The 126,947-nt window shown below is 45.8% G+C and overlaps 1 protein-coding gene and 1 pseudogene across 1 annotated transcript; one reads left to right on the top strand and one right to left on the bottom strand.

Annotated features, from left to right (window-relative positions):
- The first annotated feature begins 36,643 nt into the window (after window positions 1–36,643).
- On the top strand, window positions 36,644–37,994 carry LOC105715318 (Golgi-associated plant pathogenesis-related protein 1-like). The gene is made up of 2 exons (XM_064366269.1): window positions 36,644–36,668; window positions 37,455–37,994. Exons 1-2 carry the CDS (start codon window positions 36,644–36,646, stop codon window positions 37,931–37,933), a joined length of 504 nt encoding a protein of 167 aa, XP_064222339.1. The 3' UTR covers window positions 37,934–37,994.
- A 1,508-nt stretch (window positions 37,995–39,502) lies between these two features.
- On the bottom strand, window positions 39,503–121,107 carry LOC110567052 (PEST proteolytic signal-containing nuclear protein-like; annotated as a pseudogene).
- Window positions 121,108–126,947: the final 5,840 nt, after the last annotated feature.

The following is a 126,947-nucleotide window of genomic DNA, read 5'->3' as shown; positions in this document are numbered from 1 at the left end:
ACTCCTAATCTCAGGTTGTCTGCCCACCTCTGCCTCCCAAAGTGCTAGGATTACAGGCTTCAGTCACCATGCCTGGCCTCAAATGTGACTTTTATCATATAAATTCTGATCAAGCCGGGCGCAGTGGCTGAGGCATGGGAATTGCTTGAACCTGGGAGATGGAGTTTGCAGTGCACATATGTACACATACATATGTATGTGATATACATATATATATGTGTATATGATTCCTGGCATAATTGTTGATTTACAAGACCAAGTTATGGAATAACATATAAACATAACTATATATATATTTAATATAAACATAACTGTATATATATAAAGTGATTCTCCTGTCTCAGTCTCCCAAGTAGCTGAGACTACAGGCACGTGCCACCATGCCCAGCTAATTTTTGTATTTTTAGTAGAGACGAGGTTTCACCATGTTAGCCAGGATATTCTCCATCTCTTGACCTCATGATCCTCTCACCTTGGCCTCCTAAAGTGCTGGGATTACAGGCGTGAGCCACTGCACCCAGCCCTATATATATATTTTGAAACAGAGTCTTGCTCTGTTGCTCAGGTTGGAATGTAGTGGCATTATCTCAGCTCACTGGAACCTCGGCCTCCTGAGTTCAAACAATTCTCGTGCCTCAGCCTCCCAAGTAGTTGGGACTAGTGGCATCTGCCACCACACCCGGATAATTTTGTATTTTTTGTAGAGATAGGGTTTTGCCATGTTGGCCGAGCTGGTCTCAAACTTCAGGCAGGTGGCCTCAAGTGATCCACCTGTCTTGGCCTCCCAAAGTGCTGAGATTACAGGTGTGAGCCACCATACTTAGCCTATTTTATTTTATTAAAAAATTTTGTGGGGGAAGGCCAAGGCAGGCAAATCGCTTGAGCTCGGAGTTCAAGAGTAGCTTGGGCAAAACCCCATTTCTACAAAAAATACAAAAGTTAGCTGGGCGTGCTGACTCACATTTGTGGTCCCAGCTACTCAGGAGGCTGAGGTGGGAGGATCCCTTGAGCCTGGGAGGTAGAGGCTATGGTCAGCCCTGTTCACAACACCATACTCTAACCAAGGGAGTGGAGAGAGATTCAGTCTTTTTTTTTTTTTTTTTGAGATGGAGTCTTACTCTGCTGCCAGGCTGGAGTGCAGTAGTGCAATCACGGCTCACTGCAACCTCCACCTCCCGGTTCAAGAGATTCCCTTGCCTCAGCTTCCTGAGTAGCTGGGACTACAGGCATGTGCCAGCACACCCAGCTAATTTTTTTGTATTTTAGTAGAGACGTAGTTTCACCATGTTGGCCAGGATGGTCTCAATCTCCTGACCTCGTGATCCACCCACCTCAGCCTCCCAAGGTGCTGGGATTACAGGCATGAGCCACCATGCCCAGCTGAGACCCTGTCTTTAGAAAAGAGTTTTTGTTTTTAACTTTTTTTTTGAAAATTTTTTTTTAACTTCTTGCTATCACCAGCTTTGAATATCTTTTAGTTTTGATAACTGTCTCACACTCCATCTCCTTATTGTTGGTCATCTAATGGTAAAAAAGAAAAGAAAGGAGAGAGAGAGAAAGGAAGGAAGGAGGGAGGGAAGGAAGCAAGGAGGGAGGAAGGGAAGGAGGGAGGGAAAAGGGAAAGAAGGAGGGAGGAGGGAAGGAAGAAGGAGGGAGGGAAGAAGGAAGGAAGGACAAGTAATAAAGCAATGGTGAGGAAGAAAGGGAGGGAGGGAGGGAAAAGGAAAATAAAGGAATCTTAACTTCCTCCTTTAAAAGGTTTTAAAGCTCCCCCAATGTCCACTAGGAGGAGACAAAGAAACGCAGACCAGAAAAGTCAAAATGCGCTTTATTCTTTATTGGCGGGTGGCTCATCAATGATGATGTGGACTTTTCCAACATCCTATCACCTTCTGCTCTCCTCCTCCTGCCAAGCCAGCTTTTGTTTTGTTTTGTTGTTGAGATGGAGTCTCTGTCGCCCAGGCTGGATGGAGTGCAGTGGTGCGATCTTGGCTCACTACAACCTCCACCTCCTCGGTTCAAATGATTCTTGTGCCTCAGCCTCCTGAGTAGCTGAAACTACAGGTATGCACCGCCACACGTGGCTATTTTTGCATTTTTTTTTTAGTAGAGACGGGGTTTCACCATGTTGGCCAGGCTGGTCTCGAACTCCCAACCTCAGGTGATCTGCCTGCCTAGCCTCCCAAAGTTCTGGGATTACAGGCATAAGCCGCCACGTTCAGCCCACTGGTGGTCTTGAGGTCCCAAACACACCAGCTGGGAGAAATCCCCCCACTCTCTCAGGTTCCCCAAAGTGGATCTGCCGTGACAGGGGAGATACTGACCTCCACCCACCAAGCCAAGATGACCACTCCATGAGTGAAGTCTGTGAAGTCTGGCCAAGACAGGTTTGTCAGTCAGCACGCACTTCACTTCCACATGTCTCACCCGTCCAGCCCCGAGTGGGTTCTGTGCAGGCCTATTGGGCAGAGGGGAATACAAAGCAAGCTCAGACTCCACCTTGGTCTCTAGTGGGTTTGTTTGTTTGTTTTGAGACAGGGTCCTGGTCTGTCGCTGGATTGGAAATGCAGTGGCATGATCACAGGTCACTGCAGCTAATTAAAAAAAATTTTTTTTTTTGGTAGAGATGGAGTCTCTCTATGTTCACCAGGCTGGTCTTGAACTCCTGGGCTCCTTTGATACTCCCACCTCAGCCTCCCAAACTACTGGGATGATGGGCGTGAGCCACTGTGCCCGGCCCCTCAACAGCTTTCTGCGTTATGACCATTCATCCCCACCCTCCATGCTAGAACATCTGCTCTTCTGAGAAGCGGAGCCCATCTCTGTGTTTCACTGCCCTCTGATCCCAGGCCTGGCAGGCCCTAATCCCAGCGTTCTTCCGGGTGTAAACAGAGCAGCAGCAAGCCAAGGACAGACACATAGTGAGGCTGCCTGGGAGAGTGGAAAGAGCATTAGGCAGGGAGCCTGCAGGCAGTGCTCTGACTCCAGCTCGGCTGTTATTTGCTGTGTAACCTTGCTTTGGTCCTGACCCTCTCTGGACTTCTTCTGTCTCCTCTTCCCTCAAGCTCTTGCACTCCCAAGTCACCTTTCACCCGGAAGATCACTTCTGGAAGCACCTTCAGTTCCTCCTTGGATTCAGTGTTCCTCCTGTGAGTGGGCCAAGCCCGGCCAGGACGGGCTCCCTGTCCCAGTGGACATTAGTCCAGAAAGAAGTAGTACCTAGGATCCTGGGCCAGGCCACTCCTCTGGGGAGGGTACCTCATAGGCCGATAGGCGTTGCCACCCTCAGGGCCTGCATAATTCTCACTCTTCAGTTCTCAGCTTAAACTAAATTTTAAAATTAGAGGCCAACATCTTTTTTTTTGGAAAGTCTTGCTCTATCGGCCAGGCTGGAGTGCAGTGACACAATCTCAGTTCACTGCAACCTCCACAGTTCAAGTGATTCTCCTGCCTCAGCCTCCTGAGTAGCTGGATTACAGATGCCCACCACCACGCCCAGCTAAATTTTGTATTTTAGGAAAGATGGGGTTTCACATGTTCGAGAACAGGCTGGTCTCGAACTCCTGACTTCAAGTGAGCCGCCCTCCTCGGCCTCCCAAAGTGCTGGGATTATAGGCACGAGCCACTGCGCCTGGCCTTAGGGGCTAATATTTAAAAAATCAGAACAGCCATATACAAATTCTGAGCTGCTTTTGTAAAATCAGAAGCTCCAACTCGCTTGGCCTGACTTCTTTGGCAGGGGGCTGAGGGGCAATTGCCCTCTGCAGATGGAATCCCAGTGCTGGTTCACTGCAGGCCCCACTTAGATGCTCACCCACCTGAGCCGCCGGCCCTGTGATCACTGTGACCCCTGGCCGGGGGAGGCTTCTCAGCCCAGGTACGGGGTCTCTATCTCCAGGGCCTGAACCTGGGCCTGGAACATGGTAGTAACTCAGTAAACAACGGTTGAATCAATGAATGAATAATGACATGTATGTTTTAAATCTAAATGTACATCCTTCATCCTGGCATTCAAAGCCTTCCTTGATTCTGTCCAAAACTGCCAATCACTATGATAGTGACAATAATGGTGAATGCAGTAATAGTAAACCATGTAAGACTCTATAGCCCTGCATAAAATTCCAGTTATTCCTGCTACAACCCTTTGGATTATGTGTTATACCCCCCATTTTATGAATGAAAGGGGAAGCAATTTGCCAAGGGTCGTATCACTCCTTAGGGGACAGAGCTGAAGCTGGATGTCAAACCCTAGTGACTTCCAGTCACATCCTTTCCACTCATCTCTCCTCCTGTGGTCAATCCAGAAGCCCCAACTCAGTTCCAGTCCATTTTACATGCATCTGCCGGGGAGCCTCTGCCAGGCAGGTACTATGGCAGAGGTGGGAGGACCCAGAGAAGGTTCCAGGCCCCCCCCTCCAGGAGCCACTGCTTTTCTTCTGCATGGGAATCTTGCAAGGTGCTTGCCAAAATGCATCTTCCCAGCCTTACCCCAGCCATCGGGATCTCTGGCTGTGGAGCCAGGAACCTGGCAGGGATCCTCTGGCTTTTGAGAAGGGCTGCCCTAAAGGGATCACACAGGGACTCCAGAAAACCTCCATCCCGCGGGGCATCTGGGAGCCTTCAGGCAGAAGTGGGCATTGTCCCCTTGTTTATTCACTCACTCTCAAGGCACTATGCTGGGCTCTCAACAGTGCGCACACCAGACCCTGCCCCTGCCCCTGCCTTGGACGTACAGTCTACCGGGGCAGACAGAAAGTAACCAATGTGCAATCTAAGATGTGCTATGAAAGATAAATAAGGAGAGGAATGAGAGAGAATCAGAGGGGTCCAGGCCCTGCTTGGGGCATCAGGGAACCTGGGCTTGGAGGGAGGAGAAAGTAGGCACTGGGGAGTCAAGCTAAGGTATGTGGATTGGGCATTCAGAGTAAAAGGAAGAAGTCATAGGTACAGATACAGAAAATGGACATATAAAGAGATTTGCTATAAGGAATTGGCTCATGTGTTTATGGAGGCCGACCAGTCCTCAGATCTGCTGCAAGCTGGAGACCCAGCGGAGCCCAGCCCGAGTCTGAAGCCCTGAGACCCAGGAGAGCCAATGAATGGCATAAGTTCCAGTCCCAGCCTGAGTCTGAAGGTCCCAATGGAAAGAGAGGCAGGAGGAAAGAAAGAATTCTTTCTTCATCAGCCTTTTGTTTTATTCAGGACTTCAGTGGATCGGATGAGGTCCTCCCACATCAGGGATGCTAGTCTGCCTTACTCAATCCACTGATTCAAATGCTAATCTTATTCAGAAACACCCACACAGACACACCCAGAAATCATGGTGAGTCAAATATCTGGGCACCCAGTGGCCTAGTTGAGCGGACACATAAATTCACCACCACAGTGCAGTTGGGCAAAGAGAGGAGATTGGTTAAGGCTTTATTATCTCTTGTTGGAGCGGGGAGGGGCTGACCATGCCTTACCCCTGCTTCCTGGTGCAGAAAGGCCCCCCACACCCAGGCGGGGATCAGGAAAGTTCTTGGGCCTCTGGTTAGCACCGTCAATCTGTCCCCTCACCCACGTGACACTGACTAAGGCTCCAAGTTAGGGTGTTCGCTCTGGCTTCCTTCCAGCCCCTGGACGGCTGTGCATACCCCTGTTTTCCTGGAGAAGCCACTTGGACAACCCCAGCTCTGGGAGCTGGCTCCATCCAGGCCACAGAGAAACCCCAGTTGCCTTCGAGTCCCTCCTGACATTTATGAGGTGGTGCTGAATGAGGGCTGCCCCAAACCCCGAAGGAATGTTAATTGGCTAAAGCTGTTGCCCATGCTCTTTTATTGTTATTCGTTTTCCCCCTAGAGGTGCCTGGGTGGGGCTGAGTGGGCCGGAGCTGCCTTTGGACTGGAGCCAGAGATGGGAAGAGGCTGGGGACAGGGGCAGGGTTTGTGTTGTGGGCTTGGATGACCCTCGACTTGTCCGCAACTCCCACACAGCCTCTTCCTCTTGTCAGGGTCTCAACTCAGGGAGGGGATGAAGAAAAAAGTACAGAAAGGGAGTAAAATGCAGAGCTAAAAACATGGCCTTGGTGTCGCAGAAACTGGCTCTGCCTTCCTCAGCTTTGTGAGCCCGGGAGATTTAGTCCCCATGTCTGTTGTAATGACATCAGCCTTTCTGGGCTGTCCTGATGGAAAATGTGCCTACTCAGCACATGGGGGTTACATTTATCATAGGAGACTCATCTCTGGGGCAAGTTTGAAAACATGTTACCATGTGATTCACAGTTGGAAAGACCCTTCCAGAGGGTCTGCATTACATCAAGATGAAGAAACTAGTCGGGCAGGGGGGTTGTTGAGAACATGGTAGAGACGGCTTCTTCCAGGAAGGTAACCTAAGGGTGAGGCATGGAGTGGGTCGGGGCTTAAATTTGCCAAAAGATCCCTCATTTCAAACCCTCAACCCACTTCCAGACCAGAGAAATGTTCTTGAGCTATCATACGCTGCCTTCTTCTTTTCCCCCACTTTCTACTTTTTTTTTTTGAGACAGGTCTTGCTCTATTGTCCAGGCTGGAACGAAGTGGCATGATCTCTGCTCACTGCAACCTCCACCTCCCAGGTTCCAGCGAGTCTCGTGCCTCAGCCTCCCAAGTAGCTGGGATCACAGGCATTCACAACCCCGCGTGGCTAATTTTTATATTTTTAGTATATTTGCTATATTGGCCAGACTGGTCTTGAACTCCTGGCCTCAAGTGATCCACTGCCTTGGCCTCCCAAAGTGCTGAGATTACAGATGTGAGCCACTGCGCCCAGCCTCTCTTCCCTCTTCTTTCCCTTCCTTCTTTCTCCCTCCCTTCTACCCTTCCTTCCTGAGCTTACTCAATAGTTAATTATTTCTTTTCTTCTCTTTTTTTTTTTTTTTTGAGACAGAGTCTTGCTCTGTCACCCCGGCTGGAGTGAATAAGCATGATCTTGGTTCACTGCAACCTCCACTTCCTGGGTTCAAGTGATTCTCCTGCCTCAGCCTCCCGAGTAGCTGGAACTACAGGCAGGCACCACCATGCCTGGCTGATTTTTGTATTTTTCATAGAGATGGGGTTTCACCATGTTGGCCAGGCTGGTCTCGAACTCCTGATCTCAAGTGATCTGCCCACCTCAGCTTTCCAAAGTGCTGGGATTACAGGCATGAGCCACCTCACCCAGCCAATAGTTAATTATTTCATCCATGTATTTACTCACTATGTGTTATATACTATGCCAGACCTTTTCTTCCAACAGTCCTGTGCCTGTAACAAATTTTGTTGAGCTTCCAATCACACAAATCTGATTAATGCTGTTCAAACAAATTAGAGTTTCAAATCTCCTATACTAAGAACCAAGAGCTAGACGATCTATACGGGGATGGCTGCTCCATGATATCATCCAGAGCCTAGGCTCCTTCTGTTCTGCCATCTTTAGTACATGGCTTCTATTCTTGAGGTCACCTCATGGTCCAAGATAGCTGTTGGAGCTCCAGCCATTGCATCTGAGCTCCAGTATTTTGTACAAGAAGGAGGGAAAAAGCAAAAAAGCACCATCAATCTGTCCTTTGCCTTTCTAGTCAGTTGTCTTTCAAGTACTTTCCTGAAAGTCCTAACCAATGACTTTTGCTTCTATCTTATTGGTCTCCTCTATGCACAAAAGAGACTGGGAAATTCAGTTTTTCAACTGGGCACATTGACAATTCTGTTCTGTTGCTAAGGTAGAAGGAGAGAATGGATCTTGGATGATGGAGGTAGACACTAGCATTTTGTTCCACCATGCCCAGTGATTTTTGCCTCCCACAGCCTTGGGAATGCCTTGTCTTCTGTGGTCTACCCAGGAGTGGGTAGGTGTCCCCATAATCAGAGCTGAAGACTCCGGTTCACTTCAGTGCCCTTTCCCGAATGTCTTCATGTAGCATTCCAGAGGGGGAAACCACGACTGTTGGACCCGGGCTAGAATGGTTAAAAGATGCTTGAACATTGTGAAAACAAATCCCTTTCATTTGCTGTGCAGCAGTGTAAAAGTCATAACCCTTGCATGAAGAATGAAAAGTAATGCAAAGACCGTGTCCACCATCTCACAGAGATGCTCCCCTGCTGTGCCTAGGTTGTGGCCCTGCTCCCAGTTTAACCTTGTTCCCCTACATCTCACTGGCATTGGCTTGGCATTCCAGGCAAAGAGTGCCAGCAATTCTTTGCATTACATCTTGGCTCTCCAAGGCTATTCCAAACATGAATCCCATCAGTTCTCAGCACACATCTGGGGGAATAAGTAAGAACATCCTCATATTTCAAAGAAGAAACTGAAACCCAGAAATGATAGTAATAATGATCATATTCATAACTGTAATTTATTGAGCACTTACTATGTGTCAATACAGGGCCAAGCCCTGTTCATGGTTCCATCCAGTGAATATTTATTGAAAGCCTACTTTATTAGGCACAGGGCTGGATGCCAGGAACAGAATGGGGATAAAATAGAGCCTAACTACTGGAGCTGAGAGTTGGGGTGGGGACGGCTGGAGAGGGACACCAGGAATAAGCAAGTAAACAAATAAATGTGTGATTGCAAACTGGGCAAAGTGTGGGGGCAGTGAGTGAATGAGCGAGACCCCATTAGGGAGGTCAGGGAGGTGGCATGCCGCTGGACCTCAGAAAGTTCCACCTCCCGTTCGTTAGAAGAGGAAACCAAGGCTTTGACGGGCAAAGCAGGTGAGTGAAAGAGCTTGGATGTCATTTTGGTTCTCCCATAATTGGCACCAGCTCTGTGCTGGTCTGTGCAACTCCAGAGGTCCCACTCTAACCCTGCCTGTGTGCCTTGTCCATGGTCATTGCCAAAGAGGCTGTAGAGTCAGGACTGGAGCTCGGGGCCCCTGACTTGCCGCCCAGTGCATCTTCCCACTCTGCTGTGTTCCTTACTCCTGATCCAGCCAGGAGATCTCCAGGGGCAGCCCAGGGATCCCAGTGGCTGCAAGGAGCCTCCCAATGTCCATGACAGGCTTCTCAAATGGTGGATATTTCTGAAGTGACCACAAATTCTAGATGTTGTCGTAAACAGCCACATCACGATGGACCTATCTAGCCTGAATTAATAATGTACTTAAGAAGTTTAATCCCAACCAGGCCTCCTCTAATTAAGGGTTGTGTCAGAAGTGGCCCTGGTTTTCTACTAGTCCTGGGACCAGTTGTATGTGTGTTAAAGTGGGTGTAGTGGGGTGGGGGGTCTGTGGGGTCTTCTATTAGTCTGTGTGGCTCCAGATGGGAAACTGTCCTTCCTAGGAGACCTGTGTTCCCAGGAGGCATTGTGGTTGAGACCCCCAATTTAGCTGCATCATCGGCCATTTAACTCATCATCAAGCCTGGGCCTTACTTAGTCAGGAGCCCCAGTGAGTGAGAACCAAGTTCCTGGACAAGAAGAAGAGACGTGTGTGTGTGTGTGTGTGTGTGTGTGTGTGTGTGTGTGTGTTTTAAGACAGGGTCTCACTCTGTCACCCAGGCTGCAATGCAGTGGCACGATCACGGCTCACTACAGCCTCAACTTCCTGGGCTCAAACAATCCTCCTGCCTCAGCCGCCTGAGACTACAGGTGAGTACCACCATGTCTAGCTAATTTTTAAAGTTTTTTGAAGAAATGGAGGACTCTCTATGTTGCCTAGGCTGGTTTTGAACTCCTGGGCTCAATGTGATCTTCCCCTCTTGGCCTCCCAAAGTGCTGGTATTACAGGCTTGAGCCACTGCGCCCAGCCTCATTTTTTTTTTTATTTTTAAGGTTTTTTTTTCAATTGTGAAAATTTCCAAATGTACATAAAAGTACAGAGTGCAACTGACATCCAGGTATACATTACTCAGCTTCAATAAGCATCGATGTTTTGCCACACTTACTTCATCTAACCTTACCCATCTTTAATATTTTTTTTAGGGCAAATCTCAGACAAGGTGTCTGTCACCTCCAGAGTCATCAGTATACATTTCAAAAAACAGATAAGCAAGTTCTTGCATAATCTAGTCACAAAGTGATTAGTACACTTACCAAAATTAAAAGTTCCTTAATGTCACCTAATACTCAAGTCAAATTAAAATTTTCCCAATGCCAAAAAAAAAAAAATAATCTGTCTTTACAGTTGGCTTATAGCAACGAAGGTCCAAACCAAGTCTGCTCTTTGCATTGATTTGTTATTTGTTTTAAGTATTTTAAAAAGTGTTTAAAAATATACCACAGTTTCCCCTCACCTCATTTTCATGACATCGACTTGAACTTACAAAATTTAACAAATATTTATTTAGTGCTTGCTTGCTCTATGCAAGGCATTGTGCTAATTTTTGAGACAGAGTTTCTCTCCTGTTGCCCAGGTTGGAGTGCAATGGTGCGATCTCAGCTCACTGCAAACTCCACCTCCTGGATTCAAGTGATTCTCTGGCCTCAGCCTCCTGAGTTGCTGGGATTACAGGTGCCCACCACCAGGGTTGGCTAATTTTTGTATTGTTAGTAGAGATGGGGTTTCACCATGTTGGCCAGGCTGGTCTCCCGACCTCAGGTGATCTGCCCACCTCCGACTCCCAAATTGCTAGGATTACCGGCATGAGTCACTGTGCCGGGCTGAGCCACTGCACCTGGTAACCAAAGAGCATTTAGAAAATCAACTCTTGGCCAGGTGGAGTGGCCTACACTTGTAATCTCAGCACTTTGGGAGGCTGAGGCTGGAGGATTGCTTGAGCCCAGGAGTTTGAGACCAGTCTGCGAAACATAGGGAGACTTTGTCTCAATTCAAAAAGTAAATAAGTAAGAAAAAAGCAAATTAACTCCCAGCCCTGGTTACTGTCATTTATGTCAGAGTCTCCTGGGACAGATGATATTCTCTCTCTTTTTTTTAATTTTCTTTTTTAAGAGATGGGGTCTTGCTTCATTGCCCAGGTGGAGTGCAGTGGCTATTCACAGGCGTGACCCCACTACTGATCAGCACGAGAGTTTTGACCTGCTCTGTTTCTGACCTGGGCCAGTTCACCCCTCCTTAGGCAACCTGGTGGTCCCCTACTCCCGGGAGGTCACCATATTGATGCTGAACTTAGTACAGACACCCGATCCGCACAGCACACTACAGCCCAGAACTCCTGGGCTCAAGCGATCCTCCCACCTCAGCGTCCCGAGTATCTGGGACTACAGGCATGTGCCACCTCGCCCAGCTATTCTCTCCTTTTTTATTTTAGTAGTGGAAGTGATGAAAACCAGAGAGACAAGTAACTCACCCAAGGTCACACAGCAAGTGAGTAGCAGAATTGAGTTTTAAATGAAGCACTATTGGTTCCGAAGTGATTCCTTTCCTTGCTTCCTGTGATACCCCTCTAGAAGCAGAGAGAGAGAGAGACAGCTTCCTTTCTCAGGAGTAGTTGGGGAGGGCACTTTGTGGAGAAAGACTCAGGAAAGGTCTCCTCTAGGGTCAAGATGCCTCAGTTGCTGAAAGAACATGTGAAAGCTTGTGCCTTCATGGTGATTCACTGAAATAAATTCTGCTTCCCAAGACCACGTGAAATGGGGCTTCAACAAGTAAGAAAAAGATGGAAAATGTGAAACACTGAACTTATTTTATTCTAAAGTAACCAGCTGATCTGGTTTGGCTGTGTCCCCACCCAAATCTCATCTTGAAATGTAGCTCCCACAATTCCCACATGTCGTGGGAGGGACCCAGTGGGGGGTAATTGAATCACAGGAGCGGAGTCTTTCCTGTGCTGTTCCCGTAATAGTGATTAAATCTCATGAGATCTGATGGTTTTATAAAGGGGAGTTTCCCTGAACAAGTTCTGTTATTCTCTCTTGTCTGCTGCCATATAAGATGTGCCTTTTGCCTTCCCGCATGATTATGAGGTCTCCCCAGCCACATGGAACTGTGAGCCCATTACATCTCTTTCTCTTTATAAATTATACAGTCTCGGTATGTCTTTATATGCAGCATGAAGATGGACTAATACACCAGCTATCTGTCTATATCTATTTGCTTTACCTAGGGTTGCATGTAAACTGGGAGTTGCACAGTGGGTCAGAACATGAAACTTTTTTTTCTTTTAGAGACGGGGTCTCGCTATGTTGCCCAGGCTGGAATGCAGTGGCTATTCACAGGCACGATCCCATTACTGATCAGCATGGTAGTTTTGACCTTCTCATTTCCAACCTGGGCCCGTTCACCCCTCCTTAGATAACCTGGTGGTCCCCTGTTCCCGGGAGGTCACCATACTGATGCCGAACCTAGTGCAGACACCCAAGTGGCATAGGGCACTACAGCCCAGAGCTCCTGGACTCAAGCGACCCTCCAGCCTCAGCCTCCCGAGTAGCTGGGACTACAGGCAAGCGTCAGTGCACCCGGCAGAGCATGGAACTTTATAACAAAATTTACTCTGTGGATTAGCCAAAATCTTTGAGTTGTGAGGAACATAAACCCAGCTCTAATGGGCTTAAGCAAAAATTATGTATTGGATCAGTTAACTGACAGGTCGAGGGGGATCTAACTTCAGGCCCAGGTGACTCCACAGGCCTGGTGATGTCATTCACTGGGACTCCTTTTCATCTACACTCTGCTTTCCTCTGTGTTGGCTTCATTCTCTGACGTACACTCTCCAGCAGGGTCATGGTGGTCACCAGGAGTTCTAGATGTAAATTCACACTTTGCAAACTCAGTTGAAAAAGAGAGCATTTTTTTCTCCATCTGTAGGAAAAATCCTGGACTCTATTTTCACTGTCCAGGCCTGCGTCACATGCCCTGCCTTGGAACCTCATTCGGCCAGATGAATTGTGGTGGAGGAGGGCTGGTTCACAGAAGGATATGAGGAAGTTGTTATGGAGGAGAGGGAAACAGGTGCCCATCAGGCGAAACTGCACGTTTCTGTGTTATTTCAGGATTGTGTTTTGCTGCATTCAACAGAAAACCCAAAACAATGCTTTTAAAAAGAGGTTTTTCAGACCGGGCATGGTGGCTTAAGCCTGTAATCCCAACACTTTGGGAGGCTGAGGCGGGCAGATCACGAGGTCTGAAGTTCAAGACCAGACTGGCCAACATGGTGAAACTCCATCTCTACTAAAAAATGCAAAAATTAGCTGGGTGTGGTGGCTTGTGCCTGTAATCCCAGCTACTTGAGAGGCTGAGGTAGGAGAATTGCTTGAACCAGGCCCGGGCGGTGGAGGTTGCACTGAGCTGAGATGGTGCCACTGCACTCCAGCCTTGGCTAAAGAGCGAGACTCCATCTTAAAAAAATAAATAAATAAACAAATAAATAAATAAATAAATAAAATAAAATAAAAAGAGGTTTTCCTTTTCTTTTTTTTTTTTTTTGAGGTGGAGTTTTGCTCTTGTTGCCCAGGCTTGGCTCACCGCAACCTCTGCCTCCTGGGTTCAAGCAATTCTCCTGTCTCAGCCTCCCAAGTAGCTAGGATTACAGGCATGCACCACCACTCCCGCCTAATTTTGTATTTCTAGTAGAGATAGGGTTTCTCCATGTTGGTCAGTCTGGTCTTGAACTCCCGACCTCAGATGATCTGCCTGCCTCAGCCTCCCAAAGTGCTAGGATTACAGACGTGAGCCACCGTGCCCAGTCTTTTGGTTTTGCACAAAACAAAAAACTGAAGGTAGGTGGTTGTGGTGGTGGATTAGCAGGTAAAGGATGGCAAGATTGGGGTCACTGTCACGCTCTTAGCCTTTTTGATGTGATCTCAAGATGCTATCACATCCTTACTCCAAGCAAGAGTCAAAAAAAGACAGAAGGAGGAAGGGAAAACACATTTTTCATAAAAACTCGAGATTTCCACTCATGTTTCATTGGTCATTTCTACCTGTAAGTTATGCGATAAAGGAAAGTAATATTTTAGCTGTGGACTTTGCTGTTCCTGCTGGAACTGGTGTTCTGTAAGTAAAGAGGAAAGAAAGAATAAATATTTGGTCAGTAACTAGCAGTCCACTCTACTGCTTCTGGCACTGCCCACTGTACAGTGTCATTTTGGAACAGATATTTGGACTCATAGTGCTGGGTTCCAAGAGGGACCATCCCAAGAGGTCTAGGCAGAAGCTATATGACTTTTTTTAAAAATTTTATTTTAAAGAGATAGGATCTTGTTCTATTGTCCAAGCTGGAGTGCAGTGGCATGATCATAGCTCACTGCAGCCTCCAACTACCGGGCATAGGCAATCCTCCTGCTTCAGGCTCTTGAGTAGCTAGAACCACAGGCATGTGCCACCACACCCAGCTAATTTTTAAATTTTTGTAGAGACAGGGTCTTGCTATGTTGTCCAGGCTGGTCTTGAACTTCTGGCCTCAATTGATACCCCCACCTTGGCCTCTCAAAGTTCTGGGTTTATAGGTGTGAGCCACTATGCCCAGCCTTACAAGGCTTCTTATAATCCATCTTGGAATTCCTAGAATGTCACTGTGCCACATTCTACGGATTAAAGAAGTCATTAAGGCCAGGACAGATTCTAGGGAAGAAGGGGAGTTAGACACCCCCATCGACGATGGATGTAACTAAGACTTGGCTGCCATCTTTAATCCACCACACACTCCCCGACCCTCCTCCTTCATTGCTTCATCATCACCATCACCACTCCAGCTAGTATTAATTGAGCAACATCTATACCCCAGACACCAAGGCAAGCTGTTTACACATTACCCTCATAACGTCCTTCCAAACATACATTAGCACTTCCCCATTTTACACAGGAGGAAGCCAAGGCTCAGGGAAGTTAAGGGGGTTTCCCAAGGTCAATGCACCTAGCAAACAGCAGAACCAGGACTTGAACCCAGTTCTGTCTGGAATTTGTCAGATTCCAAAGCTGGACTTTTTACCATTAGGCAAATCCTGGCCCCCTGACTTAACTCCCTGTGACTACGCTGGAGGCTCTATAAAAGCCAGTGGCAAACCTGCCGTACAGATCTCCCTGTTGACCCCAAGGAACTCCCTGCTAATCCAGCTCCCGGTGCTTCTTAGCTGGTGGAGAATGTAGGCATTCTAAAGACAGTCATCACCTACCTGCTGCTACCTATGGCACTTTACCCGAGTCTTTTTTTTTTTTTTTTGAGATGGAGTCTCACTCTGTTGCCAGGCTGGAGTGCAGTGGTGCAATCTCTGCTCCCTGCAACTTCCGCCTCTTGGGTTCAAATGATTGTCATGCCTCAGCCTCCCGAGTAGCTGGGATTACAGGCGCATGCTACCATGCCCAGCTAATTTTTATATTTTTAGTAGAAATGGGGTTTCACCATGTTGGCCAGGATGGTCTCGATCTCCTGACCTTGTGATCCACCCGCTTCGGCCTCTCAAAGTGCTGGGATTACAGGCATGAGCCACAGCACCTGGTTACATTATTCTTTAGGGGCATAATGCTCTGAGGGATGAAATGGGACTTGCTTTCTGCCCACCTCCCTCTGCTGATTCATCTAACAAACATTTACTGAGCACCGACTATGTATCAGGCATCTGTGCTAAGTGCTTGTTTGTCATAACTCAGAGCAGACCTGTGAGGTCTCAATTATTGTTGCCCTCATTTCACAGATGAGACAGAGACAGAGGGAACTTGCCCATGGCAGAGTTGTAATTTGAACTCAGGCAGTGACTCTGGAGCCTGTTATTCTGATCAAAGAGTTGATAGTCGAGGGAGAAAGGTGGAGATATAAAACACAATTGGGTCGCCAAGCACGGTGGCTCATGCCTGTAATCCCAGCACTTTGGGAGGCCGAGGCGGGTGATCACCTGAGGTTGGGCGTTCGAGACCAGCCTGACCAATATGGAGAAACTCCGTCTCTACTAAAAAATACAAAATTAGCCGGGTGTGGTGGTGCATGCCTGTAATCCCAACTACTTGGGAGGCTGAGGCAGGAGAATCACTTGAACCCAGGAGGTGGAGGTTGTGGTGAGCTGAGATTGCATCATTGCACTTCAGCCTGGGCATCAAGAGCGAAACTCTGTCTCAAATAAATAAATAAATAAATAAATAAATAAATAAATAAAATAAAGCACAATTGTGAAGGAAAGATGTTCATCAAGAGAGGGGTGGTTAAGTCTTTGGGGGTATGGCCCCACTGTGGTATGCTGTGCAGTACTTAAACAGAACATGGTGGGTGTTGATAAAGATAGGTCTCGTATGCATGCTATGAGGGAAAAAGCAAGGATGATACCAGCTATGCAGAATAAAATTCCACAAACAGTATCCCAGCTTTTTCATATACTAGGTATATATTTGTAAATGCACTGAAATGTGTCTGGAAGAAAGCACATTAAACAGTGGGGCAGGTTGTCAAGGGGTCCTGGTGTTCAATTGCAATGTTTTCAGTTTTTACAATGAAAATGTGTGCATAATTTTAAAAGAACCATCACCATGACATGGTCTATATGCTAAGAAAGAAAGGGAAGCCTAGAGTGCTGTGGGTGCCCAATCCAGTTGGAGGAAGTAGAAATTAGGGAAGGCTTCCTGGAGGAAGGGACTCTGAGCTGGATTTTGAAGTATGAGTAGGTGGTAACCAGATAGAGATCAGGATAAAAATGTTCTAAGCAGTGGGAACAGTGTGTGCAAAGGCCCAGAAGGGTGATTGCACATGGTGTCAGAGAGCACAAACCTCGCTCTTTCTAAAGTGTACCCCTGGGGGTATGTGAGTTTAAACTGCAGATTTCTGCACCTTGCTCCAGAATCCATGGTGGGCCTGGGGATTAGCATTTTGACAGATTCCTTAGGCACACTGACTTTTGAGATCCCTGCCACGAGCTGAAAGGGCACCTGGAGATCATTTAGTTGAATTCTACCAGTAGGAGGAGACTGGGACCCAGAGAGAAGCAGGGACTTGCCAAAGCCTACAAGGCAGTCAGTGGTTGAAATGGGGCGGTCAGTGGTTGAAATGGGGCACCCTGAACCACCCTACCCTATCCTTCTTTTCCTAAACACACTCCCTGTATCAAAGTTCCTACTGTGGCACACTCACAGTTCCATTGACATCACAGGGTCGGGGAGTCGTTTTCACGGTTTTGAGTCACTGTTGTCACCTTGCATAGCGGTTCAGTCTGAGTTCCTGAGTAGTTAATAGAAATAATAAAAATAGCTGTCATTTATTTATTGAGGACATTTGATGAGCCTGGCACTTAGTTGCTGTCCATGGTTTATCTTATTTGGCATTCCTGAAAATCATATAAAGTAGGTATTGGTATTTCCGTCTCTCACAACTGGAGGAGTTGAAGCTCAGGGCGGTCATGGCACTTGTCTGAGGTCATAGGGCTACAAGAGGCAGAGCTGTGATTTCCACACAGGCTTTGCTCCTCTGCACTGGGCTGTTTCCCGAATGTTGGCCAGGGGAGGAAGCATCACTATGCTGCATCACATTTTTACCACCTAAATGTCATGAATAAACCAAAAATTCTTTCCAAGGAAACATAAAGGTGAATGATAAAATGTGATGACATGCAAAAAACTCAGGATGTGGATCAGAAGATTGAAGAGCTCACCCTAGCTTTCTCATTAACTGGCTGTGTGACCTTAGGTGAGTTCTTCTCCTTCTCTGAGCCTCAGCTTTCTTGGAAAGGATTTCTAAACCTGGATAAGTTTAAGAATCACTGGCAGAGCTGGTTAAAAAACATTCCATGCAGTGACAAAGATAAATCTCTAAAACAGGCTGCTGAAGCAGGGCACGGTGGTTGACACCTGTAATCCCAACACTTTGGGAGGCTGAGGCAGGCAGATCACCTGAGGTCAGGAGTTCAAGACCAGCCTGGCCAACATGGTGAAACTCTACTAAAGATACGAAAGTAAGCTGGGCATGGCAGTGCACAAGTAGTCTCGACTACTTGCTGGGTGGCTTAGGCAGGAGAATAGCTTGAACCCGGGAGGTGGAGGTTGCAGTGAGCCAAGATGGTGCCACTGCACTCCAGCCTGGGTGTCAGAGCGAGACTCCATCTCAACAACAACAACAACAACAGCAAACATGATGCTGAATGAGAGTGGTAGACACAAATAAGCACATGCATAATTATTCCATTCACATAAAGTCCCTAAACAGTTTGGCAAAACCAAAATAGTGTTATAATTCAGAATAGTGGTGACTTTTTGGGAAGGAAGGAGAGTGATGTGATTGGGAAGGGGGTAAAGGTTTTGAGATGTGAACAGTGTCCTGCTTCTTGACCCAGGTGCTGGATACATGAATATGTTCACTTTATGGAAACTACTTGAGTTGTATACTGATTTTTTGGTATGTGTATTACACTTCACAATAAAAAAAGCCTTTAAAATCTCAACAGATTCCTGAATTTCACACCAGAAGTCGCCCACACATGTGCGTTTTTAGCCAATTCTCCACATGATTCTCGTAGAACCACTTAGGGTCGTTTTGGGGATAAAACGTGTACTATTATAACCTCTGCTATGACTGTTTTAAAAAATGTTTTCCAAGTTCTGCACACTTTTTCCACTAGGGGGCACTGGCCCAATTAGGAACTAAGTGGTTTTAGCAGGTACGTTTGTATTGGGTAAATAGGGCAAGCACCATTAGAAGAGAAATGAAAAAACTGACTGCTAGAGTGCTCTAGCTAGATGGCCATTTGGAGTTCCATAAAGCTCTTTGGTGTATACGTGGGGAAATTGAGGCCTGGAGGAAAGGGAGATTTACCGATGGTCACACAGGGCTGAGCCACACTTGAACCAGGTCTCAAGCTTAAACTTGGAATCTAGTGCTCCTCATTCCTTTCATGAACTGGATGGTTGCTTCTCTTTCTCATTGGAGAGACTGGAGCCGTGTGGTCTAGACCAGAGCTTCACCTCCTTTTTATGCACAGGCTTCAGCTGTCCATCTTGTTACAGTTCAGATTCTGATTCAGAAAGTCTGAGGCAAGGCCTAAGACTCTGCCTTTCCAGTAAGTTCCTGGAGTGTTGGCAATGCTTTGGCTGACAGACTACACAGTGCCTGGAGAGGGTATGGTGACAATCGTGCTGGACTGGGAGCCCGGATATCTGAATTCTTCTTTTAAAATCAGTCATCATTGACTTACGCAAAATTGACCTTTTTTATGGTTCCATAAGTGTGACTCTGCAAATGTTGATGAATGCAGAAGTCCAGTAACCAACATCACAATCAGACATTGAATAATTTAATTACCCGCCAATTCCTGTGTCAACCCTTCTGGCTACTCTCTTGGGTCCCCAAAGTTTTGCCTTTTGCAGATGTTCTATACATGGAATCATCGAGTACGTAGTCTTTTGAGTCTTCTTTTACTTAGCATAATACATACAGTAGCCATTTTTGTTGCTGAGTAGTGTTCCATTGTATGGATGTACCATGGTTTGTTCATCCATTCACTAGTTGAAGGACATTTGGGTTGTTTTAGGTTCTTGGTGATTACTAATACTCCAACTCATAGCTTCTATCTATGGTCCTACCATGTTGGTCACCCAAAGTTTTGAGATTACAGATGTGAGCACTGCACCCAGCCTTGCAGGGTTTTATTGTAAGCATGTGCTTAACTTTATGAGAAATTGTGGGCCAGGGTGTGGTGGCTCACACCTGGAATCCCAGCACTTTGGGAGGCTGAGGCAGGTGGATCACAAGGTCAGAAGATCGAGGCCATCCTGGCCAACATGGTGAAACCCCGTCTTTACCTAAAATACAAAAAATTAGCTGGGTGTGGTGGTATGCACCTGTAATCCCAGCTACTTGGGAGGCTGAGGCAGGAGAACCGCTTGAACCCAGGAAGTGGAGATTGCAGTGAGCCGAGATTGCACCACTGCACTCCAGTCTGGCGACAGAGCAAGAATCTGTCTAAAAAAAAAAAGAAAAAAGGAAATTGTGAGACTGTAATCCAAAGTGGCTGCACCATTTCGCATTCCCACCAGCACTTGCATCAGAGTTGTAGCTGCTTTGTATCTCCATCAGCACTTGGTATTGCTGGCTTTCTTTTCCCATTTTAGTCATTCTAATAAATGTGCAGTGATATCTCATTATTATCTTAATTTGCATTTCCCTAATGACTAATGACAAGCCTCTTTGCAAGTGCTTTTTTGCCGTTCATACATTTTCTTTGGTGAAGTGTCTGTTCAAGTCTTTTGGCCCTTTAAAAATTGGATTGTTTGTTTTTGTATTACTGATTTTTGCAAGTTCTTTATATATGTTAGATACAACTTATATATCAGATATATGACTTGTAAATATTTCCCAATATGTGTTTTTCTTTTTATTTTCTTAACAAAGTCTTTCGAAGGACAGAAGTTCTTAATTTGATATCTATAAAGTCCATCAATTTCATTTTCTTTTTGGAGACAAAGTCTCATTCTATTGTCCAGGCTGTAGTGCAATGGCATGAATCTTGGCTTACTGCAACCGCCACTTCCTGGGTTCAAGTGATTCTCGTGCCTCAGCCTCCCGAGTAGCTGGGACTATAGGTGTATGCCAGCATGCTTGGCTACATTTTAGGATTTTTAGTAGAGATGGGATTTTGCCATGTTGTCCAGGCTGGTCTCGAACTATTAACTTCAAATGGTCTGCCTGCCTTGGCCTCCCAAAGTGCTGGGATTACAGGTGTGAGCCACCGTGACTGGCCCAATTTACCAATTTCAGAAAACGGATTGTGCTCTTGGTGTTATGTCTAACAACTCCTCACCTAGAAGATCTGAACTTTTGACATGGTTCTACCACCGACTGGCAGTGTGATTTTGAGCAAGCGACTCCCTGGACTTCTTTATCTCCAACTTGCAAAGACAGAGGTGGAATAGGGACCTCTAAGAACCTGTCCAACTCTGCTTTTTAAAATTTAAATAGCACCCTAAGAATAATTATTTTAAAGACACTGTAGTAAGAATAACTATACCTCCCATTTTCTGAGTATTTCTCAATGACCAGGCATATTGGTGCCAGGCTTTAGTGCATTATCTCTTCATTCTCACATCTTCCCCCAGGAGGTGAGTACTATTATTATTCACATTTCACAGTGGAAGACACAGAGAGGTCACTTGTCCAAGGGCACCTACTGTTCAGAGCAGAGCTAGGGTTCAAACACTGGCAATCTAAATGGCGGTGGGGGTGATGACAGTGGTGTGATCATAGGTGAAGGGTAACATTTGAACTGACTGATTAGTTTGAGAAGGGTGAGGATGAGCAGAGAGTGGGAAGATATGACCCTCTCCTAGTAAGAAGGCAGGCAGGCAGATGGAAGGGGGTGGGGATTTGCTGGTGGAAATTTACAGCCAGTAAGTTTATACAATTATTGCACCCTCCTGTTTGTCACTAGGGCCCTTCCCAATTCCCTCCCCTGATGGCTTCAAAAGGACCCAGCTGAGCCGTTAGTACCCAAGTGGTGGGGAAGTTGTGGGAGCTGGGATGGAAACCGGGCGGGCTTGCTGTGTGCGAAGGCCAGGCCGTGCGCATGAATGTGTTCACGTGTTCTCAGACTGTGTGTACACGCGGGTGTGCGGCCCGTCCGCAGCTCGGCAGAAGTCTCCTTCTGTGCGGATGCTGCTCTTCAGCGTGGGGAGGCGGGGAGGGCAAATCATGGTGATAGTGTCTGTGCCAGTGGCGAGTGTGACAGATTGGCATGCCTGTGTGTGTCGTCAGTATTGTTCTGTTTTATTAATTCAACACATTTCATTTTCATTTGTAAACAATATTTATTTATTTATTTAACACCTAGTGGTGTGCCAGGTGCTTGGAATCCAGGGGGTGGGGCATGCAGTCCAGGCTCTGTCCCCTCTCCGGGAGCTCACGCTGCGGGGATGAGGAGGGTTGAGGGGAGAAACATTAAACAAATCAAGCCACAAAACAAAACAAAAAAACCCAGGAGCCCGCTGGGCGAGTGGGTGGGGGTGGGGCCCGGGAGTGTGTGCGCGTGGCAGGTGAAACGGGGGTCGGAGCACCTGCTCTGCCCTGCTCCGTGGGCGACCGGTGGCGGGGCAGGGCAGCTGTGGGTTTTGCCTCGGGGAGGGAGAGGCCGAGCCTGCAACTCGTCTTGAACCCCGAAGGACTGGGCCCCAGGCCCAGAGGCCGCTCGCCCTGGGACAACTCCTCCATGAGGGCCGGGGGACGCAGCGTGGCCAGCTGCCGTGGGGACCCGCCTTCTGAGCCCAGGCCGAGCAGGTCCCGTCACTCACAGAGGGCATTTATCTCCTGGCCACCTGGCTCTCGGGACGCCCCCAGACCACGCTAACGCGGGGCAGAGGGAGACCGCCGTGTCCAAGTAACAGATGCGAAGGTCCGGCCCGCGGCGGCGGGGTTGGGTTTGGGGCTCGTCTCGCGTGCTGCAGGGAGGGAGTCGGGGCAGGGCCGAGGCTGGCACTCCGGGCTCCAGAGTCCTTCACTCTGGGACGGCAAGGTGCGTCCTTCTCCCACTGGACCAGCAGGTGACGCTGGAGGCCAGGGCTATGCAGGCCCGGGCACTTTGGGTTCTGGGGAAAGAGGACAAACATTGCAGTTGTGGTTAGGAGCTCTTGCCGTGCGTGGGACCACGTGCTCGGGCCCTCCGCGATGAACTTGTTTAACCATCCCATGGTCTTGTTTGTTATCCCATAACTTAGGCTTAGAGATAATTTTTAGGTAGTTTTTTTTTTGAGACGGAGTTTCACTCTTGTTGCCGGGTTCAAGCAATTCTCCTGCCTCAGCCTCCCAAGTAGTTGGGATTACAGGTACCCGCCACCACACCCAGCTAACTTTTGTATTTTTAGTACAGACAGGGTTTCACCTTGTTGGTCAGGCTGGTCTCGAACTCCCAACCTCAGGTAATCTGCCCACCTCGGCTTCCCAAAGTGCTAGGATTACAGGCGTGAGCCACCATGCCTGGCAATTTTTAAGTAGCTTTCTCATGGTCACCCAGTTTGTGTGTGGCAGATACGGCCCAAGCCCAGTTCAGAGGGAGCCAAACAGAGCTCCCGCTGTAGAGAAGGGGAAGAAGGGCTGAGGGGTGGCTGGGTCTCCCTGGGAGTGTTTTGAAGGCACGCTAGAAGCTGGTTTCTGACTGTGCTTGGTGGGGTTGCTGAGGGCAGACCTGCACCTGCTGCAGGAGGTGGCTGACATGACCAGCAGGGGTCTGAAGTCAGCCCCAGGCTCCTCCCTTTCCATAACCCACCTGGGAGTCCTGGGCCTGGGGAAGAGGGGAGGTTCCCTGCTGCTCCCAGCCCTCCCTGACAGGCCGACTGTCTTCTGATCTCCTAGTTCCTTGCCCCAGCAGGCAGGCGCACCTGATTACCAGTGCCCCAGCGCAGCTCCTCTGGGAAGCCTTCCCTTCCACTGGAGGGGCAGGACAAGCAGCCATCTCTGTAACAGGCTCCCCGAGGGTTCTAAACACAGGCAGGCAGGGAACCACCTTGTCCAAGCCAGCTCTGGGCTTGCAGCTGAAACCAGCAGTGGTGCTTGTCTTTCCAAACCCACCCATGCGGTCTGCTCTCTCACCATAGGAGGAATGTGGCTCCTTGGGCAGGGGACCTGGCTTAGCCACCTCTATCCTCCCACCCCAAGCCTGGATGAGAGCCCAGGAGGGTGGTTTGACAGATCTGCCTCCCTTATCCTTTCCTTCCACAAATTACTACTGGGCCCCTTCTATGTGCCAGGCTCTGTCTGAAGTGCTGGGGAGAGAATCGCAGCTCACTTCTTCGGCAGAGGCAGATGAATAGCAGAAAATAGACATGAATGTCAGCCCCTGATTATACAATTAAACAGGGAAAAATGAGAGTGGTACTGTGGGGTGGGGAGGGGATTACCTTAGAAATGTGGCCAGGGAAGCCCTCTCTGGGATGTGGCCTTTGAGAAGAGACCTGGAGGAGGCGCCTTTTGAAGATCTGGGAAGGGGGTTCCAGGCACAGGAAGAGTCAGTGCTAAAGTCTCAGGGCAAGAGCAAATGAGGAGGGAAGGGGTTTGGAAGGGAAGGAAGGCGGGCAGGCCAAGCTGGAGTATCCCAGAGCCAGGGCTGAGATCAGAGAGGAGGGCAGGGCCTGATGGGTGGGGCAAGGTCTGGGTTTCATTTTAGAAGTGGAGGCAGCTCCCTGGAGGGTTGTAAGGAGAGTGAGGTGTTCCCATTTAGTTTTAACTTCTCTGGCTGCTAGTGGGTCCCTTCCTAAGTTTCCCCTCCCTCCCTTCCCAGCAATCTAACCCACAGCTGAGAACCCGGGGGCATAACTGGTAGCCAGGGCTGCTGACCCTGGCCTGGGGTCTGCAGGGTTAATCCTGGGGGCCTGGAGAAGCCTCTGATTAGCAGGCCCTGCCATTCCCCGATGATAAACTTCCAGGCAGGAAGAGGCAGGACTCACCCGGGAGGAAAATGGAGAAACCGAAGCTGGCAAGGAGGGGGGCTCTTCTAGTGAAAGCCCTCTGGTTTTATCCCTCATTCAGCATTTTCATAGCCACTCTTACAGTCAGGGTCTGGTGTGGATTTTATGGGCCCCTGTTTAAGGAAGAGAAAACAAAATTAGGTGCAGGGCTTTAGAAGGATCATGTGCACATGAGACCCCCTGAGACCTAAGCTTCACTAGCTCCATGGTAAGTGTTGATCTCGATTTTCCATCGGGGGAATAAGCCCCATATACAGATGAGGAAGTTGAGGCTCTGAGAGCCTGAAAGGGATATAGAAAGCAGAAGGGTTTCTGCTGCAATTTCTTATCTCCCAGCCCAGAGCTCTTTCCATCACCCAACCCATCTAAAAATCCAATTGCTCCTTCTTGCAGACCTGCTCCCACCCCCAGGCTCAGGCCACAAAGGAAGGGTAGCATGCACGTTGTGGAACTGGGTAGGCAGGTGGTGACCTCAAGAGGGAAAGGGCTCAGCATGAAGCAGCATCCCTGCTGGGGACAGGATCCTGGGTGGCCAGGACTCCATCTGCCTCCCAGACATTCCAAACCACACGTTCTTTTTTTGAAATGGAGTTTTGCTTTTGTTGCCTAGGCTGGAGTGCAATGGTGCAGTTTCAGCTGACTGCAACCTCTGCCTCCTGGATTAAAGCAATCTTCCTGGGATTATAGGCGCCGCCTGGGATTATAGGCGTAGCTGGGATTATAGGTGCCTGCCACCACACCCGGCTAATTTTTGTATTTTTAGTAGAGATGGGGTTTCACCATGTTGGCCAGGCTGGTCTTGAATTCCTGACCTTAGGTGATCTGCCTGCCTTGGCCTCCCAAAGTGCTGAGGTTACAGGCATGAGCCACCGTGCCTGGTCCTTCTCCATTCTGAACCACCTGGAGGTCAGAGCAGCAGCTCCAGGATCTGGCCGAAGATCCGAATCCCTGGGAATTTGTTAAAATGCGATCCCTGGGCTGTAATCCAGACCTGCAGAATGAGAATCGCCAGGGGTGGGACCAGAAATCTGGGTGTTGAACACACTTTCCAGGTTCTTCTTCAGCATAGCTGGACTGGAATTCCTGATTTAACCATCAGCCCTGTGTCCTGGGGGTCTGCCTACCTGTGCCAGGGTGGGTTCCCAGGAGTTATCAAGGACAAAGGAATCCCCTTTTCCTGGCAGGGGTGAATGTGAGTGTCTAAGGCTGACTGCTCTCATGATAGCCTGGCAGTCTCAGCTCTGGCCAGCATGACTCTGGGAAGACGAGGACAAGACCCAGGGCTTGGTGGGGATGGACTTTGCCAGGGCATGAATCCTGCCCCCAGTGCTTCTAGGGGAGCCGTCTCCAGGTCTCCCTCCCCTCACCTCTAGAATGGAGTTGAGGAGGTCTGACACGAGAATTATTAAAGCACTTAGGATCCTTCTGGCGACCTTTAGAGAAGCTGTGCTGTGTGCCAGCACAAGCCTAGAGGGAGGAAAGACTGACATTCCTGATGACAAATGAGGGGTCCTGAGAGGTTGGGTAACTTGTCTGAGATTACCCAGCTAGGAACTGGCAAGACCGGAATTTGAACCCAGGACTGTCTGATTTCAGAGCATATCACTTTTAGGCCATTCTGTCTTGTTTGGCTCCCTTTGCATTTCCTGTCATCATTTCACTTGGTGGTATTCCTTGAGCACCTCCTTTGTGCCAGCTGAGAGCTGGCACCTCCACCCGACCCTTCTGCAGTGAGGTTGGATAAGGCATGAGGTGGTGGTCCTCTGGAAACTGTAAAGTGCTCTCTGGCCATGGAGGATTCTTCTCAACCATCCAGCTCTCTCTGTGCTTTCTTCACAGCCTGACTGGGTTGGGAGAGTGCTATCTCTGGCTGAGAGAACCTCAAACTTCAGGATGTATGAGGGCAACCAGGGGAGCTTGTTAAAATGCAGATTGGAACCACCCCTAGAGATTTCAATTCAGTTGACCAGGGCTGGGGCTGCGGCTATGCATTTTTGACAACCCCCTAGACTGTCTGCTGCAGGTGGTCTGAGCATTGCACTTGAAGGTATGGCACACTTCATACAAAGACTAAAGTCAGAAGAAAGATATAGTGACCATCTGGCAGTCCAAGTCTTAGATGATGAAAGTTAAGGACTTTCTTCTCAGGAAAATGCATAAACTCACCTACATCCAAGATTTTGTTTTATTAATTTTATTACTAGGTTGGGGTGCAGTAGTGCGATCTCAGCTCACTGCAATCTCTGCCTCTCGGGTTCAAGCAGTTCTCCTGCCTCAGCCTCCCAAGTAGCTGGAAGTATAGTCACACGCCACCACACCAGGCTAATTTTTTATTTTTAGTAGAGACAAGGTTTCACCATGTTGCCCAGGCTGGTCTCGAACTCCTGACCTCAAGTGATCCGCCTGCCTCAGCCTCCCAAAGTGCTGGGATTACAGGCGTGAGGCCACTGCGCCCAGCCAATATCCAAGATTTTGAAGTTTCAGTAAGTTTTGGGTCTCTGAAGGCCAGCTATGCAATTATGGATCCTCGGACCCCACCTTAATAACCCCTGATCTCCACGCTAGGCCTCGGCTCACAGGTCACCTGGGCAATGAAGGCCCCCCAGGCCTCCCGACAAAGTCGCTTCTCCTCTGTGTTCCTGCAACACAGTAAGGACTGAACTCCATCAGAGTTCTGCTGTAGCCTATTTATGCCTCTCCCGCTGGACTGTGGGGTATGTGGCAGTCATTTTCCTCCTTCTTCCCGGCACAAGGTAGGATTATACTGCCCTGTCCCCTTTGAGGTTAGACATATCCATGTGATTACTTTAACCATGAAATGCTAGCAGTAGAAACTGTGAGCCAGTGTGTGGGAACCCAAGTTTGCTTCACCTGCCACAGTGATCTTGAAAATGTGCCAAGGTGGAGCATCCACCAGCCACTGTCCCTGAGTCACTGAGTGAACACAAACTGCTGCTGACCGGTGTTGGACACACAGTGTGAGTAAGAAATAAACCTGGGGTATTTTTATTTTTATTTTTTTTTGAGACAGAGTCTCACTCTGTCACCTAGGCTGGAGTGCAGTGGCATGATCTTGGCTCACTGCAACCTCTACCTCCCAGGTTCAAGTGATTCTCCTGCCTCAGCCTCCCAAGTAGCTGGGATTACAGGCACCTGCCACCATGCCTGGCTAATTATTATATTTTTAGTAGAGATAGGGTTTCACCGTGTTGGCCAGGCTGGTCTCAGACTGCTGACCTCAAGTGATCTGCCTGCCTTGGCCTTCCAAAGTGCTGGGATTACAGATATGAGTCACCACACCAGGCCAAGCCTGGGTTTTTTGTTACTGTAGCATAACTTGGCTTGTCCTGACTGATACAGGTTCTTTGAAGGCTGAGCCCCTCTCTGATTGTGCTTCGGGTCTCCAGTTCCTGGCAGAGGCTGGCACAGAATAGTGCTCAAGAATCACACCAGTTCCCATTTATTGAGACCTTGCTAAGTGTCAGGCACGGTTCCCTGTAAGCTCATTTCAAACTGCCAACCACCTGTGTAAGTCATGTATCATTATTCCCATTTTGCAGCTGAGGAACATTTCTGGTTAGCAAGTGGCCTAGAAAGCCAGTTTCTAACCTCTAATGCCTTACCTGAAGCATCACATATCACATATCACAGGTGAGGGGTCTTTCTTGCCACTCACTAGGCCAATCACTTCTGTCTGAGCCTCAGTTTCCACAGTGTAAAATGGCTTACTAATGCTGCTTCTCAAGTTAGGTGTGGCATGTAGAGTGCTCTAAACAGTGCCTGGCTATTGTTTCTCATTATGATGCTACCTGGCCTCTGACGCAAGTTGTTTGAGAGAACAAATGAATGGAGAAAGGTAGAGTGAAATGGAAGCTGGCATTTGGTGTCTGGGGACCCACTGGAAGCCGGGAAGCAAACCTGGCTCTCTGTCCCTGTGTCCTCAACTGATCTGGAAGGTCAGTTTCCACCTACTGAGTCCCTACTGTGCACCAAGTTCCGTGCAAGATTCTTTCCATGCATCAATTTATTTAATTTGCCTTTGACCTTGTGAGGGAGGTGCTGTTATTCACTCCCAAATTTTGTTTTGTTTTGTTTTGAGACAGAGTCTCACTTCTTGCTCTCTCTCTTAGGCTGGAGTGCAGTAGCTCGAACTTGGCTCACTGCAACCTCTGCCTCCCAGGCTCAAGTGATTCTCTTGCCTCAGCCTCCTGAGTAGCTAGGACTACAGGCCCTTCCCACCATGCCCAGCTAATTTTTTGTATTTTTAGTAGAGACAGGGTTTCACTGTGTTAGCCAGGATGGTCTCGATCTCTTGACCTCGTGATCCGCCCGCCTCAGCCTCCCAAAGTACTGGGATTATAGGCGTGAGCCACTACGCTTGGCCTATTCACTCCCATTTTAAAGATAAAGAAAGTGAGGCTTGGAGAAGTCAGGGATCTTTCCCCATGACTCACTGCACCAAGAGCAGAGTTGGGCAGGCGGGAGGAGGACCTGGCTGACTCTGCAGCCTGGAATTTGAAACTCTTTATGACATGTGTCCCCCTTACTTAGAGGAAAAGGAACAGAGGTAGGAGAGTGGCAATGCCTGGGTCTTCAGACCGCCAGTCTGTGCTCTTTCTCCTTTATAACCTTTTCTCTGCTTGCCTGAAGGTGTGAAAAGCACACGCACACACACACACTTCAGAAAAAGCAAGCAAGCGAGGAACTCTCCCGGCGGCCCCTCCCCGCCCAGCACCCAGCAGCCCTCTCCGTGCCAGCGCAGACTCCCTGTCACCACCATGATTGGTAGACTAAACAGCTGGAGCGGAGCCGGCCTCCTCGCTCCCTCTCGCCAGGGCCGCCGGCTGGGGCTTTCAAAGACCGGCCTCTCTGCTATCTCCCCCATCAGCCCCAGCAGCATTTAGCCACTTTCTTCAAACACCCAGCCAGGGCATGATGGTTAACGTCAAATCTGGCAGCAAGTCATAACCTATAGGGCTGGGACATTTATCATGGCCTGGGGCCCCTGGGGACTTCAAAGGGGCCTGAGGGGTGGGGGTTGGGGAGATCTGAGTGGGGCTTTTCCTCTACCCAGAGCCTCAGATGTCTCATCAGAGCTGGAGGGATCAAGGGGCTACCTCAGCTGTCCAGCCCAAATAATAATAAGGATAATAATAAGTGTTGATGACTAATAATAGGTGTGTATTGAGAGATTACTTACCTCCACAGCGCTTTGTGTGTTTCATCTCAGTTAATGCCCATGACCACCCTGTGGAGCATTTATTGTTATTTTTATCCTCATTTCAGATATCAGGAAGGGGGACGCAGAGTGGTTAAGCCATTTGCCCAAAGTCACACAGCTAATAATACAGATAGCATCATCAACAATATTTGTCAGTATAGAGTGATTGCCATGTGCCAAGCACTTTGTGATATCATTTACTTTTCCAGGTACGCCATGAGATAGAGTCAGCCTCCCAAAGTGCTGGCATTACAGGCGTGAGCCACCACGCTTGGCCCCAGTGTTTGTTCTTAAGTCTTTCAAATGAGTGGATGAAGCCCAAACACCTTATGGAGGCTGATCTGTTTTACTCAAAGTCTGTTGGTTTAGAATGTGAATCAGATCTAAAAATACTTTCACAGCAACATCTACGCTATTGTTTTCGTCTCCTTAGAAATAGAGTCTCACCCTGTTGCCTAAACTAGGGTACAGTGGCACAATCATAGCTCACTGCAGCCTTGAACTCCGGGCCTTCAAGCAATCCTCCCTCTTCAGCGTCTGGAGTAGCTAGGACTACGGGCATGTGCCACCACTGGTGTTTGACCGAACAGTTGGGTCACAGTTGGGTCATGGACTAGGTACCTTGACATAAAATTAACCATCACAAAGGAAATATTGTATGATTCCACTTCTGTGTGATACCTAGAATAGTCAAATTCACAAACACAAAAAGTAGAACAGTGGTTACCAGGGGCTGTGAGAAGGAGGACGGGAGTTCTTGTTCACGGGTATAGAGCGTGAATTCAGAACAATGAAAGGCGGATGGCGGTGATGGCGGCATAACGTCGTGAATGTACTTAATGCCACTGAATTGTACACTTGAATATGGGGCTGGGCGCAGTGGCTCACTCCTGTAATCCTAGAACTTTGGGAGACCGAGGTGGGTGGATCACGAGGTTGGGAGTTCGAAACCAGCCTGGCCAATATGGTGAAACCCTGTCTCTACTAAAAAATACAAAAATTAGCTGGGCGTGGTGGTGCACACCTGTAGTCCCAACTCTTTGGGGAGGCTGAGGCAAGAGAATCACTTGAACCTGGGAGGTGGAGGTTGCAGTGAGCTGAGATTGTGCCACTGCACTCCAGCCTGGGTGACAGAGTGAGCCTCTGTCTCAAAAAAAAAAAAAAGAAAAGGAAATGGTTAAAATGGTGAATTTTATGTTACATATATTTTATCACAATAAAAGAAAAATTAACTGTCACAATCAAGGAGGGCCTGGCTGGGCACAGTGGCTCACTCCTGTAATCCTAGCACAGGGAGGCTGAGGCAGGCAGATCGCTCAAGGTCAGGAGTTTGAGACTAGCTTGGCCAACATGGTGAAACCCCATCTCTACTAAAAATACAAAAATTAGCCGGGCGTGGTGGTGGGTGTCTGTAATCCCAGCTACTTGGGAGGCTGAGGCAGGAGAATCGCTTGAATCAGGGAGGTGGAGGTTGCAGTGAGCTGAGATCACCCCACTGCACTCCACCCTGGGTGACAGAGAGAGACTCCATCTAAAAAAAAAAAAATAAGTAAAAATAGAAATAATGAAGGAGGGCCTAACCAGGAAAGGTGATGGGGAGGCAAGGCCCCTGAGAAGTTCACTCGTGCAGTTTCTCATGCAGCAAATGTTACATGTTAAGCCTACCCATGCTGGGACTACACCAGGGCTGGTGGGACAGCAGTGAGTGACAAAGTAACATCCCCTGCCATGTGCCGCATAGGGCACTACATTCCTGACACACTTTATCTCATCTTGTGATCACAATGAGGCCATGGGGCGCATATCAATATCTCCATTTTACAAATGAGAAAGCTGAGGCCCAGAGGGATGCTGTGACTTGCTCAAGGTCCCCCCACAACCCAGAGGCAGAGTAAGGACTGAAATACGGATCTCTCCAACAGCCAGGTCATTCTTGGGGAGCACTGTGTGAAAAGGACACGGAGAATGTTTGTCGTTGGTGTCCCAGGAAGTTTGCTGGTAAAATAAAGCAGAAGTAGGAAGTGGTAGTTTGAATAAGAAAAAGAACTGGGGAGGGCTTTCTTTTAAAAATGGGGAAGATGGTTTATATTTCATGGGGGAGAAACTGGCAGAGGGAGGGGGGCAGGAGCAGGGTGGGATGGCCAAGGTGGGGGGCGTGACGGGAAGGAAGATGGCATTCAGGAGAGGAAGCAGAGAAATTCCGAAGAGAGGCCGGGGCAGCCAAGGCCGTGCAAGGCCAAGGCGTCTCTTTGGTCAGGTAGAAGCCCAGGGTCCTGGCACAGAGTGTGGGGGCAAAACGGGTGAGGCTGAGGAGCAGGGGACCCAGGAATGGGGTGCAGGAGGAGGCAGCAAGGAGCACTGGCTCTAGAGTCCGAGGGCTGTGGGCTCTGAGCTCCAGCCCTGGCTCTCCCTGGGTAGCCGTGCAGCTTTGGGCTGGCCACAGGAGCCCTCTGGACCTCAGTTCAAGGGGAGATAAAAATAGGTCATGGGAGGCTTGGTGCGGTGGCTCACACCTTAATCCCAGCACTTTGGGAGGCCAAGGCAGACAGATCACCTGAGGTCAGGAATTCGAGAGCAGCCTGGACAACATGGCAAAACCCCATCTCTACAAAAAATACAAAAATTAGCTAGGCGTGGTGGCAGGGGCCTGTAGTCCCAGCTACTTGGGAGGCTGAAGCAGGGAGAATTGCTTGAATCAGGGAAGGGGAGGTTGCAGTGAACCAAGATCATGCCACTGCACTCCATCCTGGGTGACAGAGCAAGACTCCATCTCAAAAAAAAAAAAAAAAAAGGCATGGAGTTATTGCAAGGGTTAGGGAGGATACTGCGTGGCAAGTGCCTGCCACACAGTGAGTGACTGATCAACACGAGAGGAGAGGAAGGATGTCTAGTAGCTGAGAGCGCTGGCAGAGGTGCTCAGAACATTCCCAGTCAGCCCAGATCAGCATCCTCCCATCTTGGCTGCCCAGGAACCACGTGGGGCTGAGTGGGCTCATCCAAGACTGGGATTGGCAAGAAAGCGTCTCTGCTGGTTGTGCTGGGAGTCAACTGAGTCCCCTCTAAACCCACCCTATTTAGTTCTGCCTGGCATGGCCCTGGGCTAAGGGGAACTGGGGCTCCAAGAAATAATATCTCATGGGCTGTGTAACTGGTGCTTAATAGATAACTGAGGTGGGCCAGGTATGGTGGCTCATACCTGCAATCCCAGCAATTTGGGAGGCCAAGGCAGGAGGATTGCTTGAGCTCAGGAGTTCTATACTAGCCGAGGCAACACAGTGAGACTGTCTCTTTTTCTTTTCTTTTCTTTTTTTTTTTTTTAACATGAATAATGGAAGCACTGTGGTTTGTAGAGACTGTCTCTACCAAAAAAAAAAAAAAAAAAAAATACCCAACGTGGGATAAACAAATATTTCTGGCTCTGCTGTTGAGTGACTGTGTGACTCTGGGCAAGTCTCTTAGCTTATCTGAGCCTCAATTTCCCCACCCATTAAAGTGGGGATTGTAACTATAGCCCCCAACTCTCCACAGTGAATATCTCAAGGCAGAAAGAAGGGTGGGAGGCTCAGGGGAAGAATTTCACTATATTTTTTACCCTTCAGTATCAAGTGGAAATTTTGCAACACTGTATGATCAGTATGAACAATAAAATATTGCTATTGTGAAAAATTTTTAAATGACTCAACTGTCTTTCCTGCCTCCTTCAAATGTGTGCAAATGGGATAATGAATAAGAAAGTCCTTTGTGATGTGTAACTGTGGAGCAAATGAGAGAAAACATTAGCATTATCATTAATAGAGCACTTCTTCAATTTTTGCTGAGATTTCAGAGATTTCCAAGATCAGGCTGCACCCTTCCTTCCTAGCTGCTTATTATATCCTTCAGCTCATCTGACAAAAATGTTCCTTTAAGACCTTCTCTGTGCCAAGCTCTGTATTAGGTGTTGGTGACAGAGAAGTGAGCAAAACAGAGAAAGCATCTGCCATCATGGAGCTTACATTTGATGGAAGAGAACAAATAAGCAAATGTCTACTGTGCTAGGGAGGAATAAACACTGCTAGAAACACAGGAGGGTACAAAGTCAAAGGGGTTCTGTTTTAGACTGAGTAATCAGGGAAGACTTCCTCAAGGAAGTGACATTTAACCACATCCTTACATGAAAAAAGGGAGTTAAGCCAAGGGAATATTTTGGAGAATAATCCAGGCAGAGAGAACCCTAAAGACAATGGCCCTGAGGTGGGAACTCAGTAGACAGCCACCATGCCTGCACCTGACCTTCAGTCACATTCTCATCACTTACCCCACCCATACATATGTCCATCCACTTGCTCATCTACCCACTCATTCATCCATCCACCCAAACATCCCTCGATTCAACCATCCATCCATCCATCTGTCCTTCCATCTAACAAACATCCACCTATTTTCTTGTTCATCTACTTGTCCATTTATCATTTATTCATCCATATACTCACCTAACTGTCCATCCATCTACACATCTATCCAGCCACCATCCATCCATTCATTCATCCACTCACTTCTTCATCCATCCATCCATCCATCCAACATGTCCTGGGAATCTGCTATGATTTAGTCATAGGAAGGCATGGAAAAATGTGAAAAATTAGATACCATCTCCACTGATAGGAACATCACAGCCAAAGGAGAGATGTCAACAGGTGCAAACAGTGTATGGTGACAGTTGATAGTGAGTACTCGATCACTTGCCATGTATTTTTGATAAGAAAGTGCTCTCAGTGTTTCCCCATTTTCATGGTTTTAGGAAATCTCGCTTGGATTTCATAGCTCAGGTCCCAGGCACTGCTCCATGGCACTTTTATGGTCTTTCCTCTTACAGTTCATGACCTCGTTCTAGCTTGGAGCTCCATACTGCACTGTTGTACTCCATCTTGTTTGGAGTTCGTTGTGATTTGAGTCTCCACCACTGGCTCAGGAGTTTCTTTCTTTCTTTATTTCCCTCCCTCCTCCCTCCCTTCCTCCCTCCCTCCCTCGCTCTCTCTCTCCTTCCTTCCTTCCTTCCTTCCTTCCTTCCTTCCTTCCTTCCTTCCTTCCTTCCCTCCTTTTGACAGAGTCTCACTCTGTCACCAGCCTGGAGTGCAGTGGCACAATCTTGGCTCACTGCAACCTTTCCCTCCCGGGTTCAAGCAATTCTCCTGCCTCAGCCTCCTGAATAGCTGGTACTACAGGTGTGTGCCACCATGCCCAGCTAATTTTTGTATTTTTTGTTTTTTTAGTAGAGATGGGGTTTCACCATGTTTGCCAGGATGGTTTCGATCTCTTGACCTGGTGATCCGTCCACCTTGGCCTCCCAAAGTGCTGGATTACTGGCATGAGTCACCACGTCTGGCCACTCAGGAGTTTCTTAAGATCAGAGTGAAAATAAATAATAGGCTACCACATACTGGGTGTTTAACTACATGCTTGGTATTGTGCTGAGCACATTTTAAATACATTGTCTTATTTATTACTCAAAATATACAGAAGGGGACTAGCTTTCCTACTAGGGAGGTGCTATTATTAATTATCCCCATTCTACAGATGAGGAAACTGAGGCACAGAGAATTAAGTGATTTGCCCATGTCACAAGCTAGTAAATGGCAGAGCTGGGACCTACATCCTAGCCCTTCCAACTGCAAATGCCATCTCTTAAACACTGTGCCACTTACTGCCTCTGTCATCTCCTACCCTCATAATCCTGCATCAGCAAGTGAGTGAAAAGCAGGAAGAATGCTGCATACTGGAGTGGTTAAGTTCATGGTTCTGGCGGGCAGACTCTCTGCTTTGAATCTCACCTTCACTACTGGGACTCAAGTTTGATGACCTTGTCCCTGGTCAAGTCAATCTCTCTATGTTTTTGTGGCTTCATGTATAAAATGGGGGTAATCATAGTATCTATCTGATAGATTTATTGTGAAGTTAAACAATGATTCATGTCAAAAAAGGTAGGTTGATGGATGGCACATGGTAAGCAACCCATAAAAGTGGGTTATTCATTGTATTGCATGAAGATTGCAACCTTGGTCAGACATGGTGGCTCATGCCTGTAATCCCAGGACTTTGGGAGGCCGAGGCAGATGGATCATGAGGTCAGGAGTTCAAGACTAGCCTGGCCAACATGGTGAAACCCCATCTCTACTGAAAATACAAAAAAATTAGCTGGAATTGCTCCACTGTATTCTAGCCTGCAGCCTGGGTGACAGAGTGAGACTCTGTCTCAAAAAAAAAAAAAAAAAAAATCTTATCTGTCTCACAATTTGCCTTCTTTGTTTTTTCACAATTTGTCTATCCTATTTTATCATTCTTTCCCTTTTCTTTTCTTATTTTTTATAGTGGTAGGGTCTTCCTATATTGTCCAGGCTGGTTTCAAACTCCTGACCTTATGATTTTTCTGCCTTGGCCTCCCAAAGTGCTGGGATTATAGGTGTGAGCCACAGAGGCTGGCCTATCATTCTTGCTGTACATTATTTGATACTGGCTGTTTCTAAAAGTGCTAGAACTTTTTTTGTTTTTCTTTTTGTTTTTTGGAGACAGAGTCTTGCTCTGCTGCCCAGTCTGGAGTGCGGTAGCATGATCTCACTGCAACCTCTGCCTCTTGGGTTCAAGTGATTCTTGTGCCTCAGCCTCCCAAATAGCTGGGAGTACAGGCATGCACCACCACGTCTGGTTAATTTTTGTATTTTTAGTAGAGATGGGGTTTTGCCATTTTGTCCAGGCTGGTCTCAAACTCCCGGCCTCAAGTGATCTGCCTGCCCTCAGCCTCCCAAAGTGCTGGGATTAGAGACGTGAGCCACTGCATCAGGCCTGCCTTGGGAACTTTTAAACTATGCCAGAAACCCTCAAGAAGAGGATCAAGTTTAAACAGGGATGTAGAGGGACTCACCGGGTGGGGGCAGGTAGAGCAGGAGGGTCCCCACCATCAGCCTTCACTGGGACGGGAGATGCTGAGTGGGCTTAGGCAGCACTTAATCTGCCCCTCCCTGGGGGCCTGAGTCAGTCTGGACTTCGAACCTTCCAGGGCCTCCCTGTAAATCACCCTGGGTGATTTATACGGAGACACCCAGTCCACTAATCTGGTAAACAGAATCAGCAGGGCCCAGCCAGATTTATGGGCTGCCAACAGCGTGCCTTTCAGCACAGATGTGGATGGAATGACCCTGCTCCTCCTGGCCGCTGGTGGGAGCATCCTTACTGGCAGGGGTCATGCCACCTGGGTGCCAGGTCCCACTCTGCTCCCTCAGCTGTGCTGGTGTTGCTGGGTGGCTCCCTTTCCCTCTTTGGGCTCCAGACCCCCCAGGGTCAGGTGTTCATTGATCAGCTGACATACTGTGAGCATGTGGGGAAGCCAAAGGGACTGTAAGCTGGCCTTGGTGTGGGGACAGGCCCCGGAGTGCTGCCCTTGTTTTGAATTCTGGCTCAGATATTTCCTGTGATTCTCTGAGCCTTAGTTCCCCTATGTCTAAAATGTCAATAATAGTCCAGTTTTCACAGAGTTGTTACTGTAATAATGGAATGAGAGAATGCATATAGAATGCTTACACAGCACCCAGCACCTAGGAAAGAGTCCAGAAGTATTAGCTATTTACAGTTATTGCATGAGTAGAATAGTGCAGTAATAACTGCATTATTATCAGACCACGCTGGGGTATGCCACAGATTCTCACATGAAGGGGCCTACCCTAGGGTGTGTGTTGCAGCTATATGGTGGTCATAAGGAATGAGAAGTAACCTTGGTGCCTCTCGCTGAGACAGGGGATGGGTAACCATGGAGGGTTCTACAGAAGTTAAGTATGACAGACTAACTTCATACAGTACCATAAATGTATCTTTTTTTTTTTTGAGTTTGACAAATTTATTGGTATTTTAGTAAAGACATTCATCTCAGTCGTTTCTCTCTCCCAGCTTGACCTTAGGTTAATATTTCATTTGGGTCGGCAGTGCAGCGCAGCCGCTGGGAGTGAGGAGCGCGCGGAGCCGGCCATGGGCAAGTCAGCTTCCAGTTTCATAATGAGGTCCTGAAGGCCCACAATGAGTACCGGCAGAAGCACGGCATTCCCCCACTGAAGCTCTGCAAGAAGTTCAACTGGGAGGCTCAACAGTATTCCGAGGCCCTGGCCAGTACGAGGATCCTCAAGCACAGCCCAGAGTCCAGCCGCGGCCAGTGTGGGGAGAACCTTGCATGGGCATCCTACGATCAGGCAGGAAAGGAGGTGGCTGATAGATGGTACAGTGAAATCAAGAACTATAACTTCCAGCAGCCTGGCTTCACCTCGGGGACTGGACACTTCACGGCCATGGTATGGAAGAACACAAAGAAGATGGGAGTGGGGAAGGCATCCTCAAGTGACGGGTCCTCCTTTGTGGTGGCCAGATATGTCCCAGCAGGGAACGTTGTCAACCAGGGCTTCTTTGAAGAAAACGTCCTGCCACCAAAGAAGTAACTTGTCAAATGTAATGGGAAGGTGGCAGACTTAAGAATGTGGATATGAAGTGCCTAGAACCACCAAAACCTGGCTTTGCATCTGCCCCTGTGGGTGTATGTGCTTGTGTGTATGATGCATGTGAGCGTCTCTGGTATATACACTTGGACATACAGTTCTATGTGAGCTCATTCTTATTACAAGAGTGAGCAAATGAAGCATTTACCCTGATGGTTACCTAGACCACGATTATTTGGATTTGGGGGAGGGGGGAATCACTTTTTTAAATTTTTTGTTATTTTTAAGCAAACTTCTTTTGTATCTTTCTTCTAATATCCATCCCTGGACTTTTTGTATTTCAAATGTTTGTGATGCTGAGAAATGAAGTTCATTTTATGAGATCTTCAAAAATATATATATATATTTCATTTGGGTCAAGAAAAGAATATGTAGGAGAGGTATGTTATTTTAACAAACAGGAAAATGGACAAAAACGAATAGTTTACCTACGTTAAAGTGAGTTAAATTCATGTATCTTGATATAATTAAATCATGTCAGAACTAAGAGTTCTATATACATTTCCATTGTTTTACTTGGGGCTTATTCTAAACTTAAATGCTAGTGAACAAAGCGTTAGGAATATACACAGGCTTCTTTTCTGAAGTTATTACCAAGTAAAAGAGCTCAGCGAGCAGTTACCACCAATGAAACAGTCTGAAGCTGCCTCCAAATACAATATTGTAGGAGTTTTCAAAAACATTTTTATACTGTATGTTTCTTTTGTCTGTGACTATGCTTTTAAAGATGTGTTTGTCACATTAAAAAAAAGTTAATATACAATACAAAAATACAAAAACAAACACCCTACAATACACAAATCTAACAAAGTATATGTGGTGAGATTCCAAAAACTGTTTGAAGATGCATTTTCTTTCCTTCTATTTCAGTATCTAAGATGTGCTTTTTGAGAGGCCATTGGTCAATATGTATACATTTAAAATAAATCATATAATTTTACTAGTAAGAAAGCCGGTAGTTAAGTTCATTTCAAATTGGATTTCACAAGACAGTAATTTAAATCCTTAGACAAAGTAACAGAAAGTGCATCTTCTTGTTTTCCATCTTCATACAATGTTAATTTTTTTTTTTTTTTTTGGTGTTGACACCCTTTAAAAAGTAAAAACAGCCAAATACTTAAGCAGTATGTACATTTAAGTTTTTGGTGGTGGTTTGTATTTTAAAAGAAACAGCTTCCTTATGATTTGCCTCAAGTTCTGGTGGAAATGCTTACAGGAACTAGCTGATAAACAAAAAACAAGAGAAGCACATTGAAAATACTGATTTACTTTGGTAGCAAATGGTTTTTCTTTGAAGACTATGAAGATAGACAAGACCCATTAAGGTGAAGTGGGCTAGTTCAAATATTCAACAGTTTACATTTAAAAAAAACTCTTTTAAGAGCTAAGCGTCTGTATCCTATAAATGCAATACCTAGTTTATGATGACTTGAAACAAAACAAATGCCCAAAAGGAAAAAAGCTGTATTTTAATTTGATCTAAATTTACTTTCAGTCAATAGTTCATTAACATTTTCCTCCCAATACAATACTCCCTCTCTCTATAAGGCTGTTCCTGGGAGCCAGACAAGTTTTGGTAATAAGGGAGTTAAGAGAGTAACTGCTTGCAGTTTTAAATAGACAATAACTTTTTGCTTCCCTCTTAATGTGCTAATCGTTGTGTCTAAAAAAATATGCAATTCTTAAAAAGGTGCCATTTCTGATTTCTTTACTATCTGTAGCCTTTGGAAACTAATCACATGAAACTACAAAATTAGCAAATGTCTTGAAATCTGTATATAAAACATAAATTACCTCTAATTTCAAACTCTCATTTATTAGTGTACCACTCAATCTTTTAAAAAAATGAAAAAGAAGAAAAAAAGCGGCTTCAAATATAGTCTTATACCGTTCTTTAAAAAAGGAAACTGTTCCTTTTAACTTTACACCTACCCCACGCCCCAATTTCAAAACATCATTTAATTGTCTTGGTCATGGACATTTCCAAGATGAGATTTTATATTTCGCTGCCATAGCTTCTGGTTATCAGAAAACCCATGCTTTCCTTTATTGAAAGAGTTTGGTCCAGCTGATGTTGGTGTATCCCTTCCAATATTCTTCATCCTCATCTTTGCTTCTGGAGGCATTTCTTCTGGTTCACTATCTTCATCTTCATTAAAAGCTGCTGCTACTGAAAGTGTTTTAGGAGCAAGAGCTGGAACAGTTTCCTTAGGCTTACTTGATCCAAGTTTGATGGATATGGCTGATGCTTTCTTTGTCGTCTGACTACCTATGGCAAATCCAAACTTGGAGATCTTTGTAGGCTTTGTTGGGAGGTCTGCAGCTTCTTCTTCAGCTGATCGCTTCTCAGCGCTGTGACTGGAACTTTCCCCTCAATTACTGGAAGAAACAGTCTTAGTTTTCACAGGTTTTTCTGCTTCTTCTTCAGGTCCTCCGGCGGCTCCAGCTCGCTGCGACTTTTCGGGCTTCTCCTCTCCCCGCCTTCCCGTCCGCCGTTTTCCCCGCCGCAGCCTCCCCTGCAGCCACGCCAAGGACGTCACGACACCCCATAAATATATCTTAAAAGTAGAGTGGGCTGGGCATGGTGGCTCACGCCTGTAATCCCAGGACTTTGGGAGGCCAAAATGGGCAGATCACGAGGTCAGGAGTTCAAGACCAGCCTGACCAACATGGTGAAACCCTGTCTGTACTAAAAATGCAAAAATTAGCCAGGCGTGATGGGGTGCACCTGTAGTCCCAACTACTTGGGAGGCTGAGGCAGAAGAATCGCTAGAACCTGGGAGGCGGAGGTTGCAGTGAGCTGAGATTGCACCACTGCACTCCAGCCTGGGTGACAGAGCGAGACTCCATCTCAAAAAAAAAAAAAAAAAAAAAAGTGGAATGAAAAGAGATACAGCAATTACACAGTAGCAATCACATGACTTAAAAATACATGACCATACATAGATTCAAAGCAATCCCTATCAAAATCTCAAAAACATTTTTTGCAGAAATAAAAAAACCCATCCTAAAATTCATATAGTTTTTTTTTTTTTTTTTGTCAGGGTATTGTTCTGTTGCCCAAGCTGGAGTGCAGTGGTATGAACATGGCTCATTGCAGCCTCAAACTTCCAGATTCAAGCCATCCTTCCACCTCAGCCTCCCAAGTAGCTGGAACCACAGGTGCATGCCACCACACACATCCTGCCCCAAAAAATTAAAAAACAGAAAAACTAGCCAGGCATGAGCCTTTGTAGAGACCAGTTCTCACTATGTTGCCCAGGCTAGTTTGAAACTCCTGAGTTCAACCTGCCTTGGCCTCCCAAAGTGCTGGGATTGCAGGTGTAAGCCATTGTGCCTGGCTGATACTTCCTGATTTCAAAACATACTACAGAGCCATAGTAATCAAAACAGTATGATATTGGCTGGGCATGGTGGCTTACACCTATAATCCCAGCACTTTGATAGGCTGAAGCGAGTTCAGTCCAGGAGTTTGAGATGAGTTTGGGCAGCATATCGAAACCTTGTCTCTACTAACAAAAACAAGCAAACAAACAAAACCCAATATGGCATAAACATAGATATATGGACCAATGGAAAAGAATACAGGGTTTAGAAATAAACCCTCACATTATATGGCCAACTGATTTTCGACAAAGGTCCCAAGACCATTCAATGGGAAAAGAACAATCTTTTCAACAAATGGTACTGGGAAAACAGGATATCCACATGCAAAATAATGAAGTTGGAGCCTTACCTTACATTATACATAAAAATTAACTCAAAATGGATCAAAGACCTAAACTTAATAGCTAAAACTATAAAACTCTTTGAAGAAAATATAGGGGAAAAGCTTCATGAGCTTGTATTTGGTGTTGATTTCTTAAATAGGACACCAAAAGCACAGGACACACATGTCACAAACAAACCAGACTTTACCACAAAATTAAAAACTTTTGTGCATTGAAGGTTTTCTCTCACTATCAAGGGAGCAAAACTCACAGAATAGAAGAAAATATTTGCAAATCACATATCTGATAAGGGAGTAACATCCAGAATATACAAAGAACATCTGCAATTTAACAACAAACAACCAAACAACCCAATTAAAAATGGTGGCTCACGCCTGGAATCCTAGCATTATGGAAGACTGAGGTAGGAGGATCACTTGAGGCCAGGAGTTTGAGACCAGCCTGGGCAACATAGTGAGATTCCATCTCTCTCTTTTTTTTCCTTTTTGAGACAGGATCTCCCTCTGTTGCCTAGGCTGGAATTCAGTGGCACAATCTCAGCTCACTGCAACCTCCACCTCCCAAGTTCAAGCAATTCTCCTGCCTCAGCCTCCTGAGTAGCTGGGATTACAGGTGCACACCACCACAGACTGACTAATTTTTGTTTTCTTAGTAGAGAATGGGTTTCACTATATTGATCAGGCTGGTCTCAAACCCCCAACTTCAGATGATCTGCCTGCCTTGGCCTCCCAAAGTGCTGAGATTACAGGCATGAGCCACCATGCCCAGCCAAGACTCTATCTCTTAAAAAAAAATTGAAAAAAAAAAAATCAGCGATTTATAGTGACAAATGCCAATAGTCCTAGCAACTGAGAAGGCTGAGGCAGGAGAACTGCTTGAGCCCAGGAGTTTGGGGTTACAATAAACTATGATCTAGCCACTGCACTCCAGCCTGGGCAACAGATCAAGATCCTGTCTCAAAAAAAAAAAAAAAAAAATAGGAGCAAAGGACTTGAATAGACATAACTCTGAAGATGATATATAAATGGCCACTAAGCACATGAAAAGATACGCAACATCGAGAGAGATCCAAGATGGCTGATCACTAGCCGCTCGGGCTGGTAATTCCCAGTGAAAGCGCGGAGAACGAGAGGACGCCACACTTTCAGACGAATATTTGTTGCTCACGGACTAGGAGATTCCCAGCAGAGGAGCCCCACGGGTTGCCAGGGCGACTCTTGTGGCCGGCGTGGCGGTTTTGCTGGCGCCTTAGCACGCCAGTTCTTGGTGCAGAGTCCGGAGATTCCCGGGCAGATAAGCACCATCAATCTTAACACCGCTGTTTTGGCCGGCACAGTGGATTGCTCAGATTTCGGCACTGGGAATCAACAAGTTGGACGTCAGCTCAGAGACTTAGTTAGAAAGTCGGTAACTACAAAGATGACAGACGGATAAATATATAATGAAGGGAAGAAACCAGCGTAAAAAGGCAGAGAATACTCAAAACCAGAATGCCTCTCCCTCTACAGGGCATCGCAATTCCTCATCAGTAACGGAACAAGGCTTAATAGATTACGAGTGTGTTCCAATAACAGAAGCAGGTTTCAAAACGTGGGTGATAAGAAACTTCTGTGAATTAAAAGAACTTGTTCTAACCCAATGCAAAGAAACTAAGAACCTTGAAAAAAGGTTTGATGAAATGTTAACGAGAATGGACAATTTAGAGAAGAATATAAGTGAATTGATGGAGCTGAGAAACACAACACGAGAACTTCACGAAGCATGCACAAGTTTAAACAGTCGAATTGATCAAGCAGAAGAAAGGATATCAGAAGTCGAGGACCAGCTCAGTGAAATGAAACGAGAAGACAAGAATGCAGAAAAAAGGATGAAAAGGAATGAGCAAAGTCTCCAGGAAATATGGGACTATGTGAAAAGACCTAATTTACATTTGATAGGTGTACCTGAATGTGACGAAGAGAATGAATCCAAGTTGGAAAATGCTCTTCAGGATATCATTCAGGAAAACTTTCCCAACCTGGCAAGGCAGGGTAATATTCAACTCCAGGTAATACAGAGAACACCACAAAGATATTCTTCAAGAAGACCAACCCCAAGGCACATAATTGCCAGATTTATTAGGGTTGAAATGAAGGAGAAAATACTAAGGGCAGCCAGAGAGAAAGGTCAGGTTACCCATAAAGGGAAACCTATCAGACTTACAGCAGATCTCTCAGCAGAAACCCTACAAGCCAGAAAAGAGTGGGGACCAATATTTAACATCCTTAAAGAAAAGAACTTTCAACCCAGAATTTCCTATCCAGCCAAACTAAGCTTTATAATCGAAGGAAAAATTAAATCTTTTGCAAACAAACAAGTACTTAGAGACTTCACCACCACCAGGCCTGCTTTACAAGAGCTTCTGAAAGAAGCACTATACATATAAAGGAACAACCAATATCAGCCTTTCCAAAAATATATCAATAAGCAAAGAGCATTAACACAATGAAAAATTTACACTAACTAATGGGCAAAACAGCCAGCTAGCATCAAATGCCAGTATTAAACCTATATATATATTCTAATTGGATAAAAAGCCAAAACCCATTGGTATGCTGCATCCAGACCCATCTCACATGCAACGACACACAAAGACTCAAAACAAAGAGAAGGAGGAAGATTTATCAACCAATCAGAGAGTAAAAATAAACAAATAAATAAAAAGCAGGAGATGCAATTCTGGCCTCTGATAAAGTAGACTTTAAAGCAACAAAGAGCAAAAGAGGCAAAGAAGGACATTATATAATGGCAAAAGGATCAATGTAACAAGAAGAGCTAACGATTTTATAGATCAATGAGACAGAAAATTAACAAGGACATCCAGGACTTGAACTCAGACCCGGAACAAGTAAACTTAATAAACATTTACAGAACTCTCCACTTCAAATACACAAAACATACATTACCACCTCACACCTATTCCAAAAGTGACTACATAATTGGAAGTAAATCACTCCTCAGTAATCGCATAGTATTTCATAGGTTTAAATGAAATATTGGTTGGCTGCTTGCTTGTTATTTTCTTCCCTTATTCCTTCCTGTTTACATCAAGTATAATTATTGGTATAAAAGAGGTTTTCAATACCCATTACTAAACTGCATTCTAGCCTGGGCAAGAAAGCAATACTCCCATTCTCTCTCTCTCTTTCTCTTCCTTTTTCTTCCTCTTCTTCATTTTTTTTCTTTCTTTCTTTCAAAAAAAAAGATGCAATTGTACCTTATTCTGAAATGATGCCTCCATAAAAAAAAAAAAAAAAGATACGCAACATCATTCGTCACTAGGGAAATGCCAATCAAAAGTACAATGAGATACCGCTTCATATCCACTTGGATGTCTATTATTAAAAAAACAAAAACCAGAAAATGGAAAATAACAAGTGTTGGCAGGGATGTGGAAAAATTGGAACTTGGGCATTGCTAGTGGGAATGGAAGAGGGTTCAGCTGTTGTGAAAAACCCTTTGGCAGTTCCTCAGAAAGTTAAAACAGAGTTACAATATGATGCAACAATCCCACTCCTAGGTATACACCCAAAATAATTGAAAACAGAGACTCAAACAGATACTTGTACAACACTGTTGATAGCAATAGTGTTCATTTTCACCATAGCCAAAATACAGAAGCCAGCCAAGTGTCTGTCAACATTTTAATAGAAACACAAAATCTGGCATGTACATACCCCCTAATCCTCAAAGATACATTTCAAGATCCCCCAGTGGATGCCTGAAACTAGGATAGTACCAAACCTTATATACGCTGGGTTTTTTCCTTATGTATACATACTGTATAGTACGGATATGCTGTACTAAGAGATGACTCATTGTCCTGGCTGGGATGAAGTGGCACATCATGAGATTTTATCATGCTACTCAGAATGGCATGCAACTTGAAACTTATAAAGTTTTTTTTTTTGAGACAAAGTCTCACTTTTGTCTCCCAGGCTGGAGTGCAATGGTGTGATCACTACAACCTCACTACAACCTCTGCCTCCTGAGTTCAAGTGATTCTCCTGCCTCAGCCTCCCAAGTAGCTGGGATTACAGGCGCCCACCACCATGCCTGGCTAATTTTTTTTATTTTTAGTAGAGACAGGGTTTCACCATTTTGGCCAGGCTGGTCTCGAACTTGTGACTTCAGGTGATCTGCTCACCTTGGCCTCCCCAAGCGCTGGGATCACAGGTGTGAGCCAACATGTCTGGCCAGAACTTATAAATTTTTTATTTCTGGAATTTTCCACATATTTTTGAACTGTGGTTGACTGTGGGTAACCTAAGCCACAGAAAGTAAAATGCAGATAAGGGGCACTGCTGTACATACAATGAAATATCATACAGCCTTAAAGAGGAATGGCCTAATATGTGCTACAATATTGATTAACCTCGAAAATATTATGCTAAATGAAATAAACCAGACACAAAAGGACATATATTATATGATTCCACTTATAAGTGGTATCTAGAAATTCATAGAGAAATTTCATTCATAGGGAAAGTAGGATGGTGGTTACTGGGGGTCAAGGGTGGGGGAAATGGGGAGCTATTGCTTCATGGTATGGAGTTTCTGTTTGGGGTGATGGAAAAGTTTTGGAGATGGATAGTGGTGATAGTTACATAACATCATGAATGTACTTAATGTCACTGAATAACATCCTTAAAAATGGTTAAAATGAGGCCAGGTGTGGTGGCTCATGTCTGTAATCCCAGCACTTTGGGAGGCCAAGGTGGGTGGATTACCTCAGGTCGGGAGTTCGAGACCAGCCTGGCCAACATGGACAAACTCCATCTCTAGTAAAAAATACAAAATTAGCTGGGCATGTTGGCAGATGCCTGTAATCCCAGCTGCTCAGGAGGCTGAGACAGGAGAATCGCTTGAACCCAGGAGGTGGAGGTTGCTGTGAGCCGAGATTACGCCATTGCACTCCAGCCTGGGCAACAAGAGTGAAACTCCATTTCAAAAAAAAAAAAATGGTTAAAATGATAAACTTTATGTTGTGTATATTTTACCACAAAAAAACACACACAAAAGACTTGGAACCAACCCATCAATGATAGACTGGATAACGAAAATGTGGCACATATATGCCATGGAATACTACGCAGCCATAAAAAAGAATGAGTTCGTGTCCTTTGCAGGGACATGGATGAAGCTGGAAACCATCATTCTCAGCAAACCTACACAGGAACAGAAAGCCAAACACTGCATGTTTTCACTCATGTGGGAGTTGAACAATGAGAACACATGGACATAGGGAGGGGAACATCACACACTGGACCTGTCGGGGAATGGGAGTCAAGGGGAAGGAGAGCATTAGGACAAATATCTAATGCATGTGGGGCTTAAAATCTAGATGATGGGTTGATGGGTGCAGCAAACCACCATGGCACATGTATACCTATGTGACATACCTGCACATTCTGCACATGTATCACAGAACTTAAATACACACACACACACACACACACACACACACACAATGATGACGCATATTTCCTTTTTAAAAGGTGTACATTAAGCCAATATAACACTTGCCTTTGTATATGTGTGTTGTGTGTGTGTGTTGTGTTGTGTGTGTGTGTGTCGCATGTGAGAATGGGAATGAGTGATAAGGATAAATGGGAAGAGAGAAAATAAATCTGTAAAATTCAGGCAGCATGGACTGACTGGTAATATGCCATGAACAGAGGAGGTGGTTAGCTTGACCCTACAAATCTGAGGTCTAAGAAACAGACATACAGACTCATCCTGGAGATTAGAACGATAGCCAATGAAGGTCTAAGACATTACCCTTGGCTGTGAAATGGGTATGTAGGTGTCCATCGTACTATTCTTTTTGGTTTACATTTGAATAGATAGGTTTCATAAGAAAAGCTAAAAACAGCAAATCAGAGTTCATGGAGTACAGGGAAGCCTAGTGACCTGGGGTCGGGGACTGGCATGCAGCTCCCCATTCACTGGTTTAGTGTATTTAGACTACACTAACTTAGCCTTGAAGACTTCGATCTACAGCTACCTCTCAGTAACTTGGGCCTAGCACCACTGTACGCCGGAAGTGGCGCATTTTATGTATGCCTGCTCTGCCCCTTCCAGAGACTGTGGCTAGGAACCTATCCAGAAAAGTCTGCAGTGAATGGCAGGGCACCAGGTGAATGAGGGGCTTAGGTGCTTGAAGGGGCAGAGGGCCCTTGATCTGAACCTATCCTTCCAGGCTTCAGGGAGGTGCTGGTAACAGGGCACACACTGACCTTGAAGGGAGCATGCGAAGGGAACAGGTAGAGAGGAGGAGAGAGAAGAACAGGAGTAAAACAGCTGGAATACAAATGACAGCTATGGACAAAGGAGGAGGAGGAGAGAAGGGAGGCAGAGAAGCAGAAAAGAGAATGAAGTGACTGGTAGGAGGGACATGGCCCACAGGAAACCACCAGTCAGGTCCATTGACTCATGAATTAATTAATTTGTTCATTCATTCAACTTGCACTGAATGCCTTCTAGATGCCAGATCCCGTACTGGGGGCAAGGGATGTAGCAGTAAATAAGGCAGACAGGGCTCCTGTCCTCATGGAGTGCCTACTAGTGGGAACAGATGTTAACAAACACATCAAATGAAATAAAATAGTCTCTGAAGGCCACTGGCCTTGGAGGAAAGCCGTAGGGTGCAGGAGAGACCAGCTTGTTTGGAGGTGGCCACCAAAACCTTCAGGACTAGAGGAGGGGAGGAGTCAGAGGGGAGAGGAGTCTTATGAAAAGCAAGAAAGGGCCATCCAGGCAGGAGGAGCAGCAGCAACTCCCCTCGGATGTAGGAGAACGTCAGAGATGGAGAACACGGTTGCCATGGAAGCCCAGCATCAGGCACCTCTGCCCAGAGACATCACACTCCTTTTCTTTGTCCTAACTTTATGTCCAGAAAGGCTCTCAGGAATCACTCCATCCTTTAAAGAAATGGGGAAACTGAGTCACAGGGAGGCGCTTTCCTAAGGTCACAGCTTGTTCACGGGGAACCCAGTCCTCCTGACCCCATTTGGATCCTTTCCTAGTCCCTTCTTTGAGATGGGGATTTCTCTCATCTGGACATGCCTTGGGAGAACTGGCCAAAAGCAAGAGGAGACATGGGTGTCTCCATCTTTCCACACGCATGGAGAGATGTGACGCTTGAGCCCACAGACTCAGGACTGGGCAGCAACTCAGCCTATTTTTGCCAAATAAAAACATCAGATGCACACATCTCCTGGGAATTCGTCTGAACCACAATGATAAGGGAGAGTTTTCTTTCCTTTTCTAACATTTTTCACTTTGGACTTGAAAGGACTTGGGGTTTGGGAGGTGGGGGCAGGAGAGCTGTTTCCACAAAACTCAATGCTCCCCACAGATGAGGAGCAGCAGACTTAAGGAGTCCTGAGGGGCAGAAGTGGGTCACCAGTGGGTGGGTGTTGCAGGAAGACAGATTTCAGCTCATCACCAGAACGTACCTTCTCACTCCTCCCTGAGTCGATGGTGGAAGGGTTTAGAAAGCTGAATGGCCGTCCATTAGGGAGATGCCGGGGAAGGTCAGAACTGAGCTTCTGAGATATTTTTCAGCATGGAGTCAACAACTCCACAGGTTAATGACTTAGGATCCAGCCATAAAATTAATAACATAACAACAATTATCAAGTATTACTTGAATTCTGAATAATCCCTTCAATTTCCGTGTTCTATGTATGGTCTTCGGCTGCTTGGTTGGTCCCCAAAGGTGTGTCACTGGGAACACAGACCCAAGGGCTCCCAATATGGTACTGTCTTAATTTTGTTACAGGAAAGGAAGGAGCTTGGCTGAAAAGTGACAGCCTTAAGCATTTTCTTTCCTGCCATAATGCATTGCAGCAAATACTTGTAATATTTGCAATGAGGGGTCACTATATCATGGGCCAAGCTACAGGCATTGAATTCTCACAATAGCCCTGTGAAGAGGTTCTGTTGGTGCCTTTGACTCTAAGACTTTTTTTTTTTGAGGCAGAGTCTTGCTCTGTCACCCAGGCTGGAGTGCAGTGGCACAATCTCAGCTCACTGCAACCTCTGCCTCCTGGGTTCAAGCGATTCTCCTGCCTCAGCCTCCTGAGTAGCTGGGACTACAGGCTCATGCCACCATGCCCAGCTTTGTATTTTAATAGAGACAGGGTTTCACCATGTTGGCCAGGATGGTCTCAATCTCCCGACCTCGTGATCCATTTGCCTTGGCTTCCCAAAATGCTGGTATTACAGGTATCAGCCACCGCGCTCACCCGACTCTAAGACATTTTAATACTTTTGTTCTTTGTTGTCCATGTGAAGGGGCCTTTGAATTTTCTCCTGACGATTGGAGGGGATTTTCATTTGCACAAGTGGTTCCGATGTGAGGCCGAGCATAATTAGCTCCAGGAAAGAGGACCTGCCAAGTTCCCTGCAAGTCCCGAGGAAGAGAAGTGGAGTTTGCGTGGAGGGCTGAGGAGAGGGCCGTGTGAGGAAGGTGGCATTTGTGCAGCGCCGAGTGTGTGTGTGTGCACGTGCACACATGCCCATGCATGCTGGCTGTGCAAGAGTATTGTGTCATTCGGTGACACAGTCTCTAATTCCAAAAGTGAATTCCAGGCCACTTCAAACATACCCAGAAATCATCCTGGTATTTCTAGATTATGGGCAAATAGCAAGAAGAATAAAGATAGGAGGTGGGATTCATTTTTTTCTTCTCTTTCCAAACATTGGTAACAGCTAGCAACACTGTGTTTTGAGTGCAGGGTGGGCAGCCGGGTCTACTAACCCTCTAAGCCACTCGGTGTCTGCCTCCCTTTCACTTACTCGGAGCTGAGGGTGCGCAGGGAGGACGTGCAAACCCACAACCCCGGAGTGGCCGGGAGGACCATCTGTCTCGTTTTCTGTTTGGATGGAAGTTTAGCGCATTTCTGCTTGATTCTTTTGACCAAATTTTTGAAGAAAGGGTTTTTTTTTCCTTTTAAACCTAAAAACAAATTGTAGCTGAGGGAGAAAAAAAAAGGTGTTGTTTCATTTCAAGCTCAGTGCTATTTTTCTAAGATCTGGTTTTCTAAAAAGTAGGATAAAACAAATATCTCTTTACCACAACTGGGCTTTCTAATGAGCTCCCCTGTGTCCTCCCCCTAAATTCAAACCACTTGTCTCCACATAAAATCTCCCGACCCCTTTTAACACCCTTCTGAAGGAAGGGCGAACCCCAGCTGGCAAGCCCTGGCTGCGAGCCACAGAAGGTGTGTGGCTCGGGAAAAGGCGTGTGCTGAGAGAGAGTGGGGTCGCAGCCGTCTGAGAAGGCTTCTTTGTTAGGGCTGGAGATGTCATCCACAGCGAGAAAACATCAGGGCACACACAGATGGGGACCCCAAGGACCTCAGGCCACTGCAACTTTGACACAGTCCAGCAGAAGATGTGCAGCCCTCAGAGGGAAAAAAAATCAATTTCCACATTCTTCTGCCCTGGACGGCCACTGGATGTTTACACATCGCTGGGAGAGGTTATCTCCACTTGACTTGAACCAACACCAGGCCTCCAATGGGGGAAACTGGGGGATGTTGAGGAGGGCGTGTGTGTGTGTGTGTGTGTGTGTGTGTGTGTGTGTGTGTGTGTGTGTGTGTGTGGGTGGGTGGGTGTGGTGGGGGCTTAGGGGTTCAGAGGAGAGGCTCCTTGGAATCCAGAGACCCATAGAATCACCTTGGTTTCTGGCCTCTCTCCAGCCGCCCCCTGCCAATGAGTGGAGGAGTCTTTCCTTTTCTTTTTTTTGAGACGAAGTCTTGCTCTTTTGCCAGGCTGGAGTAGGGTGGCACGATCTCGGCTCACCACAACCTCCACCTCCCTGGTTCAAGTGATTCTCCTGCCTCACCCTCCCAAGTAGCTGGGATTACAGGCATGCACCACTACACCCAGCGAATTTTGTATTTTTAGTAGAGATGAGGTTTCTCCATGTTGGTCAGGCTGATCTTGAACTCCCTGCCTCAAGTGATCTGCCTGTCTCAGCCTCCCAAAGTGCTGGGATTACAGGCGTGAGCCACCGCAACCGGCCTGAAAGTATTTTAAAATATTTACCATTGTTTTGTGAATCTAAGTTGGATTCATTGTTACATATTAATTATTATTATATTCCTTTTTCTCTTCCGATTTAAAAAGATATGAATAGTAAACCATTTTCATGGACCACTAAACTTACTGTGGACCTTGATACTGTGCTTAATGGGTAAACTGGCCCAGTCTGTAGTTCAACTTTACCCACCAGATAATACAAAATATAAGGTGGCCGCTACCAAGCACGTGCTTCAGAAAGACAGGCTGTAGGACTCCAGAGGTGGAAGAGGTCAGGGAGGGGGCTCTAGGGGAGATGGCACAAGCAGAGCCCTAAGGGGCTGAGCAGGACTGAATCGATGGAGCAGAAAAGGCATCTGGACTAGGGAGAGATCCTGAGCGGGGACAGACAGGGAGGGAGGAGCATGCAGGAAGTGCACAGAGAGCAGAGGCAGCCGGAGTTCCAGTGACCCTCAAAGCTGGCCCTGGGGATCATTCGGGGTCTTTCCAGCAGCCCCACCCCACTTATGTACCTAATCTCTCCCACTGCCACTCATAGGGATGTTGAGGCGGGTGAACCCTTAGATAGCCATGAGACCAACCACTGTTTATTGAGCACTGACTAGACCCAGGCACATGAAGCACTTTCTCATTATCTCATTTTACGGATGAGCAAACCAGGGTTCCGGGAGTTAAGTAACTTGTGCACAAAGAGCTAGGAAGAGGCAGAGCTGCATTCTTACACAGGGCTGTCTGACCAGAGCTCCGAGCTCCTGCCACTCTGCCACACCATCCCTCTGAGGGGCTGAAGGAGCCCCACCCAGTCACCTGGCAGATGGGAAGACTGAGGCCCAGAGAGGAGACAGGATTGGTTCAGTATCACAGGAGTTTTTCAACAGAATTGGGACTAGAACCCAGGTATCCTAGCTCCAGCCCAATGCCTCAGCCAAGCAGCTGGGAAGATCCAGTGCCTTCTGAATGATCACATTGGTGTCATCAGACCTTCCCAGCCTCTCAGCCTCAGAAAACACAGAGCACATTTCCACAATGACCTTGTCCCCTTCCTGGCCACTCCCTCCAATCCCACTTCTCCAGGCAGTTTTCTAAAGACCTGGTTTCTTTGAGTCAGATGGAGAGACTCCTTTGGGAGGTTCTCAGAGAGCTGGGGGGCCTTTCTTCCTGTTGTTCTCCCAGCCCCCATTCCTTGCCTGAGGGGCAGGCTCATCAGGGACAGAATAGGCTCCTCTGTGTCCCAAACCCATCCCTCTAATTCAAGAACTGCCTGCCTCCCAGGCGGGCTGTGCAGATGTTATCATGGGCATGAGCTGACTCACCCTTGCAACATCTAAGCCCGCTGGGCAGGAACGCAGCTTTGGGCGCCACAGTCTTCCAGGACTATAGACACATGAGACAGTTCCAGGGCAGAGCAGCAGGAAGGCAGGGGGCCTCCATGCTGTGTCCCCTGGGTGGAAGTGCAATGAAGATGATAAAAGGTTGGGGGGTGGTCCTCAAACAGCATTTGATTCATGGGTGGAAGTGACAGGGTGGAGATCTATTCAATCCAAGATCTAATCGTAGTCAGTGCTGCCCATCTCTCGAGAGTGTGGAAGTAGAAGCTGGGCAGGGATGTTGGGAGGAGACTCATGTACCAGGTAGATATGCAGGAATTTATGGTTGTATGGACTGGAGTACTTCAGGAAGCCCTACACCTTTTACTCTTCTCATTTTCTAAGGAGGCAACGTGCCTGAGTGGAAGGAAAGACCATAAGCTTTGAAGCCAAAAAGTCCCTGTTTAAATATCTGGTTTTCATCTCTTACTAGTTAAATGACCCTTCACCTCTCTGTGACTTAGTTTCTTCTCCTGTAAATGAGGATAGAAACAACTACGAGATTCTGTTGTGAGAGTTAAGTAATGTGATGCATGTAAATGTCCTAGCAACAGATGAGTTTCTCTTCCCATTTTACAGGGCGAGAAGACAAGAGTTTTGGAGCTGTTATGCATCCTACTCGCCCAAGGTTAAATGGCTGGCAGCCATAATTGATTTAGAATCAGAACACAATTGGGCACAGTGGCTCACACTTGTAATCGTAGTACTTTGGGAGGCCGAAGTGGGCAGATCACTTGAGTCCAGGAGTTCAAGACCCGCCTGGCCAACATGGGAAAACCCTGTTTGTATAAAAAAATTTAAAACTTAGCTGGGTGTGATGCCACATACCTGTGGTCCCAGCTGCTCTGGAGGCTGATCGCTTGAGCCTGGATGGCAGAGGCTGCAGTGAGCCGAGATTGCACCACTGCACTCTAGCCTGGGTGACAGAGGGAGACCATGTCTCAAAAAAACAAACAAGAGTCAGAACCCAGTCTCCTTAATCCAAGGAGAATGTAGTTTATCGGTCTAATCCCACTTACTGAGCACCTACAGCATGCCTGAGCTGAGTGGTGTCTCACTGAGTAGCTGCTCTATGACCAGGTACAATTATCTGCATCCTACAGATGAGTCTCTACTGATTATATCAGTTGCTCAGGGGCTCACAAGTAAAGAATTGGAATTCCAATTCGGGTCTGCGTCCCAGACCCATACTCTTAACCAGGACTTGGCAAATTATTGCCTGTGTGCCAAATCCTGCCCACAGCTTATTTTTGTGAATAAAGTTTTATTGAAAACAGCCATGCTCATTTGTTTATGTACTGTCGCTGACTGCTTCCGAACTAGAATAGTAGAGCTGAATCACTGCAAACAGAAGCTGCGACTCACAAAGTTGGAAATATTTGCTCTCTGGTTATTTACCGAAAACGTTTGCCCACTCCTACCTTTTTTTTTTTTTTTTTTTTTTTTTGAGATGGAATCTCGCTCTGTCTCCCAGGCTGGAGTACAGTGGTGCAATCTCGGCTCACTGCAACCTCTGTCTCCCAGGCTCAAGCAATTCTCCTGCCTCAGCCTCCCGAGTAGCTGGGACTACAGGTATGTGCCACCACGCCTGGCTAATTTTTTTGTGTTTTTAATAGATACAAGGTTTCACCATGTTGGTCAGACTGGTCTCGAACTCCTGACCTCAAATGATCTGCCCACCTCAGCCTCCCAAAGTTCTGGGATTGCAGGCTGAGCCAATGCGCCCAGCCTGCATATGCCTGCTTTTAATCACCATTTTATAGTCTTTTCTTAAGAATTTTAAAATAGTATCTGCTTAATACCAAGGCACATTTTCAGTCAGGAGGCAGGTAAGTACTCAGAGTGATTCCTGGGATAGACAGAGGTTCCACTCCTGCCTGCCTGGTGCATTTTCCACCCTTCCTTCATCTCCCTCTAAGCAGATCTTGGTCAAGGGGATGCTCCAGGTAAAATAAAGACAAAGGCAGTGTGTCAAGCAAGTTAACAGCCCCCTGTATTTTGCATTTGTACTCTACGATACAATCAAGGGAATTGTAATGTTTTTTATTTAACAGTTTTTAATTTATTTTTATTTCTTTTGAGGTGGAGTCTCGCTCTGTTGCCCAGGCTGGAGTACAGTGGCTTGATCTTGGCTCACTGCAACCTCGGCCACCCAGGTTCAAGCAACTCTCCTACCTCAGCCTCCTGAGTGGCTGGGATTACAGGTGTGCCACCACCACACCCGGCTAATTTATTTGGATTTTTAGTAGAGATGGGATTTCGCCATGTTGGCCAGGCTGGTCTCGAACTCCTGACCTCGTGATCCACCTGCCTCAGCCTCCCAAAGTGCTGGGATTACAGGCGTGAGCCACTGCGCCCGGCCTACAATTTTTTATTTTAAATGATTTTTAATTTTATTATTTTTTGATTGATATTTACTTTTTTTTTTGTTTTGAGACAGAGTCTTGCTCTGTTGCCCAGGCTTCTGTGCAGTGGCTCAACTACAGCCCGCTGTAAGCTCAAACTCCTGGACTCAAAATCCTCCTGTCTCAGGCTCCCTAGTAGCTGGGACTGTAAGCATGGGCCACAGTGCCAGGATTTTGTTTTCGTTTATTTTTCTTTTGTAGAGTCAGTTTTGCTGTATTGCCCAGGCTGATATCAAACTCCTGGCCTCAAGTGATCCTCTTGTCTTGGCCTCTCAGATACTCACTAATTTTAAATTAATGCTATTTATGCTGGATGTGGTGGCTCATGCCTATTATCCAGCACTTTGGAAGTTGAGGCAGGAGGATTGTTCGAGCCCAGGAGTTTGAGATCAGTCTGGGAAAAATAGGGAGACCTCATCTCTACTACAAATTAAACAAACAAAAAGAAGTGTGGTGGCATTCACCTGTCATCCCAGCTACTTGGGAGGCTGAGGCAGGAGGACAGGAGGATTGAGAACCTGGCAGGTTGAGGCTGCAGTAAGCTATGATTGAGCCCCTGAACTGCAGCCTGGGCAACAAAGCAAGATCCTGTTTGAAAAAAAAAATGCTATTTGTTATTACTGTATCAGGACTATATCTTTTCTCCTTTTAAATATATGATCTACACTATGAATGTATAAAACCTCAGGAACCCTTCCTTCCCTAAGTGAGCAAGCAAGATTTTTAGCTATAATCAGGGAGACGGATTTTGATATACAGAAATTAAAGGAATAGATTCAGTGAACAAAAAAATATGTAGCCTCAATGAGTCTGAGCAGAAAGAGCACTAGACTGGGAGTCAAGAGACCTTGCTTCTAGATACAGAAGGTTCCTATTCTTGTTTCCCCTTATGTAAAATAAACCTATTGGGCCAGATGACTGCTAATGGCTTTTTCTAGTGTACTATTGTATTTGCATAAAAACCTACCAAAATAAAGCCTTATGGGGATAGTTTTACCTAGACTGAGGGACTTAACAGAGATGACCTCTGACCCCACTACTGGATTCTCTGTTCTGAATCTAGCAGTTCCTTTGGGGATAGTCTTCATGCACCAGGCACCTTACCAATCATTTCTGGTTGTGTCACAGGATACAGGACTCTTTTATCAGAGGAAGGGGGATTTAGTTCTGATGAGGGTAGAGTGTTTCTGGCGGGGGCAGTGGGCCAGAGGACGCCACAGTTGGTCTCCATGATGGGAAGGAGGTGGAAGCCAAGGGAAGGGAGACTGACCTGTCTCCTTGACCTCGAGATGGCTCTATCAGAGTGCCGGGGGGCAGCACAGGAAGGACATGTCATCACTGTGAGGGGCACAGGGTCCCCACCTTCCAGCTAATCTCCATCACCAGTACCCAAAGTGAAAACACGGTGGCCTTTATTTAATATCATTTCTTACAATTTGATAGGCAAAAGAGAATTGTATTGTTCTCTTAATTTGCTTCTATTTGATCCTTCTAAGATTTAACTATTTTTTTTTTGTTTCACTATTTGTATTTTTACTTCTGTAAATGGATTATTTGTTGCCTTTGGTGTGATTTTTTTTTTCTAGAGCAGTATTTGTCTTATTATTTTTGTTACTTTTTTTTGTTATTTTGAGGTTACATACTTAATATGTAAATATGTCTTTTGTTTTGTCAAGCTTTTACCAAAGCAAACAAAAGCAAGTGTAACAAGAAAATGTTAGAAACTAGCCTTCTCTTCCTTCTCTGCAGTTGGTAACTGCCATCACTTTTCTATACTTATACAAACACTCAAACATAATTATATATACACATTATATATAATTGTATGTGTGTGTATATATATATACACGCGCGCACACACACACACACACACACACACAGATACATATCTTTTTCCTTTTTATAAAAGTGGAAACATATCTTATCTTTTAACCTGAATTTTGTTTTGGGTTTTTTTTGAAACAGAGTCTTGCTCTTTCGCCCAGGCTGGAGTGCAGTGGGATGATCGTGACTCACTGCAGCCCTGCCTTTCGGGCTCAAGCTAGCCTTCCACTCTAGTTAGCCTCCAGAGTGGCTGGGACTACAGGCACATGCTACCACACCTGCCTAATTTTTGTTTTGTAGAGACAGGGTTTCACCATATTGCCCAGGCTGGTCTCAAACTGGGCTCAAACAATCCACCCACCTTAGCCTCCCAAAGTGCTGAGATTACAAGTGTGAGCCACCGTGCCCAGCCTAAAATTTATTTTTTCAAAATTCTAATTTTTTTTTGTTTATTTGAGATAGGGTCTCACTCTGTTGCCCAGGCTGGAGTGCAATGGTGCGATCTTAGCTCACTGCAGCCTCCGCATCCCGGTTCAAGCGATTCTTGTGTCTTAACCTCCCGAGTAGCTGGGACTACAGATGCATGCCACCACACTGGCTCATTTTTTATTTTTTTGTAGAGATGGGGTTTTGCTATGTTGGCTAGGCTGATCTCAAACCCATGACTTCAGGTGATCCACCTGCCTTGGCCTCCCAAAGTGCTGGGATTACAGGCGTGAGCCACTGTGCTTGGCAAAATTCTGTATTTTAAACTGAACTAGCCCTCTCTTACATTCTTACCCCTGTTCTCCATTTTACAAACTCTTTCTTGTTGTCCTCACTTCAAGAGTTAGGCAAGCATCACTAGGTCAATTTTACAGGTTAGAGAAATGGAAGCTCAGGGAGGAAAAGTAACGCTTTGGCACTGGGATTAAGACCCTGGACACCTGATGCTGTAGGAGCATCCTTCTCTATGTGACTGAATGAGACTTCTGCCCCTAAAATCACCCCTCCTGAGGTACATAGGCTGGAGTTTTGGGATGCAGTAGGGTAGTGGGAGAGAGAAAGTGTCAGCACTAAGAGGGTGAATGAAGGAAGAGAAATTCAGACTATCCCCAAAATTCCATTCATTCAGTCCCTAATGTGCTAGGTGATCTTGGGGCAAGTTGTTTGCCCTGACTGGGCTCCCTGTGCTTGCCGGTGAAATGAAGACTTTGGCCTAACCAGATGATTTCAAACAATGCCCTTTAGAGCTCTAGGGGAGCCCCCACATGCTACAGCTCCTCAAAAATGAACATAGAGAGGCATATTCAGGGATGCTTGTGTTTGTGTTGGTGAAAAGTTATTATTGTTATTATTTTTTGAGATGGAGTCTTGCTCTGTCGTCCAGGCAGGAGTACAGTGGCATGATCTCAGCTTACTGCAACTCCTGCCTCCTGGGTTCAAGTGATTCTCCTGTTTCAGCCTCTCGAGTAGCTGGGATTATAGGCATATGCCACCACACCTGGCTAATTTTTGAATTTTTTGTAGAGATAGGGTTTCGCCATGTTGGCCAGGCTGATCTTGAACTCCTAATCTCTTATCTGCCCGCCTTGGCCTCCCAAAGTGCTGAGATTACAGGCATGAGCCACCATGTCTGGCCCAAAAAGTTATTAATAGAAGCAGTTGGCATATCCACCAGGGGCTGGGCAAGGTGGCTCACGCCTGTAAGTAATCCCAGCACTTTGGGAGGTTGAAGCGGGCAGATTACCTAAGGTCGGGAGTTCAAGACCAGCCTGATCAACATGGAGAGACCTCGTCTCTACTAAAAATACAAAATTAGCTGGGTGTGGTGGCACATGCCTGTAATCTCAGTTACTCGGGAGGCTGAGGCAGGAGAATCACTTGAACCTGGGAGACAGAGGTTGCGGTGAGCCAAGATCGTGCCACTGTACTCCAGCCTGGGAAACAAGAGCAAAACTCCATCTCAAAAGAACAAACAAACAAAAAAACAAAAAAGACATATCCACCAGGAGTGGGTGGGTTAAATGCATTGAATCATTCATTTATTCATCTCTTCATTCCTTCATTCAGTAGTTATTGAGTAACTACTGCCAAGTTCTGTTTCAGACATTGGGAATCAGTGGTGAACAAAATAGACCAACTTTCCATTTTCTCAGAGCTTACCTGGAAGGCAGGTCTGCCCAGTCTTGAGCTGTATTCTGAGGAGGTGAAAGGAGATAGATACTGGTGTTCCAGCATGGGTGAGTCTCCAGGCCCCAGGGTTGAGTGGTGGAAGGAAGGTGCCACACCCAGGGTGAGATGACTCCTTTAAAAACATCCCATTTCCTACAGGACAAGTCTGTGTGTGTGGATCTGTGGGTAGACAGGCATATAAAGAGGTGTTGTGGAAGTGTTGGGGATACATCCCTAAATGATGGTGTGGCCTCTGGAAAGAAAGGGGAATATAGTTCAGGATAAGACTTGTCTGGGGCATTTTAACTTCATCAGCATTTTTTTTTTTTTTTGTAGAGACAAAGTCTCCTGTCGTCCCGCCCAGGCTGGAGTGCAGTGTCGCATTTTTTTTTTTTTTAAACAAGGAAGACACATTCAAGTATTGTTTGCTGTTAAAACAATTTTTTTAAATTTAAAATAAACTTAGGTCCAGAGAGAAGGGAAGGACAAAGATAAATTAATAGGTTTTAATTTCTTGAAGTCCTTCAAAACCTAACATGGTCAGCTTCTACCCAAAGCTAGGAAGCAGTTTGGGGATCAGAGATTTTAAATTAAACAAACCCATGTTTATTATTATTGCCTGGGTCCAAGAGCAAGCCTGGCCTCACCATCTAGACAGCAGCTACTGCATTCAGCCAAATAGCTGGTTCCCTCCTTAGCTACTTAGAATCCTGTCTCAGCAGAGCTGGAAGGGAACACCTCCCCCAACGCTTATTTTGCAAATGGGGAAACTGAGGCCCAGACTTGTGACTTTTTAATTTGCCAAGGGCTCAATTAATGGCAGGGCCTGAATTACAAACTGGGAAGGAAGCCTGCCCTGCTTCCAGATTCTGGAGGGGAGGAAGAAAGGAGGAGAGGGGAGCGAGGATGCCATCTGCCCCTCTCCCACTGGAAGCTCCAGTGATGGGTCCTGGTGTCCAGCACATGCTGAAAGGAAGCCTTGTCAACATGGAAGAAGATCAAGGCGGGCAGGGGGTGCTGAAACCTCCTGTTGGGTCCAGCATCTCTGAAGAGATAGGGACGCCTCCGCTGCTGCCTCTACCCCCCTCCTTGAGCTCTCTCCACTCGAATTCCGAGGGGCTTTGGAATCACTAGACTGTCTCCCGCTCCCAGGAAACCCCAGGCTTCAGTGGAGCCAGGAGGCTGGCTATCCATCATCCTTATCTCCTGGCTGTGGCGGCCCCAGGTCCCTGGCCTGGATGGGCCCAGGGGGCCAGGAGGGGCTGGGGGGCACGGATAACAGGAAAAGCAGCTGTCCCCTGGGGGAACTTCAAAGTGCCTGGAGCTGAAATTTATGTGTAGAGGAGCTTACATTAGGGGCTAGGGGGCCATTCTTTTCACAAATATTGATTGAGTGCCTACTGTGTGCCAGGCACTGGGTTAGGGAACTCTTACGGAACCAGAGATTTTGTTGTTTGTTGGGTTGCTATGTCTACCTCACTAGATTAGGTTTGATGCATGAATCAATTCAATGATTCATTAAGTATTTATTAAACATCCACTGTATGCTGGGGGTTTCTGGGGACCCAAGGCTGCTGGAATGGTTAAATGAATTTGTGGGTGGGGTTTGATATCTGCTAACAGAGTGGTTAAGAGCTTTGGAGTCAGGCAGACTGGGTCTCAGCTTTCTCAGCTGTAAAACGGGGATAAGAATAGCACCTATCCGGTAAGGGCTTGTGAGAGGAGGAAATGAAACGAGATACTCTAGGTGAGAAGCCTAGCCCATGCCTGGCAGATGGTCCTCTCACAGCAACAGCAGAGATTTTTATGACTGCAGTGGATTGATACAAGCATTTGTTTATTTAATATTTATTGAGTACCTGCTATATGCTGTGCCTCTAGGAGAGGGACCAGGCAGCTTGACTTGGGAGGGTTTGCAAGAGTCCCTTCCTTTCCCCTTGGGTCTCTCCTCAGCTGGGGCTTTGAGTTTCGAGGTGAAAAGGATTTGAGAAGTTGCCAAGTTCAGTGCCTCCCCTAAGCCCTGTGCAAAAACTCCTCTTCCACTCTTGCCATCTCGTCATCCTACCTCTGCTTTCACCCTAGAGTGGGCAGCCTCTGCTTTCACCCTCCCCAGGGCAGCCAGGGAGGGAGGAAGACCTTTCTTCCTTGGAGCTGAGGTCTGCCTTCTGCACTTTCCCTCATTAGCCTCCTCGCTCTGTCCTCTGGGCCTCACCCAAACTCTTCGAGCATCAGTTTATTCATCTATAAAATGGGAATATTAGTAGTTCCTATCCTGTAAGGTTATTGTGAGGATAAAATGAGATAAAGATTGTAAAGCATTTGGCACAATGTCTTTAATAAGTAGTAGCCAATAACAACAAATAATGATAGCTTTGGGAATCAATAAAACAAAAACAAGGAAGAGAAGAAGGAAGAAAGAAAAAGGAGAAAGGGCTGGGTGCAGTGGTTCATGCCTGTAATTCCAGCACTTTGGGAGGCTGAGGTGGGTGGATCACGAGGTCGGGAGTTCGAGACCAGCCTGACCAACATGGTGAAACCCTGTCTCTACCAAAAATACAAAATAAATTAGCCGGGTGTGGTGGCACATGCCTGTAATCATAGCTACTCAGGAGGCTGAGGCAGGAAAACTGCTTGAACCCAGGAGGCAGAGGTTGCAGTGAGCCGAGATCGTGTCATTGCACTCCAGCCTGAGCAACAGAGCAAAACTCTGTCTTAAAAAAAAAAAAAAAGAAAAAGGAGAAGAAAGAGAGAGGAGGAGGAGATGAAGGAGAAAAAAGGCTATCAGAGCTGGCCCTTCCAAGGTGGAAAGCAGTTCTCACTTTTGGGGGAACCTATATGTGGCAAGGGAGAGCACACCGGAGTTCCAAGGATGCTGTCCAGCTCTGAAATCGTGTAAAGGTAAAAGGGACGGGAACATGGAGTTATTGCACCTCTTCTCTACCCAGTGTTGGTGGCATTACCATGTCCATTTCACAGATGAGCAGGCCAAGGCCCTTGAAAGTGAAATGGTTTGTTCAAGGCTTAGAGCTAGGGAGAGGTGGACATTGCCAACGACTATTCTCTCTCCTCCCCTCCCCAAATCAGCAGTGGGGAGCTCCCCCAAAATACAAATTTTTGTATTTTTAGTAGAGATGGGGTTTTGCCACGCTGTGAGATGTTGAATTGTGTCCCCCTACCCCAACACCAAATTAATATACTGAAGCCCTGCCTTAGTCTGTTGAGGCTGCTATAGAGTGGGTGGCCGAAACAGCACACTTTTGTTTCTCCAAGTTCTGGAAGCTGAGAGGTCCACGATAAGGCACTAGCAGGTTTAGGGTCTGGTGAGGCCCACTCCTGGTTCATGAATGACTGTCTTCCTGCTGCATCCTCACACGGTGGAAGGGCTGGGGGAGCTCCCTGGGGTCTCTTATGTGGGGGCACTAATCCCATCGAGGAGGGCTCTACCCTCTTAACCTAATCACCTTCCAAAGGCCCCATTTCCTCATCCCATTACAAGGAGGGGAATGTAAGTTCAACATCCGAATTTGGAGGGGACACGCTATTCAGTCCAGTGCCTCAGAACGTTAACTTCATTTATTTATTTATTTGAGATGCAGTCTTGCTCTGTCACCCAGGCTGGAGTGTAGTGGCACGATCTCAGTTCACTGCTACTTCCGCCTCCTGGGTTCAGGCGATTCTCCTGTCTCAGCCTCCTGTAGCTGGGATTACAGGTGCCTGCCACTATACCCAACTAATTTTTGTATTTTTAGTAGAGACAGGGTTTCACTATCTCGGCCAGGCTGGTCTTGAATCCCTGACCTTGTGATCCACCTGCCTCGGCCTCCCAAAGTACTGGGATTACAGGCATGAGCCACCGCGCCAAGCCAGAATGTGACTTTATTTGGAGTAAGGGTCTTCATAGAGCTAATCAAGTTAAGATGAGATCATTAGGGTGGGCCCCAATCCAGTATGACTGGAGTCCTTATAAGATGGGGAAGTTTGGACACAGAGATATGCAGAGAGGGAAGATGATGTCGAGATGCAGAAAGATGAGAAAAAATCAGGAATCACAGAAAGAAGCAGCCAACGTGCCGATGAGAGAGGCCTCAACAGATCCTTTTCTCACAGCCCTCAGAAGGAACCAGCCTTGCCAGCACACTGGCCTCAGATTTTTATCTTCCAAACGGTGACAACTGTGGTTTAAGCCTCCTGTTCTGGGGTACTTTGTCACAGCAGTCATAGGAACCAGTACAGACACTGTGTGGAGACCCCAGACAGCCTGTGCAGCGAGCACTGAGGGGGTCCCTGAGGCCTGCCAGCCCTGCCTCCCCTGAGAGAGAGGCAGGTGTGTGGTGTGAAGACACTTGGCTCCTTTCCAGAACCCCTGGATGCTAGGCCAAAGCCTGGGGACAGACAGGCAAGCCCTTGCCCTGATCTTTTGCCTCATGGTGGCTGTCTGAGAAGGGAAAACACATTTTCCTGGTGCCTCCTTATGGAAGTCCTGATGGATCAACCTCACATGCTGCTGGGGAGGCTGCCATCCTTCAAGGAGATCTGCCAGACTCAACCTCCCTGAGGCTAGGGATTTGTCAGAGATTCTGAAAATTATCAAGCTAGCTATGTCCATTTACTCCTCTGTGATCACTCCCTCCCTCCCTCCCTCCCTCCCTTTCTCCTTTCCTCCTTCTCTCCTTCCTTCCCTCACTCTGTCACCCAGGCTGGATTGCAGTGGTGCGATCTCGGCTCATTGCAATCTCTGGTCCCAGGTTCAAGTGATTCTCCTACCTCAGCCTCTTGAGTAGCTGAGGTTACAGGCACATGCCATCATGCCCAGCTAATTTTTGTATTTTCAGTAGAGATGAGGTTTCGCTATGCTGGTCAGGCTGGTCTCAAACTCCTGACCTCAGATGATCCGCCCACCTCAGCCTCCCAAAGTGCTGAGATTGTGGGCCACCATGCCTGACCATTTCTTCCTCCTTTACATTTTTCTTCTTTTCTCCTGGCTGTGCTCTGCAAATCTGCACTCCCCTCCACATCTCACTCTAAGACTGCTTTCTCTTAGCTCCCCATTCTCCTAGGACACCCTCACCTGGTGGCTCTGCAGCAGAGCCCAAGGCTGCCTTGAAGATGGAGGCAGGAAAAGTCTAAACTCACTACCTTGGAGCTGAGAAGAAATTATCCAGAGCTGGTTTCTCCTCCCACCTTCTAAAGAGTCCTGCTCTTGTCTCTGGCCTGGATACATGATTATATTTTGCTTTAATTGTATTAAAGCAAATGACGATGTCCCTCTGTGGTTTCGATCAGGTCAGCGATTTTATAATCGATCCTGGCACAGTCTAGACGGGAGTCACTTTGAAGCTGCTTTTAGCAGGATGAGAACAAGCAATGTTTCCAAAGCGGCCACATTAGGCAAACATGCCGGTGGGTCATCTTTTGGGGAGAGAGCATGCCCTGGCTCCAGGCAGCCTGCTGACTGGACCCCTAGGCCCCTGGAGAGGGGCGTGGACTACTCTCCCTGGAGAGTAAGAAACTTTAAGTAGAGATACTGCACGCTTAGGCCTCCCATGATGTGAAACCTGGTCCAGGTGCCTTTTCCAGAAAGCCAGTCTTAACTGATACCGCCTGGCTCAGGGCCTAAAGGTAGCATAGTTTAGTGTGAGATGTTCTGTCCTGGAGATGGAAAAAAGGTCATATTCATAAAGGGTGATGCAAAAGGTAGACTCATATCCTGCAAAATTATTCTCTCTTAATATTCCTTCAATCCTTTAGATTTCATCAAAAGGGAAGCCTCAGTGTGGTGATAGTCTGTCTGATTTATCTATTTATTTATTTATTTAGAGACAGGGTCTGGCTCTGTTGCCCAGGCGGGAGTGCAGTAGCACAATCACAGTTCACTGCAGCCTAGAACTCCTGGGCTCAAGCGATCCTTCTGCCTCAAACTCCTGATTAGCTAGGACCACAGGTGCACATCACCATGCCCAGCCACTTTTTATTTTTAAGTGATGGAGTCTGGCTATGCTGCCCAGGCTGGTCTCAAACTCTTGGCCTTAAGTGATCCTCCTGCTTCAGCCTTCCAAAGTGCTGGGATTATGGTGCCAGGCCTAGTCTGTCTTTGTTTTTTGTTTTTTGATATGGAGTCTTGCTCTGTCACCCAGGCTAGAGTGCAATGGTGTGATTTGGGCTCACTGCAACATCTGCCTCCCGGGTTCAAGTAATTCTCCTGCCTCAGTAGCTAAGATTACTGGCACCTGCCATGGCACCCAGCTTATTTTTGTATTTTTAGTAGAGACGGGGTTTCAGTATCTTGGCCAGGCTGGTCTCGAACTCCTGACCTTGTGATCCACCCACCTCAGCCTTCCAAAGTCTGGGAATTACAGGCATGAGCACCACACCTGGCCTAGTCTGTCTTTCATATCTCTCCAATGTTTGCTAATCTCCCCTTCTAACAAAGAGGGCAGGCCTAGGAATCTGTGGGTGAAGATTTAGCCAGATTTTAATAAGACTGTTTTCAACGAATGTATTTTCTACAGTGAAACTACATCTATCACATGATACTAGTTTTCCCTTTATGGAAGTGAACTGTTGTTCAAGTACAATTAAGGCAAATATTCTGAAGTATGGATGTTTAGGAGACGGTGACGTGGGGTCTCACAGATCTGATGCTAGCTCTCCGCTTACCCACCGTGTGGCTTCTGGGAGACTGCCTTGCTCTCTGAGCCTCAGCTTCTCTGCGTAAAATGAAGTCAATGATTCTGCTGTGTAGGGTTATGGTAAGGACTTTCTGAGAGCATGTCGGCATGCAAGCCATCTGGATGGTGCTTAGCATAGAGTCTGCACTCTTCCTGGTGGCCCTGTTGTCCTTACAGGGGCTGCTGCTTTTCTCAGCCATTCGCAGAGCCTCTGCTGCTCCCACAGTTGAAACTGACTAAGCTCTAGGCTTCTGTGGAAACAAAAGGAACCTGGAGTCCCCAGCCGTGCTCTGGCTTGAGCTCCCTGGCCTGGGGCCTGTCCCTTCCCCTCATGGGGTTCACTTTCCTCATCTCTCAGCAGAGACTCTGACCGAATGCTTTCTAAGATCCCTTGAAGCTCTAACTTAAGCAATAAGCAATTTGAGCAATGAGAAGGGCATGGCAATTCTATGATAGAAGAGTCTCAACTTTACCAAATGTATTGTGTACTACTCTCGACTTGCAAGCTGGTACATGGACCAGCAGCACTGGCCTCGTGTAGAGTGTTAGAAATGCATGCTCAGGCCGCACTCAGCTTTCCTGAATCAGAATCAGCATTTTAACAAGATGCCCAGGTGGTTTGTATGCCAATTACACACCCAGTCTGAAATGAGAATTTAAGACACTTTTAGATCTTCATAGATATTGATATATTTTCAAGGGATTTTTTAAAAGCCTTGGCACCATGGTGAGACCTCATCTCTACAAAATTATATAGCCAGGTGTGGTGGTGTGTGCCTGTGGTCCCAGCTAGTCTGGAGGCTGAGGTGGGAGGATCGCTTGAACCCAGCAAGTTGAGGCAGTGGTGAGTTGTGTTCACACCACTGCATTCTAGCCTGACCGACAGTGATTCTGTCTCAAAAAACAAACAAACAAAGAAACCCCAAAACAGTGAGCACGTACATAATTTCCTCCCCTGCACCAAAACAATAAAGCTGTCACAAAACTACTGAACTGACTTAACCTGGTCAAGAGAAAAAATGATGTTTGTAAATCTGGTGAACAGCTTTTTTTACCAGGGAATTTTCTTTCCATTAAATTAGGCTCCCCCGCTTTCCATGGATTATTTTGGCCTCTTCCCAGTGAGTGTCTCCATCATACCTGACTCCTGGAGGGTGAAGCAGGTGTGTGTGTGTGTGTGTGTGTGTGTGTGTGTGTGTGTGTCGGCTGAGTGTCTGTGTATTGCTTAGCTAAAGCAGGGTCTTTAGCTAAGTCAGCAAAATGTCCTGGAAATAAACTAGATTCCTAAGGGCTTCAGGGTGAGATCAGGGGGAGCAGGGGGAACCCCATCTCTGATCAACCGAAGCAGCATGTTGTGTTGTGTGGGCGAGCCAGGCATCCTGGCCTTCCAATTGGGCCCTTCTCCTGGATGGCTTCCTGCTTCTTCCTTCACATCCAGCCTCTAACCGGGCTCTGTTTCTCCCTGTCTCCAAATTGAAAGCCCCAGACACTGGGCCATCCACTTTGAAGAATTTATCCCAAATAAGTAATCATGATGTCACCAAATATCTTCTTACAAGATTGTTTATCACGTGCTGTTGGTAAAAGTGAAGATACCAGAAAAAAAAAATTCAAATGTCTAAGAATAGGGGTCTGAGGTTACTTAGAAATGTTATTTTAGTGCTACAGACAATGCCTGGTAGCACTTATGCCCAGGAGTCCACAGATCTGGACTCCAGTGACTTTTTTTTTTTTTTTTGAGACAGAGTTTTGCTCTTGTTACCTAGGCTGGAGTGCAATGGCGCGATCTCGGCTCACCGCAACCTCCGCCTCTTGGGTTCAGGCAATTCTCCTGCCTCAGCCTCCCAAGTAGCTGGGATTACAGGCACGCGCCACCATGCCCAGCTAATTTTTTGTATTAGTAGAGACGGGGTTTCACCATGTTGACCAGGATGGTCTTGATCTCTTGACCTCGTGATCCACCTGCTTCGGCCTCCCAAAGTGCTCAGATTACAGGCTTGAGCCACCGCGCCCGGCCTCCAGTGACATTTTAAGTCTATTTAGTTTCTCTAAGCCTCAGTTTCTCAGCTATAAAATGGTAAATGATGATGATAAAACCAAATTCATTTTCTTGTGTTGAGCATCAAACAAGGACGCATATGGGAAATGGTTAACACTGTGCCTGGCACATGGTAAGCAGGTGGTAAATGTCAGCTTGCTCTGCTGCTATTCAGACATAAAAACGTAGTCTGGGAGCGTTGGCTCACGCCTGTAATCCCAGCACTTTGGGAGGCCGAGGCAGGTGGATCACCTGAGGTCAGGAGTTTGAGACCAACCTGGCCAACGTGGTGAAACCCCATCTCTACTAAAAATACAAAAATTAGCTGGATGTGGTGGCATGCACCTGTAATCCCAGCTACTTGGGAGGCTGAGGCAGAAGAATCACTTGAACCCAGGAGGCGGAGGTTGCAGTGAGCTGAGGTGGTGCCACTGCACTCCAGTCTGGGTGACAGAGTGAGACTCTGTCTCAAAAAAAAAAAAGTTGTAGATAAATATTAAGATATGAAAAGATATTTGTGACATAGCAAAAGTGAAAAAAGCATTATAACTCAGCATGATCCATTTTGTAAGTGTATGTGTATCTATTTGCATTTAAAATGGCATGGAACAGTGGATATGAAGTAGAGATATGTTGCTAAAGGAACGAGAAACTGCTGGCCGCTGCGTAGACCTTCCTCAGGCTCACTCCTAGCTCTCCGGAGAGTGCCGGGGAAAATCAGACTCGGACCGATCTTTGATAATGACACTAAAAAATAAAACAAAAATGATATCTGTGGCGTGCTTAGAGTCAGACACATTCTAGGTGCCCTAGCTGGTTTATTCTTCACAGCTACCTATGAAGTGGATACTATTAGTATTCCCATTTTATGGATGAGGCAACCGAGGTAGAGAGAAGCTGATTGGCAATTTGCTTAAGGTCTCATGGCCAAAAAGAGGTTAGAGATGGATTCAAACCAGGTTCTTTTTTTTTTTTTTTTCGAGACAGGGTCTCACTCTGTCGTCCAGGCTGGAGTGCAGTGGTGAAATCTCAGCTCGCTGCCGCGTCCACCTCCTGGGTTCAAGTGATTCTCCTGCTTCAGCCTCCTGAGTAACTGGGATTACGGGTGTGTGCCATCATACCGAGTATTTTTTTGTATTTTTAGTAGAGACAGATTTCACCATATTGGCCAGGCTGGTCTTGAACTCCTGACGTCAAGTGATCCCCTGACCTCAGCCTCCCAAAGTGCTGTGATTACAGGTGTGAGACCAGCCTAAACCCAGGCTCCTTATCACTATGATATAGCGCCTCTCAGGTCCTCATTTTACAAATGAGAAAACTGAGGCCCAGAGATGCAGAGTGTGTGGCTTAAGGCCACACAGTGAAGCGGTGACAAAGCCGGCACTGGACTGGGGCATCCAGATGCCAGGCTTTGAGGCTCCTCAGTGTCCCGATCGGGCAGGCCTTTGGGGCTGTGTGAAGGGCACTTGGGCAGCTTGAGTCGCCACTCCTCTGCAGCCTGATGGCAGGGAAGTCAGGAAGGCAAGCAAAGAAGGTAGTTCATGAAACGCCTGCTCCCTCAGCCCCAGGGCACTGCGCCCTGCTCTAAATCCTGTGTAATTTAAGGCAAATGTAATCCATATGGCTCTGATTCATTTACACTTAAATCTTCAAAATATTGTGTTTTAAGAGCTGTGACTTACAAAGCCTTCAGAACCTGTTAAATAAGATTCGGCTCCCCCGTCCCTTCTCCCCTCCCACCCCCAGTCCAGCCTCACTCCCCTTCCCCCATCTCAACTGGGGCACACAGCGGCATCTGGCAGGCTATAAAGAAACTGAAAAGTTGAAACTTGGAAACTTGCACGTGAACACGAGGAGACAGTCATCAGGATGTTTAAAGTGGCACTATTTGTAAACCTAAAAAATTGGAAACAATTTAAATGTCCATCAAATTCATGCAATGTATACCACACAGTAGTGAAAACAAATAAACAAGATCTTCACATATCAAAATGGATGGATCTCACAGACATATTGTTAAGGAAAAAACAAGCTGCAGGTTAATTCAAAATGTGATATTAATTATACAAAATTTTGTTTGTTTTGTTTTTATTTATTTATTTATTTTTTGAGACAGAGTCTCGCTCTGTTGCCCAGACTGGAGTGCAGTGGTGCCATCTCCGCTCACTGCAACCTCCGCCTCCCGGGTTCAAGCGATTCTCCTGCTGCAGGCTTCAGAGTAGCTGGGATTTCAGGTGCCTTCCACTATGCATGGCTAATTTTTGTAGTTTTAGTGGAGACAGAGTTTCCCAAGTGTTGGGATTACAGGCATGAGCCACCGTGCCTGGCCTATTTTTTTTTTCTTTATTGTGATAGGGTCTCACTCTGTCACCCAGGCTGGAGTGCAGTGGTGCAATCACAGCTCATTGCAGCCTCTAACTCCTGGGCTCAAGGGATCCTCCTACCTTTCAGCCTCCTGAGTAGCTGCAGCTACAGGACCACCTGTACTGGGTTTTCTTCATTGCCTCTCTCTCTTTTTAATGTGTATTTAGAGATACATGTAGATAATGTGAGTACATGAGTGTTTATTATCTGTCCTTTTTTATAATTTTGAAAAAATACGTAATAAAAATTTCAAAAGACCTGAGACTCGGTGTCACCAAACCAAGTTACCTTTTGTATTAATTTCAATTCTCTCATTTCACAGAAGGGGAGAAGGGTGTAATTTAATATTTATTAACTACATAACACTTACCAAATACTTACCAGCCAGGCACACCCTTGTTTCATTAAGCCCCACACCAGGTAACGTAGCATGTGCTAAACAATGTTGATATGGTTTGGATGTTCGTCCTGTCCAAATCTCACGTTGAAATGTGACCTCCAATGTTGGAGGTGGGGCCTCACGAGAGGTGGTTGGATCATGGCGGCAGGTTCGTCGTGAATGGTTTAGCACCATCCCATGGGTGACGGGTGAGTTCTTGCTCAGTTAGTTCACACGAGATCTGGTTGTTTAAGAGTATCGCACCCCGCCTCGCCCCACTTGCTCCTGCTCTTGCCACGTGACCACCTGTTCTCCCTTCGCCTTCTGCCATGATTGGAAGCTTCCTGAGGTTCTCAACAGAAGCAGATGCTGAAGCCATGCTTATTCAGCCTGCAGCACCGTGAGCCAATTAAACCACCTTTCTTTATAAATCACCCAGTCTCAGGTACTTCTTTATAGCAATACAAGAATAGCCTAATACTGTTGTTTTCATTTTACAGACGGGGAAACAGGACCAGACTCATCCTCAAGGTCATGCAGCTTGTAAACCAAGCTGATTTGTAAGAATACAAATCACGGCATTCTCTTTCCCAGCCTCACACATGGGATCTCATTCTGTTGATCTGGGTATTGTTATTTGATCTTTTCCTACAAGTCTTTGAATTAGGTTTCATTATTACCGATTTTACCGATGAAGAAAGAGGCTCAGAGCAGTCAAGTGCCCTGCTTAGGGTTATCCTGGAGTTAATTTGTTGTTCAAGGAGCCTCCTGACTCCTTGCACAGTGCTTTTTCCTTATCAGGCTTTGTCTGGAAAAAGATGGCCATATTTCCCATTACATTGTACTCTTTTGAAGTTCTGTGCAATTTGGTTACTTCCAATGGGAACAAAGCCCCACAGGTTGCCTTGGCCGGGCACAGGGCTGTAGGGAAGGAAAGAACCTGGTAAACCTTGGGTCTTGTGGCCAAGGGAGCCATCCTCAACTCCACTTTCATTCACGCCCCATATCCACTCTCTATCAGCCACAGTCCCTGCAGGAAAAAGGTGGCACCCTCAAACGGGGTGATTTGAGGAAAGTTAATAATCAGATTATCCACAAATTTATGGACAGAGTTGAGGAAAAGCAACAGGTTATACTGCAGTTCTCTGGGACTGGCACGAGCTGGGAGGTGTTAGTACCTAGGTCTGGCGGGCCAAGGTCAGAGGCCATTATCCAACCCAGAGGAGCAGCTTTTCTGGAGTGGCTGCCTGATTCGAGGGGCTCAGCCAAACCAGCAAGGAGGGAGTCAAGGAAATACAGCCCACCGCACACTCCTCCTGCCTTCAGATCCCTTGCCAATACTCCTTTTGGCCTAACCCAGTGGGAAACAGAGGGCAAAAGAGATTATTGATGCAGTTCACACAGGTCACCTCCCAGGACACAGAGCAGGGTGGGAGGAGCTGGATGATGAGTCCAGAGGGACAATCAGAAGAATCTGCACATCCTGCAGGGAACACTGGCTTTCCTTCAGACCTCTATGCACTGTGACCATTTCTTACCACCTCCTCAGCTGGCTCTTGATCTGAGCCACAATCCTTCTCTTTGGATCACTGCAATAGACTCCCAGCAGTTCTCTCAGCTTCTCCAATCTGTTTTTGACTTAGTGGTCAGAGACATTCTTGTGAATTGTAAAGTCAGACCATGTCACTCCTCTGCTCAGTGCCCTCAAAGTAAGAGAAAAAGTCAAAGTCCTTACAATATTCCATAAGGCCCTGCACAATCTGTCATTTCCCCATCACTGCCTGACCTCATGTCCCCATTTTCCCCCATCCCTCACTCTGCTGCAGTGCTGCAGCCACACTATTCTTTGTTTTTTTTATTTTATTTTTCAGACGGAGTCGTCTCCCTCTGTCACCCAGGCTGGAGTGCAGTGGTGCGATCTCGGCTCACTGCAGCCTCCACTTCTTGGGTTTCTTTAGTGATTCTCCTGGCTCAGTCTCTGGAGTAGCTGGGACTATAGGCACGTGCCACTGTGCCTGGCTAATCTTTTTCTATATTTTTAGTAGAGATGGGGTTTCACCATGTAGGCCAGGCTGGTCTCGAACACATGACCTCAGGTGATCCACCCGCCTCGGCCTCCCAAAGTATGGGGCCACTGCGCCTAGCCTTCTTTGCTCTTCTTTGAATATGCCAAGAAAGTTCCTTCTTTAGGGCTTTGCTGATCCCTCTGCCTGGAATGTTCTCCCTCCCTCCCCGACTTCCGTTCATCAAGCCTCTACTCAAGTGTCTCCCAACCAGTGAGACCTACTCTGACACCCCTTTGTAACATTGCAAACTGGCTCCACCCCACATTCCTGATCCCAATAACCCTGCTCTAATTTTCTTTTCCCCGTATCACTTGTCATCTTTTAACACACCATGCAATTTTAACATGCCATACTATTTATTTATTTGTTCCCCTCCTTTTTATTTTGAGACGGAGTCTCACTCTGTCACCAGGCTGGAGTGCAGTGGTGCAATCTCGGCTCACTGCAACCTTCGCTTCTGGGTTCAAGCGATTCTCGTGCCTCAGCCTCCTGAGTAGCTGGCATTACAGGCATGTGCCACCACACCCAGCTAATTTTTTAAATTACAGACAGGGTTTCACCATGTTGGCCCAGATGGTCTTGATCTCCTGACCTTGTGATCCACCCGCCTTGGCCTCCCAAAGTGCTGGGATTACAAGCGTGAGCCACTGTGCCCGGCCTATTTCTTACATTAATTGTCTGTCTCTCCCCACTAGAAAGCAAGCCTTGAGACTCTAGAGCTCTGTTTTGTTCATTAATATGTGTCTCCAGAACATGGGAAATAATAAATAGGTGTTCAGTAAATAATTATTGAGTGTTGTTGAATAAAAATGGGGTTGAAAAAAGATTACTTTGGAGATTTTCCACTTAGAAAAGGGGAGAGAATGGGTAGAGCCAGTGAGATCAGAGGATCCTATAACAAATAAGCAGAAGGAAAAAAAAACAGTTAACATGGATTTATTGATCATCTACTATGTATCTGTTAAAAGCAGTGAAAATATAATTTAAAAATAAGACTGGACATGGTGGCTTATGCCTGTAATCTCAGCATTTTGGGAGACTGAGGCAGGAGGATCACTTGAGTCCAGGAATTTGAGACCATCCTAGGCAACATAGCAAGACGCCATCTTAAAAAAAATTAGCCAGGTGTGGTGGCGTGCACCTGTAGTCCCGGCTACTTGGGAGACTGAAGTATAAGGATCACTTGACCCTGAGGGATCAAGGCTTCCATAAGCTGTGATAGCACCACTGCACTCTAGCTAGGGTGACAGAGAGAGATTCTGTCTCAAAATAATAATATACCATTTGTAAGTGGTAACAAAAACTGTAAAGTATCTAGGAAGTATTTGTGGAAACATAAGACTTGTATGGAAAAAAATTGAAACCTCAAATAAAAAACAGAGAATATGATCAAAATGAGAGAGACATACTATACTCTTGGGAGGAATAAGTCAATATCATAAACATTTAATTTTCTCCAAATTAATCTATAAACTCAATTTAATCACATTCAAAATTGAATAGTTTTTTCTAGGAAGTTGATACATTTACTGTAAAATTTATGTGGATGAATAAAGATCTACAAGAAAGAATAAAGGGAAGGGGAGGTACCTACACACCAGATGCTAAGGCATATTACAAAGCCATGGAAATAATGATATTGGCACAAGATCAGATGAATAAGTGGAACACAAGATCAATGGAACAGAATAAAGAGTTCAGAGATGGTTCCATATGGAAACTTAATATATGTAAAGATGTTACCCCAGATCTTTGGGGGAGGAAGAATGATTATCCTCCCACAGTGATCTAGGGTAAAGTCTTTATATTTAGTAGTAGAATCTATTGGAAAAACTGGCTCCTAAGTGAGGAAAATTAAACTGGATTTCTATTTGACACCTCATTCAAAAATGAACTTCAAATAGAGTGAAACCCTAAATGTAAAAGGTAATACTATAAAATTAATAGAAGAAAATGTCACATATATTTGGGATCTAGAGGACGTCCAGCTTTTGGTAAAGGAAGAGTGGCTTGTATTAGGCTGATTCTCCTATCAATGACATTATAGACACTCAACAGAATATAATTGACTATTTGAAGACACTGGAGAATGACTAAAAGCAGGCAGAAACTGCATGTATATAATTGCAGAAAGAAGAAAAAGCGTACTGGGTGCTATCTACTTTTATCTGGCTTTTACCCTGAGGTCACTCACTACTTGAATAGTCTATGGGATGGAGCTTAGAAAGAAAGCGGCAGCCTTATTGGTCTTGTAGAGTCAGAAGAGTGCAGGGTTACCAGAGTAGCTGGAAATTGAGGGGGGATATCACACAATAAGCCACAGAAGAGAGAATCACAAAAATATGTACAAAAATTTTCTTCTAATTTATAGCCAACTCCTGAACTGGTCATATGCAGGGTAAGATTCCAAAAAACTCCTGGGAAAACAGCAGCTAGAAGGCTGAAAGAGCTGAGCAAAAATTTCAGCAGCTGCTCTGCCCTGGGAATATAGAGTTTGCAGTTTAAATTCTGCCAAATTGGAGAGACTTGGCAAACGCTCCTGGCTTTTGATTGACACCTCAGAAGAGCCAGACCTTAGGAGTTGAGACCATGTCCCAGGACTAAGATTTGCACCCAAGAACTACTGGCAAACTCAAGTAGACTTTCCTTAACAAAAGCTAAAACCAAACCTCCACAGGGTCAAGGTGATCTGCAGCAATATGAAACTCTGCTAGAATGAAACTCAACACTTTTCAATCTGAAGGCCTTGGCAAACTCCATGCACAAAGGAAAAAACAACAAGATGCTCATAGTTACTCAACATTTTTCAGACAATGAGACTTAGTGAACTAAAAACATAAAGAAAAATCAACAAGTCTGGGCGTGGTGGCTCATGCCTGTAATCCCAGCACTTTGGGAGGCTGAGGCAGGTGGATGCCTTGAGCCCAGGAATTCAAGACCAGCCTGGGCAATATGCTGAAACCCCATCTCTAAAAAAAAAAAATTAACAAGATTCATCATAATTACCAAAGATAAGGAGAAAAATCTTAAAACCAGTGATGGGGGAAAAACACATTATATATAGGGGATGATAATGATAATGATAAAAATATTGGTTGAAGTTGACTTTCCATGAGGAACAATGAACAATGGAGGCCAGAATACAATGGAACAATATGCTCAATTATTGGGGGGGAAAAAAAAGTCAAGTTAGAAGTCTATGTTGACCATAAACTTTTTTTTTTTTTTTGAGACTGAGTCTTGCTCTGTTGCCCAGGCTGGAGTGCAGTGGCGTGATCTCAGCTCCAGCTCACTGCAAGCTCTGCCTCCTGGGTTCAAGTGATTCTCCTGTCTCAGCCTCCTGAGTAGCTGGGATTACAGATGCATGCTACCATACTCTGCTAATTTTTTTTTTTTTTTTTTTTTAGTAGAGGCAGGGCTTTGCCATGTTGGCCAGGCTGGTCTCAAACCCCTGACCTCAGGTGATCCACCCATCTTGGCCTCCCAAAGTGCCAGGATTACAGGCGTGAGCCACCATGCCCGGCCCGATCATAAGCACTTTTATAAAATTAAGGTGAAATATAAGCAGTTTCAAATAAGCAAATACTGTTAGAATTTGTCACCAGCAGACCAAGTTAGAATAAAAATTATCTTCTTTTCTTAAATTATTGAAAATTCATTTAACAATTTTAAAGCAAAAATATTGACAGCTTATTGTGGGATTTATAATGTATGTAGAAGGAAACTATATAACAGTAAAGAAGAGAAGAGGGAGTATGAATGTAACTAAGGTAAGATTCTTGCCTTATATGGGCGCGGTGGCTCATGCCTGTAATCCCAGCACTTTGGGCTGCTGAGGCAGGTGGATCTTCTAAGGTTGGGAGTTTGAGACTAGCCTGACCAACATAGAGAAACCCCGTCTCTACTAAGTGGAATAATATCAATTTTAAGAAAGAGTGTGGGCCGGACATGGTGGCTCACGCCTGTAATTCCAGCACTTTGGGAAGCCGAGGTGGGAGGATCACCTGAGGTCAGGAGTTCAAGACCAGCCTGGTCAAAATGGTGAAACCTCATCTCTACAAAAATACAAAAATTAGCCAAGCCTGATGGCAGGTGCCTGTAATTCCAGCTACTCGGGAGGTTGAGGCGAGAGTATCACTTGAACCCAGGAGGTGGAGGTTGCAGTGAGCAGAGATTGCACCCTTGCAGTCCAGCCTGGGTGATAGAGTGAGACTCTGTCTCAAAAAATAAAAATAAAAATAAAAATGTGATAAGTTATGGATGTAATTCCTGGAACAATCATTTAAAAATATGCAGTGGCATATAGCTAAAAAGTCATTAGAGTAAACTAAATGGGGTGTTAAAGAAGTACTTAATTAGACCAAGAAAGCAGGAAAAAGAGAAGAAAAAACAGAGGGAATAAATGGAAACTAACAACATGGTAGACTTAAGACTTAACCCCAAACTTTTTGTTTGAGAGGGATTCTCACTTTGTCATCCAGGCTGGATTACAGTGGTGCGATCTCAGCTCACTGCAACTTCCATCTCCTGAGTTCAAATGATTTTTCTGCCTCAGCCTCCCGAGTAGCTGAGATTATAGGTTTGTGCCACCACACCTGGATAATTTTTGTAGTTTTACTGAGACAAGGTTTAGCCACGTTGGCCAGGCTGGTCTTGAACTCGTGATTTCAAGTGATCCACCTACTTCAGCCTTTCAAAGTGCTGGGAACAGGCATGAGTCACTACGCCTGGACAACCCCAAACTTATTAATAGTTACACTAAATGTACAGTAAGAGGCAGAGATTTTCAAAGTAAATAAAATGAGTCAAGACTCAACTCTATGCTGTTTATAAAATAATCACTTTAAATATAAATGTAGAGACAGGTTGAACATAAAACACAATATGTCACACAAACTATGCATTAAAAAACTAGTATGGCTCTATTAATATCAGACATATTAGTTTTCAAGACAAAAGGTATTACCAAAGAGTCATTTTATAGTGATAGAAAGTTAAGATCATCATGATGATATAATAGTTCTCAATGCATACACAACTGGTAGCAAACCTTTAAAATGTGCAAAACAAAAAGGGACAGAATCAAAGTGAGAAATATGAGAAATCCACAAATACGTAGGTGATGTTAATATTCCTTTTTTGGTAATTGATAGAACAAGCAGACAAATGAATCAGTAAGAAAATAGAATATTTGAATAACATGATCGAACAAATTGATATTTATAGAATACTCTATACCCAATAACTGCTGAATATACATTTTTTTGAATGTTTACTAAGATAGACTATTTGCTGAGCCATGAAGCAAATCTCAATATATGTCAAAGGACTGACTGACTGAAACCCCACAGACTATGGCCTCTGATTACAACAGAATTAAATTTCTAAAAAGCAATTAAATATATAGAACATTTCCAAAAATCAAAAAGTAAGCAACATACTTCTAAATAACTGATGGTCAAGAAAGAAGTCATAAGGGAAATCAGAAAATGGTGTGAACTAAATGATAAGGAAAAACAACATATCGAAATTTGTGAGATGCAGTTAAAGTTCTTAGAGGGATATTTATAGCTTAATGCTTATTTCCTTCTAGCTTTAATTGCTTGCATTAGAAAAGAAGAAAGATTTAAAATCAATTATCTAAGATTACAACTGAATAAACTAGAAAAAGAAGAGCAAATTAGATGTAAAGTTTGTAGATGATAGAAAATAAAGGGCAATAATCAATGAAATAGAAAATGTACAAACATGGCTGTATCAAAATATCTCATATCCCCCATAAATAGATACACCATGTATCCACAAAAATTAAAAAAGAAAATAGGCCCGGTGCAGTGGCTCATGCCTGTAATCCCAGCACTTTGGGAGGCCGAGGCAGGTGGATCACAAGGTCAGGAGTTCAAGAGCAGCCTGGCCAACATGGTGAAACCTCGTCTCTACTAAAAATACAAAAATTAGCTGGGTATGGTGGCATGTTCCTGTAATACCAGCTACTTGGGAGGCTGAAGCAGGAGAATTGTTTTAACCAGGACCAGGGAGGCAGAGGTTGCAGTGAGCCGAAATTGCATCACTGCACTCCAGCCTGGACCACAGAGCGAGACTCCATCTCAAAAAAAAAAAAAAAAAAAAAAAAAAAAGGAAAGAAAATGCATGGACAATAGGAAAAAATCAAAAGAACCAAAGTTGTTTTTAAAGGACTAATAAAATTGAGTACCTAGCTAAACTGATAGAGAAAACAAACACACAAATTACCAACATCAGGGATGACAGAGCAGGTATCCCTAGAGATCCTACAGACATTAAAATAATTAAAAAGAGACAAACAACTTTATGCCACAAATTCAACTATTTAAATAAAATAGACAAACTCGTGTTACCAAACCAGTATAAGAAAAAATAGAAAATTTTAATAGCTCCATGTCTACTAGAGGAATTAAAATTTTAATTATAAACCTTTCCATAAGGAAAATTCTAGACAGAGATGGCATTACTGGTGAATTATGTCAAATATTTAAATAAGAAATAAGGCCAGGTGCAGTGGCTCACACCTATAATCCCAGCACTTCAGGAGGCTGAGGTGAGAGGACCACTTGAGGCCAGGAGTTCGAGACTAGGCTGGGCAACATGGTGAAACCCAGTATCTATTAAAAATACATAAAAATTAGCCAGGCATAGTGGTATGTGTCTGAAGTCCCAGCTACTTGGTGGGCTGAGGCAGGCAGGAGGATCACTTGAACCTGGGAGGTCAAGGCTGCAGAGAGCTGAGATCATGCCACTGCACTTCAGCCTAGGTGACAGAGTTGGACCCTGTCTCAAAATAAATAAGAAATAATATTATTCATATATACATTCTTTTAGAGAGTGAAGGACAGTAGAACACTTTCAAACTTGTTTTGTGATCTAGCATAATCCTGATACCATAAATGACAGGAATATAACAAGGGGATGAAAAAGACAATAGACTAAGATTTCTTGTGAGACACAAAAATCCTTCACAAAAAATTGACAAGCCAAAATCGGCATTGTGTTAAAAAGATAATATATCATATTTTTGCAATTGCAAATTGTGCTGCTGTAAACGTGTGTCCAAGTGTCTTTCTCGTACAATGACTTATTTTCCTCTGAGTAGATACCCAGGGGTGGGATTGGATTGCTGAATCAAATGGTAGATCTAATTTTTGTTCTTTAAGGAATCTCCACACTGTTTTCCATAGTGGCTGTACTAGTTTACATTCTCACCAGCAGTGTAAAAGTGTTCCTTTTGCTACATCTACACCAACATCTATTTTTTATTATTTTATTTTATTTTTTAATGTTTTTTTCTTTTTTTAAGAGACGGGGTCTCGCTATGTTGCACAGTCTGGCGTGCAGTGGCTATTCACAGGCGAGATCCCACTACCGATCAGCACAGGAGTTTTGACCTGCTCCGTTTCCGACCCGGGCCGGTTCACCCCTCCTTAGGCAACCTGGTGGTCCCCCGCTCCTGGGAGGTCACCATATTGATGCCGAACTTGGTTCGGACACCCGATCGGCATAGCGCACTACAGCCCAGAACTCCTGGGCTCAAGCGATCCTTCCACCTCAGCCTCCCGAGTAGCTGGAACTATAGGCAGGCGCCACCGCGCCCGGCTATTTTTTATTTTTAAATTATGGCCATTCTTGCGGGAGTAAGGTGGTAGCGCACCGCAGTTTTGATTTGCATTTCCCTGATAACTAGCTATGTTGAGCATTTTTTTTTTCATGTGTTTCTTGGCCATTTGTATATCTTCTTTTGAGAATTATCTATTCATATCCTTAACCCACTTTTTGATGAGATTGCTTGCTTTTTTTCTTGCTGATTTCTTTGAGCTCCTTGTGGATTCTGGTATTAGTCCTTTGTTGGGTGCATAGATGGCAAAGATTTTCTCCCACTCTATGGGTTGTCTGTTTACTCTGCTGATTATTTCTTTTGCTGTGTAGAAACTTTTTAGTTTAATTAGGCCCCATCTATTTGTCTTTGTTTTTGTTGCATTTTCTTTTGGGTTCTTGGTCATGAAGTCTTTGCCTAAGCCAATGTCTAGAAGGTTTTTCCAATGTTATCTCCTAAAATATTTATGCTTTTGGGTCTTGGATTTAAGTCTTTGACTCATCTTGAGTTGATTTTTGTATAAGCTGAGAGATGAGAATCCAGTTTCATTCGTCTGCATGTGACTTGCCAATTATCCCAGCACCATTTGTTGACAAGGGTGTCTTTTCCCCACTTTAGGTTTTTGTTGTCGCCCATTATATTAGTTTGTTTTTATGCTGCTGTTAAAGACATACCTGAGACTGGGTAATTTATAAGAAAAAAAAAAAAAAAAAAAAAAAAAAAGAAGTTTAATGGAATTACAGTTCCACGTCACTGGGGAGGCCTCCCAATCATGGCAGAAGGCGAAAGACGTGTCCTACATGGAGGCAGGTAAGAGAGAGAATGAGAGGCAAGCGAAAAGGAAAACCCTTTATAAAACCTTCAGATCGTGTGAGACTTATTTACTACCATGAGAACAGTATGGGGGAAACTGCCCTCATGATTCAATTATCTCCCACCAGGTCCCTCCCACAACAGGTGAGAATTATAAGAGCTACAATTCAAGATGACATTTGGGTGGGTACACAGCCAAACCATATTACCCATCAATCAACAAGTGGTAAAAAAATGTGGTGTATATATATACCATGGAATAATACTTAGCTATAAAAAGGAATAAAATGATGGCATTTGCAGCAACCTGGATGGAGTTGGAGACCATTATTCTAAGTGAAGTAACTCAGGAATGGAAAACCAAACATTGTTATGTTCTCACTTATAAGTGTGAGCTAAGCTGTGAGGACACAAAGGCATAAGAATGATACAATGGACTTCAGGGACTCAAGGGGAATGGTAGGAGGGGGGTGAAGGATAAAAAAACTACACATTGGGTACAGTGTACGCTGCTTGGGTGATGGGTGCACCAAAATCTCTGAAATCCATGTAACTAAACTTATCTAAAGAGCTTATCCATGTAACCAAACACCACCTGCTCCCCAAAAACCTATTGAAATAAAAAATCAAATGAAATAAAACAAAATAAAAATTCTCAGCCCCCATAACTGAATGGGATGCATCTCAGGGCTACAAGTTTAGTTCAACATTTAAAAGGCAATAAATATAATTCATCACGTTAGTAGAATAAAGAAGGAAAATCATAGGATCATTTCAGTAGATGAAGGAAATGTATTTGACAAAATTCAACATCTAATCATGATTTTTAAAAACTAGTAACAATTTTCAATGGAAGGGAACATCCTCAATCTGATACAGTCATCTATAAAAAGCCTGTAGCTAACACAATAATAAATATCAAAAGGCTGAACATTGGCCAGGCATAATGACTCATGCCTGTAATGCCAGCTCTTTGGGAGGCGAAGGCAAGAGGATCACTTGAAGCCAGGAATTCAATACCAGCCTGAGCAATGTGGCAAAACCCTGTGTCTACAAAAGAAAAATTTAAAAATCAGCTCGGTGTGGTGGTGCATGCCTGTAGTCCCAGCTACTTGGTTGGCTGAGGTGGGAGGATCACTTGAGCCCAAGAGTTTGAGGCTGCTGCAGTGAGCTCTGATTGTGCCACTACACCCCGGCCTGGATGACAGAGTGAGGCCCTGTCTCAAAGCAAAAACAGCAAAACCCTAAATGCTTTCTCCTCAAAATTAAGAACAAAGCCAAGTTGTTCCTTTCATTTCTATTCAACATAGTAGTGGTAATTCTAGCCATTGCAACAACAACAACAACAACAAAAATAAAAGGCATAAAGGGCCCAGCTCAACAGCTCACACCTATAATCTCAGCACTCTGGGAGACTGAGGTAGGAGACTTGCTTAAGCCCAGGAGTTCCAGACCAGACTGGGAAACATAATGAGACCTTGTCTCTACAAAAAATTTTAAAAATTAGCCAAGCATGGTTGTGCAAGCCTGTGGTTCCAGCTACTTGAGAGGATAAGGTGGGTGAATGGCTTGAGTCCAGGAGTTTGAAGCTGCAGTGAGCCATGTTTGTACCACTGCACTCCAGTCTGGGTGACTGAGAGAGACTCTGTCTCAAAAACAAAAACAAAAACAAAAAACAAAACAAAACATAAAGCTTACAAAAGAAATAAAATTATCTTTATTCATTAGTAATATGCTTATGTGTGGAAAAATCTTACAAAAGTCTACAAAAGAAATTGCCAAACCCTTTTGTAGACTTTTGGGTCAACATGAAAAAAAATCAATTTTATCCATACAATAGCACAAGTAAATTAAAAATTAAATATAAAATAATATTATTAACAATAGCTCTGAGATCCATAAAGTTCTTAGGAATACATTTATCAAAAGATGTGTAAGACCTCTACACCAAAACTACAAAATGTTGCTTAAAAAAATTAAAATAGATCTAAACAAATGGAGAGCTATACCATGTTCATGGATTAAAAGACATTCTATTGTTGAAATGTTAATTCTCACCAAATTTATGTAAAGATTCAACATACTCTCAATAAAATTATAGCAGATTTTTTTTTTTTTTGAGATAGAGTTTTGCTTTTGTTGCCCAGGCTGGAGTGCAATGGCATGATCTTGGCTCACTACAACCTCTGCCTCCCGAGTTCAAGCAATTCTCTTGCCTCAGCCTCCTGAGTAGCTGGGATTATAGGCATGTGCCACCACACTTGGCTATTTTTTGTTTTGTATTTTTAGTAGAGATGGGCTTTCATCATGTTGGCCAGGCTGGTCTCAAACTCCTGACCTCAGGTGATCCACCTGCCTCAGCCTCCCAAAGTGTAGGGATTACAGGTGTGAGCCACCATGCCTGGCCTACAGCAGAGTTTTTTGAAGCACAAATTGATTCTAGTTTTTTTTTTTTTTTTTTTTTTTTTTTTTGAGATGGAGTCTTGCTCTGCCACCAGGCTGGAGTGCAGTGGCGTGATATTGGCTCACTGCAACCTCCAGCTCCCTGGTTCAAATGATTCTCCTGCCTCGGCCTCCCAAGTAGCTGGGATTACAGGCATGTGCCACCACACCCAGCTAATTTTTGTTTTTTTATTTTTTAATAGAGACAGGGTTTTGGCATGTTGGCCAGGTTGCTCTTAAACTATTTTTAGTAGAGACGGGGTTTCACTATGTTGGCCAGGATGGTCTCACCTTGTGATCCACCCACCTCAGCTCCCAAAGTGCTGGGATTACAGGTGTGAGTCACCATGACTGACTCTAGAATTGATAGAGAAATGTAAACAACCTAGAACATTCAAATCAATCTTGGAAAAGGAGAACAAAATTGAAGGACTCATCCAACCTAATTTCAAGACTTACTCTAAAGTCACAATAATTTGGAGAATGTGGTAGTATCAAGAATAGTGCCCCAAAATAGGCATACACACACACACACACACACCCCACACATATGTATAGAGAGAGCGACTATATATAGGCTATATATATAATTTATATATCAATTAGTCAATTATATGTAACTGACTATATATTATATATGTAGACAATTGACTATATACATATACACATGTGTATATGTATATAGTCAATTGTCTACATGTATATATATATACATATGTGTGTGTGCATATATATATAGTCAATTGTCTACATATATAGACAGGCAGATCACTTGAGGTCAGGATGACTTGAGTTCAGGAGTTCAAGACCAGCCTGACCAACATGGTGAAACACTGTCTGTATTAAAAATACAAAAATTAGCTGGGTGTGATAGTGCACACCTGTAATTCCAGATACTTGGAAAGCTGAGGCATGAAATTGCTTGAACCCAGGAGGCGGATGTTTCAGTGAGCCAAGATTGCGCCACTATACTCCAGCCTGGGCGACAGAGTGAGACTCCGTCTAAACCCAAAACAAAACAAAACAAAACAAAACACAATGACTCGAAGATCCATAAAGTGCAGCTTTATTCACAATTGCTGAAACTTGGAAGCAGCCAAGATGTCCTTCAGTATGTAAATTGGGTAAATAAACTGTGATACATTCTCACAATGGAATATCATTCAGTGCTGAAAAGAGATGAGCTTTCAAACTCTAAAAAAGGCCTAAAGAAGCCTCAGTGCGTATTCCTATGTGAATAAGTTAACCCGAAAAAGCTACATAACTGTATGATTCCAACTATACAACATTCGGGAAAAGACAAATCTATGAAGACAGTAAAAAGATCAGTGGTTGCTAGGGGTTGGGGGGAAGGAAGGATAAACAGGCAGAGCTCAGATTATTTTTAGGGGAGTGAAACTACTCTGTATGATACTATAATGGTGAATACATGCTATTTTTCATTTGTCAAAACCCATCAAATATACAACACCAAGAGTGAGCCCTAATGTGATAATGGTGTGTCAGTGTAGGTTCCTCGATTGTCATGGAAGTTCCACTTTGGTGTAGGATGCTGGTAGTTGGGTAGGCTGTGCTTTTATGTGGGCAGGAGGTAGATGAGAACTCTCTGCACTTTCTGTTTGATTTTGCTGTGAACCTAAAATTCCTCTAAACCAAGCCTATTTTAAAAATTAATAAATTTGACTTTATCAAAAATAAAAACTTCTGCTCATCAAAAGAGATCATTTAAGGCTGGGCATGGTGGCTCACGTCTGTAATCCAGCACTTTGGGAGGCTGAGTCGGGTGGATCACTTGAGGTCAGGAGTTCGAGATTGGTCTGGCCAACGTGGTGAAACCTGGTCTCTACTAAAAATACAAAAATTAGCCGGGTATGGTGGTACATGCCTGTAATCCCAACTACTCAGGAGGCTGAGGTGGGAGAATCATTTGAACCTGGGAGGTTAAGTGCATGAGCCAAGATCGCGCCACTATACCCCAGCCTGGAGGACAGAGCGAGACCTTGTCTCAAAAAAAGAGAGGTCATTTAAAAATGAAAAGATGAGCCACAAAATAGGAGAAAGTATTTGTGTAATACACATATTTGACAAAGAACTTGCACCCAGAATATATCTAAAAATTCTTACAACTGAACAATAAAAGATAATCAAATTTAAAACAAAAAGGGTAAAAATTTGGAGATACTCTGCAAAAGAGATCTAAAAATGTCCAATAAGTGCATGAAAAGATGTTTAACATCAGTAGACACGAGGGAAAATCAAAATTAAGGCCAGTATGAGATACTCATCACATACCAGAATGGCTAAAATTTAAAATACGGAAAATATCAAGTGTTGGTGAGGAAGTGGAGCACTTGAAACTCTCTTATATTTCTGTTTTGAGTATGAAAAGGTAAAAACACTTTGACAGTTTCTTTTGAAGGTAAAATGCCTACCAGCTGGGCACGGTGGCTCATACCTATAATACCAGCACTTTGGGAGGCCAAGGTGGGAAGATCACTTGAGGCCAGGAGTTCGGGATCAGGCTAGGCAACATAGCAAGACCCTGCCCTCTACAAAACAAATAAGCAAACAAAATGAGCTGGGCATAATGCTATGTATCTGTACTCCCAGCTACTTGAGAGACTGAGGCAGGAGGATGGAGGCCAGAAGGTTGAGGCTGCATTGAGCCATGATTGTGCCATTGTACTCCAGCCTGGGCAACAGAGGGAGATCCCATTCTCAGAAACAGGGAGACCCCATTCTCAGAAACAAAACAAAACAAAAAACAAATAAAATATACCTACCTATCCTAAGATCCAGCAATTTCATCTTAGGAGTGAAAATGAACACACACACACACAGCTTGTATATGAATGTCTACAGCAGCTTTATTCATAAGGGCCAAAAGCTGGAAACAGTCCTAATGTCTATAGTTAGATAAATGGATATGCAATTTCTTATGATATACTATTCAACAATTAAAAAGAATGAATTACTGACATATGAAAAACAGATTGAGTGAAGGAAGCCAGCCACAAAAGTGTATGTAAGATTCCATTTATATGAAATTTTAGAATATGAAAAACTAACCTATGGTGATGAAAATTAGAGCAGTATTTTTCTTTTGTGGGGGATTAACTGGGAAGTGGCAAGTGGGACCTTCCTGGGGTGGTGAAAGCGTTGTATATTTTTATTGTAGTAGTGGTTACTTGAGTGTACATGCTTGTCCAAACTCATCCAACTATATACTTACAGTCTTCACATCCTTCTGTATTTAAATTATAACCCAGTAAAAACAATGTAAAGCTAAAAACATTCAATGTAAGAGAAAAGGATAGGAATATATCAAAATGGACACTTTCATCATTGAAGAATAATGTGTATATAGTAAACAGACGACAGATGGAAGGAAGATAATTTGCTTTGTTGGACACTAACAAGAATAGAAAGGAACTCTTGACAATTGACAAGAAAATGAACCTGAATAAGAAACCGGTCAACAAGATGAGTTAGCAGTTTACAGTTCTTAATCAAATGAGGTATGTGCATACATATTATCTGACCATTCATTCTTAGTCATAGATTATTATTTTGTTTGTATTTTTAATTTTAAATTTGTGTTTTTAAAAAGTAATCTCAACTTTCATTTTACATTCAGGGGGTACATGTGTAGATGTGGTACACGGGTATATTGTGTGATGCTGAGGTTTGGGTATGACTGATCTCATCACCCAGGTAGTAAGCATAGTACCCAACAGTTTTTCAATCTTGTGTTTCTCCCTCTCTTCCCACTCTGTATCTATTGCTGCCACCTTTATGTCCATGAGTACTCAAAGTTTATCTCCCACCTATAAGTGAGAACATGCAGTGTTTGGTTTTCTGTTCTTGCATTAATTTGTTTAGGATTATGGCCTCCAGCTACATCCATGTTGTTGCGAAGGATGGCTGTGCAGTATTTCATGCTGTGTATGTACTGTATCTTCTTTAGCCAATCTGCTGGTTAATTCCGTGTCTTTGCTATTGTGGATAGTGCTATGATGAACATACAAGTGGATGTGTCTTTTTGATAAAATGATTATTTTGTCCAGAATATATATCCCCCAAATCCACAAAATGGATTAAAATGATTGTCTTGGTTGGACAGAGACTGGCAAGATAAATGAGGGTATAGTAGAAGGAATCAACAAAATAAGAGCAAGGCTTTGCAGAGAGCTGTGGTGACCGTGTGTCATAAACTCAGGAGTTGGATTAACTGCACCTGAGCACATGTCCTCTCTCTCCCTTTCTCTCTCTCTGACACACACACACACACATGCACACACATGCGCATGCACACACACACAGAGTTTATTGAGGATATACTATATTCCATGTATCGTGTGTCACACAAATTAGCTCATCTAGCTTTCTAATAGAGGAACTGTTATCACACCTCCCCCCATTTTAGAGATGGGGAAACTGAGGCACAGAGAGGGCAGGTAAAGTTCTGAAGGTCACACAGCTAGTCACTTGCAGAACCAAGATTCAAACCAAACAAGTCTGAATCCTGCATTGTTCCTGCTCACTACACCTCCAGAGGACCTCGTGCAGCCCAAGGCCCAGGGCTGTGGACCAAGTCACATGAAGGCCCCCATAAAAAAAGTAACCCAGAGGCCGGGCATGGTGGCTCATGCCTGTAATCCCAGCATTTTGGGAGGCCAAGGCAGGTGGCTCACGAAGTCAGGAGTTCGAGACCAGCCTGGCCAACATGGTGAAACCTCATCTCTACTACAAATACAAAAATTAGCTGGATGTGGTGGTGTGCACCTGTAATCCCAGCTACTCAGGAGGCTGAGGCAGGAGAATCACTTGAACCTGAAGGGCAGAGGTTGCAGTGAGCCAAGGCCACCACACTCCAGCCTGGGCAACAGAGCAAGACTCCATCTCAAAAAAAAAAAGGTAACCCAGAGCAAGTAGGTCTGTGCCTTCAGTCCAAATAAACATCCCGCCAGCATTTCCTCAAATTCCGCCATTGCAGGGAGGAAACCAGGTGGGAGCCCATGTGGTTTTGATAGAATATCCATTCAAGCAGAGCTTAAATATTATAGTGGCACTGTTTGCACAGTTAAATTTAAAGATCTGTCAGTTTATGATGAATTTTTATTTTTAAGGGTTTCAAGTAAGCTGTAAACATTCACTCCAGACTGAAATTCCCCCCATTTAACACCTGGGAGGGGCAGGACAGGAGAACAGAGGAGGAAAGTGGGAATGAGGGGCGAGCATGGTGGAAGGGTGTTGAGAAGAGTCTGGGCACCAGCCTACTGAGGAGGGGTGTAAGGGACCTCTTCCAACCAATATCTCCAGGAAGGGGTGTGAAGGGCTGGTGCCCCATAATGAGGGAAGCCAACAGCTTCCCCAAAGGAAGCAGGGCCATTCTCTTTGAAACTCATATTTAGTTTCCCCTTTTCCCCTTTCCAGCAAAGTGAGACAGTAATGGGCATTTAAGAATAACAACCCCTTGAGAACTGTTGGTGAGTCTATTGCTGGAGGAAGGACGGAAGTCAGGAGACAGTATGCGTGGTATGGTTGTAATTTTTAAATGTATACATATATGTGGAAAAGGGGCTGACACTTTATAGAACTTTGCATTTTTTTGGTATTTTTATAAGATTTTTGAATAGTAAACACACATGGCTTTTGTCATCATAAACAAGTTGCTGCTAAATAAAGAATAAATTAAAATGAATAACATACTCACCAGTGATTGCTAACATATTCCCTGATCTTATCCTGTGCCAGGTCCTGGGCACCCCAGCTACAGGTGCTATCTGATTTAAACCTTCACCAAACCCCTGTCATGGTTATTATTATTTTTTCTTTCTTTCTTTTTTTTTTTTTGAGATGGAATCTTGCTCTGTTGCCCAGGCTGGAGTGCAGTGGCATGATCTCAGCTCACCGTAACCTCTGCTTCCCAGGTTCAAGCGATCCTCCTGCCTCAGCCCTCCTAGTAGCTGGGATTACAGTCGTGCGCCACCATGCCCATCTAATTTTTGTATTTTTAGTAGAGACGGGGTTTTGCCATGTTGGCCAGACTGGTCAGTGCTGGAATTACAGGTGTGAGCCACTGCACCTGGCCCATCTTGTTTTATAAATGAGGAAACTGAAGTTTAGAGAGTGAAATAACTTACCCAGAGCTACGCAGTTAGGAAGTTGTATTAGTCTGCTAGGGCTGCCTTATCAAAATATCACAGACTGGGTGGCTTAAACAACAGAAATTAATTTTCTTACAGTTCTGGATACTGGAAGTCCAAGATCAAGGTGTTGGCAATGCTGGTTTCTCCTGAAGCCTTTCTTTTTGATTGGTAAAAAGAAATAATAGGGACTACCTTCTCGCTGAGCCCTCACATAGCATTTTCTGTGTACATGCACATCCCTGGTGGCTTTGTATATTCAAATTTCCTTTTCTTGAAAGGACACCAGTCAAGATTGGATTAGGATCTACCCTAATGGCCTCATTTTAACTTAATTACCTCTTTAAAGGCTCTACCTCCAAATACAGTCACATTCTGAGATACTGGGAATTAGTGCTTCAATACATGACTTTTGGGGGGTGGGTGGGACACAATTCAGCCCATACCAGAAGTAGAGTTGCTAAACCATAGGGAAATCCTGTTGAAGACTTTTATTCCATTCAACCCATGAAGTAGCATCTCATTCTCTCACGGGGCACTTCGGGGCTCACCTCTGGAAGATGGGGAACTGAACTTGGGTCCTCTGGTCTCCTCCCCAGTGCCTAGTAGCAACAGCATGGCCACCCAGGGCACCACTCGGCCAGCGTGCCCACCTCCACTATCCACACTGGCAGAAGACTTGCTGCCTATGGTTGGAGGATGTGCATGAGGGAGCAGCTGGGAGGGTGAACAGGGAATAATGACAACAGCTATTGTTTACTGACTCCTCCCCAAGTGTGCCAGCCACTCTGCCAATGATGCTTGTAATCTTCAGAGCTGTCCTATGAGGTAGGTATTACAGTTGCACCATCTGGGATTTTCTAATTGAAAATGACATAAAAACCAACCAGGACTAATTTAAGCCAAACAAGGAATATATCAGCTATTGGTACATAATCAACCACCCCAAAATGCAATGTTTAAGACAATAAGTGTTTGTGGGAAGTAGAAAAGTTCCTTTTCTTTTGTGCTCGCTTCGGCAGCACGTATACTAAAATTGTAAAAGTTCCTTTTTAAAATTTCCTTTCTTGTTAAAGAATAAGTGTGCTAATAACTTTGTTAAGCCCTATCCTATGTAGCTGTTAAACATGCCATGCTTACAGGCACGTAGTACATTCTTTGTCCCTGTACTTTAACCAAAATATCTGTGCTGGATGTGCTCACAGGCATGTCCCAGTTCTCCACTGCTTTTACCTGTTTAGAAAAGTTTTAAGTTGTTAGCCAATTGGGTTTTATTTTAGATTGTGAGGTCTGGCTCCAGCCAATGGATATCAGACACAGCAGTAAGGACCACCCCAAATGCATAAGGAATAAATTTGTGTGTTTTCCTTTGTTCATGGTACTCTCATGTCACGATGGCTAGCGAGGGTACCCTTCCTGCAGTCCAGGAAGTAAAAATTGCATTGCTAAAAGATCCTTTGTCTCAGTGCTGATTTTTCTTTGGGACACTGAGCATCTATTTCCAACAGTATTTATTCTCTAAAAATTAGCTGGCATGATGGTAGCATGAGCCTTTAGTCCCAGCTACTTGGGAGGCTGAGGCAGGTAAATCGCTTGAACCAAGAGGCGGAGGTTGCAGTGAGCCAAGATTGTACCACGTCACTCCAGCCTGGGTGACAGAGTGAGACTCCATTTCGTATTTATTCTTGGTCATGAATCTACAACGTGCTGGGTGGTTCTTGTAGTCTCCCTGGGCTCAGCCTCTGTGGTCAGCTCTGCTGATCTTGGCTGAGCCTTTCTGTGCATTTCCAGCTAGGAGACTAGGTTGGTTCGGGATGGGCTTGGCTGGGACAACTGGGTCTCTCCACCTCTGGCAGCCTAGCTCAGGAACGTTCACAGGTCTAAGAGAGCCAATGTAAGTGTGCAAATCTCCTTGAAGTGCATGCTCAGAACCGGCCCTCTATCACTTCTGCCACCTTCCACTGGCCAAAGCAAATCACAACAGCAGCCCAAATTCAGGGAGGAGGGAAATAGATCTAACCTTTTGATAAGAATTGCTGTAAAACCATATTGCAAGAAGGTGAGAGATCAAAGGGAGGAGTGGAGAAATAGACCATTTTGTGATTCATCCTCTGCAGGGAATGTATTGGTCTCTGTATCTATCTGGAAACTCAAAAGAATCTGGCTTCAGGTACAGCTTAATGCAGACACTCAAATAATATTGCCATTTCCTGGCATGGCTCTGCTCCATGGGTTGCTCTATTCCTGAACCAATCACTGTTGGAGGGAACGGGTAGTGTAAGGGAAGTGCTCAGTACCTTAGTCCCTGAGCCAAGGATGAGCTTACCCCCAAGTCATATAGGCTGAGAGTGGGAGAGGAAGGGACCTCCACAGGAAACTGGGGATAGCAGGTGGAAGGCGGAAGGCTGCCGGGCAGCACAAAGCATGGATGTCTGCTACAATTGTTATTTCTACTTTACAGAGGAGAAAAACATGGCTAGGAGAATTAAGTGCCTTGAACGAGGTGATTCAGTGTTGAAACAGGGCGTTGATCCATGTCTGTGTCACCCTCCTTGGAGCCTGCACGCTTTCCACAAATCCTGGCTGCCTCTCGATCCAGAGAGAGAAGAACATTCCTTACCCAGGCTGCTTGCTAACTCCCCTCTCCAGCTTTGAGTCATCTCCCTGCTCTGACCTCAGAAGGCAGCAGCCAGGGTGAGGAAGGGACTAGAAGCCACATCACGTGGGGAAGTGCTGAGGCCCTGGGGCTGGATGGATTGGAGAAGACTCAGGGGGGCTGAGAGCCACTCCAGCATCTGAGCAGCTTTCTAGGAGCCCACACAGCTGCCAAGGGCAGAGCTGGGACCAAGAAAAACACATGGACCGTAAGGACCCTCTCAGGGTGGAGGGGGAAGGAGGGGGTAGGCGGGGGAGGGAAACTGGGAGAAAAAAGAGGAAGGAGGGAATGAGGAGGGGAGGGACAAGCAAGGACCCACTGGGTACCCTTGAACTTGGCCAGATGATTCCAGGGGACCTTGTGCACCAGATTCACAAGATCAACTGTGTGATGTGGGATCCTCAGACAGTGACTTAGCCAAGTCACAAAACCCAGACAGGAATTGTCTCCTCCTCCTCCTTCCTCCTCAAGCCAGGAGGCATCTCTTAAGTTCCAACCCCAATGGCTTCTGTGGATCCCCAGTGACAAGAAAGCAGAGTAGTGAGACCATAGCCTTTGCCTTAGTCAGAGCAGAATTTGAGTGTTCTTCTCTGACACTCCCCAGCGATGTAATAGGGAACAGGTTGCTTTACTTCCCTGAGCCTCTGATTCCTCATCTGAAAATAGGAATAACCCCAATCCCCCAGGGCTGTTGTAGGAACCCAGTGTGCTAACGTGCACCAAGTGCCTGCATGGAGTGTGAGCCCAGCACTTCCTGTGTATGGTGGGTGTGCAGCCCCTCAGGTTCCTCCCCACTTCAGGCCCAGAACAACGCCCCCAGCTGACTCAGAAATGGGTTTCAGGTGCCACAGACAGGAAACCCCGGGCCCTGAGGGGCTCCCTTCCTAGCCCCCTCCCAGCCTGCCTCTCTCTGTTCCTCCCCTTGCCTTCTGGTGCCCACCGACACACAGATCTCTTTCACCTCCAACTGCAAGAACCCGGCAGCTGATTTAGGAGTGCGCTCAGGGCCCAGAATGTAAACCGTTTCTCACCAGGAATGTGTAAACAACCCATAAAGCAAAGGATTTGGGGCCCGGTCACGTGGCCCAGCTGCCCATAAAACCAAAGCATTGATCTCCGCTCTCCAGCAAGCCTCTAAGCCATGGGAATGATGGAGGGGGTGCGTCTTGGAAACCTGTAATCTTCCACCATACATCTCAGGTGGCATGTTTGAAGTCCTAGGATGAGTTATTTATATTATTTTTGCAACGTGTACCGAAACGGCATTAGCCAAAATTCCTGGCAATGGGGCTTACAGGGGCCTGGTCACTTAAAAAAATAGGGGGGCCCAAGGGGTCCCCCTCGCAAGTCACTCATGAGCTGGAGTTTCTTTGGGTAGCCAGATAATCAAAGCCAGATCATCTTGCCCAGACTTCCCCAAATCCGGGTTGTTCCAGGACCACCTTCCCAGCTTCTGCGGCATCGGTGTAGAACTTGATCTATTATTTACTTCATGCTTTTTATCTATTATTTACTTCATGCTTTTTATTTTAAATCACTACTTTTTACTTGGCTTCATTCCAAACAATATCCATGAAATCACGTTTGCTATCTTAGTTTTATTTTTTTCTCATACATTAAAATCTATTCATAATTTAAAATAACAAATGTTCACCTTAAACCATGAAAAATTATCTAGCTTACCACCAGCGAGCCATACGTCAGGAAACGCTGACCTAATCAAACACATTCATTGTACAAATTGGGAAACTGAGGCCCATAGAAGAAGGATCTTATCCAATGTCACTCAGCTATTGAGGGGGAGACTGAGAGCAGAAGGGATTCAGAACAGCTACCTCTTTTTTTTTAAGTGGGGGTATAAGGATTGGTTATCTTTTAAATTTTTATTATTATTGTTTTTGAAACAGAGTTTCATTCTGTTGCCCAGGCTGGAGTACAGTGGCACAATCTCAACTCACTGCAACCTCCGATTCCCGGGTTCAAGTAATTCTCTTGCCTCAGCCTCCCGAGTAGCTGGGATTACTTACAGGCAACCACCACAATGCCCAGCTAATTTTTTTTTGTATTTTTAGTAGAGATGGGGTTTCACCATGTTAGCCAGGCTGGTCTCAAGCTCCTGACCTCAGGTGATCTTCTCGTCTCAGCCTCCCATAGTGCTGGGATTACAGGCGTGAGCCACCGTGCCCAGCCTACATTTCCAATCTTAATAGAGCAAAGCCAGGCTTCTGCAGTGATGACTGAGGTGCAGGGACAGGAGTGGTCCAAGGTTCTCAGAATACTGATGTTCTGTATTTTTCCAGACTTCCACACGATTGTCTGCCCAGACTATAGGGAATGCTGGTTAGTTTGCTGAAAAGACACTCTGTTCAACAAGTGAACCAGCATTTTAACTTAGGTGTGCCTGACTTCAAAATCTGGTCCTTTCTGATTTATTTATTTATCTTTCAATAATTTTTGTTTTATATTTTATTTATTTATTCTTTTCAATGGAGACACAGTCTTGCTCTATTGTGCAGGCTGGACTGCAGTGGTGCTATCTCAGCTCACTGCAACTTCCACCTCCTGGGCTCAAGCAATTCTCCTGCCTCAGCCTCCTGAGCAGCTGGGATTACAGGCACAGGCCATCATGACTGGTTAATTTTTGTATTTTTTGTAGAGACAGGGTTTTGCTGTCTTGGCCAGACCGGTCTGAAACTCCTGACCTCAAGTGATCCTCCTGCCTTGGCCTCCTAAAGTGCTAGGATTACAGGCGTGAGGCACTGTGCCAGGCCTGATTTTTATTTATTTATTTATTTTGAGATGGAGTCTCCCCTTGTTGCCCAGGCTGGAATGCATGGTGCAATCTTGGCTCACTGCAATCTCTGCCTTCTGGGTCCAAGCAATTCTCATGCTTCAGCCTCCCAAGTAGCTGAGACTACTGGTGTACACCACCAGGCCAAGCTAAGTTTTATAGTTTTAGTAAAGATGGAGTTTCACCGTATTGGTCAGGCTGGTCTTGAACTCCTGACCTCATCCACCCACCTCAGCCACCCAAAGTGCTGGGATTACAGGCATGAGCCACCGTGCCCGGCTGATTTATTTATTTTTAAAAATAGAGCTAGGGCTTGCTCTGTTGCCTAGGCTGGAATGCAGTGGCACAATCATAGCTCACTGCAGCTTCAAACCACTGGGCTCAAAGGATCCTCCTGCCTGGACCTCTCAAAATGCTGGAGTTACAAGTGAAAGCCACTGAGCTGGGCCCAAAGTCTTGCTCTTAATCACCCAAGGGAAAGAGGGAGGAGAGAGGAAGGAAGGAATGGGATATTTATTTATTTATTTTGGAGGGGGTACGTAGATGGTGGAACTCAATTGGAAAGAATGGTATTTTTAAGTGCTAGCAACTTTTACTTCCATTGCTGTATCCTTCTCTGCTTTCCCACTCAGTGTCCTTGTCCCATAAAATTCTCACCATAGCCTAGAGCTGCCACAAAGAACAGTGTGTCTCACCCCCAAAGCCCTGGGCGCATGAATGGACGATTCTGGAATCCCAGTGTGATGTTACAAAAGGAAGCCCTCCACCACTCACACCTTTAGCGGAACCCACAGAGCTGTGGTTATGGACGCTGGGCTTATGCTTGGGAAAGTTGGGTTGGGAATCAGCCAACATAAAATCAAATCCCAGCTCCTCTGCTCCCTAATTAAGTAAATTGGGCAAGCCACTCAACCTTGCTCATCCTCAATAATGTTGTACCTACCTCATAGGATTCTAGTGAGGGTTAAAATCGCTACTGCATGTAAGGTGCTTAGCACAGTGCCTGGGACACAGGCTTAATATTCTCTATAAAGAGAAAAGAGGGAGGGACAGTGAGAAACAATGCCTGTCTCCCCCAGGACCCGACGGCAGATCTACAGCCACCACATGGGCGGCAGCTCAGGGCTATGGATCAAGGACACTGAGGGATGGAGAGAAAAGCATGGGCAGAAGAGCTAGTCCTGAACTCAGCTTGGAGCAGAAGGTCAAGGCCCCAGATGATGCTGGCTGCCCCTGCTCTTCTCCATCTTGATTACGATTCTCCAGCACAATGTACCAAGAACGCAACATCTTGAAATAAAGAGAAAAGGTCTGCAACAATTCCCTCATTCCTGGAAGAATGGGATGTTCTGTAATGCTTGACTAAATGATCCCAGTTGCTCCCAGGGTAGAAACCCAGAGTGGAGTGCCTTCAGAGTCCCTGAGCTCAGGTGTGATGTGGGGCTTGTGCAGATGGGGGTCCACTGACGCTGGGCAGCTTACCTGAGCCCTGGGGGACCTGCTTCTGTGTTTCCTAGGCTTTTGTTTATCCTTGCTGTCTACCTGTGAGTAATAAAGTTGCTCTGTCTGACTTGTGGTTGAGTGTTCGTTTCACCAGATGAGAATTAGGAACTTTTACACTTGGCCATAGAGGAGCCCACATTATTGTGACAGTCACACAGCTTTGCTGAGCCTCTTTTTTCTACTACCAAAGGGGGATCACCTGGGCCCAAATTTATTTATTTACCTACTTATTTTTTAGCTTTATTGAGGTATAATCAATAAAAATTGTACATACCTAAAAGTGCACAACTTGGTGTTTTGATATATATATAGATGGTGAAATCATCACTACGATCAAGCTAACATATCCATCACCTCACATAATTACTTTGTTGTGTGGTAAGAATACTTAAAATCTACTTTCTAAGAAAATTTCAAGTATCCAGTACACTCCGTTAACTTTAGTCACATTGCTGTACATTGGATCTCCAGAACTCATGCATCTTGTGTAACTGGAACTTCGTACCCTTTGAACACCCTCTGCTTATTTCCCCCATCCCCTAACTCCTGGAAAGCACCATTCTACTCTGTGCTTCTGTGAATTCAACTATTTTAAATTCCACATACACATGAGGTCCTGCAAGCCATATATCTGATAAGCGGTTAATCTCCCAAACACAGAAGGAACTCAAACTGCACAATAGCACAAAACAGTAATAATAAGAAGAACAACAAATAATCTGATTTAAACGTCAGGCAAAGGGCCTGAATAGACATTTTTCAAAAGAAGAACATATAAACAGTCAACAGCTATATGAAAAGATGCTCAGCATCACTCATCATCAGGGAAATGAAACCAAAAACACGGTGAGATATCATCTCCTACCTGGTGGAATGGCTATCATCAAAAAGACAAGACATAACAAGTGTTGGCAAGAATGTGGGCGAAGGGAACCCTTGCACTCTCTTGGTGGGAGTGCAAATTGATACAGTCGTTATGGAAAACAGTACGGAGGTTTCTCAAAAAATTAAGAATAGAAGTACCATATGATCTGGCAATGCCGCTTCTGGGTATAAATGCAAAGGACTTGAAATCAGTATCACACCGGGCATGGTGGCTCATGCCTGTAATCCCAGCACTTTGGGAGGCTAAGGCAGGCAGATCACCTAATGTCAGGAATTCAAGACCAGCCTGGCCAACGTGGTAAAATCCTGTCTCTACTACAAATACAAAAATTAGCTGGGTATGGTGGTACACCCTGTAGTCCCAGCTACTTGGGAGGCTTAGGCAGAAGAATTGCTTGAACCTAGGAGGCAGTGGTTGCAGTGAGCCAAGATTGCGACAGAGTGACACCCTGTCTCAATAAATAAATAAATAAATAAATCAGTATCAGGAAGAGATGCCTGCACTCCCATGCTTACTGCAGCATTATTCACTATAGCCAAAATCTGAAAACAACCTAAGTTGTTTCCAACAACGTTCATTTGTATTCAACAAATGAATGAATAAATATAATGTGGGGGGTGTGTGTGTGCATAAAAACAGCAGATCCTACCACTTGGGACAACAGAGATAAATCAGGACATTATACTAAGTGAAATAAACTGGGACCCCCAAATTTATTTATTTATCTATTATTATATTTGAGATGGAGTCTCCCTCTGTTGCCCAGGCTGGAGTACAGTGGATTTAAATGAATATTTTTATGTTCGTGGATTCGAGTCCTGGGCTTTTCAGGGCTCATGGTGCTGTCCAAGCTCATAGGGACCAACCTTTAATTTCACAGACTTGAGAACTCTGTGCAGATGTGCACACACACACACTCGTGTGCACACACACACAGAGTTTCATATGTAAGAGGTAGCTTTCTCGTGTTTAGGGTTTTGATCTTAACTCTGCCATTATGATAGAAATCACCGACCTTGCTAAATCTCAGTTTTTCCAACTGTAAAATGAGCATAGTCAAAAGAACTGTTTGCAGACTATATGGATAAAATCTGTAAAGCACTTTCTACACAAAGCCTGACACATGGTAAAGGCTTAATGCATAAGCCTAATACACAATTCCTTGTTTCTGAGAAACAGTTTCATGGCTCGATCCAGGAAATTGCTACTGGGAAATACTTGATCGGTTCTTGAACAGAGGAAAATAAAAATGTGGACTTCACCAAATCCATTGCTGTAATCCACTGAATTGCCAAATAAGTAGTAGTTGCAGTATTAGATTGGTTGTACGTCATCATTCAACACACATTTCTTTGAATGCCAACCAAGTAAAGGCACGGTGCTGGCTCTTGGGCAGTAAGACTAAAGACCCCACCGCGCTCCAGCTGCAACTAACAAAAACTCCTCGTCTAGAGGGGAAGGTCACAAACAACCAGGTGTGCAGCAGGCAGCACACAGGGCCCTGTTACTAGCTCTCTATGTGTTATGAAGGTGCTCAGGAAAACATAAATAATTCCAACCAGCAGGATCCAGTAAGCAGGAAGGCAGTCTTTGAGTTGATCCTTTAAAAATGGGAAGAATTTCCTTTTTAAAAAACAAACTGCCCAGTCTGTGTGTCCAAATTCCACCCATCAGCCTGCTGTGGTGGCTCACACCTGAAATCCCAGCACTTTGGGAGGCCGAGGCAGGCAAATCACCTGAGGTCAGGAGTTCAAGAGCAGCCCGGGCAACATGGCGAAACCCTATCTCTACTAAAAATACAAAAATCAGCCGGTTGTGGTGGTTGGAGCCTGTAGTCCCAGCTACTCCAGAGAGTGAGGTAGGGAAAATTGCTTGAACCTGGGAGGTGAAGGTTGCAGTGAGCCAAGATAGCGTCACGGTACTCCAGCCTGGGTGACAGAGCGAGACTAGGTCTCACACAAAAAAAAGAAACAACCAAAAAAGCAAATTCCACCCACCCTTCAAAAGCCACTTCCTCCCAAAAGCCTTCCAGGAGCACTCCTAAGTGGAAATGTCCCTTCCCTCCTCTTTTCAAATCCTTTTGAAGCCCTTTATCTGCCCAGCTTGTAGGGCTCTTATCACCTACTATTTGGTATTTTTGTATTTCTGTGGCTCTTTTTCCTACCTGCAGGATTTTAATGAAAACTCCCTGAGGGCCTTCTTGCACACAGTGAGCACTCAATAGCTGAGCCAAACTGAATGGAAAGCTGTGTTCTGATGGTCAAAGGCCAGGCCTTGGGTCCCTGGGATGGAGTTCCTGCCTGCACAGGCTCTAGTCACAGGCTCCTCTGAGGGTGGTCTGGCTCTGCAATAACAAAGAATACGTGTGTACATGTGAGTCACGGCACCCAACCCTGAACCGTCTCTGCAACCTCACCCTGCCCTGGTGATCTCAGCATGCCAGTCCCCAGCCTCCCCTGGCTGAACCCATAGAACACGTGGTCTGTAGGGTTACCAGGACACCACGCCAGGCAGGCTCTGCCCTTTAGGTTACTTGGGAGTGAAAGTGGGTGACGGGGACATGGTTTGGTGGGCATTTTATATTCTTCACTTCATTCTCACAGCACCTCGAAATAGGTGGTATCATCTTACCTAGTTTACAGATGAGGGAATGGAAGAATTAAAAATTACCCCATTAGGAACCTAGGCATCGTCTTTGATGTTTCCCTTACTCCCACCATCCACAAACCGACCCATTCCCCATCCTGGCCATTTTACCTGTGGAGTGTTTCTCAAATCCATAATTTTCTCTCCATGCTACTACCACCACCCCAATCCAGCCCACCATTTCCTCTTGCCTGTGTAAACACCATACCTTCCCAACTGATCTCCCTGTCGCCACTCTCACCTCAGTACTGCAGCCAGTGATTTTTTGGCTTAAAATATTTTCAGCCGGATACAGTGGCTTGCGCCTGTAGAAACAGCTATTCTGGAGGCTGAGGCAGGAAGGTGGCTTGAGCACAGAGGCTCAAGACTGCAGTGAGCTATGGTTACTGTACTCCAGCCTGGGCAACAGAGTGAGACTCTGTCCCTAAAAAATAAAAATTGGGCTGGGCATGGTGGCTTACGCCTGGAATTCCATTACTTTGGGAGGCTGAGATGGTGAATCACCTGAGGTCGGGAGTTCAAGACCAGCCTGGCCAACATGGTGAAACCCTTGTCTCTACTAAGAATACACAATTAGCTGGGCGTGGTGGCACATGCCTGTAATCCCAGCTACTTTAGAGGCTGAGGCAGGAGAATAGCTTGAACCTGGGATGCAGAGGTTTCAGTGAGCCAAGATTGTGCCACAGCACTCCAGCCTGGGCAACAGAGCGAGACTGCCTCAAATAAATAAATAAATAAAAATAAAATAGAATAATAAAAATTAAAAAAACTTCAGTGTAATTTCTTTATACATATACCTATAATATATGCATGCATATCCATAAATACAACTTTACATAAATGCCTAAAAATGAACAGAAATGCCCTTTATTTAGTGGGTGCAGTTTTCTTTCTCTTCTTTGTGGTCTGGCTCTTCCTTTTCCACCCCCTCGCCTCACACAGCACCCCACACTCATGCCAACAACCTGCTGTGTGTCAGTCCATGTTTTTAGCTGTACTCATTCAATCCTAAGCACATATTTGTATGCACATTTACACATACAGAATTTACCTGTTATTGTTTTTTTTTTTAAATGGGACCATACCATAAAAACATTTAAAACAATATTACAGTTTTCTGCATCCTACCTTCTTCACCCAACAACACTTCATGGACATCTTTCCAAGTTATCAAGTACAGCTCTGATTCTTTTTAATGGCTGCATAATATTTCACTGTGTGGATGTATCAGTGTATTTAGTCACCATCTTGTTTTTGTCTTTGCTGTTTTGAGACAAGGTCTTACTCTATCACCCAGGCTGGAGTACAGTGGCACAATCACCCCCTCACTGTGGCCTTGAAATCCTGGACTCAAGGGATCTTCCCACCTCAGCCTCCTGAGTAGTTGGGACTACAGGTAAGTGCCATCAGACCTGGCTAATTTTTTTTAAGAGATGGGGTCCCACTATGTTGCCCAGGCTGGTCTTGACCTCCTGGGCTTAAGTAATCTTTTCACCCCAGCCTCCCAAAGGTCTGGGATTACAAACATGAGCCACCATGCCCAGCCTGGTCATTGTCCGTTTTCAGTTTTTTGCCACTGAGAGCAATGTGGCACTATTAGGTAGAATTCTGAGAGGCAGCAGAAGTTGATGCTGTTTAACTGACCTGGAAGCTCAGTTGCTAGGACCAAAGTCTTACCTATGCCACAGAGCAGCCTGATAAGCTCACTGGTTTTGGTCTTACCAAGCTCTCTCCTGCTCCACCCATGCCACCTCTGCACCTGGAATTCCACCATGCAGTCTGTGGGAAATTGCCCCTGGTGCTGCAGCCACCAGAACTGAACTCTTGTCTGGTCCCATGTTAGCACAAAATGGGAGAAGTCTCACAGGATGCATCTGATTCGCAGAGCCTGCTGGGATGGCTACATCCTAGCTGCAAAGGAGGTTGGAATGTGAATGGAAATTCTTGAACTGAGGAGGTGATTTTCCCCAAATATAAAGAAGGGCTATTCAAAAAACGATGGGCAACTATGAATATGACAGTTTCTACTATAATTTTCTTGTACATAAGTTTTTCTTTATTGGGGCCTTTATTTTTTATATTTATTTATTTAGTTTTAATTTTGTTGAGACAGAGTCTCACTGTCACCCAGGCTGAAGTGCAGTGGTATGATCTTGTCTCACTGCAACCTCCACCTCCTGAGTTCAAGCTATTCTCCTGCCTCAGCTCCTGAGTAGCTGGGATTACAGGCCCACCACACCTGGCTAATTTTTGTATTTTTAGTAGACTGGATTTTACCACATTGAGACTACCAGGCTAGTCTCAAACTCCTGGTCTCAAGTGATCCATCCGCCTTAGCCTCCCAAAGTGCTGGGATTATAGGCATGAGCCAATATGCCCAGCCTAGGGTCTTTAATTAATTAATTAATTTATTTATTTATTGGGACCAAGTCTTGCTCTCTTGCCCAGGCTGGAGGGCAATGGCATGATCTTGGCTCACTGCAACTTCTGCCTCCCAGGTTCAAGTTATTCTTTTGCCTCAGCCTCCCAAGCAGCTGGGATTACAGGCATGCACCACCATGCCCAGCTAATGTTTTGTATTTTTAGTAGAGACGGGGTTTCACCATGTTGGTCTGGCTGGTCTCGAACTCCTGACTTCAGGTGATCCACCTGCCTCGGGCTCCCAAAGTGCTGGGATTACAGGCATGAGCCACCACACCGGGCCAAGGGGCCTTTATTTTTATGGGGTAGGTTTGCAGGAGTCGAATTGCTGCTTTCCAAAATGTCTGTAACATCGCACGTTTTCATTAGCAAAATCTGGGAGTACCACTTTCTTTACCTCCCCACCATCCATAGGTGTGAGATCTCTGCTAGATATAAAACTTGATCACTTTGCTAGACTCGTTTGTATTTTCCTGACTACTGATATGAATTTGAGTATCTTTTTCATGTTTGTTGGCCATTCAGTTGACTGTCTAGTTATCACCTTTGCACATTTTTCTGTTGGGATGGCTTTTGCTTTCAAGCTGCATGCTGGATATCTTCCATCTGTCCTTCCAGATCAGGCTCTGCTTTCTCCATCTGCTCAATGCTTCTTATCCCATATGCACCATATAGCCGGCTTCTGGTTGGGTTTGGCCAGTGTGAGGCACTCCTGAAGATCACTGGGCAAGAAGAAAGAGAGAGACTGGGGTATTTACTCCTAGTATCTTTCCCTGCCCTTACTGGGCATCATGAGTTAGCTTCATTCCTCTGTAGCTCCTGTCCTCTGGCCCTTCACCCCCACGTATAGCATTTTCCAGGCTCTGAAAACTCCTTGCTATTCCAACCCCTCTTGGCCTTGGTGGAAATAATTCCCTTCTGATACCAGCTCTGTGGTCTTGCAGGTCCCTGGATGCATTTGCTAAACCTTGCACGCCCCTCTGAAAACAGTCCCTCTATGATTTCCCTTCATTAGATCTCCTTAAACTACCCAAGTTGAGTGTGCCACCTACCTCCTGCCAGGACTGTCACTGGCAGAAGATAGGAACCCTTTCTCTGTCTTTAGTTGACAGTGCTATTTTTCAAGCTCTAGTGTTTGCCCATTGAGTTTGTTTTTAGTATCTTTTGCCATACTAAAGATTTTATTTATAAATATATAGTCAAATTTAATTTTTAAGTAATCTCTCTTTTCTTTTTACTTTTTTTTTTAAATTATACTTTAAGTTCTGGGAAATGTGCAGATCATGCAGGATTGTTACATAGGTATACACATGCCATGGTGGTTTGCTGCATCCATCCCCCTGTCAACTATATTAGGTATTTCTCCTAAGGTTATCCCTCCCCAATCTCCCCACTCCCTGCTATCTCTCCCCTGGCTCCCAACCCCCTAACAGACCCCAATGTGCGATGTTCCCCTCCCTGCGTCCATGTGTTCTCATTGTTTAACACTCACTTATGAGTGAGAACATTTGGTGTTTGGTTTTCTGTTCTTGTGTCAGTTTGCTGAGAATGATGGTTTCCAGATTCATCCATGTCCCTGCAAAGGACATACACTCATCCTTCTTATGGCTGCATAGTATTCCATGGTGTGTATGTGCCACATTTTCTTTATCCAGTCTATCACTGATGGGCATTTGGGTTAGTTCCAAGTCTTTGCTATTGTAAACAGTGCCGCAATGAACATACATGTGCATGCGTCTTTATAATAAAATGATTTATCATCCTTTGGGTATATACCAAGTAATGGGATTGCTGGGTCAAGTAGTATTTCTATTTCTAGATCCTCGAGGAATTGCCACACTGTCTTCCACAATGGTTGCACTAATTTTTTTTTTTTTTTTGAGATGGAGTCTTGCTTTGTTGTCCAGGCTGGAGTGCAGTGGCATGATCTTGGCAACCTCTGCCTCCCAGGTTCAAGTGATTCTCCTGCCTGAGCCTCCCGAGTAGCTGGGATTACAGGCATGTGCCACCATGCCCAGCTCATTTTTGTATTTTTAGTAGAGACAGAGTTTTGCCGTTCTGGCCCGGCTGGTCTCGAACTCCTAAACTCAGGTAACCCACCCGCCTTGGCCTCCCAAAGGATTACAGGTATAAGCCACTGCGCCTGGCCAATCTCTCTTCCTTCACACATAAGGTCTTTCCAGCCTCCAGATCAGAAATTGACAAAAAATCCAAAAAGTGTATATATTTCAGGCTTTGAGGGGTGTATGGTCTCTGTCATAACTACTCAACTTTGGCATCATGGCACAGAAACAGCCAACAAATGTGCTTCAAGAAAACATTGTTTATAAAAATAGGCAGTAGCAATTCCATTCCTAGGTAAATACCTAAGAAAAATGACAGCACAATTCACACAGATACTTTTACCTGAATGTTCATAGCAGCACTAATCATAATAGCCAAAAGGAAAAACAAGTCAAATGTCCATCAACGGATGAATGGATATACAAAATGTGAGATATACATAAAATGGTATATTATTCAGCCTTGGAAAGGAGAGAAGTGGCCAGGCACGGTTGCTCACACCTGTAATCCCAGCACTTTAGGAGGCTGAGGCGGGTGGATCACAAGGTCAGGAGTTCAAGACCAGCCTGACCAACATGGTGAAACCCCGTCTCTACTAAAAATACAAAAATTAGCCAGGTGTGGTGGCGTATGCCTGTAATCCCAGCTACTCGGGAAGCTGAGGCAGGAGAATCACTTGAACCTGGGAGGCAGAGGTTGCAGTGAGCCGAGATTGCGCCACTACACCCCAGCCTGGGTGAAAAAGCGAGACTCCGTCTCAAAAAAAACCCAAAAAACAGAAAAGGAGTGAAGTGCTGATACTTGCTACAACATGTGTGAATCTTGAAAACAAGCTAAGTGAAAAAAAAAAAACCCAGTTACAGAAGATCACTTATAATATGATTCTGTTCATATGAAATGTCCGGGATTGTCAGATCTATAGAAACAGAAAGTAGGTTAGTGGTTGCCTCGGGCTGAGGAGGATAGGGACTGGGGATTGATAGAGGTATGGAGTTTCTTTTTGAAGTGATGAAAATGTTCTACAATTGACTTTGGTGATGGTTGCATGTATCTATGAATATACTAAAATCATTGAACTGTATACTTCAAATGAGTGAATTATATGGCATGTGCATTTTATTGTATTTATTTATTTATTTTTTTGAGACAGAGTCTCCCTCTGTCACCCAGGCTGGAGTGCAGTGGTATGATCTCAGGTCACTGCAACCTCCACCTTCTAGGTTCAAGTGATACTCCTGCTTCAGCCTCCCGAGTAACTGGGATTACAGGCGCGTGCCACTACACCGGGCTAAGTTTTTGTATTTTTAGTAGAGATGGGTTTTCACCATGTTGGCCAGGCTGGTCTCAAACACCTCACCTCAGGTAATCCACCCACCTTGGCCTCCCAAAGTGCTGAAATTACTGACCTGAGCCACCGGGCCCGGCTGGTATGCGCATTATATTTTTAAAAAGCTGTTTTTTTGTTTTTTTTTTAAAGTCAGTCAGCCAGCTGGTGGGTCCCATGTGCAGTAGTTTGCTGGACCCTGCTCTGTGTTAAACATGCAGTGTCCCAGAATATCTTACATTATTTTGTATTATTTTAATTCTTACATTTAAATTTTTGATCTATCTGAAATTTTGGATTTTGTGGTTTAAGATGAGGGTTCATTTTTATTTATGCCATTATGATAATGTAACCTGGTTACATTATCAGGCCAGCACCATTTGTGAAATAAACTACCCTTTTTCCACTGTGATGAGATACTTCTTTTGTCAAATGCTAACATCTGTATCCTGAGATCGAATTCTGGATTATTTATCATGTTCCATAGATCTATTTGTCTGTGCCTTTCTAATACCACAATGATCTGATTTTAGAGACTTCATTGCATGTTCTGGTTTCTGTAAAGGAAGTCCCCCCTCATGTTCTTTTCTTTCACACTTGACTTGCAGCCAGTGAGCTTATCAAAATGGATATCACTCCCTGCTTAAAAGCCTTTAATGGATTTCCACTGCACTAACAATTATGGCCCAAATTCTAATGGGCCTGTGAGCTCCGCTTGCTTGGTCCTGCCCAGTGCTCCAGCTTCTATTGGCTGAGCACGCCTCACCTGGTATTCTATACTGCAGCCACGCTGGTGTTTCTCAAGTGCTCCTGCTCCCTCCAGCCCCAGGACCTTTGCATAGGCTGTTTCTTCTGCCTGCAATACATTTTCTTTCCCTTTGCAATGTTAACCTTCCCTCTTTCTTCAACATCAGCTTGATCATCATTTCCTGGGGGATGATGGCTGTGCTGACCTCCCTGGCCAGAACAATTCTCCATCCCCACGTTGCGAACCTATGTTGTGTTCTACTTACTGCACTTACATTACATTTATCTGTATAATATTTGACTAATGCCTGCCTCCTCCAGCTCCCCATTGCTCTCCCAGGAATTAGCACTATGTCCTACCCGTGGTAGGTGCTCCAACAAATTTAAAGGAGCGAATAAGCAGGTAGAGACTGATTTCTGGCACCTGTGTGTCTGCTTCCCAAATCCACTCTCTTCCCTTCATCGTGCTGTGTACTGCCCTGGAGCAAGCCCTGCAAACCCTTAGGCGACCTGGATTCCAGATTCAGCTCTGCCTCTAATTGAGACAGTTCCCTAAATCTGTTTGCAAAGTGCCTGTAGTGAGCCTCACAAACACGCTGGGAGGCAGTCAGTGAAGGGATACATTTCCCTCTGATTTCACAGTTGAGGAATCAGAGAGAGGCTAGGGATGACTTGCCAGAGGTCACACAGTCAGTCAGAGTCGGAGCCCAGAGCCCTGCCCTCCAGGCCCCCACGTCAGTGCTCATCTGGAAAGAACCCATTCTGTGGTTGGGTTTCCCCATTTATGAGATGGTAAAGAGGGATTTGGATGGGAAGGTGTAAACAGTGTTTCACAAACCTCAGGCAGCCCAGGCTTTGCCATGAGATCCATTTGTATTATTAGTTACTTAAAATGTTTATTTAAAGGCCTCCTAGGAGAAGAAAAAAAAAACCTTTATTGCCTTTATTTTTAAGTTTTTTTTGAAAAAAAAAAAATTTCTAAAAATGAGGAAAACTTGTATTAATCCTGTCATTCTACTGTAACCACCCATGGTCAGTTGCATTTTATCCAAGACATATTTGTATTAGTCTGTTCTCATAGACTATAAAGAACTGCCCAAGACTGGGTAATTTATTTAAAAAAAAAAAAAAGAGGTTTAATTGACTCACAGTTCCGCATGGCTGGGGAGGCCTCAGGAAATCTACAGCCATGGCGGAAGGAGAAGCAGTCACCTTCTTCACAAGGCGGCAGGAGAGAGAAGACTGAGCAAGAGCAGGGAAAACCGCCTTATAAGACCATCAGATCTCGTGAGAACTCACTCACTATCAGGAGAGCAGCATGGAGAAACCGCCTCCTTAATCCATTCACTTCCCACCAGGTCTCTTCCTAAACATCTGGGGATTACAATTCAAGATGAGATTTGGATGAGGACACAGAGACAGACCATATCAACATTTAAGTACGTTTGTACCTCTTAGAGTTAGAACGGCTCACATGGGAGCCATTTCAAATCCTCTCGAGTTTCTGTGTTTGGAAACCTGGTCTGGGGCTGGTTGAGGTCGGGCACCCCTCCATGAAGCTGTCATTGGTTCAATTAACAAATATCTGTTTAGAACTATGATGTGCAAAGCACCAGGCCAGACCCTTCCAGATCACAGTGGGGCAGGAGGGGGTCAGGCCTGTGATCGTCTCAAGAAGGCGTTGGGGGCTATGGAGTCTGACTGTGTGTCTGTGTCAGAACATGCCTGTCTGCTGAGTGTGTTGACGTTGATGTCTGTGTGTCTGTCCGTGTGAGAGTTTATGTGATTGTGTGAACACACCGGCATACAGGCCTTATCCTCTGGGCTCCCACCACAGCCCTTTCTTCCCTGCCCAGTGCAGGTCAGCCCATGTGACAGCCCCAGGCTGGGGCCTGCTTTCTCTCAGGGCCAGAGCTGTTGAGTGAGAGAGACAAGGCGGGCCACCAAGGTGGGCACCTCAGCCCCATCGGATATCCTGGAGGTCAGTGAGCAAAGGGAGACCCTCAGGAGTCCTCCATGGGCCTAAGTCACCCTAGGACCTAGAGTTCTGGAACATTCTTGATCTTTCTCATTCTACCAATGGAGAAATGGGCTTTGAAGGGAGAGGACTGCCAGAGACATTGAGCATGCAAGTGGCAGGGCTGGGCTCGGGATTGTCACCGACCCCTCTGCAGCTTCTCCGAAGGCTTCCAGGAAGCAGCCATGCACTGTCTGCAGGGGCAATTTGACATGAGGAGAAAACAAGAACTTCAAAATAACACAACTAAAAGCTAATGTGGGCCGGGCATGGTGGCTCATGCCTGTAATCCCAGCACTTTGGGACTCCAAGGCAGGGGGATCGCCTGAGGTCAGGAGTTCGAGACCAACCTGGCCAACATGGCGAAACTCCCATCTCTACTAAAAATTTAAAAATTAGCTGGACGTGGTGGCCCGTGCCTGTAGTCCCAGCTACTCCCCATATCTGAGGCAGGAGAATCGCTTGAACCTGGGAGGCGGATGTTGCAGTGAGCCAAGACTGCACGACTGCCCTACTCCAGCCTGGGCAACAAAGCAAGATTCCATCTCAAAAAAAAAAAAAAAAAAAGCAGGGAGGGCGCGGTGGCTCATGCCTGTAATCCCAGCACTTTGGGAGGCCGAAGTGGATGGATCACAAGGTCAAGAGATGGAGAACATCCTAGCCAACATGGCGAAACCCGGTCTCTACTAAAATAAAAAATACAAAAAAAATTAGCTAGGCATGGTGGCTCGCGCCTGTAGTCCAGTTACTCAGGAGGCTGAGGCAGGAGAATTGCTTGAACCCAGGAGGCGGAGGTTGCTGTGAGCTGAGATTGCACCACTGCACTCCAGCCTGGCGACAGAGTGAGACTTTGTCTCAAAAAAAAAAAAAAAAAAAAAAAAAAGACACCATTATTCAATGGACTCTGTGAACTGAAAATAGCTGGAGCCCTTCTGACATTTCATGGAATGTTCTGGAAGCCTAAGGTGTTTATCTCAGCTTTACTATGCCGTCTTGGGGTCATTTTACAAATGAAGAGATCAACTTAAAGGAGGTAGAAGTGCTGGCTCAAGATGACACCATGGTCCCCATGTCCCCTCACCATTTTTAGATGAGGCAACTGAGGCTCAGTTTCTCGAGCAAGGATGTAACTTGCTTAAGTGAGGCAGGGTAGGTAGTTAAGGAAGTAACCATGTTCTCAGGACACAGCAACTGTGGTGACCACATAGTCAACACAACAAGCCTCAGCAATCATTCAAGCAAAGCTGTCTTCAGTAGGGACCTTCTCCTCCAGAGAGCATGCACATTTTGATTTTACCTGTCCTCAGACTGACACTTTGCTCATTATAACAGTGAAAAAACCCCTGGGTGGAGATTTAAGATGCTAACGAACTGTACATGCTATGTATGAAAAAGCATGTACGGCCACTGCGCATGTGCACCCAGAGGACCACCCAGAACATGCTTACTATAATGGTAACACTTCTTCCTACCTCCTTATGAATAGTCATGGAAGATTCCCATAAAGGGAGCTTCCCTAGTCTCAGTCTTGACTGTCTCATCCTCACGAGCAGCCCACCCTGAATCTTCTCTCTCTCAGGGTATACTGTCTATTCTGCACCTACCTTTCAAAATGTTCTTTTTCTTTTTTGAGACAGAGAAGAAAACCAGGGTGGCAAGGGGAAAGGGTTTGGGAGCTGGGGTCCCAGGGGCAGGCAGGCAGGGGCGAGGTCCCACTTTATCTCCAAGGCCATTTTTAAGGAATCTGCTTTTTTTTTTTTTTTAAATGGAGTCTTGCTCTGTCACCCAGGCTGGAGTGCAGTGGCGTGATCTTGGTTCACTGCAACCTCCACCTCCTGAGTTCAAATGATTCTCCTGCCTCAGCCTCCTAAGTAGCTGGGATTACAGGTGCGCACCATCACACCCAGCTAATTTTTGTATTTTTAGCAGAGAGGAGGTTTCACCATGTTGGCCAGGCTGGTCTCAACCTCCTGATCTCAAATGATCCACCTGCAAAATATCTTTTTATTTTTCGATAAATTACTCTATGATACACTTCCTTTGCTGGGTGTCTCTTTTTAAACTCTTTTAAAGAAAGAAGACAAGAACCGAGGTGTCACACAAGCCATCAACATAAGGGCACGCAGATAGTAAGTGGCCGAACTGGCACTCAAAGCCAGGTCAAAGTGCTCTGAAGCCTGTGATCTCACCTGCTCAGCTCTCCTGCCTCAGGTATCCCTGCATCTCAAAATCACGTGCGAGGAGGACAAGGCACAAACACTGTCCCATTTTACAAAGAGGAAAGGGAGACAGCTTGCCTGAGAGCATACGGCTGGTGAACACAGGGCCTGTGCCCAGAAACTCAGGTCCACCTGATTCCCTGGCCAGTGCCTCTTTTCTTTGTTCCTTCAGGAATATTCCAGAAAAGGCTCCAGTTCTGTGGTTGTCTATGGTCAGCAATGCACTGCTGCCAGAGATTCTTTCCGAGCAATGTCTTATTTCTTATTTTGCTGGAGCTTCCCACAAGCCTGTGAAGGTCAGAATGTGCTCCATTTCACAGAGGGGCAATCAGAGGTCCAGAGAGGGGAAGAGACTTGCCCAAGCCTTGGGCCAAGGTTCCTGTCTCTAAGTCCAGGGAGAGAGGCCCAGGGCAGGGTGTCCTGCAGGGACAGGCTGCGGCTAGCCAGACTCTCTCTGCTCGGGGTGAGGTCATCGCCTTATCAGCTAATTGCCACCCTGAGGCTTAATCCTGCACTCAGCTGGAACCTTCGGGAATGGTTTCTCAGAGATGAGATGGGGCTGTTATTGTCCAGATGAGAGGGCTGGGGTGTGGGCAGAGGGAGGGGACAAGTTTACACTCATAATTCCTCTTGCAGCAGTTTGCTTTCTCAAAAACCTCCAGAGACAGAGACATTTCTGGGGCCTTTACGGGCAGGACTGAAGGTTTCTGCTGCTTTTGTGCCCAGCTGGCTGAGATGCCTGCCATGTTAACAGAAACAGCGTCAGGACAAGCCAGCTTTCTATAAATATGTCTATTTATAGGAAAGCCGGGCTGAAATAAATGCAGGTGGGAGCTGTTTTCCTCTGACACAGAGGAGTTGGTCATTGATGATGGAGACTGATGGAGATAACATTTGAGGAACAGAGCTTGGGAAATGTTAGCATGGGGTCACCTTGGCTAGCTGGGGAACCCCCTAAAGGACTGGGCATTAGTACGGGCATGAATGGGGGCAACACAAAGCTATTGTCAAGAGGAGGGACTGAGAGTCAGAAGGAATGATGACAGTCATGAGACAATATCCAATGCCATGGATTGAGGGTGGCCGATGTGCCAGCTATTGTGTGCTTTATTAGCAGAGAACAGCTGCTGAGCCTGCTGTGTGGCTGAGTGTTGGAGTCACACAGACTTGGGTTCAAATCCCAACGCGACCCTGAGACTTGCCTGGCCCTGCTGAGCTGGTTACTTTCCCTTTCTGATACCAGTTCTATCACTGCTGTGATGGGGATGAGAATCATAGCTCCTACCTTGAAGAGCTGTGAGGATTAAATGAAAAGAGGCAGAGAAAGTGCTTAGCACAGGGCTGGCACACAGTGAGCACTTCAAATATGAGCCATGATTCTCACTCAGTGTAAGGTGCGGTGCTGTGTGCGGGGCTTACAGCGGTGAGCAGGCCACACCCAATCCCTGACTTCTTAGTGCTGGCAGTGGAGCCTGGAAGACCTGGGGAAGAGACTGATATGATGGGAGAGGGAAGTTCTAGGTGAGATGCAAGAAGTAGGATGAAAAAAAGACAAGTCTCCACTCCCCAAATATAGTCACTTAGAACCAAGAAAGGTGTGTTTTGGCTGGAATGTTACCAAAACCAGGGTCGCACCCAGTATGTCACTCTATTTGTTTTACTTAACCCTCAGGACAATTCTGCACTATTCCTACTGACAAATGAAGAAACTGAGGCTCAGGGAGGTGAAATGAATGTGCATAAGGCCACACGGCTTAAGCACAGCAGAACCAGGATGGCCTCATCCCTTCCTCTTATCCGCTGCACTCTACAGCTTGACTTGGCTGCTGGCAGGATGTGTGATCTTGGGCAAGTCACATCTCCTTTTGCCAGCCTCAGTTTCTCCACCAATCAAGGTAGAATGTGAAGGTCACATCAAGTCGTGGATATGAGAGTCCTTTGGATGTCACAAGATGCTGTCTGCAGCTGAAGAATTAGCGCACACGAGGCAGAAAGCACCAAAGGGCCCCTTATCTGCGATTACCACTCCATGGCCCTCTTCCCCTATAGGATCTTCACCAAGTCAGGATGCTAGGTCACCCCAGGCCTCCCTTCCACCTTCCCTGCAGGAAGGAGAAGCAGATGGAAGATTTTAAACAGCAGTTATGGCTACCACCTCCCTGTGACAAAAGTGGTTTTGGCCTGTTTTACAGATGAAGAAACTGAGGCACAGCCGGGTATGTCAACTGTCCTAGAGGACAGTTTGAGGCCACAGGGGAACTCCAGAGTTGGCCGCAGTCTCTGGACACCCCACGATGCATTAGTGGGGGCGTCACCCCTGGTGAGCAAGTCATAGGCCAGCGACACTGGAAGAGGGGGGCCACAGTCCTGCTTAACTCTGGGAGTGGTGGAAGATAGGCCTCTCCAAGCCTTCCAGCTCCCTCCCCCCACCTTCCTTTTGTGGGGGTAGAGATAGCTCTGAGGTGTCAGCCCCTCCCCTGTCATGCAAACCTCGTAGGCCCTTTCACACTTCATTCTCATCTGCTTGTGAGATTTTAATCCTTTCTTATGGGACAGAGGAGGAGTCTGGAGCCAGGACGGGCTCAAGATGGAGACAGATAGGGGTGGGGGGCTGGGGATAAAGCAGGACCCGAATCTAGCCAAGCTGACATCCTCACTTTTTAAAACTGTTGGAACAACTGAGACCCAGAAAGGTGCTCAGTCTTACAGCAACTCAGGGGCAAAACCAGCCCGGAGGCGAGGTTTCCTAAGCTTCAAGTCTGACAACCCTGCCCTCCTCCCTTTGTGCTGTGACCTACAGATGGCAAGTCTTGGCCACAGGCAGGCAGGAGGCAAATAAATTCGAGTGAATGATTGAATGCTGGGTGCTGCTCTGCAAGGAGCAGGGGGATGGGGAGCTGGTTCCCCTTCAGGAGTCCGCAGGCCCCTCTCAAACCATCTCTCCTTCCCTTGGAAAATTAGTTCACCTGGAATTCTCCTTTTCCCCAGAGAATTGTGCGCCACCTAGAGGACACCAGGAGCCCCGCACCCTCATCACTTGGTGAAAGACCCCACAACTTGTAAACAGTCCCTAAACCCTTCTAGCCTCTTCCCTGATGTCGAGAGGGTTCTGGCCAGGATCAGCTGCAGTGAAAATTTAGCAAACAAGGTCATCCTTGCAGCAGAAAAGACTGAAAGTAGGATATGCCACATACTTTCCCACCTCAGTATTTTCTACTCAGAGGCCATTTCACATTTCCTTTCCCACCTTCTTTGTTTCCTTACCTTGAAACAGTGCAGACAGAAGAAATGACTCTGATGTTCTTGCCTGACCCTAAGCATCCAGTGAAACCCAGTTAAGGCTCATTCTTCAAGATAGTTGACCAGTGAGCTCCAAAATGTCAAGATCATAAAATTCAGAGGAAAGTTTGAGGAATTGTTTGAAGGAAACCAAAAAATGTGGCAACTAAACACAGCACGTGATTCTAACCCAGTGAGAATCTTGTATGGGATCTGAGGATTTGAAGGAGGGAACATGTCAATATCAATTTCCTGATGGTGATGGCTGTACTATGGTTTGTAAGAGATTGTCCTTGTTTGTTGGAAATGAACACAAAAAAGTTCAGGTGAGTCGGGGCATCATATCCGCAACTTATTCTCAAAGCATTTGGGGAAAAACACTTCAATGTACCATACTTACAGCTTGTCTATAAATTTGAGATAGTTTCAATGTTTAAAAAATATGTAGCATTAAAAATAAACATAGCCGGGCTCAGTGGCGCACATCTGGAGGTCAAGTGGGAACTCTTCCCTGACTGCTGCTGGGATCCCAGCAATGTGCTCCACTACATACCCAAGTAGTCCAAGCTACTTGGGAGGCTGAGGCAAAAAGATAGTTTGAGCCCAGCAGTTCCAGGCTTCAGTGCACTCTGACTGTACCTGACAAGAGTGACTGCACTCCAGCCTGAGTGACACAGTGAGAGCCCATCTCCAATAAATAAATAAATTGAATTTGTTATCAGGAGAAAATGCAGACAATAACACCTCCATCTTCAGACTGGCAAGGTGGTGAAATAAAAATCTGTAATCATGATACTTGCAATTTATTGAGCCCTGATGAAGAGCTTTATTTCCTCCTCATTTGCTCTGTCTATGAAGTTGGTATCATCATCCTCATATTTCAGATAGAGAAACTGAGGTTCAAAGGATTCAAGAGACTTGCCCCAGGTGGCTGCATTTGCAGCCTAGGGTCTCAGCACCTCACATTGTTGCCATCCCTCAACCCAGTGCCCACCCATAGCCTAAACACTACACTCTCCTTTTCTCCTCTCTGCCAGTCAAAGTCTTACCAAGCATCACAACCCAGCTTTAGTGCTGATTACCCTAAAACGTCTTCTCCGATTTCCTCTCTACTGGATCCAACTGTACATTTTTTGACCTCAAGAATGAGATCAGTTCTCCTCCTGGTCAGTAACTCATTCAATCAAGAAATATTTGTGTAGAGCCTTCTATGTGGCAAGCATCGTGCCAGGGGCTGGGCATGCACTGAGGTGTGAAATAGACGCTGGCCCCACCCAGAGACTGAGCATGTTCACACACAGCTACACACATCATTACAAATTTGATGTTGGCCACCCAGGCAAGAGTAAGGTGCTATGATAAGGGGTGGTTAGGGAGGCCAAGCTTAGCCTAAGTGTGAGAGGGGCCACCCAGATGGGGCAGGGAGAAGGGAGCACCTGTGGGAAGAGCTGGGAAGGGCATGAGGCGGGCTTGCTGGAGGAGCTGGAAGAAAACCAGTGTGGGAAGAGGGGCTGGGAGCTGGGGTCCCCAGTGGCAGGCAGGGGCAAGGTCCTGCTTGACCTCCAAGACCATTTTTAAGGAATCTGATTTTTTTTTTTTAAGATGGAGTTTCGCTCTGTCACCCAGGCTGGAGTGCAGTGGCACGATTTTGGCTCACTGCAACCTCTGCCTCATGGGTTCAAGCAATTCTCAAGCCTCCCATGTAGCTGAGACTACAGGCATTTGTCACCATGCCTGGCTAATTTTTGTATTTTTAGTGGAGAGGGGGTTTTGTCATGTTGGCCAGGCTAGTCTCAAACTCCTGACCTTAAGTGATCAGCCCACCTCAGCCTCCCAAAGTTCTGGGATTACAGGTGTGAGCCACCATGCCCTGCCTGGAATCAGATTTTGATTCAACCGCAAAGAAGTCACAGATGGTTGTGAGCAGGAGTGAGCCATGAGATTTACATTTTAAAAAGATCACTCTGGGCTGCTGTGGAGGATCAGAGGGACAAGAGTGGAAGCAGATGGGTCTTTATCTCCCTCTCCCTGTTTTCTGGTTGAGTCCAGGTCTTATCTTGCTTTCTAGAGAGCTCCTTGAGGCCAGGGAGGGTGTCTGTCTTGGAGCCTAGACTGTCCCCTCTGAAGCCTGGCTGAAGGGACTGGATCTCCTGGCCTACCCCTATCTCTGGGGACAATCTGGGACCCACTATGCTCTCAAGGCTCTGTGGCCCCAGCACGGGTGGGATGTTTGACAGAGGAGCTCACGTGTTCTCCAAACAGACCTTGATTCATGTTCCTAGGAGAAACTTGCAAACAGACTCTACAGGCCGCATCCATCAGAGGAGAGATGGGCTCTGTAAACAAAGGCCCGCAGGCTGTCTCCATCTTCCAGGCAGGCATCCTCCCTGCAGGTCACTGGCAGCTCCCAGCTTCACCCCGGTCAATGCGGCCACGATCTGTGCCAAGACCCTTACTACAGCCTCAAAGACACACTGCCCCTGTTTTACAGATGATAAACCAGAGGCTCAGAGATGTTATGTGAGCTGCCCAAGGTCATGCAGCACAGCCAGGTCATCAACCCAGATAGTGCAGCGACTTCACCACATTCTCCTGAGAGCAAAAACAACTGCAACTCACACTTAGGAGCACTCATTATGTCCTAAGCGCTTCATGGAGATTGACTCGTGTTATTCTCCCCATTTTTCTTCATATGGGGAGACCAAGGGGCAGAGAGGGAGGTCAAGTGATTGCCCAAATTCACGCTAAGCAGGGAAGGTGGGACTTGAGCCCCAGCAGGGTGAGCCCAGAGCCCCACGTGCTTCCACATGCTTCACGTTCTACCCAGCTCTGCCTGCTGCATCCCTGGTCCTCCAGAGCTAAGGACAGGCTTCTCCCTCTCACCCACTTTTATCTGTTTGAGAGGTGAAGAAACCAAGGCCGAAAGAAGGGACATGACTGTGCCCCAGTCCCAAGCACCTATGTCAGGGTAGGGCCTGGGGCATGGGGTCCGTGAGTTCTCCTTCTTGGAAGCTAGGATAGGAGACAAGAGGCCTGGGTTCTAGTCCCTGCAATGCCGCTGTTTTGCTGTGTGCAACACGACACAGCTCCTTGCTTAGCCTCAGTTTCTCCATTTGCTCCATGGGAATGACAACTGGAGCCCTTACCCACCTTACAAGGCCTGATGTGAAATGCAGTGAGTGAAGGGTGGTGAGATCGGACAGTTTTCCTGGCCCGGATTCCTGTTCCATGAATGTGAATGGAATGTCTAAGCAGCATCATTCTGGGGTTTAAAGCTCCAGGGGTAGGGTCGACCTGGGCCTCCTCCATTGGGAGACCCCCCACCTTGGGCTCCAGCCCAAATTGCCAGACACAGGCCTGAGAGGAGGACCCCCCTCTAGGCAGGGGTGACCAGGAGCCAGCCGGCTGGCCATTTGTCCACAGATGGGTGTGCAGATAACAGGCGTCTGGAGATAAGGCAGGGCCTGCTCCCAGCCTAGTGGAGAGCCAGGCTGAGCCACAGTAGGGAGGGAGACAGGGAACTGGGGACAGCAGATGTCTGTCGAGATGCCCTGAGGCAGGACATAGAACTCTCTGCTGCCCCGTAGCACAGCTCTTCTGGACCTTCCCCCAAACAAAACAGAACAAAGCAAACAAATAAACAAGCAAAAAACGTACTTTTTTTTTTTTTTTTTCTGAGACAGGCGCTCTGCAGTCTCAATCTTCCTGGGTCAACCAATTGTCCTGACTCAGCCTCCTGAGTAGCTGGGACTACAGGCATGGGCTACCATGCCTGGCTAATTTTTTTGTAGAGACAGGATTTTCCCATGTTGCCCAGGCTGGTCTCAAACTCCTGGGCTCAAGCAATCCTCCTTACGTACATATAATGGAACATTATTGAACCCTAAAAAGAAAGAGAATTGTGACAGATGTTACTGTGGATGGGCCTTGAGGACATTAAGCTAAGTGAAAGCCAGTCACAAAAAGACACATACTGCATGATTCCAGGTATGTGAGGCACCTGGAGTAATCAAACTCGTGGAGAGAGAAAGTAGAAGAGTCGGGGGCTGGGCGGAGTGGGGATTTCTTGTTAAATGCATACAGAGTTTCAGTTTGGCAGGATGCAAAGAGTTCTGCAGATTGGTTGCACAAGGTGAATTGTACTTAATGCCACTAAATGATACACGTCAAAGTGGTTAACACACTACATTTTATGTTATGCGTATTTTACCACAATTATTTTTTAAAAAGGAAGAGGCAGAACATGGGGTGAAACAGTCAGGGTTCCCTTAGGGAAACAAAACCGCTGTGATTTCTCAAGTTAGGGCTTTGCTACAGGAATCATGTCCTTCACAACCGGGAAAATGGAAATTCAGAAGGGACTCGGAGGAGAAGAGGAGCCCAGTCCACTTAAGGACGGAGCATGTTCAGTGCCCAGGTAGGACTGGAAGCAGATGCTCCTGGAGAGTCTATGGACGGATATGCCCATAGCTACCTAGAGGAAAGACAGCAATAGAGATAGGATCAAAAGTGAGAGCTCCCAGTTGCCTTCTGTTCAGGGACAGCCACGAGCAGACCCCCAACAAACTCAGGTTCAATAGTGGAAGCAACCTGGAAATCAGGGACACCATAGGCTTTCAAGTGATCCTTGTTTTATTTTTCTTATATAAATTAAAATATATTTTTAACTACTCAAATAACAAATATTCACTCTGTACCACGTAAAATCATTGAACCTACCATACTTTGGGAAATGCTGACCCCGTTAAATATAGGGTAGGTTTGATGCCCTAAAGAAGGCTGTAAAGGTGTGAGTAATACCTGGTCTCTGGTTTGAGGCAGATTTCCATTAGGATGTCGGCTCTCCCAGCACATGGCAAATGCTGTATCAGTGTCAACTGTAATTAGTATAAACTGTAGTGTAAAACCATTACACACTGTAAAAAATAAACTTTTTTTTGCATTTAAAATGCATATCTTATATTTATGCTTCGTTAGGCTTATAATATCTCTAGAAGGATTTAGGAGACATTGATAGCAGTGGCTGCCTCTATGGAAAAAAATGAAGGGCTGGGGGCGGGGTAGTGGAAGGGAGTTTGCTCTACATTTTATGCTTTAAAAATTGCTTGACTTTGGGCCAGGCGAGGCAGCTCACACCTATAATCCCAGCACTTTGGGAGGCCGAGGCGGGTGGATCATGAGGTCAGGAGATCAAGACTATCCTGGCTAACACTGTGAAACCCCGTCTCTACTAAAAATACAAAAAATTAGCTGGGTGTGGTGGTGCATGCCTGTAGTCCCAGCTACTGGGGAAACTGCGGTAAGAGAATCACTTGAACCTGGGAGGCGGACATTGCAATGAGCTGAGATCGTGCCACTGCACTCCAGCCTGGGTGAGGGAGCAAGACTCTATCTCAAAAAAAAAAAAAAATTGCTTGACTTTAAGCCTTACAAATGTATAGCTTTTAATTTAATTTAATTTAATTTTTAAATTTTTTTGAGATGGAGTTTCGCTCTTTTTGCCCAGGCTGGAGTGCAATGGCACGATCGTGGCTTACTGCAACCTCTGCCTCCGAGTTCAAGCCATTCTCCTGCCTCAGCCTCCTGAGTAGCTGGGATTACAGGCATGCATCACCACGCCCAGTTAATTTTGTATTTTCAGTAGAGATGGGGTTTCACCATGTTGGCCAGGCTGGTCTCAAACTCCTGACCTCAGGTGATCCGCCCGCCTTGGCCTCCCAAAGTGCTGTGATTACAAGCATGAGCCACCACACCCGGCACAACTGTATAGCTTTTTAAAAAGGTACTAATTCTAGGTCTGGGGCAGGAAATGTACAAGATGAGCCTGGAACTTCTTATAATCAATAAAGAGCAGGAAGTTCCCAGAGACTCCTGGGGCCATGCTAAACTGAAAAGGCCACCACTGGCTAAAGACAGGAGGGAAAAAAGGCGCGTTAACAAGAATAAATAAGTGCAATAAATCTACAGTTCATAAAGAAACAAAAATATATATATATACACCTCCCTCACTGGTCACCACTGGAGGATGCTGGGTTTGGCTGATTGTCAAAATGGACGCATTTTTTCATTCGTCCTCGAATCTATTGGGAATCTGGCAGCTCCTCCCATCAGGAAGTGAAATCCATTTCCCCACCTTTTGACTCTTTTGTTCCTTGCATTAGCCAGTGCATGCTGGTGAACATGACCCAGTGAAAGGCTGAAATGTGCTTGCAGGGTTGGGCTTGTTCTTGAGCCACTGCCCTCATCAAGAGAATATATCCCAGGGAAGCCGGCTGACCCCGAAAGAGTAAGAGACACGTGAAGCCAACCTGACCCCAGTGGCAACCTGGAGCCACGTCCCACCTACTTCAGCCAAACCCAGCTGCCCCACAGAAGTGTAAGAGAGAACGAAATGCTTGTCGTTGAGTGCCACTGAGTTTTGAGGTGCTTTGTTGCTCAGCATCATTGTGGCAATAGTTAACTGATACAGTTGTGATAATGGTATTATAGTTTGCTTTAAAAAGAGCTCCTACTTTTTAGAAATATACACGAAAATACTTACAAAATGAAAAAAATTAATACATTTTAAAATAAAAATTGTTCCCTGTTGTCAGAGCACAGGTCAAACTTGGTGTCCTGCCTTGAGTTTACTAAAGTCTCCGTGCCCCTGAGGCGCTTGGCACCTCTCCCACAGTTATTCTGGTCCTAGGGGTCTGGAGTCCTAGAGTGTCAAAGTTGGGAGGGACACTGTGCACTATGCTGTCCCATGTTCCTGTTTGGGGAGTCTGTGGACCATAGAGGTAAAAGGCTTCACCAAGACCACCCTGAAACTGGGACTCCAGCCCAGGACTGCGGGTGCCTCTGCTTTCCAGCCCTCCACCCTCCTGAGAGCAGGCGACCTCAGCTGGCTCTGGGCATCTCCTCTCCTTCTCAAGCCCCACTCCCACCTCCAGACTAGAAAAATCCAGAATTTTCAATGAGGCCCCAGAAAATCTTCCAGTCTTCACCCTCTGGCTTTGCAAAAGTCCCATCAAAAAGCCAATCATTGGCCAGGCGCGGTGGCTCACGCCCATAATCCCAGCACTTTGGGAGGCCACAGCAGGCAGATCACCTGAGGTGTGGAGTTCAAGACCAGCCTGACCAACATGGTGAAACCTTGTTTCTACTAAAAGTACAAAGTATTAGCACATGACTGTAATCCGTTACTTGGGAGGTGGAGGCAGGAGAATCACTTGAACCTGGGAGGCAAAGGTTGCAGTGAGCTGAGATTGTACCACGGCACTCCAGCCTGGGTGACAGAGTCTTACTCTGTCTCACAAAAAAAAAAAAAAAAAAAAAAAAGCCAATCACCCAAGTTGGGCCTGGAGTCCTAACTTCTCAAGAAGCTGAGACAGGAGGATTGCTTGTGCTTGTGCCCAGGAGTCTGAGGTTATGGTGAGCTATGATCAGGCCACTGCACTCCAGTCTGGGCAACAGAGCTAGATTTCGTCTCTTAAAAAAAATTTTTTTTTAAAAACTTAAAAGCCCATTCAGATCCCTGGGAGCCTTCTGGAGTCCCTGGATGTTCCCAGTCCCAGAAAAAGGGATGATGAGAGAGAGCTCGTTCTGAATCGCAAGCCGAGCTGTGCTCTTCTGCCACCCTTCTGTTCCCCCAGATCCCACAATGAGCCCAAACCATCACAGCAACACTAGCCCCTCCCACCCGTCCTGGGCTTTTGAGCCATACAGGCTCATATCCATTGGAAATGCATTCCAATTCCATGGGGCTGAAGGAGCCAAATGACTCTCCCAGCCTTGCGGTCCCAAGGAGCATTTCAAAGTCTCCTGGGGTGTCAGAGGCCATCTTTGCAACCCACTTGCCCAAGTTAGAAAGCAGGCTGTCCAGGTTAACCTCAACCCCCCTCTACCCTAACTTGCCCTTCCTTCCTGTCTGCCGGGCAAGCCATTATCCCAGGAGGACCCAGGGCAGCTTGGCTGGAGCAAGCGCTCCACTTTCTGTGGTTGTGCAGTTTGGGGTTCCTCTCTCCCCTGAGTACCGTCCCCGACACCTGCACAGCCAGCTTGCTCACCTCCAGGTGTCTGCTCAAAAGTTACCTTATTCCACACCTTGAAAACATGATGCTGAGTGAAAGAGGCCAGTCACCAAAGACGACACATTGCATGATTCCACTTATATGAGATGTCCAGAATAGGCAAATCCATAGCAACAGAAAGTAGGTCAGTGGTTGCCAGGGGCTGGAGCAAAGCGGGAGTGGAGAGTGACTGCAGATGGGTAGAGAGTTTCTTTTGGGGATGATGAAAATGTTCTGGAATTAGATTGTGGTAATGGTTACACAACCCTGCAAACGCACTAAAAGTCATTGAGTTGTAGATTTGAATTGTATGGTATGCGAATTGTACCACAATAAAGACTTTTTTTTTGAAGGAAAATAGAAATTGGTTTTTCTTAATGAAGCTCTCCCTGACTATATTTGAAACTGTGGTCCCTCTCTGCCCTTCACACGTCCCTTTGGGCCTTATTCTTCTCTTACCCATCTATCACCACTTGCCATGTTATCTATGGTTTTGTTTATTATCTTGCTCCTCCGCTGTGGTAAGACAAACAGTGACCTCGTCTGTCCTGCTTACCATTGGTTCCACAGGGCCTAGCGCAATGCTTGACGTGTGGTAGGTATACGATAAACAGGTGTTGAAGTCATTACCCACTCTGATCACTTATCAAAGTTTCCCAGCAGTTGTATCCTACCTAGGGGGGAGGGGTCCCTGAAAAATTAGGCCTTTTAGGCATCTCTGAACCAAAATTTTACAGCAAATCTCTCTTCGTAGTCCGTCTGCCCCTACCCTCTCATTCCTTGCCACCCACTCCCAGCCAGCCTAGTTTCAGCAAGGAAAGTCTCCTGAGAGAATCTGTGTCTTCCTCCCATTTATGCACCTGCTCACCACATCTCACCTCGACAACTGCAATATTCAACCTAACCTGTCTCCCTCCTGCCTCCGCCACACCTGGCCTTCTCCTCTCTCCACATAGCAGACAGAGTGACTTTTTGGCAAATGCGGTTCCTGTCTGAATAATCCCTTTTTGAAACCCTTCAGTGACTTCCCACTGCTCTCGGGGTAAAGGCTAAAAAAGTATCAGGCCAGTGTTGAGGCCCTTCTTGTCTTGGCCTCCTTCACTGTCATCTTCAGGTGCTCCTCTCATTTACTGAGTTCCAGGCACACTGAACACCTTGCAGGTCTTTGAACTAAAAAAGACCCTCTTGCTGCTGCTATCTGCACACTCTGTTCCCTCTGCCTGGAACACTTGTCTTTCCCTCCTCTGCCTTCTGGCTCAGCTTAAGTGTTGCTTCCTCTAGGAAACTTTCCCTGACTCCCAGTGGACTGAGTTATGCCCAGGAGCAGCTGGGGGGACGCTGTGCATTCCTGTTTGTCTTTCTGTACCGTATTTGTCTTTCTGTACCGTATTTGTCTGTTTACTTCTCTTTCCCCCCTGTAGGCTAAATGCTCTGTCTGAATAGGGGTTTTGTTCGGCACAGGGCCCAGCCATGTCCTGGTGTATATTAGGTGCTGTCTTAGTCTGCTTTGGCTGCTATAACAGAATACCACAGAATGGCTAATTTACAGAGAAAGTAAATGTATTTGGCTCATGCTTGTAGAGGCTGGGGAGGCCAGGCTCATGCTTGTAGAGGCTGGGGAGGCCAAGGGCATGGTACCGGCATCTGGTGAGGACTTTCTTGCTGCATCATCCCATGATAGAAGGGGAAGGGCAAGACAGTATGTGTGCCAGAGAGCAAGAGGGGATGAAATTCAATTTTATAGCTGGGCGTGGTAGCTCGCGACTGTAATCCTAGCACTTTGGAGACCAAGGCGGGAGGATCACCTGAGGTCGGGAGTTCAAGACCAGCCTGACCAACATGGTGAAACCCCGTCTTTAAAAAAAAAAAGAAACTCAATTTTATGACCTACTCTAGAGATAGATAACAAACACACTCCCATCATAATGACATTAATCCACAAGGTTGGAGCTTCATCACCTAATCACCTCTTAGGGGACCCCACTCCTAACACTGTTGCATTGGGGATTAAGTTCTTAACACATGAACTTTGGGGGTCACATTCAGTTCATAGCATCAGTTAACAAATAGATGAATGAATGCACATATCCCTCCTAAGCTGTTGCTCGTGTCACTCTTCCTGCCTGCAGTGCATCCCTCCCTCTTTCCCTCTTTCCCAATCCTTCCCTGTCTATCAGGTGCAGTTCATGTCCAGCCTCCTCTGGGAAGCCTTCCCTGATGACTCTAGCAGAAATTCAATTCTCTCCCGTCTGCCTCCCATGGGTACTTGGGTGGCACAGCCCTTGAGAATTGGGCCCAAGCATGTTCTGTCTCCCACTTCACACTGCCAGCAACTTGAAAGAAGCAATGTGGTTATACCATCCCAGAGGCTCTGGCCACAGGGAGAACATTGGAGGGTGCTAAGGGCACACACAGCACTTCGGAGATGCAGTTGAGGAGGCTCAAGCCAAGTGCACATGTCATCCAAGACTTCATGTGTCCAAGAATCAGAAGGAATTATAGCCAGAATAGATCTTTAAGGACTATTACTAATGACGATGGGGCCCTCACTGACTGCCAGGCCCTGGCTAAAGTCTTTACAACAGCATCTCATGTGATCATTACAATTGTCTTATGTGGAAGGTACTATTAGGGCCCTCATTTTACACATGGGTAAAGAGAGGTTCAGAGAGGTGTAGTAACCTACCCTGGGTCACACAGCAAGCAAATATAAAAGGAGATATATATGTGTGTGTGTGTTTATGTGTGTGTGTATGTATACACACACATAAACACACACACACACACATATATATGTATTTTTTTTTTTTGAGACCGAATTTCACTCTGTCACCCAGGTTGGAGTGCAGTGGCACAATCTCAGCCCACTGCAACCGCCATCTCCCAGGTTTAAGAGATTCTTCTGCCTCAGCCTCCCAAGTAGCTGGGACTACAGGCATGCGTCACTGTGCCCAGCTAATTTTTGTATTTTCAGTAGAGATGGGATTTCACCACGTTGGCCAGGCTGTTCTCAAACTCCTGGCCTCAAGTGATCTGCCTGCCTCGGGCTCCCAAAGTGCTGGGATTACGGGTGTAGCCACTGCACCTAACCTCCAAAAAGAGATTCTCAACTTCTCTCAATGACTAAGGCGTGCCACCTCAACAGCATCATCCACAGATAAACATCCAGCTTCCGCTTGCATCCCACTTTTGTCAGGGAGCTCCCTACATGGCAGGCCATTCTTCCATTTATTCACCCAGTTAGGGAATATTTATTGAGCAGCACTCTATGAAGGCACTGTTTGTCACTGGGGATAAGGGACGCACAAGATACCTGCTCTCATGGAACTTACATTCTAGAAAGCAGGAGTAGTTAGAGGCCAATGAGAAATAAAGATGATAGTGGTAAACTCTAAGCAGAATTACTTAGGCTGATGACGGGGTAGTGTTGTTAGGGTGAGCTGGGAAGGCCTCTCGGCGGAGGTGATATGTCCAGCTGAAATGTAAATGACAAGAAAAGGCCAGACTGGAGTTGCGGAAAAGCGTTCCAGGCAGAGGAAACTGCAAGTGCAAAGGCCACCAGGCGGAATGTGCGTGGCATGTTGGGGAGCCAAGCAAGCAGAGCTGGGGTGTGAGTCGGGGGAATGGCATAGAGATGAGGAGTGTGGGGCAGGCAGGAGAACAGGGCCTGTCAGGCTTCCTCGGCCAGAACGATAGAATCAATTTCTGCAGGTGGAGCCTGAATCTTTACCTCCAAGGGCCCTCCCTGCTTTGTCTTCAGGGCCATCATAGAACAAGCCTTCCCCTCCTTCAACTGCCAGCCTACCAAGTGCCTGAAGGCAGCTCTCCAAAATGTGTCACTCTCCCAAGTGGGTCCCGCAGCCTCGCTTTCCGCTCATCTTCAGAGCAGCCATGGCTGGGGCCAGGCTCTGCCCCAGGACTGGGTGGGCAATGCTGGGGAAATGGCTCCCCATGCTGCAGTCTGTGCTCACGGGGAACTGGTTTCTTTGGGGAAAGAGGACTTAGTGGCTAAGGTTTAAGTCTGTGAGACCTTGGATGGATAAGTTATGTTCTCAGGGCTTCAGTTTCCCCACCTGCAAATTGGAGGAGTCGGAACTTGCTCCCTGAGTGCTTGCCAGGCCTGAAATGTGTGTCCATACCTCCCATCTCAGAGACCTGGCTCTGAGCAGGACTCTGGGAGGCAGGCAGCAGGAGAACTGGGGAGGTTGCTGCTGCCTCCCATTCCCTAGTGCCT

This window comes from Aotus nancymaae, unplaced genomic scaffold, assembly GCF_030222135.1.
Source record: "Aotus nancymaae isolate 86718 unplaced genomic scaffold, 86718_ANA_hifiasm-v0.15.2.pri h1tg000064l_1, whole genome shotgun sequence".
Taxonomy (NCBI): Eukaryota; Metazoa; Chordata; class Mammalia; order Primates; family Aotidae; genus Aotus; species Aotus nancymaae.
Note: the sequence above shows the minus strand (reverse complement) of the source record. Positions and strands in the feature narration are given on the sequence as shown.

Bases quoted from the DNA above. Each gene is read 5' to 3' on its own strand.
- LOC105715318 (XM_064366269.1), top strand. From the start codon at position 36,644: ATGACCCTGCTCCTCCTGGCCGCTG. The intron at 36,669-37,454 runs GTGGGAGCATCC...GCTGGGAGTGAG, and splicing joins CCTGCTCCTCCTGGCCGCTG to GAGCGCGCGGAGCCGGCCAT.